The following is a 144,179-nucleotide window of genomic DNA, read 5'->3' as shown; positions in this document are numbered from 1 at the left end:
GTATTTAGTCATATGGTCAGTTACGATGCTCTACCTTCCAGAATGTGTAACAGCCATTGCAATGTCTTTTTCTTTTGCAGACAGAGTCACAGTATAGCTCAGGCTGGCCTCAAAATCACATCAGTCCTCCTGTCTCAGTTTCCCAAGCTTGGATTACACACTGAGCCACCATGCCTCAGTTTGGAAATGCTTAAGGCAACCAGATATTTTCGAGTAAAGGTCCTTGCTATGTTTTCAATGTGCCTCAACACAGATTTCAAGTGTTGAAAACACATGATATGTTAAGAGGTGGAACCTTTAAAAAGTAGTTAATCATGAAGACAGATGGGTTGGTGCTATATTGAAGGTCTGGGTAGCTATCACAGACAGTGGTTCTTGATAAAAGAATGCGTTTGGCCTCCTTACCTCTCAAACACCTGTTCTCTGACTCTTCCTCCCTCTGCGTCGTCATGATGCAGTAAGAAAAGCCTCACTATATGTGAAAACTTTAACCTCAACCTTCCCAATCCAGGAACTATAAACAGTCAACTTCTTCTTCATAAATTACTTGTTCTCAGATATTCTGTTTCATTAGCACAGATGGATAAGATTGCCCCTAAAGTCACTTCTAATGTCATCTTACTATTTTTTAACTAGGGAGACACTGTTCAAAATGATTTCATTTCAGATAAGCCTAGCAAATAGAATTACACTTTAAGAAGCATTATTTGAAAAGTGTAGAAAATATTCCCAATGCTACTAATCTGGTCATATTTCCAGCTTCTGGTCAAGAGTATTAAGTGCCTATGAAAGAATGTAATTTCTAGTAGATTCCCAGAGAGAGTCATGTTGGACAGATTACCAAATTTGGAGCCTTTCTCAGAGGTTGGAAGAACATGGACTTCCCAGGGTGAGTACTTCAGCTATCTGGTCAAAATGGACTAAAGGATCATGGAGAGCTTTGAGGAAGAGAGTGGCTGGCTGCCAGTGAGTGTCCTACCTGGACTTTATCTGCACATTGGATGCCTTGACACAGTGAGAAGTTAGACTGCTCTCCTGGTAGTTCATTTACATTGTAATGCTGCTAGGAGAAAAAAGTGGCATGCTTTTATTCCTTTAGCTTGCATTATGTCATGAAATGCTTTATATTTTTGCTATGTTGTAAAATTCATGTTAGAGAGTAGAGGAAGTCTATTATGCATGAGAAAAGTGAAACTGTCGTTGTTGTCACTATTAATCATATTTGGATATAAGGTCGTAGACACGTTATTTAAATGCCTACCTACCCCAATAAGGTGATAATATGGTACTTGGCTTTGAGGAAATTTTTGTGGTATTTAGACCCAGACTCAAGGCCTGAATATTAGGCACCTTACCACTGAGCTATACAACGAAACATTAGAAAGAATGTTAAATTAGCTCTTCCTATGCTTATGGAAAATGAGAGGATGAATGATACTTAACTCTTGGTTAGGGTCAAGTGCTAAAATAATTCAGCCCTAAGATAAGCCTTATTATCTGAAGGCTCAAGAACACTGAAGGTAACAGGGCCTTTATTTTCATTTATAATTTTAGTTTAAAAAGAAATAAACTCCAATGCATACCAAAAAAAAAAACCATACAAACAAACAAAAGCAAAACATCTTATGGAAGAAAGGGTTTATTTTGACATAGGGTGCAGAAGAGTTGAGTCTATCATGATAGGAAAGGGTTGGTAACAGTCTGGGAAAGCACAGTGGTAGGAGCAGGAAAGTGGCTGGTCACATTTTCATTCACACACAGGAAGCAGAGGGAGAACAGGAAGTGAGGCCAAGATATATACCCTCCAAGTCTGTCCACCTCCTAAAGGTTCCATAAGCATCCCAAACAACAGCACCAACTGGAGACTCCATGTTCAAACACATGGGTCTATGAAGAATATTTAATCCAACATAGCAAAGTGCCCAGAAATGATAAATGATTCTTAGCTTAGGATTTTAGTTTTGTTTGCATATTACATTTTGTGAGGCAATGTCAGTTTATAGTCACTTGGAAAAGAATACACTTATCACATTTTTTTCCTCAGAGTACAGTCATCTGGTTTTATCCATGATGCAAAAATATAAAACAAAGTGCTTGGAAATGCCCAGGAATTGTATGCAACTCTGGTTTCACCGAGTGACATGAAACATTGACTCTGAGGTTGTTTAGCACAGAAAAATAGAAAGTGTTTGCTAATGGCTGAGGAATTTCTACCCTGCAGTGTTTGTTTTGCTATTTAGGGCACATCCAAAGATAATAATTCTTCTCTATCATTCGGCTCTGTTAGCCACTTTTTATTTTAAGTTAGAACCAAATCATTTTATGAATATGAATATTGTTCAAGTACAGAACAATTGAGCTCAAAGAGGTCTGTCAATCATAGGCCTCAGCTTTATCTTCCTGGTAAAAAGAAAAAAAAACAGACCAAAAAACTTATATCTAAAATAAATATAATTTTCTTCTTCTCACAGACAGAACACAAAGTTAACTCAGCTGGATAGACAGCGAGTACTGTGAAGTCAGGTTTTTGGGATGAAAGAACTGACAGTATCATTTTGGAATGCTAAACTAGTAATAATATACTATGGTCTATTGAGGAGGGATGATGAGATGGATTTTCTCTGTCATCATTCAATTATTATGAAAATTAAACATTTTAGGGGAGCAACAAGATGAGTGAGCTGGTAAAGGGACTGTGGCCAAGTGTGATGACCCAAGTTCCATCAGCAGGATATACATACTGGAAGAAGGCAACTGTACTCTGACTTCCACAGGCACAAAGATGTATGTGCAGATATATAAACATGCAAGCACAAATAAGCAAATCTAATAGCAAGTTTAAAGAAACGTAGCACATTTTCTAGCTACCAGTGTTAAAACACGAGATTAAGTTGTGAAGTGTTTTTCATGGTAGACACCTGGTAGCATTAACAGTTAAGATGGATAGACATTCATAGACAGGTAAGTAGTTAGAGGTAGGACTTACATGTGGTTTCAACAAAGCACTTCATAATTTTAGTTTCATTTCTTTTTTTTTATTTTTTTTTATTTTTTTTTATCTTGTATTTTATTTTATTTTTTCCCTCCTTTATTAATTTATTCTTGTTACATCTCAATGGTTATCCCCTCCCTTGTATCCTCCCATTCTTCCCTCCCTCCCAATTTCCCCTTATTCCCCTCCCCTATGAATGTTCCTGAGGGGGATTTCCTCCCCCTGTATATGCTCATAGGGTATCAAGTCTCTTCTTGGTAACTTGCTGTCCTTCCTCTGATTGCCACCAGGTCTCCCCGTCCAGGGGACATGGTCAAAGGTGAGGCACCAGAGTATGTGAGAAAGTCATATCCCACTCTCCACTCTACTGTGGGGAGTGTTCTGTCCATTGGCTAGATCTGGGTAGGGGCTTAAGGTTTACCGCCTGTATTGTCCTTGGCTGGTGCCTTAGTTTGAGCGGGACCCCTGTGCCCAAATCTGCCTATCATAATGTTCTACTTGTAGGCTTCTAGGACCCTCTGGGTCCTTCTACTTTGCCTTTCTCCCATGATTCTCTCATCTAGAGTCCCACTAGAATGTCCTCTCCTCTGTCTCAGTTTCCTGGTAAGTGAAGGCTTTCGTGGGACATGCCCCTTGGGCTAATATGCAGATATAAGTGAGTATATACCATTTGAGTCTTTCTGCTTCTGGGTTAACTCACTCACTTTGATCATTTCTAGCTCAATCCATTTATCCACAACTTTCGGGAATTCCTTGTTTTTAATAGCTGAATACTATTCCATAGTGTATATGTACCACAGTTTCTTTATCCATTCTTCTATTGAGGGACACTTAGGCTGTTTCCATGTTCTGGCTATTATGAATAAGGCTGCTATGAACATGGTTGAGCAAATTTTCTTGCTGTGTGCTGGAGCATCTTCTGGGTATATTCCCAGGAGTGGAATAGCTGGGTCTTGAGGAAGCCCTATTCCCATTTTTCTGAGATAGCACCAGATAGATTTCCAAAGTGGTTGTACTAGTTTGCATTCCCACCAGCAATGAAGGAGTGTTCCTCTATCCCCACATCCTCGCCAGCATGTGGTGTCGCTTGAATTTTTGATCTTAGCCATCCTGATGGGTGTAAGATGGAATCTCAGCGTTGTTTTGATTTGCATTTCCCTGATGATTAAGGAGGTTGAGCATTTCTTTAAGTGTTTCTCAGCCATTTGATATTCCTCTGTTGAGAATTCTGTTTAGTTCCATGCCCCATTTCTCGATTGGGTTATTTGGTTTGGTGGTATTTAATTTCTTGAGTTCTTTATATATTTTGGATATTAGACCTTTGTCAGATGTGGGGTTGGTGAAGATCTTTTCCCAGTCTGTAGGCTGTCGCTTTGTTCTTTTTACCGTGTCACCTGCCTTACAGAAGCTTCTCAGCCTCATGAGGTCCCATTTATTAATTGTTGACATTAATGCCGGGGCTGTTGGTGTTCTGTTCAGGAAGTTGTCTCCTGTGCCAATATGTTCCAGGCTCTTCCCCACTTTTTCTTCTAAGTGACTTAGTGTCTCTGGTTTTATGTTGAGGTCTTTAATCCACTTGGATTTGAGTTTTGTACAAGGTGACAAATATGGGTCCAGGTGCATTTTTTTACACATAGACATCCAGTTAGACCAGCACCATTTGTTGAAGATGCTATCCCTTTTCCATCGAATGGATTTGGCTTCTTTGTCAAAAATCAAATGCCCATATGTGTGTGGATTCATATCTGGGTCTTCAATTCGATTCCACTGATCAACCGGCCTGTTGGTGTGCCAGTATCATGCTGTTTTAATTACTATTGTTTTATAGTACAGTTTGAGATCAGGTATGGAGATTCCTCCAGAGGATCTTTTATTGTACAAGATTGTTTTAGCTATTCTGGGTTTTTTGTTTTTCCATATGAAGTTCAGAATTGAACTTTCAATGTCTTTAAAAAATTGTGTAGGTATTTTGATAGGGATTGCATTGAATCTGTAGATTGCTTTTGGTAGGATGGCCATTTTTATTATGTTAATTCTCCCTATCCATGAGCAAGGTAGATCCTTCCATCTTCTCATGTTCATTTCATTTTTAAATATTGCTTTTTCCCAACAAAAATACAAATTCCCCTCACTAAAAATATGGACTTAGGTCTCACGTTGATTTAACCCTAAGCTTCTCTCAGGGCCATCATATCTGAGCTGTGTCCCATAAGGGCTTAGGTCTTTGTGCTTGTTAGTTTTAACTGTTAACTTGACATGACCTGTAATACCATGAAAAGATAATGCTAATGTGCAGTTATCTAGATTATCTTGGCCTATTGGTATGCTTGTGAGAGGTGGGCTAGGTTATTAATTGAGGTTGGAAGACTCACCTTGAATGTAGGAGGCACTATTTTATGGTCACCTGAATATGAACATGATGAAAAAATGAAAGGGTATATAGTCTCCTTTTGCTACTGACTGTGGATATAACTATTTGAGTTCCTGTATTGAGTTCTTTTCAATGATGGACTCTAACATGGAATTATAAGCCAGGTAAACATTTTTTTCTCTAAATTTCAATTTTGTTAGGATGCTTTCATCACAGTAAAAGAAACAAAACTAGCACAGCTTTCCAAATGCAATGGAGAACAAGAATACAGAATTCAGTATACAGTAGGGAACAGATGTGGAATCTTATGCCATCCCTAAGTGGGTGTTAAAACAGCTTATTTTATGTTATTTTTCTATTTATTCACTGTACATCTTGATCACAGCCCCCTTCCTCCCCTCCTCCCAGTCTCACTCTAATACCCTTTCCCCAATTTCCCCCTCCCCTTCTCCAGGGAGACAAACCATGTGTACCAACCTGTCCTGGTACATCAAGTTGCAGCAGGTATAAGTGCATTCTCTCCTAGAAAAGGCAGCACAGCTATAGCAAAGGTAGCCAAATGTATGAAAGAGAGTCAAAGACAGCCACTGCTCCATTTGTTAAATTGTTAGGGGACCCACAAGATGACCAGGCAGCATATCTGCTACAAATGTGTTGGGGGCCTAAGTCCAGTGCATGGTGGTTCAGTCTCTGTGAGTCCCCATGGACTCAGGTTAATTTACTTTATAGGTCTTTTTGTGGTGTTCTTAGCCCTTCCAGGTACCCCAATCCTTTCCCCACCTCTTCTACAAGATTCTGAATTCTACCTATTGTTTGGCTGTGGGGTCTCTGCATCTGTTTCCATCAGTTTCTGGATGAAACCTCTCAGAAGACAAATATGCTAGTCTCTTGTCTTCAAGGGTTGACTCTCTCCCATGGAGTGGGTCTCAAGTTGTGCCAGTCACAGGTTTGACATTCCTTCAATTTCTGCTCTGTATCACTGAAAATCTTATAAGCAGGAAAATGTTGTTGAAAGGTTTTGTTGGTCTGTTAGAGAACAGCATATTTTAAATAGAGATTGTGCAGAAGAAGGTAAGTTCCAGGTTTATGAGAGTAATATGAAGATCTTTAAGTTTTAACCTAAGATTATGAGAACAGAGTCTTGTAGTGTCCTATATGTTTACAGAAACTGTTATGTATAGAGCATTGTCTAATCATCCTATGCCTCCTGTACCAGAATGTAAGACATTGCAAATAATAATCATCAAAGAAAGGGGGGAAGAGAAAATGAAGAGGAAGAAGAGAAGGAAAAAGAAGAAAGAACAAGAAAAAGAACAGAAAGAGGAGGAGGAAGAAGAGGAAGAAGAAAAGAAGAACAAGAACAGGAAGAACAAGAAGAAGAGAAGAAGAAGAAGAAGAACAGGAAGAACAAGAACAAGAAGAGCAAGAAGAAGAGAAGAAAGAAGAACAAGAAGAACAAGAACAAGAACAAATTATCACTAGAACGTCTGAAAAAGTGTCTCAGTTATTGTGTGTTCCTATCTTGCAAAAGATCCAACTTCTGTTCTTAGCATTCATGCTAATCAGGTCACAACACCAGAAGCTTTAGCTACCAGGGATCTGGAACCTTTTTTGATCCTTGTACCAGTCACTTGCTATCTCTGTCTCTCTCTCTTTATCTGTCTGTTTCTCTTTCTCTTTGTCTTGGTCTCTGGATCTCTGTCTCTGTCTCGGTCTCTCTGTCTTGGTCTGTCTGTCTGTCTGTCTGTCTGTCTGTCTGTCTGTCTGTCTCTCTCTCTCTCTCTCTCTCTCTCTCTCTCTCTCTCTCTCTCTCTCTCATACACACACACACACACACACACACACACACACACACACACACACACACACACATACACACCGGACACACATGTACACTCACTCACTCATGGGGAGATCTACATAATTAAAAATATTTTAAAGAGAAAAATGTGCTACAATGACCAAGTTGAGAATAAAAGTAAGCTATGTTGCATTTAAAGAAAGCAATATTTGACCACTTCCCCTTGGTGGAGAGGCTGGTGGCACCCAGAGAAAGGATAAGCAGGCTACCCAGATGAGACTTGGTAAGCTGTGACCATATAATGGGGGAGGAAGTCCCCTCCATCACAGACATAGAGAAGAGGAATAGGGTGAAAGCAGGAGGGAGAGTAGGAGGATACAAGGGAAGAGATAAAAGTTGAGATTTAATCTGAATAAACTAATTAAATAAAAAATAAGGAAATCAAGGCTATTGCAAGCTATTTAGGATAAGTAAGTTATATAAGTTAATTGTTAGTTAATCAAATCATGGTCATATCAATTACTAGTCTATTTTTATAACCAAAATATATATCATAGGTGTAACACATAGATATGATTCTATAGAAAATTAAGGTAACATAATTAGATAAGGTCTTCAAAACCTTCAGAGACATACAGAATATGCAGAATATGGCATTTAAAGATGTTTTTACTATTTAAAAGGTACATTTACTCATCTAGAGTCCCAATACAATGTTCTCCCCTCTGTCCCAGTTTCCTGGTAAGTGAAGGCTTTCATGGGACATGCCCCTTGGGCTAATATGCAGATATAAGTGAGTATATACCATTTGACTCTTTCTGCTTCTGGGTTAACTCACTCATTATGATCATTTCTAGCTCAATCCATTTATCCACAAATTTTGGGAATTCCTTGTTTTTAATAGCTGAATACTATTCCATAGTGTATATGTACCACAGTTTCTTTATCCATTCTTCTATTGATAGACACTTAGGCTGTTTCTATGTTCTGGCTATTATGACTAAGGCTGCTATGAACATGGTTGAGCAAATTTTCTTGTTGTGTGCTGGAGCATCTTCTGGGTATGTTCCAAGGAGTGGAAGCCCTTGGAAGCCCTATTCTCAGTTTTATGAGATAGCACCCATATAGCTTTCCAAAGTGGCTGTACTAGTTTGTATTCCCACCAGCAATGAAGGAGTGTTCCTCTCTCCCCACATCCTTGCCAGTATGTGGTGTCGCTTGAATTTTTGATCTTAGGGACTCTAGATGAAAGAAGCATGGGAGAATAGCAAAGTAGAAGGATACAGAGCATCCTAGAAACCTACAAGTAGAACTTTATGATAGGCAAGATTTGGGACCAGGGGTCCCACTCAAACTAAGGCACCAGCCAAGGACAATACAGGCCGTAAACTTTAAACCTCTACCCAGATGTAGCCAATGATCAGAACATTCTCCACAGTTGAGTGGAGAGTGGGATATGACTTTCTCATGTACTCTGGTGCCTCGCCTTTGACCATGTCCCCTGGAGGGGGAGACCTGGTGGCACTCAGAGGAAGGAAAGCAGGTTACCAAGAAGAGACTTGATACCCTATGAGCATATACAGGGGAGGTAATCCCCCTCAGGAACAGTCATAGGGGAAGGAAATAAGGGGAAAATGGGAGGGAGGGAAGAATGGGAGGATACAAGGGATGGGATAACCATTGAGATCTAACAAGAATAAATTAATAAAAAAATTAATAAAAAGGTACATTTACAAAGAGAAAGGTTAACTCCTGGCAACACCCAGCCTACCTCAAAGAAGATGTGAGCATCAAAGAATGTCCTTATGGAGATGACTTCAAGTGCCAAAACAGCCACTCAGGAAAATGTCCTCATTTCTATCACAGACAGAACTCTTTCTAAAAGAAGGCAAGTTTGGATAGAGGCAGAGTTGATGGCGAAACTCTGCCAAGACAGGATAAGCAATTCCTCAATAGTTCCTGCTTCACAAATATGTATATCAGATATGCTGACCCAGAACGCTGAAGATGCTTCAACATTATAGAGAGTTTTAGGTGATTGTTCAGGCCGCAAACTGTCTCATTCATATTTTTCACTTTAGAAGCTGCTAAACTTCACTTGCTGTCTATTCAGATAATTAATTTCATTCCTTCTCAAGTCTCTGATGGGGTTGAAGACCAGATAGTTTAGTTTTACAATTAAGCTTAGTTGTTTTGGAGTTAAGATGTTTTTAGGTCTATATAGATGTTTTAAGTTGATAATGATGAGATATGATAGATATTTGTTAACACTCAGAATTTTAGACTTACCAAGATAGGAAAGATGCTTCTTCAAGACTGTCAAAAACAAATAGCCAAAACACTATGAATGTTATATATATATATATATGTGTGTGTGTGTATCCTGATTATTTCACTAATTCTTGATGTAGGTGGCTTATTGTATATATGTGTAATAATATAAATGTATATGTCAAACATATTTAATAAAATTTGTAAAATAAGAAGAAATCAAGGATTAGTCTGAAAAATATGTGCAGAAGTTTAAAACAATTAAATAGAACAACTTTGAGGACTGCAGCCGTGCATTGAGTCCCACTGCTGTTCATGGTTGGTTTGCTGTAGGAGCCCCTACACCCCAGTCCAAGGAGCCCTGTCAGTTCTGGGGACAAAACTAGTGTCCCTTTCACTTCTCAAAAGATGAAACCACTACGGAGAAGGAAGTACTGGCTTCTGGGTCAGGATCTCTTACATAGAATGCTGAGCAGCTATATCAGTGAGAATGTGATGTGCTGATCAAGGACATCTCCCCTGAGGAGCCCTTCCCAGAGTTCTTGGACACCTACAGGCTGCCATGCAATATTGTTTCAAGGACACTAGTAGCTTCACAGGGCCTGGCCTGGAGCTGTGGGACATCCTGAGTTTTTTTCCTTCATTGAGATCACTGTCTCTGTCAAGGGCAGCAGCTGTGGCGGACTGAACAAGCACAGGAAAGGCTTGCCTCTTCTGTGTGCCACCACCCATGCCTGCCTATCTCCAGCTTGGTGCTCTCATGCCTCCACTACTCCTGCTGCAAATCACTGAGCAACCCAACCTGAGGGAGGATGGGTGACAAGGCAGGTCTTGACATTAGCTAGACTTCAAGACATTCTATGTCCCACCCCTATGGCCTTCTACATTTTTTTTTTGTATAAAAAAGTCAAGCTATGCTGACCCACATATTTCTACATGTTTGTAATTCTTCAATTCAAACTGAAAGGAGTTAACTCCAGCACCTGCCACCTTTTTAGTCACTGATTAAAACCAGAATAATCATAATATTTCTCATTCTATTTCAAACCTCTCTTTAAGAAAAAGAGCTGGTTGTCCTTTAACTTTTTTCCAAGATATACATTATTTTATTAATTTGTTCTTGTTACATCTCAATGGTTATCCCATCCCTTGTATCCTCCCATTCTTCCCTCCCCCCCATTTCCCCCTTATTCCCCTCCCCTATGATTGTTTCTGAGGGGGATTACCTCCCCCTGTATATGCTCATAGGGTATCAAGTCTCTTCTTGGTAACCTGCTGTCCTTCCTCTGAGTGCCACCAGGTCTCCCCCTCCAGGGAAAATGGTCAAATGTGAGGCACCAGCTTCCTCGCTTCCTCAAGACCCAGCTATTCCACTCCTTGGAATATACACAGAAGATGCTCCAGCACACAACAAGAAAATTTGCTCAACCATGTTCATAGCAGCCTTATTCATAATAGCCAGAACATGGAAACAGCCTAAGTGTCCATCAATAGAAGAATGTCCTTTAACTTTTAAGATTAATTTGTATTCTCTGGCTTGGATTGCCTAGCCAGCCTAGGGCTAATGGATCCTGGAGAGGCAGGACAGTATATGCCACTAAGTTTGTTACAAGTCCTAGTGCCTGTAGGGCCAAGCAGGAGAACTGGTTAACTAAAACAATTGCTTCCAGGTATGACTTTCACTTTTCTTTCCTTTTTCTTTCTTTCTTTCTTTCTTTTCTTTTTTCTTTTTTTTCTTTTCTTTCTTTCTTTTTGTTTTTCTTTTTCTTTTTTCTTTTTTTCTTTTGGTATAACACATACAAGGAATAGGATAGCCTCATTAGACAAGAAACAAAACCAAAATTCCAATAGCACTTGGATTTTGGTGCCATGTGGTCAAGATCTAGAATGAAATGCCCAATACTGGGACGGAGAAGTCTACATACCACCAGATAGTCCCATGTTATATTTTTTCAGATGTTCTCAGAATTTCCTTCATTAGGCCCCAAGTTTAGATTTTTATAGGAAATACTAGAATTTGAACTATTAGTAACAAATTATTTGTCACATACTGTGCAAACTGAAGGGACCTCTAACGTTATGGAAAAAGGAGGGAACAAGGGAAGATATAAGGGAAAGATATAAGGGAGGATATAGATTTATAGAATCTACTAGCCTCAAATAATTTATATTAGTATTCAATTATTTCACATTGGTATTGTAGATTGGATGAAATTTAAGATTTTTTTTCCTTTTTCAACTTTTGTTTTATGTATTATATACGGTATATTAATGGAAACGAATTATATATTGCATGTTGGTAGAATCTTAAGATTATTTTTTTTGACATTTAATGTATTATACATGTACAACTGGTTTGAAAAGGTGAAAAATAACTTAAAATTTGTTCAAGATGGTCAGAGATAGAAATTGGTAGCCGGCCACCTATAAATCTTACTAGATACTAAATTACATAATTATAGAATAAGCGTTATTTAGGTTTTTGAATATGTTTCAGAAGAAATAGATAGATGATTCATAGATTAGATAGACAGATGGTCTTCAAACACTTCAGAGATCCATAGAAAATGGTATTTAATAATAAAGAGTTTTTATGACAAAGAGACACATCCATTCCTGGCAGCACCTCCAGTCTAATTATGCAGGCATCAAGAAATAATAGTGGCAGATAGCCACTGGTCTGAGGAACTTGGCTTGTCTCTACTGCTGATGACAGAATGCCTGTCCACTAGGATCAAGCCTGATACTGAGAAATTGGCTGCCCAGCCTTGCAGAGACAAGGTAGGCCAGTCTGTCAGGATTCCTGCTTCAGAGCAGTCTGTGAGATGCTTTGGGCTGGCTGGCTGAAGGCGGGATGCACCTATGATGGAGAGAAACTTGTAACAATCCAGAAGCAGTCTGTCAGATGCTTTGGGCTTGCTGGCTGAAGACTTGCCCCAACAATGGAGAGGAACTTGTGACTGTCCAGACAGTCAGCTCTCTGTCCTGTCAATACTTTTGGAAGTTGCTTGCCTTCATTTCCTTTAAATTAGATAGTTTTTCCTTCTGAGCTCTCTGATGGGGTGGAAGACTACATAATCACAGTATTAATATAAGTTTACTTAAAAACATAAATGAAACAAAAACCTTTAAACATTAGGATAAGCCTCAGTTGCATAGGATAGATAATGGAATATTTCTTAAATATTGTTAACTACAAATGGACTGACTGGTCCTTTTAAATGTGATTACTGGGCAATCTTGTAATTATTTTGTGGTATATAGCTCCTGGAGGGGGAGACCTGGTGGCACTCAGAGGAAGGACAGCAGGGTACCAAGAAGAGACTTGATACCCTATGAGCATATACAGGGTGAGGAAATCTCCCTCAGGAACAGTCATAGGGGAGGGGAATAAGGGGAAAATGGGAGGGAGAGAAGAATGGGAGGATACAAGGGATGGGATAACCATTGAGATGTAATAAGAAGAAATTAATAAAAATTTTCAAAAAATAAATAAAAGGTAACAACCATTTCAAAAAAAAAGAGGGAGATGAAGGAAAGCTAAATATTTTTTTGTTTAGATCACAGTGGGGCATGAGAAAAAGATTTGTGAAAGAGCAGGTGATGTTTATCCCTTAGAAGTCGAACCATTATGTTGGGGAGATTGGTTGTTAACCAGCTGAAAAACATCCTTGAATAAAATCTGAGAGGGTACATAAATGTGAGGCAAAAACAAGAGCGAGGCCTTTGGAGACTTGGGATAGTTTGGGCTGTTCATTGCTCCACTTCTAGATGCTTCTAGAGATAACCACTGGAGGGAAGGCTTCCGGGCTCCGGGCTCCAGCTGAGGTTCCAGTTTCTGGTTGCCAGTAACAGGCAGAAGAAATCCTGTTGATTACACCAGAAGAATTGTTCCTTGTAATTGATATGCTTATAGTTTCATTATTGTATTCTTTAATCTCCTTTTCCTAATTGTTAAGGTTAGTCGGCTTATAAGTGAGGTACTCTTGGTTAATAAATTCATAATAAAATATAATTGTTAAGAATATTGAGCCTTCAGGGAGCACATTAGTTTGTCTGGGAACACTGAGCTCTTGAGTGTCCATTCTCTTATCCCTGCAGCTCATTTCAGTCTCAAGACATCTAATGTCATCTCTCCTGCTTTGGGGTAAAGTCCATGAAGCCTGCCATCAAAAAGGGCTCAGTATGCACTAGAGGAGGTCTAGGTGGCCTCTCAAATCTGGACATTCTAACAGTCTCAGAGCCTGTCTGTCTCAGAATATGAGAGCTCACACTAAAGAGTGAGACCCTGGTAGACGTCATGTCAATCAAGGATACCAAGAAAAAAGTAGACACCAGTTTCCTGAAATGCCAATAAGCCTTTTAACTTGTAAAATATAATAATGAGAGAGAGAGAGAGAGACCAGGGAGGTGAGAGAGAGAGAGAGAGAGAGAGAGAGAGAGAGAGAGAGAGAGAGAGAGAGGTGAAAGAGACAAAACTTTAAATAAGACTGATATCAAAGGTGTGAGAATTTAAAACTACACTGCAGTGGGTGAGCTGGTCCTGCCATGATGACATTGGAGCAGGAGAGCTGGCCCTGCCCTGAGGACACAGGAGAGGGAGAACGGGCCCTGCCGTGTGGACAAAGGAGCAGGGGGTGTGGGGGTCACTGATCCAGTGCTCTGAGTGGACTTCACCCCAATATCTACCACATGTATGACCTGCTGGAAGACATGAAGGGGTCAGACATATCCAACAACAGCATATCAGACAGAAGTCCCAGTAAGGATCTGGTAACGATAGTGTAGGCCTCAAACCAGACCCATGACTCATAATAATGAACATTTGAAAGTAAACATGTGTGGACCAAAAGTTATACTGCGTGATACACTACAACTTCTGTGACAAGATTTTTTTGTTTGTCTGTTTTTTAAATTTTACTGGGGGGAGAAGAAAAAAAAAGAAAAAGTAAAAAAGAAAACCATGGAAGGAAAATAATGGCATTGCTTAAAAAAATAGTGATTTATATTTTGAAGTCATAAGTTGAAAGAATAACAAATTATGTTATTTCTCTTTCAAAGTTCTGTTTCTATATTCATGTTTCTACACTTTGTTTCTGTGCTCATAGAAGACATATCATTAGTGAAACCAGGTTAGGATTCGGCTGTGAGAGAATAGAATAATATGATAATAATTATTTTTAATAACAATGGGGTCTACATAAGTGATTAAGACAAAAGAGGGTGTTGGAAAATGATTAGTGATTATACTACACGGGTGCTTTGCACAGACATACAGAGGAGAAAAATAATTTTGTAATTTTGTGTAGAAGGACAATTTGATGTTTCCTGGCTTTGTGGTTTGTCTGTGCCATTCTTGGCACTCCTCTGCATGTCTGATGTACTTTGTAAAGCAGAGGGAGGCTTGACACAAAGACAAGTGCAATAATGGTGAGCCAGATCTTTCTGAAGGGCTTATAAGGCCATTTAGTGAGAGAAGACAAGAAGTGCTTATTTTACGCCAAATATTATTCCATCCACTTAATGTAGCTTGCATGTATCTTTAATGTTCTCTTGCTATTAAAGCCAAGTTCAACAAAGTGTAACTTCCTCACTCTATAACATGGAGCACAGGAAATAAAATGACAAGAGAAAATTTTCCTTTTTCCAGTCACACATGGGCATTATTGTATAAATGCAATCAGAAAACAAAAGCACGATGATTACATTGAATTCAGTAGAATATTCATCCTAGTGAAATGAAAATAATCTTTATGTATGTTCAGGACCCACACTGCTTAAAAATACGTCTATATCTCATGAAGTCATGATTTCCATGGACATAAGTGCTTCCTGCTTGACATTTGGACCCAGAATTTATATTTTCTTTTCATTTTCTCTCTGGAGAGAGTGTTCTGTCCAGTCATTGACTTTGAATCAGTCACTTCTAGATGAACTATGTAGTCCCCATCCAAGTCCCTCTTCTTTGCTTTTGGTCAATGATTTTAATACAAACCAAAGAATGCACATCACATATCTCAGTCAAAAGACTTGAACTCACATTCATACAAGAACACTGCAATTCAATTTATGAAAATGAAGAGCTTTTGAAAGCTTGCAAAAGATTTAAAAAGACGCATTAATAAAGAAGGTCCACAAATAACCAGGAAGTTTATGAAAGAGTACTAAATGTTATTAACTGCCAGGAAATGAAGATTAGGGTTGGATACTTTACAGCTCTAACCCCATTAGAACTTGGGGAAATGACCAAATGGTGCTGTGAATGGAAACAACTGCACTGTTCATGCATTGCTATTGGGAAAAAATAGGGAGTAGCCACAATGGCAACACTTGGTTGGATTAAATGGACTGTACATATATCTTCTATACCACACAGACATTATACTTTTCAAAAAGTACCCAGAAATGTACAACAAATATCCATGAAAATATTTGCACAAGCACATTTGGAATAACTCCAACCTCTGAATCAAATGACCATTACCATCTTAGTCCGAGCCTATGTCATTATCCATTAGAGACCTTCATATATGGATATATTAATATATTCTCTCCCATGTTGATCTTTAGACCCTCACCTGAGCTTCCTGACACTTAGCTCTTGTTCCTTCCTCGAAGTTGTAACTATCTAGGCTGCATGATATATCCAATCATGCTGGAGTACGTAGGATAGTTGAACTTTTTCTGGCTATGGAGAAGCTGTCATTTATGCTGGAGTGGGACTTTTCAGTGGAACAGCTATTTGGTGGTCAGCAACAATCTTGATAGTAAACCTTTGTTCATGTTGCTGCAAGAAACTCCAAAAAACTCACTGTCTCTCTAAGTGTGAGTTTCATGAACTCGTTACACTTTTCTATCCTTGGTGCCCTATTGATCATGAGTTGGCATTCACTCATGCCTCCTCAGAAGATATTGTAATTCTAGTAAACCCAAATGTCTTGCAATGAGTGTGTATGTGCAAAAGTTTTGAGATATATATATAACTTACATTGATATTATGGAAACACTATGTTTTATTTACAAGCACTAATACTTGGAATATTATCATATTTACTTAAGTTGATACTGTTGACTTATAGAGGCATGAATAGGTTTCAAAAATTATACTGAATGAAAAAAGCCAGTTTAATGGTGAGAGTGTACTCTGTAACACTACCAATATCAAATTCTAGAAAACTGCACACCAACCAGTATCGACAGCAACCAGAAGAGGGTTTTCCCAAGGGCAGATGGAAAGCAGAGTTTGAAGGAGTACAGAGATATTAGAGATGATAAAAATGTCTACCGCCTTACCTATACCAAGCTAAATAAATCATAGATGGTAATATTGAAGATTTGAGGTCTGTTCAGTGTCCATTTGTATATAAGAAGAAAGTCAAAGGCTGCCCTGCCCTCCTTTATTTGCATTGTGAATGCAAATGTCTTTGAAACCCAACCAATAAAGGCTCAAATGCTTCTTTCACTCCTTTGATGGACTTAACCGTAGAAATTGTTAAGACTGAAGAGCTTCACAGCCACCTCTAAAATTCTCACTGTGGCAGTGCCTAACTTCCTAGCTTTCCTTGGGTCAGTATTTGTCATAGCTGCTTCTCAGTTCTCTTCTACCTTGTTGTGGGACTCTTAGGAAGGATCTGTTTGACTTTTTAAATTTGTCCCAGCATTGACCACCTGGAGGGCTGCGACATGGTGGGTATGGAATCCACACTTTGGGATGAGGAGGTAAAAATGTGTGCTCTTTGCACGCTTTCTGAGACATTTCTACGCTCTTGACTCCATATCTATGATATTGCTTGAAAATTGAGGTGCTGCTTTCACCAATTTTAGGTCGTATAAAATTTACAATTCCCTGATAAACATTGGAAAGCAATGATATGAGGGGAATATCTTCATTCTGCATCTTCCGTGTTTACATGGTCGGCTTTATCTGCAGGCCGTGCCTGGTATTCAGGAAAAAATGAGTATCATTTCCTGCTAAGTCTTCCATTTGTTTGCAGAAATCATCATCCTTGTGTCATCTTCAATGGCAGTTATTTCTGATCTTGCCTTCTGAGCTTCAGTGTTTACTCATGCAATCTATATTCAGAGGACTATAACACACTTTTTAAGCTGTTTTCAACCACTGGAGGTATGTTTTCTGTGACTGCTTTCTGTGCCTCTATTGTCTTCTCAACTAGGAATCTATAATGAAAAATAGACTGCAAGGTTTTTTTGTCAGCAATATCATAAAGGAAAATGTTGCTATAGGAGATGCAAAAATTCCATTAGGACTTATTCAGCAATTGAAAGAAAGACATTCAAAGGAGGAACAATATTATCAGCCAGTACTACAACACAAAGTGCATGTGGATTTTTTTTTTATTAGCTCTTTCCTCAAGGAGAGAGAGACCTGATGGAAAACATTTTTGCAAGATAAGTGCATAAATAAGAAGTTTGTGCTGGGTTCTCTACAGCCATTACATTACTGCCCATTAGGAGTATTTATGGAGTACTCGGTGACAAGAAAATTGTTTGATGGACATATCCCACATAATGAGATTTTTAAAGAAATTGTAGTTTTATTTTAAATCAAAGTCTAGATATGTCCAGAACAATATTTCCAGATGAAAGGAGCAGACGTTGGGGATTTAATGGAGGCTCATTTAACCTTTAACATCCCAGCAAGTAACAGCATGCTTAGAAGAAAAATAAGAAAGAACAAAATAAGTCTCAAACTAATGATTATTTTTATTTAGAAAAACACACATATGAGGTTTTTGACAAATAGAGCTTTCCCAGGGCTATTACGATACCCTGCTGAGGTATTTAAATATGTTTTTATACAAAGTTTAAGAAGCTTACATGAATTTGTACACGCATGCACGCCCACACACACACACACACACACACACACACACACACACACTCCTAATTCTTTAATGAAATGACCAAAAGATATAGAAAAGTGGGGAAATTGGCACCAAATACTCACTATGCCCCTGTCTACCTCTGATCCCTTTCTACCTTTCACTGGACTTTGCTCTTCTGTGACTCTCAGTCACATTCTTTTCCCCTGAATATCTGAGTCTGTACCTATTGCCACTGCTGGCTTTTTCCTTTTGCCTTGGTCATTCATTGTGTTCCATTCTCTGTCTCTGTCCTCTTTCATGTTCTCATTACAGAGACAAGACTCCGTTACTCACTTATCCATTATCCTGGGCACACATTCTGGGGTGATTCCATCTGATTTCTTCATTTTACATGAAATCTCTTTGGCAATTAGTTGCAAACTCAAAACTCCAACCATACTCTCCTTTAAGCTTCATACTAATCTATACAAAAGTTTTTAATACCTGGATGTGACGTAGACTGAACTATGGTACAATACAATAAAGAGATAAGCAATTCTATGGTCTTATCACATTACATCAAAGATGAGTTGATGCCCTCATTAAGGGGCTGGACAGATTGCTCAGTGGTCAAGACTGCTTACTGAGCACAGGCCCAGCTCCCATACAGTGGCTCATGATTAACCTGTAACTAAAATTCCAAAGGTATGATGCTTTCTGAGGTCTGAGGGCTTATGCATAGAATATGTATTTTTCACAAACCCACATGCATACACATCAAACTAATTAATCATTTACTTAATTAAAAATACTCTCATTAAATTCATTGACTCTTTACACTTGAAGAGCTGTGATCCATGTCAGCCTTTTGTCCTTGAATCTGGATTCAAGGGCAAATCCTTTTCTGGGATATGCCACTTTTAAAACACTTAGGAAAGACTCATCATGGCCGCTGACATCATCAGCAGCAGTGATATGTATTGTTTATACTCATATTTTATGTTCCAGTATAAACTAAGTGACCAATCCTTATATTGATGGTGTAAAGAAACATAGTCTTTCAATAGAGGATGTGATTCAACAGCTGAGAATGATGATATGACCCGGCAAATTGACTAATAGCAGGTTCAAAGTCAGGAAGTTCAAAGTTGAAATATTCATTTTTTTTCTCAGAAAGAAATGTACATCGCATCTCCACCCCACCAGCTGATGCCTCCAGACACTCATTTAGTTCAAGATAAGATCTAAGAGGCCAGAAAGATGTCATGGCATTTTAGGACCCTTGATGCTTTTGCAAAGGACAAGAATTTGATTCTTACAACCTGTATCTGGCAGCTCACAGTCGCCAGTTCTAGGGGATTTAACACCCTCTTCTGGACACACCAGGTACCCTCATTCACATGTGCACACAGACATATATAGATACACCCACATATACATAAGTTTAGAAAATAAAATTAAAATTATTAAGACCTAGAAGAAGACAGGAGTTTCTTTCTCTCTCACCATCTATTGTGGGCTATTAATGATTACAAGGATGCAAACTTTTCCCTTAGCATCTATAATGCATTTATCTGTGCTGCCATCTTTATTCTCCTGGGACTATAGCTATAAATACTAAAACATGTTCTTCTGTATTCAATCAGCGTACAGCAGCCAGTTATCTCTGGGAACTACATGCTGAATAGCACCAGATAAGCATTTAACATCTTTGTCATTGTGACAACTTAGTTCTCAGCGGCTCAGGAACCTGTGGACTTGAGGCATCTATCCTCCCCTATTGCTCATTGTGCTTCCATACTTGGATTCTACAACATACGAATTCTGTCCCACATGAGCAACTACGCTGATCTTAATAATTTCTTTATAGGCTGGGCTCTGGTCTTGCCCCTCTAGTCTCAATTACAAGGTGAAATTTGCCTTTTTGGAGTCTTTCTTTTAGAGAGAGATGGCTTTGGGGTTAAAAGGTAATTGCTGCACTTGCAGAAGATCTAAATTCTGTACCTAGAACCTACATTTTGGCTCACAACGGTCCATCACTCTAAATTAAGGACACTTGTTGTCCTCTTTTGACCTCAGAGGGAATCCTGCACACACATTCCACATGTATAAACACACAGTCAAAACATAAAGTAAAATAAATATATCCTAAACTATTTTTTTAAATATAGTCTATCAGACCACCTTATCCTAATTATAGAATGGAGCTCCCTCCCATACTATCTATATTTATCATAGAAGAAGATACAATAGTTTCAATGTAAACTGCCCTGCCTAAAATATTTACATTTAATGGCTTATTACGCAGGCTTATGTGACTTGCAAATCAACTGGCATATCATGAACATTTAAGTAATAGTTAATGAGACAATTCTAGGTCATTGGAGGCTGGAATGATGACAGTATTGTGTGATTCTGGCCTGATGAGATTTTTCTGTTCTTTAAGATTACAAGATAAGTGACATGTTCTTCCAAATTGTGATGTGCCATGCTCATCAGAGGCCCTAAAAATGGGAACCTCTCAATCTTGCCCTACAATCTCCACAGGAGACAAGCCAAAGCAATTGACTTTTCTCTTTATAACTCCCACATATTCCTCACTATACTAATGGACCAACATTGTTCTGTCTTATTTGTGACTTCAGGTGAGTTCATTCAGTAATCAGGTGTAAAATGGAACAGTAGAGAGATTTCTTTCTTTGAAGATAAGAAACGAAGATAGGTGGTTGGTGCAGAGGTCTATTGCTAAGCCACTATGATATTGGTTTTCCACTAGACATAGAAATTTATTATCCCATGGAAATCTGGGAAATAATAAACTGGATGATGTTGATATAAGTTTTCATTTCAGTTTAGTAGGCAAGATCAATAGTATCTTTTCTCATCCCTAGTAATCTTCATATGGAAACTTTATCTAGTGCTGATAGACTTGAGATCTTGGTTTCAGGATACTATTGTTTAATTTGTGTTCATAAACATGCACACATATGCACACATGTACCTACATGCACATACACACACACACACACACACACACACACACACACACACACACGAAAAATGAGGTTAAAAGAATAGGAACAGATACAGAAAAATAGTCCTTTGATTTTTTTAATACTCCCATCAATTTTACAGAAATGATGGTAATAGTCTACATCCAAAATGTATTTTCCAAGTGTTGGGCTGCAGCACATGAAAGATTCCTGGAGAAATAGGCTGAACCAGAGACCATGGAGGAATACTGCTTGCTGGCTTGTGTACTGTGATTTGTCATAACACTCAAGACACCATGCCCAGAAGTGTCACTACCCACAGTGAACTAGGCTGTCCTACACAATTATCAACCAATAAACTGCACCACCGGCTTACCCACAGGCTAATCTCATGGGGACATTTTCTTAATAGAGATGAACTCATACAAATGACTTTAGCTTATGTAAAGTTTACAAAACACAAGCCAGCACACAATTTCTCTCATACTTTTCTCCCTTTTGCTGTCACTATTCTTAGAAACAAAGCAAAACAGATATGATAATATATTTTAAGTGCAAATGTAAACAAATGTAAACATTTGCACCACATTATAAACATTTGACTTGACAATTTTACTGATGTGATTTGTAGTCAAATTTTAATTCATAATTCCTCTTCCTTAATAAATGTTCAATATCAGTAACATTCACTTATGTTTTGTGTTCTGTGTGTATTTTCCAAGAAGGCATGACCTCTTCAGATTGGACTTTCAGGATTTATTAAAGGCAGAATATTTCTTGTATGTAAGTAATGGAAACATTGAAAGTTCATTTTAAAATATTTATTTATTTTATCTTCTGGGGTTTTCTTTGCACGTATGTAAACTCACCATGAGCATGCCTGGATCCCACAGAAGACAGAAGAGAGACTCTGAGTTCCAGAAGCTGGAGATTGAGACTGCTGTGAGTTTACTATGTGAGAGATGGGCCACTTAATGCAGATGTCCTGCAAGAGCAACAAGGCCTCTTCACAGCCACATCTCTCCAGCTCTTCACAGCCCCATCTCTCCAGCCCTCATAGAAAGACAACGTTGTAAATTAGGCAAGTTCTTTCTATGTTTAAAAAAAAACAAAATCTTTATTTAGTTTTCTACTGTATGTCCTTATGACTGAAGACTAAAAAATAATGACTATTTTTCTTATGTTTCTATCAGGTTTCCTTTGTATTTGAGCTTCACTCAAATACACATAACATAGATTCTATCTCTCAGCACTGTCCATTCATCTTTGTCCCTTTATGTAAGTTACTTAAAAATAAATTCAGAAAATGACACAGCTTTCTTTAGACTTGGCTTTGGTAAGCTTTCTTTCAGTGAGAGACACCTTACAAAGTAAAGAGGTGTTAAACTTGTCTTGTCCTTCTCAGGTCTCATGTCCAAGACTGGTCAGTCCTGTTAGTATGTCAGAAGACAGAGATGCATCATGAGCTAGGAAGCAGAAAGAAAGGACAGGGCCACCACTGACAGTTCTCTGAGACCCATGTCCTAGAGACTTGAAGGTGGCTCATGAGGCTTCTTCTAATTGTCTACAGCACATTACCGTCTTGCCATGTGGAGCTCAGTCTCTCTTCACATCTGGGTCTTTGGGGGACCTCAGATGGCATCATACTCAGATCACAGTAGCCACCCCCTTCACTTCTGCCTCAGCATCAGCACTGTCTCCTCTCTTGCATTCCTTTTTCAGCCAACCACTGTCAAGTCTTTGTTCTGCATTCTTACATGTCATTGTTTTAATACTTTGCATAGAGTTGTTTATTTTTCTAATACTGGATGGATACTTGGATTTTATTTAAATGCCAAGATACATTGTGTCATTCTGAACTTAATTTCTCCGTATAATACTACATTTCTAAATTCATTCATCTTTCTCCCCATCTTCCTCTTTCTGTACACACACACACACACACACATTATATGTGTATACATTGTGCATTTATTTAAATCTGTATATTTTTTACACAAACTCATATACTTATACTATATATATATATATATATATATATATATATATATATATATATATATAAAATGTCATTTGTTTAAACTATTCAGTGATTTCCAATGACTTTTTCCCTTTCCAATTTTCATGAAAATTCTCTCATACCACTTCTTTTCAAACTCCCTACACATTTTCTCATCTCATTTATTGAACGTATAAATTCCCAGAAAAAAAAGACCTCCATAACCTTCACTACTACTCTCACCTTTCTGACTCTATAATCAGGTTTCTTTTTGAACAAGGACGCACTGTTTGCAAGCCTGCAACTAAAGACATCTTTATGTATAGCAATTCTAGTTTGTGTTGAATTTTAAGTCAAACTATTTTCTTTCTCTTTCCTCTTGGTTCTATCCTAGGATCATCCCTATCTACTCCATGTTTCTTTCCATCACACTCTTCCTATATCACACCATCCCTCTAATCACTACTAGATAACTTTTTTCCTTTTGAATAATTATTTACTTGTTAACTTGATATCTTTATAACCTAATTCCATCCCCCTTCCTCTTCTCCTCCCAGTCTTGCCCACACGCTCCCCTTCTGCTTTCCCACATCTCCTTTTTCTCAGAGAAGGGGATGTCCCCAAGGAGTATATACCAACCAACCCAGGAAACTCAAGTCACAGAAGGACTAAGTACATCCTCTCCCACTGGGACGTGACAAGGCAGTGGCAGGCAACACAGTTAGAGGCAGCCCCTACGCCCATTATTAAGGGGCCTGCATGTTGACCACACCGCACATCTGCTACATATGTGTAGGGGGTCTAAGTCCAGACCGTGCATGGTCTTTGGTTGATAGTTCAGTGTCTGGGAGCCTCCATGGGCCTAGTTTTGTTTACTCTGTTGGACTTCTTGTGGTGTCCTTGACTCCTTAGGCTCCCTCTATCCTTACTCCCTCTCTTACACAGAACTCCTCAACCTTGGCACATTGTTTCCATTCCCTGCTGGGTGAAGACAGTTATGCTAGGTTCTTGTCTGCAAGCATGACAGGATATCATTAATAGTGACATAGGTTGCCTTTCTCTCATGGGGTGGGTCTCATGTTGGGTGAGTCGTTGGTTTGTTATTCCCTCAACCTATCCTCCATCTTTAGCCCTACACTTCTTATAGGCAAGACAAATTTGGGATCTAAAGTTTTATGGGTGGTGTCTGCTTTCTCCAGTGAAAGTCCCATCTGGCTACAGGAGGCCACTTCCGGCTCCATAACCCTTCCTGCTAGGTGTTTAAGCTAGGGTCACTCTTGTAGACTCTCAGGAGCCTCCCCTGTCCCAGAGATGACTCCCACCACCAATTTTCTATCTCTTTCCTAGTCTTCCCTCCCATCTCCCCACCCCTATGACCCTCCTCACCCCCTCTCTCTCCCAGTTCTCTCCCTCCATCTACTTCAGATGTCTATTTGATTTCCTGTTCTGAGTGAGATCCAGCATCTTCCCTTGGACTCTCCTTGGCTTCTTTGGGTCTGTACACTGGAACATTGTTGTAGAACTTTATGCCTAATATCCACTTATAAGTGAGTGCATGCCAAATGTGTCTTTCTGGGTCTGAGTTACTTCACTAGGGATCATCTTTTCTAGTTCCATCCAAAATTAGAAGCGCTAGTCTTCAAGCTTAACATAATCTGAAATGATCTGGCAATGGAGCTTCAAGGAAAGATTTTCTAGACCAGGTTGGTATGTAGCTGGCTCTGTGGGGGATTGTCTTGATTGCCTTAACTCGTATAGGAAAACCCAGCTGAGAGGACATAGCCTCATTCCCTAACATGGATAAGAGTAGAAAAACCAGCCAAGTACTAAGCATACACACATTCATTTCTCTCTGCTCTTGAATGTGGACGTGCTATGACTAGCTCTCAAAATCCTGTCACCTTGACTTCCTGAAATGATGGACTATAACCTAATGTAAAATAAACCTTTTATTCTCCATGTCACTTTTGCGGTAGGTATTTTTTTCCACAGCCACAAAAGCTAGAACAATATGTATGGACTTTTTTTTTATCCATTTCAACCCATTGCCCCTGCTAGATGCCAATGCAGTTCAATCTTGCCTTTCCTGTATTATATCTTTCCTGCTCCTATGCTTTTCTGATGAGTTATAGGACATCAACAGCATATTTCTTTAACTTCTTTTCAGAATAAAATATCTTGTGGTTTTAAATGTTTTGGGATCATTTTCAGCATCCAGTGTAGTACTAACGAGAAGTTAAAGGTTATTTAGAAGAATTTGGATGTGTAAATGAAACACGGGCAAGCTAATAACCTTGAAGAATTAAAAGCGAAATATTTTGCATAGTGTCATGTTAATGCTTAGGACTCACTGGCTCCTAAGCATTGGAAACAATGAATATGCTGTGTTAGTGAAAGAGACGGGTAGAAGGAAATTTATGCCACTTAAAATGACTGCCCACTTATCATAAGTCAGGGGGAAACATGTTCTACTCAGTGTCTTTTTGTCTCAAGGACTTGTAACAGCGTCTCAGTGCCCAGAATAATTCACTCAAGGCATAGTTTCTATCAAACACTACTCTAGCTCCAGTGACTACTTCTAGAAGAGAAAAAATTACTCACGAAGCCAAATTAGATTCACAGCACTTTAAATACAGTCCCTTCAACATCCACAGGGGAACGGTTCCAGGTCTCCCCTGTGCACACTAAAACCCACAGATGCTCAAGTTTCGTATATGAAATGGCTTTATATTTGCATATAACCTACTCAGATCTCCTCATGTACATTAAATCATGTCCAGAGTGCTTCTAATACTTAATGCAAAGTATATCTTACATAAATGGTTATAGGACATTGTTTAGAGAACAAATCCCTGTGTTCAGTACACACACACACACACACACACACACACACACACACACACACACTTACATTTTAAAATGGTGTTTTATGTAAACCAAGCTAAACTTGTACTCAGTTTGTATGCAAGGTTGAGCTTGAAGTTGTGATGCTTTTGACTCTACTTCCAAACTGAGCTATTCTTCTACCTGGCATTGAGACACATACCACCACCCTTGCTGTTTATGGTACAAAAAGAACTCAGTCAGGCTTTATTCAAGTTAGGCAAGCATTATACTGTCTGAGCTGTATCCCACCTCATTTTAAAAAATAGTTTTATTAGCACTTGGCCATGAGGAAGCATGTTTGTGGAGTGGCGACAATACCATGAAAATGCCATAGGTTTCCTCTTTCAGTCTGTTCATTTAGGTGGCTGGCGACACCAGAGACTTAAAGATTGAAGTGATTATTTCAGAAGCCACACAATGCTTACGTTATAAAAAATAACGTGTTTAAATAAAAAAAAGATGAAACCAGATTAATGCCTACAGTAGAAATAGATTATTTTCATTACTGTGTGTGCATGGCTTGTGTCTGAGTACAGGTATGCACATGAGGTGATCAGAAGAACACCTTTAAGGTCAGTCTTTGCCTTCCATCTTGTCTTTCGCCCCTACATAAGCCATGTCAGATGACACAAAGGCTTCATGGGATTCTCCTGCCTCCAACCCTTGTGTCTCCATAGGAACATTGGTACAGACTCACGGTCATTCCCGAGTTCCTATGAGTGCTTAGGATTTTCCCATGCTCTTACCATAAGCATTTTTTCCCACCTAAGCCATGCTCCAGCCCCAAGAAGTGGGTTTTGGTGCATCCTAAATAAGGGTTTTATTTAGAGAAGAAAATTTCTGCTACTTGACAATGTCTCTAAAAATTTATCTTACTTCTACCAGCAATTTTCTTGTTGTTTTTAATCAATTTCTTCAAAACATGACTTTGAAGCAGGACTCACCAGAGGTGATAAGGTAGACTCTCTTTGCAATGATCAATCCTGGTCTTATCAGTAGCTGTTTCTCCTTCAGTTCAACACAAGATGATGCACCCATCACTACTGTACTGTGTATCCACTGGACATCTGTTCTGCATTGGATACTGGATCTATAGTGCCTGTGCATCTTCTAGTTTGTGTAACATATGCACTAAAGTGAAAGAAGTTGACATAAAGCTTATGAAACTTAATAGCTTTTAAAACTTAAAATTACTATGATGACTACTATTATTAATGATGTGTGTGTGTTTGAGAGAGAGAGAGAGAGAGAGAGAGAGAGAGAGAGAGAGAGAGAGAGACTCTTTGCACATACAAAACTCAGAAAACCTATGGAGTCAGTCCTCTTTCTCCCACTGTGGGATATGGAGATCAAACTCAGGTCACCAAAAAGTGTCTTCACCTACTGAACCATTTGTCAGCCCCTTAAAGTTCATAGAGTATGTAAGAATGTGATCAGGATTTCAAATAATAACCTAGAAATATTATTTATACTGAAACTGAATGACAGGCCTCATTTAGCCAAGTGGGGGAGAAATTGTAGGCACCTATGATAAAATCCAACAAGGACCAATGCGTTTATGAAACAAAAATGGGCTAAGAATGTGACTAGCTGGGGCAGGATGAGATGAGAAACACGGTATGTTTTATGAATGTAGGCAGCGTGGTAATGGTGGGGCTTCTTTGACACATCAAGATTGAAGGAGTCAGCACATGAATGGGATACATTATAGATCAGGCTTCTGAATTTTTACCAAAGGTATCTCTTTGGTACTTGACATCCTTGATTATAAAGACAGCTATTTTGGCGTCACATTGTCTGATTTCTGGCAGGTGTTCTGGAGAAGTCATCACATCTTTTCATGGTCTCACCTATCCAGTCTTAGGGCTTTCTCAGATGGCTGAACTCATTTGACCTGTATGTAGTAGCAGGCAAAGTGTGGAGTGTGTTTAACTTACCTGAGAGAGACTCTGTGATATGATTCCTCAAGGCTTCTCAGAAAGTTCTTGCTGATAGAGAACCAATAGTGACCTTTCTCATGAGCAGGACCTTTGGTGACCTAATTTCTTTTCTGTCCATTTATTCCCCCCTCCCTCACTATGCTTCCTGGATTTCTTCTGTTCCAGTTTCACTTATTTCCCTATGGTAAAGATGCCTTGACAGAAAGCAACTTTTATTTAGATGACAAAGCAAGGTTTCTCTGGCCCACAATGTCAGATTATAGACACCATGTTTTTGGGTAAGGTCAAGACAAAGACACAGTGCATCTAGTCCCATACCATCCAAGTCAAGAGCAAACAAACAAACAAACAAACAACTGAAATGTATACATGTTTCTTCTGTCCAGCTCACATTCTCCAAAGTTCTACAGTCCACAGCTCAGCTCATGAAAAGATAGCACTCACAATAAGTGTGCATCTTCCCACCTCAATTAACCCAGCTAGAAAAATTCCCCACCTGATGTAGACAGTTCCTCATTGACACCTTGTTTCCAGAGGACTCTAGACTGTGTCAAGGTGGCAATTACAGCTCAGCAGCACAGCTCCCAAGTAAACTCTACATCTGCAGTTCTTCCTTGGGAAGTTTTCAATTAAGACAGGCTATTGTTTTCCTTTCTTACTTTTTTTAGCAGATTTTTCTCTTACCTATATCCTTCTCTACAGCATAAAAAAGAAAAAAAGAAAATAGCCAAATATCCTTCATTTGCTTGTTGGAGCAGAATACCCTCCATCTTGGCCTTGCTTCTCTTTGTCTCTATATTAAGTGACTAATCAAAGTTTATCTCTGAAATAAAAATAACATAGTTGGTCCTCCAAGAGCCACTTTGACATTAATTAAGCAATATATTATGATAAACCATGTACCATATGGTTGAAAAGTAACTCATAATATTATCTCATCCTCTTATTAGATTCATTTGGTATTAACAATGTATAGGCTTATTTACTTGAAGAATTCTGTAAAGTCCAAGAACCTTAGTGTCACAAATGGTAAAAATTCCAGATATAATACCCAGATTTAAGTGGGCAAGAGAGATCAGAAGCTATCTAGTGTACATCTATTATCATTATTGTTCAGATCCGTTAAAGGTTATTTTCATTAAGAATCATCTCTCCTATAGTATAAAGGATTATTTAGAATTAGAAAAGAATAGATATAATGGGAACAAATAGTACATGGTTTCCAAAGTTGCATGAGAGACAAAATCAGTAAGACCTCCTTATGGAAAAGAAGAAGAACAAGTGAGTAAAACCTGCCACAGTCTGAGGATTAAAACAGTAGATAACAGGCATCTCCATCCAAGGGACATGCCTGGTGGCACTCAGAGGAAAGATAATAGGTCACCAAGGAGAGACTTGATACCCTATGAGCATATACAGGGGGAGGAGGTCCCCCTCAGTCACAGATATAGGGGAGGGGAGGGGAGTAGGGGGGAAGTGGGAGGAAGGGAGGAATGGGAGGATACATGGGATGGGCTAACAATTGAGATGTAATATGAATAAATTAATTTAAAAAATAAAAATAAAAAAAAACAGTAGATACCTAGTCAGGTGTGGTAGGGGTTACTCCTCCCATTCCAGCATCGAGGAGGCTGAAGTAACAGAATTTCAGTCTTGGCTGCAGAGCAAGAGACTGTCTCAAAGCAAAACAAAATTGAAGCTCCAGGTGCAATTTCTTAAAATAAGAAATAATAGTGACTGACAGAACTTCAACGAGAAGATGATAAATTTAATTTTTGTCATAGTTGAATTGTCTGTAAGAGAAAAATCTATATATAGTCAGTGTGCTGGCTGGTTTTTGTCAAGTCTGTGGAGAAATTTTCATGACTACTAATTGATGTGGAAGGGTGCACATGAGTGGCACCACTCCTGAGCAAGTGGCACTAGGTTGAATAAGAAGGCAAACTGAACAAGCCATAAAGTGCAAGCCAGTCATCAGTGTTCCTCAATCGTTTCTGTTTCAGTTTCTGCCTATGGGTTTCCACCTTGAGTGCTGTGGCTTCGCTTGGTGACATACTATCACATATAAGCTAAAACAAGAATTATATTTGGTCACTGGTGGTGTTTATCACAGCTACAGAAGAGCAAACTAGCACAGTCAGTAAGAATCATATATATATATATATATATATATATATATATATATATATATATATATATATCTTGGATATCAGATAAAAGAACAATGAGTGAAAAAAGTCATATTAGTTGTGCCTATTAACAATGTTCAACACTATGGGTCAGGGCATCTAGCGTTAGACTGAGGTAAGGAGTAAGAGAGGAAAGGAAGGGTGTGAACAAAGAAAGGAGCAAAAGAAGGAGGGAAGCTGGAGAAAACAGATATGGAAGAGGAACTGGATTAAAAACAAGGGGAGATAGACCAGGATAACAGGGAAGGAGGAGGAAGAGAAGGATTAATGAAAGATGTGTCTGAAGGTAAAAAGAAAACCTAGATCTCTGAATATTCAAGAACAAGATAGAAATCACACTTTCTATTAAAGAAGGCACAGAAAGCGCACTCTTTTAAGCAGGAGAACACACTCAGCAAAGATCGCTGGTAGAGATGAGATGTCCAGTGCCAGAGGCCTAAACACAAATATCAAGACACATCCCCTTTGTCCTGATTTGTCCGAGACCAGTGTTCCTGGCAGAGACTCTTTCCAAACGTCAAATATGCTAATGATAAAAATATGTCCATTAATTTCAACCTGAATCTCATGGTGGGAAAAGATTCTGTATGGTAGTAAGGATTGGTTTTTTGTTTGTTTGTTTGTTTGTTTGTTTGGGTGTGATTTTCTTTTTTTCAAAATATTTTATTAATTTATTCATATTACATCTCAATTGTTATCCCATCTATTGTGTCCTCCCATTCTTCCCTCCCTCCCACTTTCCCCCTACTCCCCTCCCCTATGTCTATGGGTAGTAAGGATTGTTGGGGTCAGTTGGCCTCAAGGATGTGATTGTGAAGGGATTAAATTGTAACCAAAAACTCTAAAGGATAAAAAAAACATATACAGGGGGAGGTAATTCCCCTCAGGAACAGTCATAGGGGAGGGGAATAAGGGGAAAATGGGAGGGAGGGAAGAATGGGAGGATACAAGGGATGGGATAACCATTGAGATGTAACAAGAATAAATTAATAAAGGAGAAAAAAAAACTTTGATGCCAAAACCCTAGAGATGAGGAACTGCTTTGTAGAGTTTAACTTGCCCAACCCCACATAGTGACTATCAGGACCTCAAAAACTCTCCACTCCCAAGCTAAATTCACCTCAACGCATTAATAAGGCATCCTCAGACAGAGATGGTTGCATTCTCCTGGCATCCTGGCATCCTGGCACTTGACAGGTGGTGGCAGGAAGCCAACCTTGGCTACATAAGATTCAGTGTCAAACAAAACAAACAGCAAGAAGAGCTTCATATATCAGCCTGGCCTAGAGATGCGCACTGAAAATGGAGCATTTTGTCTTCTGCCTACAACATTCCCATTTAACTATGTTGCAGGGATAAAAATGCATGCAAAGGTTGCGCCAGAAGAGTCAGAGAGGACTTAGCATGCTGCTGTACACATGTACCACAACAGAGACAGAGCCACGGGCAGGCAGAACTTTGTGAGTTCAAGACCATCCTGGTCTGCTTAGACAATGTCATGCCAGCCAGGGCTACAAAGTGAGATCATTTCTAAAAAAAAAAAAAAAGTCTGAGAAAGCACACCTGAAACATTATTTGAAATTTAATGTTTGCATATCACTTTGACACATATTTAACCCTAATCAGAATTTTATGCTGCAGAGATTTTTTAAAAGATATAAATTGTTACAACCCTCGTAGAAAACATTATAGAAGTTTCTAAAGAAATGAGGTATGGAACTAGCATGAGGCACAGCAATCCTGTTCATACAGGCAACGTGAACTCAGAACCCTAGAAAGGGCTCTGTCTTCCCACATTCACTCATTTTGTAGTTTGATTCACAAAAGCCAGGACAAGAAAACCAGTGGGTTAGTAGACAAAGAAAAATTCATCTGTGTATGTGGAAAAAATGATTATTTGGCCTCACAAAAGGAAATCCTGCCATCTCTCCACCTCTCATCAGAAGAATATTAGACTGTATAATGAAACAGGCATAGAAGAGAGACCATCAATGTACTCATTAATATTTCTTGATTTACTTTTAAGGAACGACTATTTTCATGCCATAATATCATGTTGTTTAGCTTAATTTTAATTCTATGCATATTTTGTTCATAAATATATCTGTGCTTTCTCTGTGTGCCTGGTACCCATGAAGGCCAATTGAGAGCAGCAGAGCTGTAGGAGCTGGAGTCACAGATGCTTGTGAGCTACTGTGTGTATGCTAGGAAGGAAACCCCAGTCTTTTGCAAGAGTAGCCTGTGCTTTCAACCACAGACCAATCTCAGCCTCACTTTGTAAAATTTAAATATACACAGTAAAACTTTGCCTCAAAACAATGGACTATGGAATATTTCAGGAAGCATGCAGTGCCTTCTGTACTTCTGAGAATGTATTCGTTAGGATCTCACAGGCTTTAAACTTAACAAGCATGCTGTCATGACTCAGCCTTAATCTTCTATGTATTTCTATTTCTTTTTATTGTTCCTGAGATACAATGTACTCGTGAAATATTTACTGTAGTTTATTGAACACTTACTGTGTCTTACTGACCTTCACTGGGTCAAGTAAGATGAAAAAGTGTAGTTCTAAGATATGATACCACTGCTTACTTTTCAGATTGTATATGATTTATTGCTAAAGTACTTTACATCCAAGGAACATGTCTCTGTGACTAAAAATTATGTGGAATGTGTGTTTGGAAGTAGGCTTCTGGCTAGGTGTGATACATTGTCTTCATTAGTAGGTCCACTAGATTGAAACCAGTTTCCCTCCAGCTCTGCTCCAAGTCTCTGAATAGCTCTTTAAGAAAACAATTGTTGCTTTCCTACTAGAGTTGGTTGGCCATAATCTGGGAGGCTCAATATTTCTATGTGGCTTTTAATTAAAAATCCTTGCTAATCAGTTACATCAAAGGGTCAAGCCCAAGTGGCTTAAGGCAAATGGAAATTCATTTCTCTCACATGTAAGAGCAAGCCGGGAGAAAGGCACCTCTCTTTCATGTAGTCATTCTGAGAATCTGGAGCTCTCTACTTTGGCATTGCTAGTCCCTTGGAGAGTCATTCTTAAACTTGATGTGCATTAGAATTCAATGGAAAAATAACTCAAAACATAATGAGAAGGCCACTCCTAGATCTCTCCTCCTAGGGCAGAGTGGATACTCATACTTTGTACTTAGAATGCTTTCTCTTAGGTTTTCAGAAGTAGGATGCTACTACCCATGTGGAAAACTACTGTGCTAGCATGTTGGTTTACTCTGCATGCTGCATGTAGTGTCATTTGCATTTTCCTCTTCATTCAGTTTATAGAAAAAGAAAGAAATACATTCACCCGGTGTAGTAGTTTACTTCCTATTCCTGTGGTGAAACAGCCCAACCAAAATCAACTTGCTGAAGAGATGGTTTATGGGGCTTACATATCTTGATTAAAATGTATCACTTAGGGAAGCCAGAGCATGACCTCAAGGCCAGAGCCTGGAGGGAGAACTGTATCAGATAGCATGAGGGAATGCTGCTTGCTGGCTTACTCTTTATAGTTTGCTCAGCTTGACTTTTTTTAGATACAATCTAGGGTCACTTGCTTAGGAGTGCCACCATCTTCAGTGAGCTAGGCACTCCCTTACCAATCATAAATCAAGAAAACAATGCCCAGGCTTTGCTAGATACTAATGTGATGGAGGCAATTCTTCAGAGGACGTGGCATCTTCCCAAATATATCTAAGTTTCTATCAAGTTGCCAAAACCCACCAGCCACCCAGTGTTTTTTAAATAGCATGTGTCTGAGGAGGGGGACAGAGAAATGAGAGACAGAGTCCAGACAGAGACAGAGAGACAGACAGGGCAATATAGAAAGAGAAGGCACGCAGAGAAAACTTACCCTTACCCAGAGCTGGTTCTCTGCTTCTACCATGTGGGTCCTGGGAATCATGCTTGTTACATCTCTGCCCATCGTCCAGTCATTTTCGCAAAATATATAGAGATGCACATATTTCACCTCATGTCTTAGTCAATAGCTTAATCATATGACACAGACAACATAAAGAGAAAACATTAAATATTGTCTCTAGATAGATACAAACTACATTAAGGTAGAATCATTCATTAACACTAAAGAGAGTTTATGAACAAAATGAGAAAAGAAAGAGATTTGGAGAAGAGTGCAGCAGCAGGCTCTCCTGTGGCACTGGGGCAAGTAAACAGGTGCAGAGGAGCAGTGAGGTGTGGATCCAGCAATCTTGACTGCAACCGCCATCTTGTTGACCAGGCAATTGTGTCATGCACTCTCAATACAGAAGACAAATATTCTTGTCACCGAAGGCAGCCATGTCAGGCCCTGACACTCTGAACGTTCCTCAGCAGATATTGGTTATGTGCATTGTATATGAGAAAAGTCAATATCTCCTAGCCAGCCCCTGCCCACCTTTGTCTAGTCTTTCTTCTGCCTCCAAACCCCTAGGGAATGTCCTCCTGCGTGATCCTGGATCACTCTTCCTCTTGTTGGGTCTCACCGTCTGCTTTTTGCAGTCAGTTCTCATTTGTCTAGACTACATTTTCCATACTAGCATCAAAATGAAGATAAAACCCATCTTTGGAGATAAAAAATAATATTATTATTAATGGCTGGTGTTTTAGAGCTTACATTACTTAAGCTCTGTGTTAAACAGAGCACACATCAGGCCTCATTTTCACATATATACTATAAGGCAGAATATAGAATTCTGTTCATCTCTCCAGGTTCCACAGACAGAACCTGATTTATTATTGCACTTTTATAATAGTTTGATTTTGATATTAGGCTTACATTCCCAAAATTCCATCAAAAGAGCTCTTTCTAACTTCTGAACTAAAGTATTTCAAATTATTTCAGTTCTATTTCGAATCCACAACCCAAACCATCTGGTTTTCAACTTGTCAGTGTGCTTTCTGTAAATGGGGTGTAAAAACTTACTACTGGGCTAGTAAGATGGCTCAGAGGTTAGCAGTATATACTGCTGTTGTAGATGCCCTAATTTCACTTCAAAGCACCCATATCAAGTGGCTCACATCCACTTACAACTCCACCCCGCATCCTCTTCTGGTCTCCACAAGTACTATGCTCATGTGTACATACCCACACATAGATCACACACACGTACACAATTAACTAAAAAATAAAAATAAATTTAAAAATAAAACCTTGCTACCTGTATCACGAGTGCATATTAAATGTTTTTTTTTTTTCTGTGACCGGTACCATTCTAGCTCACATGTTTAGCTTGTTGCTTATTAACTCATTCAGTCCTCGAAACTGGGTGATGGTCAGAGAGATGGCTCAGGGAGTAAGGGTGTTTGCTGACAGGCCTGACACTCAGCAGTGAGAAGACAGGGAAATAAAAGTGTTCAGCTCACGGAGCTCATGGGAGTTGGCCTGAGATTTGAATCCCCAAAGCCTGTGCTAGTAGCTAATATGAGTCTATGTGCTCCCCGAAGATAAATCATTGTAATATAAGGAGTAATAAGGTACTTTTAAACATGCCTTATTTTGTAACTGGGTAGTAAAGAAAGGTCACAGGACTCTCTCACTCTCTCAGATATGTCTTTCACTTCAGTGGGATTCTGTGTGGTGTATATTTTAAGGCACGTTACTAGGGAGTGTGCTTGAGCTCAATGGAGCTAAAATGGATCTCCAACTGAGAAAACAGGACCCATCTGGTCTGCTTTCATTTCTAAAATGCCTGTGATTTTATTGTATGTTAGCATGAGCCCACAAAAATCTCTCTCATAGTCATTACTGACATTTTACTGTTAGAGTAAGGGGTAATCAGAGTACAGTCTATGCCAGGATTTTATAAACTTTATTTATTTATAACCCCATTTTAAAACAGAAATTTTTATATAACTCAAGAATATAGTTATATGAATTAAGTATCCAAATTGATCGTTTACTGAAAATACATCATCACAGTGAAAATTATTTAACAATTATTTGTTAAATAATTATCCATGAATAAATAAAAATAAATAAATAAATAAATAAGTATTATTTGATAAACATGAGACTTTGACACTTATTAAAGATGAAGAAAATTTCTAAGTTGATTAAATGAACATATTTTTATATAAATACCTAAGTCTTGGCTGAGTATTTGATCCTGTAATACTTAGTGGCATCATCAGTATCTTTCAGGATGCATCAATATTTCAAATTTTTAATTCTCAATGCTTGTAGTACCCCTTTGAATACATATACTATAAAATGATATAAATTGCTTTAGAATAATTTCAGAATTGTTGGAATGTCTTTAATAACCCAAAGCCAAAAATGCACTTAATTATTTTAAATGACATTCAAGTCAGCAGCTCAGGCAACAAATTTTAAAATCAAGCATTCAAACACAAAACAATCCAGAGATATATTAATTTGGTAATTATAAGCTGAATAACTATGTTTGAAAATATTTAAAGTATTGGGCCTAAATAGATGCCTCAGTGGTTGAGAGCACTAATTGCTCTTCCAGAGGACCAGGGTTCAGTTCCCAGCACCCACTTAGCAGCCTACCACTTTTGGTAACTCCAAGATTTGATATTCTCACATAGACACGCATGCAGGCCAATACAAATGCACATAAAATAAAGGTAATCAAAATACAGCCCAAGCCTTAAGGTCAACAATTAATAAATGGGACCTCATGAGGCTGAGAAGCTTCTGTAAGGCAGGAGACACTGTCAACAGAACAAATTGACAGCCTACAGACTGGGAAATAATCTTCACCAACCCTGCATCTGACAAAGGTCTAATATCCAAACTTTATAAAGAACTCAAGAAATTAAATGCCACCAAACCAAATGACCCAGTTGAGAAATGGGGCTCAGAATTAAACAGAGAATTCTCAACCGAGGAATATCAAATGGCTGAGAAACACTTAAAGAAATGCTGAACATCTCTAGTCATCAGAGAAATGCAAATCAAAACAACTCTGAGATTCCATCTTACACCCATCAGAATGGGTAAAATCAAACATTCAAGTGACAACACATGCTGGCGAGGATGTGGAGAGAGAGGAACACTCCTTCATTGCTGGTGGGAATGCAAACTAATACAGCCATTTTGGAAATCTATCTGGTGCTATCTCAGAAAAATGGGAATAGGGCTTCCTCAAGACCCAGCTATTCCACTCCTTGGAATATACCCAGAAGATGCTCCAGCACACAACAAAAAAATTTGCTCAACCATGTTCATAGCAGCCTTATTCATAATAGCCAGAACATGGAAACAGCCTAAGTGTCCCTCAGTAGAAGAATGGATAAAGAAACTGTGGTACATATACACTATGAAATACTATTCAGCTATTAAAAACAAGGAATTCCCAAAATTTGTGGATAAATGGATTGAGCTAGAAATGATCATAATGAGTGAGTTAACCCAGAAGCAGAAAGACTCAAATGGTATATACTCACTTATATCTGCATATTAGCCCAAGGGGCATGTCCCACCAAAGCCTTCACTTACCAGAAAACTGGGACAGAGGGGAGGACATCCTAATGGGACTCTAGATGGGAGAAGCATGGGAGAATAGCAAAGTAGAAGGATCCAGACGGTCCTAGAAACCTACAAGTAGAACATTATGATAGGCAGATTTGGGCCCAGGGGTCCCGCTCAAACTAAGGCACCAGCCAAGGACAATACAGGCCATAAACTTTAAACCCCTACTCAGATCTAGCCAATGGTCAGAACATTCTCCACAGTTGAGTGGAGAGTGGCATATGACTTTCACACATACTCTGGTGCCTCATATTTGACCATATTCCCTGGAGGGGGAGACCTGGTGGCACTCAGAGGAAGGATAGAATGAATACTTTTAAGATATTACATTTATTTGTTTTTATATGGTGTGTGACCGCATGCTATGGCATACATGTAAAGATTATAGGACAACTTGAGAGAAGATATGCTTTCCTCACCTCCTGCTGAACCAGCTATCTCTAATTTTTTGACAAATACAAAATGATAATTAAAAAGAAACAGCTAAATGCTTAGCAACAGATGTTGCATCCTCATGCTAAAAAAACTTTATCTTTCAAAGTTTATATACACTGATTAATTGTAATAGTGCAAAAGAAACTATTCTGCAACATATTAATTTGTTGCATAAGTTACAAGCAATATATATTAAGTAACTTAAGTCTATTTATCTTTATGTAAATAATTGGGCATTGAACTATGTATGTACAACAATTATGAAGTACAGCATAGTGATAACTCAAGCTGTGAGTGGCTGGTGATAACTAAGTGTATATAATTGGACATCTTAACCTGTGATTTCTATATATCAATTATTATATGAATTTAGCACCTGACATTACCTATTGTTTGTAATTTATCTCAGATATCTTCCTGTTTAGTTGTTGTTACTTTGGATTTATTTAAAAAGAGCTGGCAAGGTGGCTTAGTAGATACAAATACTTACCAACACACCTAATTCTTGATACATGAATTTATCTATTTTCCATAAGATGATGGGAAACAGAAAGGAGCTTCCTTGTTTGGAGAGAGTTTGGTGAAAAATGGATATTTTCAAGAGATGACATTTTATGTCGCTACAATGTCTATGGTCTTTGAAGTCTTGTCTTTGTGAGCTATGGAATCATTTTCAGTAAAATATCCTTTTCATGTTTTGTGGGCACAAACTCAGGGAGACTATGCATATTCCCCATCACACACACTGCTTGGTTCCCAGTCCTGCTCACACTTCATACTTGCTAAGAATGTGCTTCCTAATGACAGTGGAGGACTGCACTACCAACATCTTCATGCATTTTCATTCCCCTTTCTGATCAGGGACTCAGATTCTTCAAAGTAATGATTTACTGGTGTGTGTGTGTGTGTGTGTGTGTGTGTGTGTGTGTGTGTGTGTGTGTGTGTGTGTATCTGTGTGCACAAGCATATGGGCATATAATTCCTTCAGCCAATAGCACCCATCCATTTAATTCCTTGAGAGCTTCCTTCAGGATGAGACATGGAGTACTACCTTCAGAGTACTATATTTTAGCACATTCAGGATGTTCTGACTGATGTATCCCATAGTAGTCTCACTCATATCTAGTCTCATGCCCTCCTCCTTGATTCTTAGTAAATGCAGTTTTAGCATTCTAATTCCTGCCAATAGTTATTGGTAGTATATATCCCCTCTTTAATCTTGTTTCTCTAGTTTTTAATTGATATTTTCATTTTACTAATTCCTGACAAGAATATAGGGGAAACAGAAAAGGCTTAATTCTCACCCAAGAGTTTAGTGCAAATTAGTTTATACCTGCCTCCCAAATAATGTAGTGAGTCAGTGAGTGATTTTGTATAAATAGAAGACTCTATGGAAAACATTTAAACACTATGGAAAAATATTTAAAAGTTTATGTATCTATGAACATTTGTGTGTTTGTTTGTGTGCATATATGTGAACTTCAGTTGAAGTACTCAGGTTGGACAAAAAGGCCATCAAATCCACTGGAGCTAGAATTACATGTTGCTGTAAGGGTTGGGACCTGAATGCCAGTCTTCTGCCATATCAGCAAACACTCTGAACTCCTACGCAATCTCTTCAGCTCCCACTTTTTTTCCTTTAAACTAAATTAAATATATATGGCTGAATTGAATGGATTGAGTACGTGTGTGTGGGGGTGTGTGTGTGTGGTTTTTCTGGCTTCTTCTGAACAGTTTGCCACTGAAAAGTAACAGTAATTAAAGTGCAATAAGTACAAATAACCCATGCTTGCATGAAGAGATGGGAAACATCCACCCTGTTTTAGTCAAGAAGAATGTTGGTGTGGCTGTTGCATCATGTGTGCATCAATAGGTGGCAGAGAGGAGACAGGCTATGACTATGCTCAGTGTTCTGACCTGTGAACACGTGAATGATTAGTAGCCTACCATTCCCTGGGGGAAAAAAAGAAGCCGGAGTCACTACCCGTTTCTGTGCTACGAAGGCCAGGCCAGGCTCCCAGAGTGGGGAGAGAATGGAAGACAGGGGGCCTTGGGCAGGAGTATGTCCAAGACAGACTAGCTTCTCATGGGGTTATTTCAGGTGGGTTCAGGAAAGGAGCTAGCCTTATATGACCCCTGCCTTGTACCATAATGTACCAGTGGAGCATAGCACTCCTGAGATGACCCTAGGCACTGAGAGACCCTTGGCACCCCTAAGAGGAGCAAGTAAGTGGTGGAGAAACGGAAGAGAAAGAGAAAGAGAAGGATATGGGCACAATGAAGGCAAAGCTGGAGACCAAAGGGTAATAAGAAACAGACTGATGTGAGTAGTTGGTGATGCCACCTAGGACCATGGTGGGGTTCTGCCCTGAGCTGCCACTAGCCATGTCTGGTTCTGTGGCACTGCGTCAGCAGAGTTCTGATACCACCAAAGGCCATGTGGATGTCCCCGGTCTTGGCTGTTAACTGGGGACATGTTAATAGGTGACGGCTGTTAATATCTGGCCCCTCCACTCACCTGGGTATCATGGGAGAGCTGGCCCTCAGGATGTGCTAGCCGAAGAGCTCACCCTGACCCTAGTCAGCCGCAGGACCCTGGAGAGCAGCTCAGCACATTTCTGGACTTGCAGGTGAGCTGGCCCCGAGGATATGAGGATGGGAGAGTTGGCCGCACCATTTGTCCCCTGTGTGGTGGCACGGGTACTGGAAAGATGCCTTCTATGTCTCATCTCTTGCCACCTACAACAGACAGGAGAGCTGGCTGTGAGGTCATCAGACGGCAAGAGCTGTCACTATCCCTCACTTATTGTAGCACTAGGGAGAGTAGGCCTTATACTTCACTTGGGTAGCATAGTAGATCTGTCCCTAGACATGGGTGTTGTGAGTTAGCCAGCCCTGAGGGTGTGAGACTGGGGGAGCCAGCCCCCCCCCCCCGTTTTGCTCTTGTCACCTATAGCAGATGGCACAGCTGCCCCTGATTGGGTCATGAGAACAGGAGATTTGTCCCTGCCCCTCACCTGTTGCAGCACTCACCTTGTCATCACATTAGAGCTGAAACTGATGGCTGGGACATGGGAGATCTGGCCCTGCAACTTGTCTTCCCTGTGACAGAGTATATGGGGGAGAAATACCTTCCTCCACTCCCTAGTTCCTCATCACCTATAGCAGCTGGGAGAGCTAGCCTGGTGGTCATGAGAGTGGGAGAATTTACCATGTTCCTTACACTGGGGAGAGTGGGCAGCAAAATAAATCTAGACATGGGTGTGGGGGTTTCAGGTCAACCATCCCTGAGGGCATGAGATCAGTAGAGCTGGTGGGCTGAACAGCTCGGGTACCTCTCAGTCCCAGACCAGGGCTTTGAATTGGCCCATCACAACATCTAACCTAAGAGTGAACTACTAGATGTTGGTCCTACACATGCAAAAACTACAGGATCTCCATGAAACACGTAACAACAGGATATCTGAGAGGCATCACAGTGAGGGTCCAGTACTGATAGAGTTGCAAAAGCCAGAGGCCTCATACCAGACCAACAAGTCATTGCAATGAATATTTACAAGCAAAGAAGTGTGAACAGAAGTTTAAACTGGGACACACTATGATGCACTACTGCTTCCACACGGAGCTTATTTTTTCTTTCTGTTGTGTGCATTTGCAAGGGTGGAGGGAGGGTATGAGGGGAGGAAGATATGAGTGGGATTGGGGTGCATGCCATGGAACACTAAGAACCAGTAAAACATTTTAAAATAAGTGTACCTAACGAGTTACAATTCCTTATCTCCCATTTAAAGATAATGTGCCGGTCCCCTGGGCTAACTTTACCTAGGCCCTGCTCAGATGTAGTCAACGGTCAGCTCAGTATCCATGTGGGTCTCCTAGTAAGGGGAGCAAGGGCAGTCTTTGCCATGGACTCTATTTCCTGCTCTTTCACCGCTTTCTCCTGGTGGCATGCCTTCCTAGGCCACAGAGGAAGAGGATGCAGGCATCCTGATGAGACTTGATATACTGGGATCAGTTGGTAGAGAAGAAGGGCTCCCCCTCTCTGAAAACTAGGGGAGAGGCACAGGGGAGAAGAAGGAGGATGGGACCAGGAGAAGATGAGGAAGGGTCTAAGACTGGGATGTAAAGTGAATAAAATTTAAAATATAATTTAAGTTAAAAGAAATATAAAAACTCTACTTATCTGAGGGGGAAAAAAAAGAATATTTGATTACGTCATTTGCGACAGGGATTCTCAAAGCAGCATGGGTACATTGACAGTTGAATGTTCATCCATAAATGGTTAATCTCCTCCACCCCTGTCAAAGCTCAGAAAACATCACCAAAGTTGTTAGAAAGAATATATGAAGCCAACAAAGCGTTGCCGGTATGACACAGCCCACTTGAACTCACAGCAGCCCAAGATTAGGCACATGAACATCTTGTGGGGGGAGGTGGTTTACGAGACCTCACTCTGCCTTGAAGATCTATAAGAGTTAATGTGTAACAGGGAGTAGCATGGTGTTGAGTGTGGTAAGATTAGTAATGTTCCAGTAATGCTTTACCCATTCTCTTTTAATCATCCCCAATGAAATGCATGGGGGTCAGAAAAAAAAAAAAAAAAAGACCAGGGAAGAAAAGGATTAGCCGAACTTCAAGGGGGCATGAACGGGTGATGGGATATGATCTACATGTACGAAAATGTCAGAATAATTAATAAGGCAACTTCTTTTCATCTCTATGACTCATCTGATCTGTTCTATGCATAGTGTAGTTGCAGAGGCATTCAGACAGAGTCTGTTCCTTCCCCTGCCTGGCATGGCCTGCTAGCAGCCACATGGACACAGGGTGGGGCACCCACAGTGTGTTCACTTCAGAGTGGAAATGAACTGCCCGGATAAACGACGCAGAAGGCAGGGCCTAGAGTACAGGAGACGACGTTCAGGTATTTGCAGAAGAGTCCTGAAAGGCTGTTCTGTAGAACTGTGTAAATCACATCTGTCCATCACAATTTAAATAATGCTTCTTTGTGTTACTTCTTCTGGATTGAGAGGAAAAGATGTGGACTTTTTTTTTCTCTAGTTCTAATACTCTAAGGACTTTCATGTCAGACATGTGGTTTTTGCCTCCCATTTTTCCTGTACAGCAAAATCCTGGCACACAGTAGGTGCTTAATAAGCACTCCTCAAACTGGAATGTCACATGTTGAGTTGGTAGAAGACATATGAGGCATATGAAAAGAAACTGAAGTGTCTGGTGTAACAGAAACAAAATCCCTAGGTACAGCCACACTTGGCTTCTGGTGTGTGGCACAGTCCTTGAGGCCAAACTTTCACCATCTCCTTGAGATCAGCAGTGTCGCCTTGTGAGAGCCCATCAAGGTCAGGCTTGTGAACAAGACCTGAGCAGTACAGCAATGCCAGTTGGTGTGCTAATGCAGATGGGAAAAATCACATAGAAACTGCCAAGGGAGAGAGATCTAGTCTTCCCCAGAGATGACCACACCAAGCGTTATCCAAGCCAATGTGGTCAACCATAAAATGTTAATCATATAAGCAACACTAAGCAAACACAGCAGGTTACATATCAATGTATATTCACGTACAGAGACACAAACATGTAGTAGTAATAATAAAGAATTGTGTAAATCACTTAATTTAATTGCTTTATTACTTTACCATTATTTTATAATATATTGTATATTGTATTATATACTATAACAAGAAAATGTCAGTATGGAGCTCATTATATTTAATTAATATACATTGGAATTATTTTAAAAGAACTGAAATAAAAACTACACAAGACTATGGAAACAGTCCACATTGCTGATTATGGAGAGTCTGGAAACAGGGGCAATTAGCATTAAGTTAATTTTCAAGGAGTCTGGACTCACTAAAAGCTTAAAAATGCACCAGCTGTTAAGTTAATCTCTCATACCATTGACACTTTTCTGTCAATACACAACCTGGCAAAGTCAGGCTCTATAATTTTCCTCTGCTCTATTCTATTGTCCTTCTAGAGGTATATTCACACCCAATTTACAAAAATCATGTGCAGTTTGGTTTTTGAATATTTATTAACATTTTGTTTTAAGGTTACTCATTAACCCTGTGCATGTGCATATGCGTGTTTGTGCATATGATTGTGTATGCATACGTGTCTTTGTATGTGAGTATGTGTGTGAATGTGTGTGTGTGCCTGCATGTGTGTTTCAAGTGTCAGAATGCACATATGAAAGGCAGAGAAAAGTTTTTTCCTTCTACCATATCCATCTTGAGGATTAAATTCAGGACACTAAACTTAGTGCGAAATTCCTTTGTATGACGAGCCACATTCCAGCCCCCTGTTTTAATTTTAACTAGAAAAAAAAATAGAGTTCCTTATGACATTTTCAGACAAAATTTGTGGTGTTAGTTCTTCCCTGTTCCCTGTGTCTGCTCAAAGCTGCAGACATCCCATTTCTACTTTGATATTACATGTATTCTGTTACCCTCCCCACAGTCTCCAATACCCTGCTCCCCCTCTCCCCCCTCTCACAGCCTCCTTTCTAGTCTCATAGCCTACACATATAGTCAGCCCCACTTATATACACACATATGTGTGATCTGTCTGTGCCAGAGAACATGAACACCAAGTATTTATGTTTTGATTCTGAGTTACCTTGTTTAGTATGTTTCCAGATTGTTTTTTTATGAGAATGACTAAGGCTGAAAGCAAGAAGCAGCAGTCAAGGGCGGTGATAAGATTCTTCCACCCATTGTTGCTGCCAGATGTTGAACATGTGGTCTTTTTAATAATAAAATAATGCTACCTGCTGGGTATTTTTCTGATTTAAACATACAATGCAATATAGTTTTTGAGGTCTAGAAATTTAAAAATAATGTACATAAGCCCTTCTTTCTCTAGTTACATAGGCAACGTACGTGAGTGAAATTTCTGCCATTGATTTGGGGTCACCAAAACAGGAAATCATAGCACAATTGTCTTATGCCCTCTCCTCCCGAGTTGAAAGCCTACAAATTAACTATCTTTCAAGTTCTCCACAGGAGGCGAGCATAAAACAATGTATGTCTCTGTATCACTGGCTTTTTAGCAGAACTTATATTTTTTAAAAAAAATTTTTTTTAATTGTAAACTCTAGGCCAGTGGTCTCTGCTGTTAATGTAGACTTTCATCCAGGGAAAGTGAACTAAGATGAAATGTGAAGAGGATTTGAGATTCAACTTGAAAGAATAAGAAGACAACTCAATCCTAATTAAAGTAAGTCAGCCTTTGCCCAGTGCTTTCTTGGAGTTTTTCCAAATCTTTAATAATACAAGTTGCTCTGTTCTAAGCTCTTCAAATCAGTTTCTCAGTAGTAAGCAATGGCCGAATGAAACACTGAATCTGAAAGCGATTAAACTCTGGCCCTGCTTTTTTTTTTTCTCTTTACATTAAGATATATTTGATTTCACACATTTTCACTTTGCTGGCTTTAGAAAGTCCTCCCTGAGGCTCATGGGAAAGATAATATATATGCCAAAAGAGACTGGGGTGTCAAAAACAAAATCCAAATCCTATATATCTATGTAAAAGCTCTAGACAGAGTATGATGGATTGAGTGCATATTTACACTTTTTTTTAAGTTCATGCTGCATTTAAAAAGTTTCCTTAATGCTACAGAAGTTAGGGCTGGGAATACTGCTCAGTGGCTCAGAGTGCTTACTGCTCTTAAGACAGTTGGGTTCAGAGTGTCCATTTGGGGCCACTCACAATCACCTTTGACTTCAGATTAGGTGCTCTGATGCCTTCTTCTGACTTAGCAAGTACTGTCCTTACACATAAACATCCACTTAGACACACATATCTAGGCACAATTTAAAATAAAATAAAATCCACTTTTAGAAAGGTATACAACTTACAGAAATAACTATGTCTGATGTTTAGTAAAATACATAAAGCTCTAGCTTAACTTTTCACCTCCCCATGTGTCCAGTTTCCTTTACGTAGACTATTTCAATGATTTGAGAGTTGCTCTTTAAAGCTGTGATGTTGCCTTAAGTAAGTGATACCACATTTGGATTTTATTCACATATACTAAGCCGTTGCCCTGCGTTCATTCCTCTTGCTTTGATAAAGTATCTGACTTAGACAGCATAGGAGAGAAAGGTTTATTTGGCTCACAATTCCAGGTTACAGAGCAGGTAACTCAAGTGTAGAAGGAACTGAAAACCTCTGGTCATACCCCTGAAAGACGCTGGTCATACCCCATCCTTAGCCAGGAGCAGAGAGAAATGAATGTATGTGTGCATGTTTCTTGCTTGCTTATGCTCAGCTTGATTTTTTTTTTACTCTTATTCAGTTCAGGATTCCTTACCTAGAGAATGGAGCCATCTACCATGGGCTAGGGTTTTCCATATTTGTCTAAATTGGTAAGGACCACAACATAAGAACACAGCATGTGATAAACTGTGCTTAGCTCCCTATGTCTTTTGCAGCTCCCTGCTGCTGTCCAACAATGCAAGAGCATGTCACATGACATAGAAGAAATCATGAAAAGGTCAAAATTCCAGCTATGTCTACTGAATGCATTTTTAAAAATCAAAGCATCATAATTTGAAACATTGTTAGCTGAAAACAGTCTCTAACAAAAATGAGGAACATGCCAACACAGTGGGCTCTCAAGCCAATCATAAGCTACAAAGAGGAAATAGTTAAAGCTCACCTAAATCTACTACATCAAATTGATGATAGTTCTTTTTCTTTATTTGAATTAATCAGATCTTGTACACAATAATTAAAAATGAAAAGATATGTGGACTGGAGAAATGACAAGAATAAGAATCTGAGTTCAAATTTCTAGCGCTTGAATAAGAAAGCAGGCATAGTGTCAAAAGTGGTTTAAATGGTGTGGAGTTGAGAGAACGGGATAAAGGAAAGACTACAGGTAGGGATATATGCCAGGGACCAAATGGCCCGTGGCCGACCCCCACCCATTCAGCATCTGCAGCAAACATCCTGCTTGGCCACTCACTAGGCACGCAAGGCATCCAGCTTAGCCCTGAGAAGAGAGCGATCCGATCCTGAGATAACCACAGAGAATAACCACAGAGACATCCTGCTTTGCCCCAACTAGGAAAACCCCTCCCCCTGCAGATGTTCCCAGGGCTCAACCCCAGAAGATTCTGTACTTTTCCATTACCCTTCTCGCTTACCCCCGCCCTCCCTAAAGCAGGTTTTAAAAAGCCTGCTCTCACCTTCAATAAATGGCTCTTGACAAGCTACGGTTTCCTTGAGCCCTGCCTCTCTCTCGCCCATTTTTTATCCAAGGGTTGCGACCCTCCTCGGCTCCCCCTAATAACTGACCAGCCGGACTGGTCAGATATATAACACTAGAGACCTTTATGCACACACACACACACACACACACACACACACACACACACACACGGAGAGACAGACAGACAGACACAGAGACAGAGATACAGACAGAGACAGAAACAAAGAGAGATAGACAGAGACAGACAAAGTGAGACAGACTAAATGATATTACCCTACCAGAGTCCACAAAGCAACAAATAAAAATACCAGTGCCAGGAATGTCTTACCTCTTTTGGTCCCATGTGCTCCAAACATTACAAGTTGTTGACAATATTCTCTGTTACCCTCTAGAACTTGAAGGCAAGACACTATTGGTAAAGACAACCATACTTGAGTCACACAACATTATATAATCTTAATCCCCACTGGCTAGCTTTCAGAGTGCTGGAATGTACTATGCATCCAGCTGAAGGAGAAAAGTAATTATCAGTCTCATTCAACTGTAGACTCTTGAACCATGATAATAACTGGTCTGTTAAGACATGCCCACTAATGTAACAGTCGCATGAATTGCATGGGAGTAACCAAGCACTTTCTGAATGGATTTAAGGCCTACTACATAAGAATAAGCCCATTACTGGCCTTCTTATTAGGGCAAAGAACCAATGACTAAACAGGTCTTAGACCTAAAAAGAAAAGCTTGCTATTATGTTTTTTTTAATGGATCTATTATTACAGCAATTCGTAAGGACTTATCATTATTCTCGTAGATCTATGCATCTGTCAACTCTCATTAGGGTTATGAATTTTTTCAGTAGATAGTAATTAAGACAGAGACCAGCAATTGGATAAGGTTCGAAGAATAAAATTATCAAATCTTCAGGTCTAAGTGGGGCATCTATGTTATACCCGTTTTCCCATAAGGCTCAGAGATCATTGTGGATGAAAAGGTGGCATAATTGTAGGAGCCAGAGCCAGTGGATGACTAAAAGAAAAGAGCATCTTCCTGACACAGGGTAGCTACACATGTGAACCCACAGATGTTTTCACAGCATACACAAGACATGTGCCAGCTCAGACCAGTCAAAATCCAAGCATAGGGGTGGGATATAGGCATCAAACCTTGTTGCTATATGAAGAAATAAGTTTTCTTTAAGGGTCTTAGTAGGTCAGCCATGCTCTGTAGATGGCCCCATCCCATGTGTATGTGGGTATCACTAATTGAACTTGATTGAAAAAAAGAAGCAAAGGAAGGGGAAGCAGGCTATCAGGATGAGACCTGGTAGGCTGTGGTCGTATAGTGAGTGAGGAGGGCCCCTACTGTCAGAAGTCTGGGGGAAGGGAATAGAGTGAAAGAAGGAAGGATGGAGGAACAGGAAGATGCAAGTGAGGGGATAACAATCAGGATGTAATCAGAATAAACAAAAAAGAAAAGAAAAGATGCAGTTAAGTAATTATTGACCAGGGAGGAGTTTGTCAGGGGTGAATATGATCAGAATACATTATATAACATTTCCAAAAATCTAATAAATAGAACTATTAAACTGGATGCTTATAACTTAGTAGCACCTATGTTATATTGAGTCTATCATATGGTCAGATATGTGTACATCAAAATATAAATATATTTTGTATACCAAAGATGTGTGTGTGTTTGTGTGTGTGTGTGTGTTTTGTTGTAGTCTGTATTAAGCCTGGCTAAGGAAGTGTGACTATCATTTGTCAGTCAAGAATGCTGAGATATATTGGAAAAAAGAACTCTGACACTGGCACACATAATGAAGACACAGTTTGAGAGCTAATCTGTCTGATGAAGAAGTCTGTGTCTCCTGTGTCTCAGTTCTGTTCCCCACTTCATGTTGACATCAAAAATGGGTCAACACTGGATTTATTCTACCATGTCCATCAGATTTCTGTACACAAGTTCTATGCCAATCAATCATCATTATAAAAATAACATTTGGTGGCATATTTCCCTTTAAGAGTACATTTATATTTTACTTATTTCATTTAATGACCTACAAAACCATTTTGAGACATTTGGTATATTTTAACATTTGCAGTGTGGTCTTAAATCTGACTAATACACATGCTGAGATGGGATTTGGCTAATCAACAAGATAAGACTTTTTTTCCAAATCAAATTAATGCTTTAGCCAGATTCATTTTCATAAATATTAAAACTAGTATTTACTGGCTTTGAGTTACTTCTCTCAGAGGGTATGTCTAAGTACAAATATTAACTTTGGCATGAGATTAGTTCAAACTATAGCCTAATTGCCATTTGGCTTTTTAAAGCAATTGGAGATATTTTGGTTGGTTCTTTATTTTTCTTGGAGACAAGAAAATATGTTGGTAGGACCTGAATAATAACTATAGCTTAAAAAAAATCTCAGACAGATTTCTCTCAGACATCCTGTGTGGAAGGCTCTTGCTACAGATATTTCACTGATACAATATTCCACAAAGAACTACCAAGCCTAATCAGCTAGTATTATTTTTCAGTGTTATTTCTCCATGAAACTGTTTTATATCCACTGGGATATTCTCCATCAATTATACATGGAGAACCATGTAAACAAGCGCTAGAGATCCAGCCTTTCCCTTTCTTTGCAGAAAATATTTGGTATCAATAATATTATGTAACAAATGAAGAAATGTATGGCAAACAAATAAGGTAACCCACCTAAGTCCTGTTTATGCTACTGTTTTATGCAAACAACTACTGAACCAGTTTAATAACATTTGTTTATTTTTTTATGCATTTTGGTGCTGGGGAAGACCAAAGGGAAGCATTTGATTGTCTGGGGATGGCTGTAAAGAAGACAGTGAGCTGTTTTATGGGTTCTGGGTATTGAACATGGGCTCCCAGGAAGAGCAGCAAGTGTTCTTAAGCACTGAAATTGCTCTCAAACTCCTGGAATATGTATTTTAAAGCAATCCTTTATACCACTTTTGTTCAAAAAATTTTAAATGTATACATTTTCAAATATAAACTGAGATTATATATATATATATATATATATATATATATATATATATATATATATATATATATAAATTTGTGTTTCTTTTTAGTCAATAGGATACATTTGTTATTGTCATTATTTAAATTTGTTTTTAGACAATTTTATACATGTGAACAATGCATGCTTCCCACTACCTGTCTCTCATTCTCTTAATCACATCTCTGTAACCTTAACTTTGTCCCACAAATCCCTCTTTCATTTTTATATCTACTTGTGTATTTTGTGACCCACTGAGAGTAACCAGTGTTGTCTATGAGAGCATAGGTTTGGAGCTCTCTGATGGAGCCTGGTGGACTTCAACACTGGGCACACAACTAAAGATGTGACTCTCCCTTCTCCAGTATTGATTAACAGTCAAGAGCACAGATGAAAATGGCTGCCCCTTCAGCCTTCCCACTATGAACTATTGTTGGTGGGTCTATTGATGCCTCTCTACAAACTTTAGTCAAACCAAAGATGCATGCTACTTTAACCTTTCTAATATTATTGTATTGTTTTTGTAATAAAGAAACATACCTGAGTACTCAGAACTATGGATCATCTTAGTTTTAAAATCCAAATAAATATCTCAAAATTACACCATGGAAATATTGGAAGTCCTTATGGTATCCTAGGAGAGCTTGGAGAAAGAGTTACCTTGTAAAATCATGTATACCTCAAAAAACTGCCTTATCATTATCTCTATTCCTGATGTTAAGTTACTTCATTCATGCTTGGGTACTGCCCGTATTTTAAATTTTTTTAATTTGAATTTTATTTTATTTTATTAGAAAAGCATTGTTTACACAACATGATGACATGAGGTGACATAGGCTTTAAGATTTCCTGGAGGCCTGCTTTACTGTTCAAAGGTAAAAATACTAATAATAATAATGATCTTATAATACTCAACACTTCCCCCATAAAGAACTTTCCTGGGTCTGAACTATTTCCTTGGGATCTTTTTTCCAATATGCACTCAACTACCCCTTCTTTGTGTAACTCTATAACATACCTACTTTAGTTTTCACATAGCAAAATATATTACTCTTTTAATTTTTATTTTTCTTATGTTTAGGTGAGTCACTTAAATTCATAAGCAAGAGGTTAATTTACTGTTTTATTTTTTTTAATTCAGTCATCTAACTTAACTAATTGACCAAGTGGACAAAAAGAATCAAACACATGGGGCTAGAGAGGTTGCTCAGTGGTAAAGAGTGATTAGTTGTCTGTAGAGGCCCCAAGTTAGGTTCTAAGCACACACAATGGGCAGCACTCAGTTGCCTGAATACCCAGCTTCAGGGAGATCCAGTGCTCTCTTCTGTCCTCTGCTGGCATCTGAATGTAGTGCACACAAACACACACACACATACACACACACACACACACACACACACACACACACACACACAAAGAAAGAAAGTAAATCTTTTAAAATAAAATAATTATGAAAAGTTACACTTTTTCCTTTTTCTTTCTCTTTTTTCTTGTATTTATTTAATAATATTATTATTATTTTAGTGACAGGGTTTCTCTATATAACAGCCCTGGATGTCCTGAACTCAGCTCATAAACAAGGCTGGCCTCAAACTCACAGAGACCTTTTTGCCTCTGCCTCCCTGAGTGCTGGGATTACAGGCATGGGGCACCTTGCCAATCGCACTTATATTTTTTCTTTCCCTGATTTAGCCATCTGCTCTTTGAGTTCAACCAGTGATGTGTGTGTGTGTGTGTGTGTGTGTGTGTGTGTGTGTGTGTGTGTGTGTGTGTGTGTAGCATTTGAAGTCCTTGAAGAGGGTGTTGTAAAACTGGAGATGTATTATAACTGTGAACAGTAAACTGGAGATGAATGAATATGTAGACATACATGCATAGGTATATTTCACTTTTCCAGTCTTTCCTATTGCCTCACACACCCCATATCAAGCGTACGCACATGGGTGGGTTGCCAAGAACACAAACTAATCGCTTCAGGATAATGTTTCACCTAAGATACAAGATACCTAGTGACGTCACGCATTGTTTCAGAGTGGTTTAGAAGTGTCTGTGTTTACTCAGTTACTACTTGTCCTTGAGTAAATTTTTCATAGAAATGTCATCAATGGACTCTCTTAACGCTACTAATGTACCTAGTACTGAAGTCAGCGTACATATCCGGGAATGTTCACTGCATAAATAGCTGAAGAAATTTGCACTGTAGCTACTGTGCATGTGGCTGCAATTGTTCTACACACTTAATTTCCGTGGAAATGTTTATTATTCTGCTTTGAATCTGCTGTCTTACTGTTGGAAGAGGGAGGAACAGTCTCCTCTCTCCATAAATGTATGATTGTTTGAGGAAATGTATGATTGTTTCGGCCCTATATGTTAAGCGATTCACTTTCCATGAAGATTGCTCTTAAAGTCATCAAAGACATTCCATTTTTGCAATGAGAACATGAAAAAAAAGGACTGTGCAATGGGCCAACGGTGATGCTCACTGCTTGCCATAAAGCTGACTGGCCTGGGAGCCCCAGGGATTCACTGGTCTCTGCCGTGACTGCTCTGAGATGAGGAGAACATTTCACCATGCTCAGCCTTTTTATGTGGCCTCTGGGGATTGAACTCACATCCTTTCTTGGCAGGCAAGCACTTTACTGACTGAGTCCTCTTCCCAGTCCCTCCCTGCATGATCTTTAAATATCAAAGAAGCCTTAATAAAGTCTATTACACAGTGTGGCATGGAGAGTGAAATATAACGAATGTAAGTGCTTTAACAGATCTCTGTTTTTACTATTATAGTTTTGATTTGACTTTTCAAATTCCAGAAGCCTTCTCAGAAAAATCTAGAAGAGGAGTCAACAAAGGAAGTGCAGAAGCCTAGGGAGATGTCCCAGTCAGTGGTTAAGAGTATGCAATGCTCTTGCAGAGAATGCAATTTTAGTTTCCAGACCCCAATCAAGGGACATATCACCTGCATCTCCAGCTCAAATAATGCCCTTCTCCAGCCTCTGAGTGCACTGCACTCATAGCGCGCGCACGCACACACACACACACACACACACACACACACACACACACACACACACACACAAACTAAGAGTAAGATAAAGCCTTCTGCATATACATAATGGAATAATAGGTAGCAATTAAATGATCCACAAATTAACAGGTTTCCAAAATATCTGACTTTTATAATTTTGTATGCCACAATATTTCAATTTAAAATGGCATAAGTATTTTTGATATATTTTTAAACTATTTTTTCTTCCTTTAAAATTTCCATGTTTAGGTCCCAGGTCCATTTTTTTTGATGAGTGGGTCATTTTTTTCTTTTGACTATTTTTTAAATATGTATATATGAATTTAACAACAGTTGATGGAAAAGGAGACTAAATTTATAGAATAACAAGAAGGAGTATATGGGGCAGTTTGGAAGAGGAAAAGGATATAATTGTATTCTCAAAAATTCAGATAAATTACCCTGGCACCATATTCAGGGGGAGGAGGTCCCCCACGGCCACAGTCATAGGGAAGGGGGATTGGGGTGAAAGTGGGAGGGAGGGAGGAATGGGAGGATGCATGGGATGGGATAGAAAATGAGATGTAATATGAATTATTTTTAATTTTCAATAAAATGTGTTATTGTTTTAAAAAATTCAGATAAATTATTTTATTTTTATTTTATTTTATTTTCTCCTTTATTAATTTATTCTTGTTACATCTCAATGGTTATCCCATCCCTTGTATCCTCCCATTCTTCTAGTGGGACTCTAGATGAGAGAAGCACGGGAGAATGGCAAAGTAGAAGGATCCAGAGGGTCCTAGAAGCCTACAAGTAGAACATTATGATAGGCAGATTTGGGCCCAGGGGTCCCGCTCAAACTAAGGCACCAGCCAAGGACAATACAGGTGGTAAACCTTAAACCCCTACCCAGATCTAGCCAATGGACAGAACACTCTCCACAGTAGAGTGGAGAGTAGGATATTACTTTCTCACATACTCTGGTGACTCACCTTTGACCATGTCCCCTGGAGGGGGAGACCTGGTGGCACTCAGAGGAGGGACAGCAGGTTACCAGATAAATAATTTTAAAATAGCATAAAAACATACTTCTCATGTAACTTGCAGGAGTGATGGAGTGGTTAAAGTATGACGTGGGAATTGGAGAGATGAATGAATTGTTAAGACTGTTGATCATGCAAAGGACCAAGTTTGTTTTCTAGAACCTACGCTGGGGGCACATAACATCTTACAACTCCAACTATATGGGATCCAACAATCTTTTTTGTCCTCTACAGGCACCCTTTTATGAAATTCTCTTTCTTTGTTGGGTCTTTATGTGGTTTGGGTATCAAGGTAACTGTGGGTCATAGAATGAGTTTGATAATATTCTTTCTGTTTCTGTTTTGTGGGATAGTTTGAAGAGTATTATTGGTATTAGCTCTTCTTTGAGAGTCTGGTAGAATTCGGTGCTAAAACCATCTGGCACTGGGCTTTGTTTGATTTGGAGAATTTTGATGATTGCTTCTATTTCATTACAGGATATAGGACTATTTAATTTGTTTACCTGATCTTGAATCAACTTCTATAAGTGGAATCTATCAAGAAAGTTGTGCATTTCATTTAGATTTATAAGTTTTGTCACATATAGGCTTTCAGAGTAAGACCTAATGATTCTTTGGATTTCCTCAGTGTCTGTTGTTATATCTGCCTTTTCATTTCTGATTTTGTTGACTTGGACAGTATCTTTTTTCTTTTCAGTTAGTTTGACTGAGGATTTGTCTATCTTGTTGATTTTCTCAAAGAACCATCTCTTTGTTTCCTTAATTCTTTGAATTGGTCTCTATTTTTCTAACTTATTTGTTTCAGGCCTGAGTTTGATTATTTCCAGCCATCTACACCTCTTTCATGTATCTGCTTCTTTTTTTCCTAAGGCTTTTAGTGTGACATTAAGATACTTCTGTGAGATGTCTCCAATTTCTTTATGAAGCCACTTAGTGCTATGAACTCTTCTCTTGGCATCACTTTCATTGTGTCCCAAAAGTTGGTTTATCTTGTGCCTTCATTTACATCGAATTTTAGGAAGTCTTTAATTTTTTTTTATTTCTTCCCTGACCCAGTTATCTTTGAATATGTAGTTGTTTGGGTCATTGAATAGGTAGTTGTTCAGTTTCCACCTGTGTGTAGACTTTTTGTTATTTCTGCTGTTGTTGAGGTCCAGCTTTAGTCCATGGTTGTCTGACAAGATACAAGGGATTACTTCTCTTTTTAAAATTTATTTATTTATTCATTTTACATCCTGGTTGTGGTCCCATCTTTACTCACCTCCCACTAGTTTTCCTCATCATGGGCTCTCCCATGACCTGAGAAGCACAGATATTGTGATTTTAGGGTCCACAGCATGGCTTGTCTGTAGCTCTGCTGTCACTTCTGTCCTGATGTTCAGCTATCCTGAGAAATTGGTGCCACCATCTTGGATCCTTTATCTGAAGTATTAAGGTCTCTAGTAAAAGGCAAATAATATTATCTCAAATTGCTGTGAATTATCTCCTTCTAGGCACAACAAGGCTCTAACAGTCATGAACTCATAACAGCTCTGGTTGCCTCTACAAGACCTGAATAGGATCAAGCCAGTCAACATGCTACCATGGAAGGCTTGAGGGACTCGCAAGGTCCCTCCATAGCAATTGGAACTATTTGCAGTTTATGGCTGTTGCGGGAGGGAAAGTCAGTTGTCTTCTGTAGTATGACCCCTGGTAGGTTATGTGTGCTCCTGCGGATGGCTTGGCATGGTTGGTGTCTCATTCTAGGTCCCTTCTTGATGTGGATTACAAACAAATAATGTCTTGGAAAGGGTACGGCATAGTTTTTGCTTTGTCCAATAATCAGGTATGCTTTCTCCCACAATAAATGAAAGACTTCTACTGGGTGGCAAAAAGACAGCATCCCAGATATGATTCTTCAGTACATCCTGAATCTCCAAGCTCATCTGATTCACTGACCTTCAGCAAGTCCATCACTGCAAAGACCAGTTACAGGTAATTCAGCCCCAGTACCCTAATTCAGAAGATTGAACGTATCTTCAAAGCCGGGCCACCTAGTTTCTGATCCTAAGTTTTCAATCTATTAATTTTGAAAACAATATGCAGAATTTATTTCTTCCCAAAACATCTTTAGATTTGTTTAGAAAGCAAATGATATGTCTGAAGGGAACAGAGAAAAATCCATTTTCTTACTGAGTATATTTTACAGAAGTAACAGAATTTATACACTATATTTTATAGATTGCATATTATTTCCTCTTAATTCCATTTCTTTCTTGTTTTCTATGCCCATTGCATATCCCATACTGCCAGAAGTTTATACCTGGGCAAATTGAAAGCTCATGTTCATTTTTTAAATGTATAAGTTGTTGTTCCTGTCAAGGAAGAAATAAGAAATAATTGTCCCTCCAATTTTAAGTAGATCAAAGGTGTAGAGACAGCTTTATGTTAATGATCACAATATATTGCAGTGAACATTGTATGGATTCCAATCTTTTACCACAGGATCTATGGAGCATAGACTGAAATCTGAAGGACTCTTTGCTAAAAACCTTTCTTTTTATAAGTGGCACTGCCATGTGTTTCAGTCACATAAGATGGGCTTACACTCAAATTTGGGAAAATGCTTAAGGTACTTTTATAATCTTTAGCTCAACTTGAAAGACAGTGAGATCTTGTATTTTATACAACTCTCCCATGGTTCTTTACTGAACCACATTCATCAGCAAAACAAGAAAAAACACTCAATATTTCTTCTTTGGCATTCTTTGACAGAAGTAAATAGCTATCTGTCTTTAAAGAAAGGACTTGATGTGGACAACACTCAATTTTTTTTCCTTTCTTTCCAGTCTTCAGACTGGATGTTACCAGATCTATCATCTATAAACAATAAACGCATTTTGAATCAACTAACTTCTTCAAAGTGTCCTTCTTATTAACTCTGGTTAGCTGCTCTTCATGATGCTGAAAGTGAAGTCACAATATCATGTCTAACCTCATCACCCTGTAAGTGTCAGAAATCATAATACTACAGAAAAGTACCAAAAGGTTACCAAGACATATACTCCAAACCTTCCAAGGTTTGTATCTTACAAACACAATATCTGTGTTGGATAATGGTATAATCACAACACCACCCCTGGGGAAAACAGTGGGATTCTTGGACCATACACTTACATGCAATACCTTGTCTGTCATCTAGAGAAAATAATGACTTTTATAAGTAGAATGAAAATCTATGCTGTAAAAAACTTGAACCTTTACTTTATATTAAGAGCACTGGAGTCTCACATGGGGAAGCAAAGGTATTTTGGTTTATTTCATGATTTTTCGGAGTCCAGTGTCATCCCCAAATCCCCTTCCCTTCATTTTCTCATAAGGGGAAATAATCAGGGGGTTATAATTTCATATGTCATTCACCCAGTTATTTTTTCTGCCTCTTACTTTTATTGTTTCTTCACATATACAATGCTGGATTGCATCTGTGTTTTAAAATTTTGGTTTTTTTAAAAGCTTATTAGATACATGACTTTTCAGGCAAGGGTTGCTTTTAGTAATTTTTCATACTAAATTTTACTTTTCTGGGAAGAGGGGGCAGATAGACTAGTAGAACTTGGTTGGAGGGTAGTTAAGTTGGGACATTTTGGGTGGGAGACCAGCAATTCCTCATTATTTGTATTTGAACCATAGCTGGCTCAAACCACTTTGAAATCAGATCATTGCTTTATTTCTTACATATATCTCACGAGATTGCTGTGGAATTTAATCAAATACTAGATTTATCGTATTTTTAGAGTATCCACGGACAGAGTAAAATTTCTAGAAACAGTATTATTATCATCAGTTTGGTCAAATAATTCATAGTAAAAACACTGCTGTTCTTCACCAGTTCTCCTGCCACTTTTCAAGGATCATACGTCTTCTTTCTTCTTCTAAGCAAGTACCACACATCCCAGGTTTCCCTTCTCTCTGTAACTACAGCTCTAAATAGCCACAGCTTCACACAATCACCAGACAGGCTGGTCTCTTCCTCTTCTCCCTGACATTGGCTAATTCCCTGGTGAGATGTGTGTGTCTGTCATTAAAGGAAGCTCCCAGAAACATAGAGGAAATGTTCCCTCCGTTCTAAAGACTCCTCCTATGTATCTGAGCTAAGAATAGAGTAAAAGAAAAATCCACCTTTGTCTTCTGGAAAGCTGACAGACTCAACTGGGAAGCACCCCCCAATCGCCGAGGACAGCAAGCTCATTGTGTGTGGTCAATGTTACTGACTGTAATATCACTAAAGTAAGTTGTTTGCAGCTGGCTGTGAATAAAAGCAGAATCAGAGCTGGACTGTGGCCCTGTGATAGTCCAGTCCCTGGGGGCCTTTTCCCTTCCTTCTGGTTTGTCAGCTAAATAGATCTGTCACTTAGAGCATCAATTTCTTTCTTTCCAGCCCTCATTCCTAGTGGCTATCAGAGCATAAAGTGAAATCCACCACCCTATAACAGGTGTTCTCATATTCCTAAATCACACTTACTTGGGGCAAGATGAGCTTCCAAAAAAAGATTGCTATTTTAATGACACTCATCACAGCCACAACTGGCTCGGGGCTTTCAATCTCCTCCCTCCACTGCAGCAAATTTAGAAAGGCTGCACTTTTTAAAAAGGCATTCTAAAAGATTCAACAGTTTCCTCCATGTAATCAGAGGCACTAATTATCCAGCTTATTTCAGATAAAGTAGTAGTTAATGCCAATTTATCAAGATGGGAAATGAATCTGATTTTATTTCTATTGTGGCTGCCCAAAGGCAGGTGTCTTAAGGCAAGTGTATTTAGTTTAATGAGACTCTAGGGGATAAACAATCTAAGTCTGAGCACCCTCATTATGCATCAGCAAATACAGGGACCTGCCTGCTGCAGGAATTCAATTCCTACCACACAAAGCATGGCCATAACTAGTACAGTGATGTAATCATCAATACTAGACTCTCTTCCCCAGGCGCATATGGAATATTCCTGTCCCAGTGCTTACAAGTTATGTTTATTTGGGAAGTCATTTCTTGTGCACTAAATGCTTGTTGCTCTGCCTTACCCCAAACCTATCTTTTTCTAATTTTCAGGTATAGGAAGGAGTCTCGAGTGATTCTTTGTGTTTTCCCCATTAGTATGTTTCTGTCAAAAAAAATTTAAGAGACTTACTATTGTATAGACTCACAGCTGCTCATAGCTAGGGTTTCCTAAAACAAATGAATATAAAGGGAAACATGAACTCAGAGCTCCAGTATCCACAAGTAGCTCCTGGTGATATCTCATTGGGTTAAGCCTCTATGGTTCATCATACTCATCAGTAGACAGAAGTTAATTAGAAGGAAAGACCACAATGAACAAAAAACAATAAAATGTTTGAGGCACACTCTTTTAAGGTTTTTTTTCTTAAAGAGGAGATGTTATGCCTGGTATACTTAAGCTGAATTTGGAGTCCAACGCTTCTAATATCTGCTACCTTGTTTTTCTGAATTAATCCTGGTTTTCTTTTCTTTCTTTTTCTTCTTCTTCTTCTTTTTTGTATTACATGACTTTTATTTCTCTGTAACTACACACCAGTTTGTCATTTTTAATAGCATTGTATATTCAGTATGCCTTTTCTCTAGTATAGGATTTTTTTTAATTTATAAAGCATATTTTACTACATATTAGTATCTACCTAGAAAGTCTTTTTTAGAAAACTGGTTTGCACTCATTTCCTTTAACCTTTATTTGGACACATTTACCCAAATATATGCAGGATACATTCATAGGTCCCAAGAGAAGCTATAAGGATGAGCAAGTCTGGAGAATCTACTTTCAAACTCCTTACACTGAGAGAGACCACCAGTTATATCTACGCAGATTACAAGTGGGGACAGCTAGAGACAGCAAAAAAGAAGGGGAATTAATTTCGTGCTGTGAGTTCTCAGAAACACATTGAGTTGCCTTCCTCATTCCCTTGAATTATCGCCATGTCACTTGCTATGATCGATGGGATGATTGATGAGTGGCTATTTCCATTACATTTGGAGATGTTTTAAGAGCCAGTGTGGACATACTAGACAACTCTTCACTGGTGACAAGGAATACTATTAGTAGGATGTACCTATCAGTGTGACAGTGAAGACAGTGTTAAAGTGAGCTACAACAATGACTATCAACTTTATCTAGAGTAGACACTGAGGCTAGCCTACCGTTATGATAGAATTAGGTAGTCAGAGCAGGAAGGACTGCTACCAAGAGAGCTCTCTTGCTGCTTCGGGGCATAGAGGGAAGAAAAAAAGGTACCGAAGGACAAAAAGATGGTAGTCCATCATAAGAGAAAGCTAAACATTTGACAAATTCTTTATTGGAGTTTCTGCACATAATACTATGTTCTTAGAAAAACTGTAGCAATATGAAGAAGTAAGGCAGAAATGTTGACCAGTAGTATGCTGGTTCAGGCTGGGATAAAAATGGTAAAAGAAGAAGACAATCATTCCAGAAAACTATCAGATTATAATCAGAAACTCCATAGAGCCTTTAAAACTCACAAATTCAGAGATCTGTGCAATTTAAAGAAGTTAAAAAGATGGGATATATTAGTTTTTATCTTTTGCTGTGGCAAAATACCATAAGCACAAACAGCCTCAGCAAGGAAGGGCTTATTATTATTTTAGGTGCTTCCCCTTGCCCCCTCTCTCTTTCTCTCCGCCTCTCTCTCTCTCTCTCTCTCTCTCTCTCTCTCTCTCTCTCTCTCTCTCTCTCTAGCTTGAGTGTGCTTATGGTGTGTCTGCATGTGTGTAGGTTAAAATGTGAGTCCATATATATGGAAGCCCAAGACTGAATTTGTAAGCCTTTTTCAAGTGCTTTCAATTTTATTACTGAAGTATGGTGTCTTGCTGGGCCCTGAGCTAGCCAATTTAGCCATTCAAGCTTGCCACCTGCCCCAGGGATCGCATGTATATATCACCCGAGCTCCGGAGTTGCAGGCAGGCCTCTGTGCTCACCTGGATTTTATGTGGACCCTGTATTCATGCTTGTGTGGCAAGTTCCTTTCCCGCTGAATCATCTCCCAACTCCACATATGAGAAGTAAACACATTTATATTTATTCTAAAGTGAACATATATAATTCATGTGATAAAAATAATACAGGGTTTTAGCATGATGACTTTTAGAATCACATTAAATATGAAGTAATGGAAAATTAGAATGTTTACAAAAAGTTAACAGGAATAAATTATTCAGCAAATAGTACTAGAATAAGATATATTGCAACAGAAACAAAAAAAATTAAACCTTTCATTTCATGCACAGAAAATAAAGCCTGGAGCAGGCACTGAAATAATTTTACTATGGCCATGAATTAATAAAATTTGTACGATGCTAATTTTTGGTGACGTAACTACTCTCCATGAGCTTTTAGTTACCTTGGGCGTAGCTGAGACCAAATACCCAACAGGAAGCAATTTAACAAAGAAAGAGTTAATTTCCGCTCATTGAAGGTATCCTCTACCCAGGCAGGGAAGGCATGGCCACAGAGGTGGGAGGCAGCTGTTCACACAGCAAGCAGAGTGAAGAGGCTGAGAGTGAGGGCTGGGGCTGCTTAAGGCCACTCCCCTCCTGCAGTGTGGAGGCCAGCCTGTGGGCTGCTGCTGCCCACTTTAAAGTGCCTATTTCTACTTCAATTAACCTAATCCAGAAAATCCCTCACAGGTAATCCCAGAGGTGTGTTTCCATGGTGATTCTAAATCCAGACAGATTAACCATCACACAGTGTTGCTCCTTGGTCTAACACCTCTTCACACTTTAATGTGAACACCTTAGTGTGGCACATTGCCAATACCATTTCTGTTTCATGTGTAAGGAAACATGGAGGAAGACAGAGGCTGAATACAGGACCCAAGGTCACATGGCTAGAAAGGGACAGACACAAACTAGGTCCAAGGACTAGAACCAGGATTGCTTTGACACCTCCATGATTCCCTCAGATAACACTCACTTGAGACCATGTCTTGTGTTCAAAACTGTGTGTTCACTTTTATCGTGTGTTCTTCTTATTTGCAATTTTAATCAAAGAAATAGAGAAATGAATGAGATGATAAATAAATGCAGCACGTGATTTTAATACCCTTGAGGAAAATACAGAAATCATTAGATGTAGCACATTGCAAAACCAGATGCAGAACTGCAGGCAAGTTGTTGGGTTGAATTTAAGCCAATCTTCTGTGTGTCCCATAGGAAGGAAGAGAGCAGAATGGAAGAACATCTTGAAAACACAGGAAACATTTTACTGCTGCCTGGATCTCAAAAGAGAGACAAGGAAACCCCTGGAAAAAATGGCAGACGGTGTCCAATTTTGCAGTGAGTCTTTCCCCAAAACAAACTGAAATTAACATGAACTTCAAAAAAGAGCAGGATGTTGGAAAGTCAGATGCGGTTACAGTGCATGCCACAGACCTGAAAGAGTTTCAAGTAAGGGACATTGACTCTGTCCCATGGAACCTCTGTCTAATGTCACACTTTCAAGATTTCTATCCTGTGGCCACCATGTTGTGAATCCTATCTATATTTTAGCCTTCCTTGCTTTTTGTTTGTTTTTATTAACAGTGTTGAAAACAACGGGGTTCCTTATGGCACATTCATACATATATGACATCTGATGAGTGCCCTTCCCTTGCTCCACATCCCTGGGTCCTTTGACTTCCTCTAACTGGTACCCTTTTGTCCTCTACGTAGTACGATCCACTACACATGCACACATGCACACATACATACACACATATACACACATTTACATACATACACACTTCACACACATACACTTCACACACACATCACACACATATACACACAAACACACACAGACTCACACATACATACACACACACACACACACACACACATGCACACACAGAGCTCCCACAAGATTACATCTGTGCAGTGGAGGCCAGAAGTGAGTGTTAAATGCCCTGAAGCTTTAATTGTAGGTGATTGTGACTTATGCATTACGGGTACTGGGAACTCAAGTACAGTCCCCTGCAGGAGCAGCAAGTGCTGTTAATTACCAAGCCTTCTATCTAGTCCCTGCTTGGCATATGTATTCCATCACCCCTTCTTTGCCATCTCAAGACCCTTTCTTACCCTCTCTTGATCCATTTTCTATTTATGCACATATGTAAACACCTACATATATCTGTGTTTCTATATATAATTTAAAACCTTCTTTAAAATTCTTTTCTTGTGTAGCCCAGGCTGGCCTTGAACTCATGGTCCTCCTGCCTCCACCTCCTTCTGCAAAATCTACCAGCAGTGCAACCACAACAGGCTGATTCAAGACCTTAATTCTTCATAGAAAAGAAAAAAGATATTTGTTTTCCCATGTCTGGCTTATTTCAGTTAACTTTATGATCTCCATTTGCATCCATTTTTTAAATCAATACCATGATGACATTTGTGCTTAGAGTGGAAAAAAATCCCATCATGCCTATGGACATTTTCATTATGTGTCCCTCTGTGACTTAGCCTTTTATGTCCCTGGGCAGCCATTGTCTGTGTGACATCACACAGAGCTGCTCAGTTCCATCTGACCATGAACAGCCAGTCACTTGCCAGCATATCCACTCCTTTTTGGGGGAAGCTCTTCCAACACAGCCACAGCAACCATGATATGTACCTGCCCCTGTTAACAGCTCCTCAGCCCTTGCTCCTCCTTCTCCCTTCACAGCTTATTAACTTACAGTTGGAGTTTTCTGCTCTGCTACAAGAAACACTTGCCTCAGCTTACAGATCTCTCCATAGACACGGATATAGTCTCTAAAGACACGTCCTTGTCATGGTTTTGTGTAAGTGTCTCACATCTCACCCTACAAGCTGCTCACATATTGAAAAGTCTTTCTAAATATTCTCCAGAGGACAAAATATTTTATTTTGATAACATTTGCAATTGTTTGAAAGAATAATATGTTTCTTTGGACAGAAGCATGAAAACATGTCAGATCATTTGCAGATAGTTCCCTGAAGATAGGAACTACTCTGCTACTCTGGGTGGATGTGAGAGCTGAGAACGGAACTCAGGTCCTCTTCCAGAGTAATGTTGTTCACTGCTGAGCCTCCTCTCCAGCTCCCAAATTTATATTCTCTCTCTCTCTCTCTCTCTCTCTCTCTCTCTCTCTCTCTCTCTCTCTCTCTCTTTCTCCTTCTTCTTCTTCTTCTTCTTCTTCTTCTTCTTCTTCTTCTTTGAGTCATGAGTTGATAATAATATCAACAATGCAAACAAGAACATGATCCTGGACTCACTGAGTTGGAAATAGCTGCAAACTGACATCCAGAACTTCTGCTTGAAATTATATACTGGAATCTTCAACTTCCAGAAACAATATACACCACCACCACCCAGCTTAAATAGTTTACGGATCAGAATTTAAACAAGGGCGGCTGGTTGGGAAGACCCCAGAATCCGGATAACATCTTATCAACTAGCAGGTTTCCAGTATCTAGGTTGATTTTGATGCTGAGTGCACCTGTTTCCTAGCTCTGTCTCAACACAAATAAATCAAGAGCGGCATCTACACTAAATCTACTGTCATTCAAATGGTATCCGTTCTACTCAGCCATCAGTTTTCCCCCCTTAATGTATCTAAAACGTGTCACTTCTAAAAGGTAAATGACTCTCCACAGGCTAAATAAAGCAGGAATAGTACTCCTAGGAGCAGCTCCCCTTTCAAGGCTAAATTCATCAAGTTTGGGTGTCAGAGGTTTCACAGAGGTCTTTATTTACCTTTTAAATCTTATTACATTGAAAAATATCCCTTGGGCGTGTTCAACTATATTACAGGAAACTCAGTGGTAGCAAAAAATGCCGTGGTATGGAATTTGTACATTATAATATAGGGACATAAGCTGGTAGCCTATATGTATTGATGTTCTCCTAGCTCCCTTATGCTGGGAATAATGAGGAGTTTACGAAGAATGTCATGCTTTATTTTCTGTTGTGCTCAAATGATTTCTTTACTTTGTCCATGCCTTGGAAAATGACCATCAAAGTCAGGATTACACTCTGGAAATACTCTCATTGAAAAAATGATGTTAGGGTGTTTCTTTTAAGATTCACGTGTAGAAAGACTAGAGGGCCAGAGAGGATACTCAGTACTCATAGACCTCAAGTTTAGCTTCTAGCACACCCATCAGGAGTAACTCCAGCTCTGGAGGATATGACCACACCCCACACACATGCACACACCCAGCCCCACATATATACAGAGTCAAAAATAACGTGCATCTTAAAAAACCAGCTTTCCTCACAAAGTGTATACTGGATTTCATATTTTCTCTTTATGAGTTGATTATTACTTCTAACACAGCTAGCTTGCTTCTCTACATTATGATCAGTCAGCAACCATTGATGGATCTGTTAAAATATCAGCTCCCCTTTAAAGTGCATCTCTGTGGGGTTCACTAGAGAACATGCTGTTTAAGCATTCCCTGGAGAGCCCACCCCATGAAATGGATCACCTGGATACTGAGATGACATGGGCTCTATTTTCTTTCTTTATGGAAAAGGGGCAGATTACTTCAAGAATTTCCACAGAAACACCCTCTGTTGCAACATCCAGTTAACAACTGATCCCAATTGTAATGGCTATGGTCAGAAATATCTTTTCCAAACACGTCCTCAGCATATTAAAGATGCAGGAAATTAATGATAGTATGGGAGTCCTGCCCTCTTCTCTGGGAACAAAAGTTAATATCTTGTGAGAATGCTGGCACAGACCTCTATGTTTTTGTTGTTGTTGTTGTTGTTGTTGTTGTTGTTTGCCTTTCCAAATTGTAGTGTATTGGAAGATCTTTGACATCCTCAGGAGGTATAGCATCATGTAAACTGAAGCTGTTGTTATCAGAGGCTTTCTCATTTCAGACCAGTTTGCTGAGCATGACTGTGCTAGTTTACATGCAAGCAAAGCCATGGCTAGCCATCTCACTGTGTGCTACACCGCCCTCTGTGGTTGGTTTTACAGTGAGAGCATTTCTATGGTTGAATGTGACATGGAACTTGAAAGGCTAATGTTATCAACTGAGTGAAATAAGGGGACTCACATCTGATGCATGGTAATAAAAGTGAGTTAGTGCCATTACTTTGATTGTTGGGAGTAAGGAACTTGTAAAGAATGGATTTTAAAAGAAGAAAGGCAGGGAAAGGAGAGAAATTTTATTTCCTATTCCAGATATTGCTTCCTTTGAAGAGCTATAATTTTCCGTATCTGACTTTTAAAAATTGAAATGTCAACATATACAAGTGTATTACAAGTGAGTTCTCTTGGTAAAGTCACATTGAATGTTTCTGCCTAAAAAGTTCAATAATTAGATTTCTGGCTCTCTTACTTAGTGGTTAAAGCACCTGTGTAGTAGAATAGATTCAATAATTATTTGCATTTTTCCCAAAACTTTCATCTTACTAATTTATTGAAAGAAACAGAAAGACCTGGATAAGTTCATTAAATTTTAAGGTGACTTCAGTGGAATTAAAGTAGGATTCAGAAATAAAACACACAAGGAACATCAGAGAAGAGTGGCAGAGAGAATGTAAGAGCCAGAGTGTAGAGTGGTGAGGTCTAAAATTTGGTCTTCTCGACATGACATGGCCAATGTAATAAGATGCACAGCCTATCTGTGGCCACCTGCTCCAAGTCTTCAAGAAAAGACAGGAAAGTCGGGAGAAGGTAGATGAGAAGAAGCTGTCCAGGGGAAGGAGAAGGGAATAAAGAGGATGATGGAGTGCGTGTGAACACATTTATTGCTTCCATGCATGAAAGCAATAAAAACATAAACAGCAAGGTAATAAATGAAATTTAAATCTTCTTATTTTCTCTGAGCCCCTTTCCTCTATCTAAATCAAGTTGCGTGGCATATTCACAGGGAAAATATAAATAATAATTGTACATGTGTGTGCTCAAATGCATATACTAAGTCCAGTGTATCAGAAATATCACAGACACTATTTGACATTTTATGGAAAGCCCCTTTACTAACACTTCTTTTCATTTTTTATATTATGCTAACATCTCTCTCTTCCCTTTCCTCCCTCATATCCTATTTATGTCTCTCCCGGCTCTCTTTTAAATTCATGGACTCTTTTTCACTAATATTTGTTGCACCCATATGTATATACATATATATAGTCCTTAATATAGCCCTTCAGTCTATATACGTGCTACTTGTAGAAAAAAGTATTTATTCATACATGCGTACATGTGTATGCAAGTCTCTCCAGAGATCATAAGAAATCCTTGGATACATGAGGACTGCAATTACAGTGGCTCTGAGCTTTTCATCTTGTCTAAGCAAACTCAGGTTCTCCGCAAGAGCATCAAGGGCTCATAAAAGCTAAAACATCTCTCCAGTTCCTTCATCTAATTCTTTGAATTCCTGGAATCCAGTGAAGAAGTTTTGCCATATTATATTCCACAGTATTAGGAACTAGATAAGTTTGCCCAGAGAACTATTAACTATAGGATCCAGAGGGATTTTCCCAACTTGTTCGATCCACCTTATTCCCTGTCATCTCAGCATCAAAATCCCATCGTTCTGGTGTGGGACCAGTATGCTCCTACGCAGAATTTTGTGGCTCACATCTTCCTAGCATCATGTTTTGTTTGTTTGTTTTCTGACCTGGCTGGCTAAGATCAAAGTTTAGAACAGATCTTTCTGAAGACTGCTTCACAAGTGGCTCCTTCAGGCTCCTGTACAGAGACAGAAATATACACTGTATGTCTCCATTTCTAAAGATGAGCATTGTACAGTTTTGCTCACTTCACCTTACCTCTAAGCTGACTTACCTCTCAAGTTGAATGTTCTTCCAGCATCTAAGACCATCTGCTCAGGTCTAAGTGTTTCTGTTTCTAAAAACATTACCTGTCATGACCAGTTCTACGTAGACAATAGCTTTCACTCAACTCAGATAAAAGGAGCTATGTTCCCAGGATGTTAAAATGCTCAGAGTTCTGGAGGCCAAGAGATTCTCAGACACTGACTTCTTGAAGAATGATTCAAGCTCTGGGTTGTTAAAGGTCCTTTTCCTAGTGAAACCATTCTAAATTCATTGGTACTGGAGTAAGTTCAGGGCTATTGTGAAAACTGAGGCAGTAAACTTCCAACCACATCAGTTTTTATTTCAGACTGGCCCTTGTTCTGTGCACATAATCCAGGAAAAATCAACTAACTTTCTGAGTCTTATTTTCCTTACTTTTAAAGTGCAGGCATCATCACATTCTATAGTTTGCTTAAGTTGCATATAATGTTAACTAAAATTTAAGGGATATCTAAAATCCTTGTGAAAATTATGGAAACAATATTATTAATCAGTATTCATGAACTATGTGAATTGCTACTAAACTTTTGCACAGAACATTTCAAAGCATTCTAGCATGTTTAAGGCTCAAAATATCATACCATTCTATTACCCCCGTTATAAAGGAAAGGACACAAATTGAGAGACCTAAAGCGTGCCTTGTATCAGTTTGGACTTTTCTTGCAGCAAATAAGGTATTGGCTATTAAACTTTCTTTGACATAATTACAAGAGGCAAATTAAGTGGGGGGCCAAGGTTACAAGAATCATGGTGAAAGTTATTGTCTTCATTTTCTAAAGAAAAAAATAACTGCTTGAAAAGCTGGTGTCCAAACATTTCCAATTACCATATGATTAGAATAAAAATGGTGAAATTAAACAGAGGTGATGAGCAATGCCAGGCACTTGGCCACCCTACAGACAAAGTTAATAGAAAAGCAATTGCTGGATGTAAGCACAACAGGCAGTTGTCTTCATGTAAGTCAAATCCACAAATAGCTATTAAACCCCTCTGGACTCCCAACACTAGCTGTCTATGTCATTTATTTGTCACTTATCTTTTGCTGAATTGTATTATTAATTAACTTCAAATGTGCATCTATTATCTCTCCAGTACACCTGAGGCCCTCCAGCATAGCCAGCCTCTGCTCTGCCCAGAAGACCAGCTCTTTACTAGCCTTGAACTACTTCACTCAAGACACAGCCAGTCAGAGACCCAGAAATCAGCAGCCAAGTTTCTGAACCCATATAGTCCTCCTCTTCCCTTCGATATTCATCTTACCTGTGGAGCAAAGAAAGGAGAAAGGAAGTTATATTGGGGGTATATGCATAGCTAACAACCAAAAGCAAAATAAATAAGGATTGTGCCAGGGATCAGTATGGAGGAGACCAATAGAAGGCTAAACTATAAGTGGCCCCTCCTATTGTCATGTCAATTCCCAAAGTGGGGTACCTGAAATTCTTGCTCTTAGTTCAGTAGTGCCTCTCTCTCTCTCTCTCTCTCTCTCTCTCTCTCTCTCTCTCTCTCTCTCTCTCTCTCTCTCTCTCTCTCTCCTATCTCTTTCTCTCTGCTTCTCTCTCCATCCCTCTCTCTCCCTCCCTCTCTCCCTCTCTCCCTCCCTCCCTCTCTCTCTCTTTTCCTATCTCTTTCTCTCTCCTTCTCTCTCCATCCCTTTTTCTCTTCTTTGTTCTCTCTCTCTCCTCTCTCTCTTTCTTTCTCTCTCTCTCTCTCTCTCTCTCTCTCTCTCTCTCTCTCTCTCTCTCCCCCTATCTCTTTCTCTCTGCTTCTCTCTCCATCCCTTTTTCTCTTCTTTGTTCTCTCTCTCTCTCTCCCTCCCTCCCTCCCTCCCTCTCTCTCTCCCTCCCTCTCTCCCTCCCTCCCCCCTCTCTCTCTTCTCTCTCTCTCTCTCTCTCTCTCTCTCTCTCTCTCTCTCTCTCTCCCTCTCTCTTCTCTCCTCTCCCTTGCTCTCACTCTCTCATTCTATCGGAGTAGCTACAGTGGCTCAGATGCAGATGGCTTTTCCAGAGATTTCTCCTGTCATCTGACAGAGATCAGTCCTCACAACTCAGGAGACTGTTCAGGGGAAGTACTAGGTTTACTTAAGCATAAAACATAGGAATTTTTTTTGCAAAAAGTTAGATTGTGCGCCAATTAAGTATCAGACTATAGGTTTTAAAATACATAGCAAAGCCACACTAATTAAAGCATAATATTATTGGATCAGAAACATTAACAAGTAGGACAGGACAGAACAGAAATCTCAGAGGTAAACTCTTGCAGAAGTAGTCCATTGATTCTTGATAAATGTGCCAGAAAAATAATATGAACCAAGGGCAGTCTTTTCAGTAAATGGTGCTGGGAGAAATGGATATCTACAGTAGCTCTGAGCAGTGCACACACACATTTCAGCCTGGTTTTACTAAATGGGAAAAAATAAACAAAACAAACACGATACAAAATCAGAGATTTATGAATCTGGGAAAGAGACTCATTGAGATGATGTGAGATTGATACACATGGAAAGAAAACAAAGTCTGGGTATGGTTAACAGAATATACTGAATACACACACAATTTTTCTAAGAACAAAATAAACTTTTTAAAATCTGTAAGTGTAGCCGTGGAGGTAGCTTGTGGTTAAGAGTGTTTGCTGCTGGTCCAAGTGACCCAAGTTTGGGCCCCCGAGCCAACACTAGTTAATTCACAGCAACTTGAAACTCCAGCTCGAAGGATAGCTGACATCCTCATCTGATCTCCGTGAACACCCGCACACATATGGCATCACACAGACACACAAATAAACAAATGTTTTTTCAAGTCTTTTAAAATATCCACAAATATGAAAGCTTAAAATATCGAAAAGTATCAGAGTCAGGCAATTTCTTCCAAGAACTGTAAAGAATACCCCAAATTTAATACAGTTAATAAAATCAAAACAAAAAAATAGACATATCACATACCTTATATAAGAATTAACCTACATAAACAATGACGTGCATTTTAAACTCAAAACCATAACACATAATAAAAGAGGTAGAAGTTTCTGTGACATTGGGCTGTGCCATGCTTTCTTGTATAGGGCCCTATAAGCACAGACAGTTAATGCTAATACACAAATGAGGTTGCACGATGGATTAGAAAACGATATGTTAAGTAAGCAATTCACACAGAGACTTACAGGGTATGTTTTAGTATGTGGAACCACAGGAGGATAAATAAATGTAGGTACTGGGGCCTGGGGAGGGGTTGTAATGGAAGAGAAGAGCTAAAATTAACCAATAAGAACAAAGCTAAAAGTAGAGAGAATAAATTCTGGGGTATTATCACACAGCATCATGAGCAGAGTTAGAGGGAGAGTACAGTATAATGTCAGCTAGCAAATAAAGAGGATTTTTAAATGTTCTTGTAAGAAAATGGCAGACATTTGAGTGACAGTAATCAGCACAACAGTCATTTCATGGGTATGCCTGTGTCAAAATACCACGTTAGGGCTGAAGAGATGGCTTACCACTAAGAGCATTTGGTTGTTTTTTCAGTTGTTCAAAACTGCCTACAACTAGACTTTCAGAGGATCTGATGTACTCTTCTGGCCTTCACAGGCACCTACATTTACATGCACACATATGTGGCATAGGCATGCACACACACATAATTAAAAAGTAAAATAAACATCTTTAATATTTTAAAAGTAAAACAGGTAAGATGTGGTGATGCATGCCTGTAATCCCAGCACTCAAGAGGCAGAGGCAGGTGGATCTCTCTGGGTTCCAGGCCAGCCTGGTCTACAAAATAAGTCCAGGACAGCCAAAGTGAGTTTAGGACACAGAAACTCCTCCCACCCCCACCCCCCCACCCCCGCTGAAAGAAAGAAAGAAAGAAGGAAAGCAAGAAAGAAAGAAAGGACAAATATAAACATGAGAAATTAGCAAGAATATGCTCCTACACAAAGTTGGACCCCATTCTGACAACTCTTTTTTTTAATTTTTTATTAATTTATTCTTATTACATCTCAATGGTTATCCCCTTCCTTGTATCCTCCCATTCCTCCCTCCCTCCTATTTTCCCCTTATTCCCCTCCCCTATGACTGTTCCTGAGGGGGATTTCCTCACCCTGTATATGCTCATAGAGTATCAAGTCTCTTCTTGGTAACCTGCTGTCCTTCCTCTGAGTGCCACCAGGTCTCCCTCTCCAGGGGACATGGTCAAAGGTGAGGCACCAGAGTATGTGAGAAAGTTTTATACCACTCTCCACTTTACTGTGGAGAATGTTCTGACCATTGGCTAGATCTGTGTAGGGGTTTAAAGTTTATGGCCTGTATTGTCTTTGGCTGGTGCCTTAGTTTGAGCCGGACTTTTGGGCCCAAATCTGCCTATCATAATGTTCTACTTGTAGGTTTCTAGGACCCTCTGGATCCTTCTACTTTGCCATTCTCCCATGCTTCTCTTATCTAAAGTCCCAATATGATGTCCTCCCCCTCTGTCTCAGTTTCCTGGTAAGTGAAGGCTTTCGTGGGACATGCCCCTTGGGCTAATATGCAGATATAAGTGAGTATATACCATTTGACTCTTTCTGCTTCTGGGTTAATTCACTCATTATGATCATTTCTAGCTCAATCCATTTATCCACAAATTCCGGGAATTCCTTGTTTTTAACAGCTGAGTAGTATTCCATAGTGTATATGTACCACAGTTTCTTTATCCACTCTTCTACTGAGGGACACTTAGGCTGTTTCCATGTTCTGGCTATTATGAATAAGGCTGCTATGAACATGGTTGAGCAAATTTTCTTGTTGTGTGCTGGAGCATCTTCTGGGTATATTCCAAGGAGTGGAATAGCTGGGTCTTGAGGAAGCCCTATTCCCATTTTTCTGAGATAGCACCAGGTAGATTTCCAAAGAGGCTGTACTAGTTTGCATTCCCACCAGCAATGAAGGAGTGTTCCTCTCTCCCCACATCCTTGCCAGCATGTGGTGTCGCTGGAATTTTTGATCTTAGCCATTCTGATGGGTGTAAGATGGAATCTCAGAGTTGTTTTCCCTGATGATTAAGGAGGTTGAGCATTTCTTTAAATGTTTCTTAGCCATTTGATATTCCTCTGACAACTCTTTAACTTTTTCAAATGCCTAAGGTGTAGCTCACTGCTAGAGCTTTGTTTCCCATGTCAAGGACTTGGGTTTAATGATAAGCTCCTCGAAAAAAAAAACCAAAACAAAATAAAAAATAAGATGACAATAAATGAATAAATGCCTAGAAATTAATTTTACACTCTGAGTGCTGCTTTTCTATTTCTTACTTAAAACATTCACTCCATTAAAGTGTCATGATTGTAAGATGTCGTTTCAATGATGATTTTAATTCAGTAAAACATAAAGAACATAGAAAACCATCTAATTAGTTATACTTACTGTTGCTGTAACAAAAGCGGATGAAGAAATGGCAGATTTGTTTTGTTTACCAAGTGTGAGTGCAGTCCACTCTGGCAGAGGAGCACGGTGGTAGGAGACTGAGGCCACTGCTCACATTGTGTCTGCAGCCGGGGAGCAGAGAGATGGAGGCTGCTGCTCAGCTTGCCTCCTTCCCTTCATCCCGTCCTTATTCTTACTCAGACCATCAAATGTCACTGCCCCCAGTAAAGATGAATCTTCCTTTCTCAACCACCCTAACCCAGAAACTTCCTCAGAGACAAGCAAAGGCTTGGATTTGTTTCCTGTGTTTCGTGGGCCTCTCGGGCGGTTGATATTAACCAACACAACCATATCCCCGTTCTCTGTCACCCTCCATCCTTTTTACTTCTCTTGCTTTCATTCCTTCTTTCCTCTTTCCCTCCCGCCTCCTTTCTTTCTTTCTAAATATCTCTTCTCCAACTCCTGGATTGAACTCCATTTACTGGTGAGTTCTATTGATATTGTAAAAATAAACAGTAAAATCTTAAGCCATTTCTATTTGTGGATCCAATTAACAAGGAGAACTATAACCCAGCTGTACTATAATAAATGTTAGGGTTTATTAAAGACTTGAGGGTTATAATGTAATAGAAATTATGATTATGTTGACAGATGCCCTTAAAGGGATGTTTATTTATATATGTTGTAGGAATCCATTCATGGTTACAAAGTTAAGTTTGTATTTCATTAGCTATTATCCAAATGACTTGTTCTGTAACTAGTTAAGGTCTATTAATCTCAAGTGAGCAGTTGGCATCCCACTTTGAAAATGTGAAATAGTTTAGGATATTACTAATTAAAGTGAGAGATAAGATAGATGCCTCTTTTCATAGCAACTGCCTGTCATTTCTCCCTAAGGGTTAGCTAACGTAAATAGCTTTTCTGTACTTTATCTTATCGGATTCATTTTTTGGAGAATGACAGAACTCAGGGTTGAAGCCAAAGTGCTAGGCAAGCATTCTACCACTGAGACATTTGCCTTTTGGACTAATCCAGTAAAATCAACAAACTATGCATGTCTACTCTTGCTACGCTGCTGTACCACAGGCAACAGCAGCCATCCAGAATATACTAAACTGAGTGTTCAGCAGTTTTCTTTCACATCGAGACCATAAATATAACTTTGAACACATTGTGAAAAAAACTGATCTGAAAAAAAAAACTGATCTCTCCCTCTACTACTGACATTTGTTGATATTAATACAGTAACTTGCCATTTATAATGAGCATAGGATTTCATTGAAAATAAGCGGTGAACACCAGTGGCTGAGTGTGAGAAGAAAGATAGAGAAATCAGAATTAATGGTAGGCAGCCCCAGCTGTGGTTGTATGAAAGACTAACGTCTAATCTTCTGTAGAGCAGTGGCTTAACTCTGACTGACAGCAATGAATCAACTGTTTCACAATAGCCGATAGAGAGGAATTTTAATGCTTTTATCACACAGGAATGATAAAGGTTTCAAATGATACAAGCCAAATAGTTTGATCAGATAGTCACACATAATGTAGCAACACTGAACTATAACACTACTAAGCGTGCACTGTGCCACTGAGATAATTCCCATCCCAGTGCCATGAAGCACTGCATAAACCTATACATTCATAATGCATCAATATAGTAAAATCATCATTTAAAAGATAGCACCAGGATGTGCACTGTGTAGTTGAGAAGTGATGAAATGACAAACCTGAATGTGTGTGTGTGTGTGTGTGTGTGTGTGAGAGAGAGAGAGAGAGAGAGAGAGAGAGAGAGAGAGAGAGAAATTTGCTCTTGGTCTAAGATGTTAGGAAAAGGCCTTTGCATTTTTGGAAGTTCTTTGACCATTACACTTTAAGAAGACAAAGGGTGCTAAAAAAAAGGGTGAGATGAAAGACAGCATCCATGAAGCAAAAACCTCAGTATATAAATAGCTGAAATATGCATTCTATTTAGGATTAAGTGACACTTGTTCATTTAGATAACTCCAAAAGGCTCTGAGACTCTCTAGCCTTTTAAGAATCTTAAATTTACATTAAAACATTTGATTTTAAAAAAAAAGAATAAACATGGCTTTCTAGGTTACTCAAGCTCCTTTGACTTCTTCCTGCCTGGGAAGTTACTTATTTACAGAGGGAAGATGCCCTCCTGGAGAGGACCTCTGTGTTCTCTGAAGCCCACATAGTCCATAACTCTTTAAACAGCTGAGACTCCATCTCCAACAACAAAATGACACTCCTCAGGCACAAGTGACAGCCTGGGGGTATCTGTCCTAGTGATTACAGCATAAAGATATACTGGGTGATTCTGGCCACTGTTGGTGAGACATATGCTAGCTCAATCTGGTTTACGGCATCATCTGCCAGGCAAAGTAATCATCAAAGGACTCTGCTGGGCAGATAAAGCCTGAAACAGCTGAGCATGACCTGACCATGCCTCAGAGAAATCCAGGATGTAGAGTCCAGGTGACGTTTGACCTGCAGAAGTATGTATGTGTTTTTTACTTATTGTTTGAGAGTTTTATACACACTCATGTGTTTTGACTGTTAAAAAAAAAAAACATTTCATCCTCTCCAACTGCTCTCATATTATTTCAAGGGAATGTGTATTTTAACTGATTAATATAACCTAGGAAATTATTAGAGACAAATTCTATTCACCATTGGAGATTCTGGCCTAATAGGCACCCAAGTGTGTTATGGAGCCCACAATGCAAGGAAAAAACAACAGGGAGGTTAAAAGAATCCGCAACAAATGTGGCAAGAATTTAAACTTTAAGATATATATATATATGTTTGCATGTTAAAATGTATCAGGTATACCACAGAGTTTGTATACATACATGTGAAGAGAAGAAGATAAATTTGGGTATCATCTTAAGAAACATTGCTAAATTTCATTAAGATGGAGTCTCTCAGGATTTTTTGAATTATGACACACTGCCTACCTATCAGGCCCTAGATATCTTCCTGTCTTTGCTTCCCCAGTGCTAGAATTACAGGCATGTGTCAACACACCCAACATTTTCACATGGGCCCTGAAGATAAACTCAGGTCCTCATGTTTGCTCGCTAAGCAGTTTACTGACTGAGCCATCTCCCCAGGCAGAGTCAAAAATTAATAAAGGAAAAATCACAGACATAGAAAGAAAGAACAAACACTACAGAGACACAGCACTATTGAATAAAGTGTTTGTTGTCACCTCAGAGAACACCAGGGCTACAGACATGCATGGTAGTCTCCAGAGAAAGAATAGCAAAAACAAAAACAAAACTCAATGTTGTATTTATGAAGGAGCTCAAATATCTACAGGTATGAGAGTCCAAGTATCCTGTACCTGTCCCCCATCTTTCTCTTTCAAGACACCAAGATGGAATACTTCCCGTGTCGTTTTCTCACAGCTGCAGCATCTGTGTGTCACATTGCTTCTCACTCTGGGACCACCTAAGCCGACTTATTGAAAACGTAGATTCTGGGATTCTGGTCTCAAACATTCTGTACTGATTCCATAGGAACATGACACTAGACAGCACAATTCTAAGTCCATAGTGGATGAATGTCAAGTCATAAATAGTGAGGGGAGGTACCTCATTCATCCACAGCATGGTCCACAGATCAGCACATCAGCAACACTCAGTTGCTTATTATTTCACTATTTGTGGATGGGCTTTTGCCTGTAAGTATTTATGCACAACATGAGCATTCAGTGCCTATGAGGCCAGAGGGAGGCCCAGGATCCTCTGGAACCAGAGTTACAAATGGTTGTATACTACCATACTGGGGTGGCGAATTGAACCTGGGTCATAATCACTGAGCCATCTACCCAGACACTCAGTTGCTTATTAGAAAGTCATAATCTCTCAGGCTGGAAAGATAGCTCCCAGAAAGTGATTGTCCTACAAGTAGAGAAACCTGACCTCAATGGTCAGGACCCCTGTAAAGACATAGACATGGTACAGTTGACAGAGATCTCAGCAGTGGTAAAACAGACCGGACAATCCATGATGTCTGCTGACAAGTCATCCTATCCTACCTAACTCATGAGTTCCAGGCTCAATGAGAGAGACCTTGAATCAAAAAAAGAAACAACAAAGCACATAGCGCCCGAGGTAGGAACCCAGAGGTTACACACTGGCCTCTAGGCACATAATTACAAACATGTATGTGCACCCACATACTAAAGAATATGCACACATGCATGCACACACATGTGGTTATATACACACATGCAAAGAAAGAACAAAATCCCAAGCCCTTCAACAGGCCAGATGCCTGAGAATCTGCCTTTTGTAGAATCTCCAGATATCTGCATGCAAACTGAGATTCCAGACTCTCAAGCTTTATAGACTACGGTTGGTTTCAGGACGTGCTAACTCTGAGTTCACTATAAAGTGGCTTCAGAGCTAGTGTCAGGCCTCTGATGACAAAAATCAATTGCCTCTGGCAACTAGCATGTTCAAGGACCCTGTGTTGGTGACGGACATGCCTGCCTAACTTGAATAGATAGTGATTCTTCCTGATACGTGTGCAGATAGATAACTTAGGAGGCTAAAGAAAGTTTAAGTCAGAAGAGTAGTAAGATAGCTCAGCACAGAAAGACACCTGTAGCCAAGTCTGATGACCTGAGTTTGATGCCCAGAATGCAAATGATTGAAGGACAGAACAAATTATTATCCATAAATTATCCTCTGAACTACACATATACAAATCACAGGCCCACTTCTCTGTTGCTGTGTTGACATTCTAAACAAGGTTTTTAAAAAGAAACCCGCATTCCAAACTCTCATGGAGCCAAGTGAACTGTGGACCCATTGATTGAGATAAATGACAGCTCAGTTTGTCGGAGGAGGAGAGATGTCCTGTTCAGGGCCAAGCAGGCAGAGGGACCACATCGCTGAGAAAGCCACTGCTCACCTGTCACTTCACCTTGATCATCGACTGAGATGGCCTTATGAGTTCCCTAGGTACCAGAGAAGCAGATAAAGTGAAATTGCGTGGGGGAAAGGGAAGTAAGGAAGCAAAGTAATGAATGGAGAGAGGAGAAGCCCAAATGTCTTCTTCCTCTTTGTTCCTTAAATTTGTATAGCATATGCATGGACATCATATCATACACAGCATTTCTTAAACCTTTTAAGACCATTGGCCTGAGGCTGTAACTCAGTGGTACAGAGCTTGCCTAGCATGCATGGAGGTCAACACACCTGAGTTAAATCTCCTCTCTCTCTCTCTCTCTCTCTCTCTCTCTCTCTCTCTCTCTCTCTCTCTCTCTCCCTCCCTCCCTCCCTCCCTCCCTCCCTCCCTCCCCCCCCTCTCTCTCTCTGTGCACATGTGCTTGTGCACATGATCTCTCTCTCTCTCTCTCTCTCTCTCTCTCTCTCTCTCTCTCTCACACACACACACACACACACACACACACACTGATTTTTTTTCTTAGCACTAAGGATGGCTGTCCTCTGTACGCATGACTTCATCTGGAAATATCTGGCATGTTCCTGATGTGGGCTCTTGTTAGTACCAAATCATGGCCAGCTGTCCTCCATTTACTTATTTAAATGCCGTCTCTTGTTTGTGGCTATGGCGGTTATTTACAGAGTCTGTCACATTCTGTGACTTCTCATTATCTCCCTAATTCTTTTTTATGTGAAAAAAATTTGCTGCCAGGAATTGAAGTTTTCCAGACGCATCCATCCATCCTTTATGATTCAGCACCGCCAAGCCTCTGGGCTCCATTTCAGCCATCTCTCCACACATCTGTCTAGCAAACTTTCTCTTTGCCCCTTTTCTTTAATTTGTTCCACTCTTCTCTGCTCCCCATTTCCATTCACTTTGTTTCCCTGATACATTTGGAACTCACGGAGTGGCCTGAGCTGACGATCAAGACGAAGGAGTCAGTGACAGGTGAGCAGTGGCTTTCTTAGCAATGTGATTCCCTGTGCATGCTTCTCCTTGAACATGGTACCTACCTCTCATTCCCAGACAAAGTGCGATATCATTGCCTCAGGCAATGAATCTACAGTTTACTTGGCTCCGTGCATATTCTTCAGAATGTGAATCTCTTTTTTTTTTTTTTTAAACAAAACTTGTTTAAAACTCCAAGACAGCAACGGCAGAGTGGGCCCAGTTTGTGCATCAGAACTGGTGGTGTCTCTGGAACTTCAATCAGAAAAATCTTTCTTTTCAATAATTGTCAGTCTGTTTTGCCAGTTGGAAACCCTGGGCAAATGCACTTTTCCATTTCTTTCTCACAGTGTGTAGCTACCCATTTCAGCATGTCCAATTATTTACTGATAACAGAACAATGTTAACATGTGAAAAAAAGAAAGAGGAGAATAACAAAATTTAAGAGCCTCAAAGAGATTATGTTGACTAATAAATAAAAAAAATCATTTAAAAGGCACAATGGCCAGTGAGAGAGATTAGTGGGCAAAGGTACTTGCCATATAACATGAAAAACTGAATGGATACCCATGTAAATCCATGTAAAAGTGGAAGGAGAGAACCAGTGCCACAAATATGTCCTATGACCTACACACACACACACACACACACACACACACACACACACACACACACACACACACAAACACACACACCATTACCAACACACCATTACCAACACCAATAATAGTAATATTTAAATGGCACAATAATTATGTTAACTAGAGTCTAGTCACCAGTACTAAAGGCACATATTACAAATTACATATTCGGAATATATGCTCATCAATATTAAAAAAATATATATTCACAGTCACCAAGATGTGTAATCAACTACAGTGGAAGTACAAATCATAACATACACGATACTACAATATGCCATCCCTAAAACAAAGCATAGCTCATGGTATTTATGTTGACAGAGATAGACCTATAGATTATAATGAAACCTGACTTTTTTTGTTCTGAGATAGAGTCTCATTTACAACAGGCTGACTTCCAACTTAATATATAGCAGAAGAAAAATGTGAACTTCTGACTTTTCTGCCTCCACTCACCAAGGCTGGGATTTCAAGTGTATGCCCCCACTCTTGGCCACAATGCTGGATACAGTAACTACACATAGAAAGACAAGTACTACAAGATAAGTAGAATGAAAACCAAGTGTGTTCGTTGAAGTAGAGGGTAGAAAAGTGACCATCAGAAGCTGGGGAGGATTAGGGACAGGGAACAATGAGGAGACTGGTTACAGAAAATAAAGGTAAAGCCCTATGGGAGCTGTGTGCTTTGGGTTTCTTTTTCCTCGACAGATGGACATAGTCTACAGTACAGCAAGTAACCCAAACCAACTAGAAGGTTTTCAGTGTTCCCAAGAGAGAGAAATGATAAGCATTTGAAACCACACATTCCAAATAGTCACTAGAAATATAGAAATATAACAGACTACTGTATGGCACCTCATGAGGATGTTCAATTTGCATATGTTATTTTTAAAATCATTTGTTTAAAAACAAAAGAAAGAAAACTATGAAGCTTTTTTCTATTGGTACATGTCCTTGTGATTCAAACGAACCTCCTTTTGTTTGAGAAAATATTTATCATTATCAAGGAAGTTCATAGCATTACTGACCATTCTTACAATATTGTGCTGTTATATACTTGTGTCTATTCCTAGATTCTGAAAGCCACTAGAGATAGGCAGATGTCTGTTTCTATCTTTGTTGATACAAAGGATAACATGACTTTATGGCATGGGAAACTTACTTGATGCCCAAATTTCACGATGGTAACACAGCCACATTCATTCCTTTACATTTTTTGTTCTGAGTTTGTTTTGTCAAAGCAGAGTTGAAAAGTTGGAAGAGAGAACATATGGTCATGAAGGCTAAGATATTTGTTATCTGGCCTGTCTTAGAAAAAGTTTGCCAAGCCCCATTTCAGTGTGTCTTCTTCACTTTTGAGCTGACTGAGGCCAGCACAGCCTTCCTTTCATCATACGCCCATGTGCACAGGGATACAGAGGCAAGAAAGAGAGAAAGCGGGCTCCTCTTGATTGTGAAAGGATTCCTGTGGTCCCTCTGTCCTCCAGGGCTCTCTCCATCATGCCTTCCCAGTCTCTAAGTAACTTTTTTCCAGTATTAAGAACATTATACTACACATAACTTCATCAACAAAAATCCACATACCCACAGATAGAGATAAGTTTATTCTCCCACCATGGGTGGGATACATAGGATCTTTTCATTTGCAGGATTTTTCAACTACTGCTACAGTACATGTGCAGGTTTGGCATCTCCTTGATGTCCTAATTTAATCTCCTTTGTTTGTACACACCTTGGTACTGCTAGATCATGGAGTGGTTTCAGTTTCAAAATTCTTCCCCTTTAATTAAACATAGATTATTTTCTCATACAATATATCTTGGCTATAGTTTGCCCTCCCTCTACTCCTCCTGGTTCCCCACACCTCCCCTTCCATCCAGATCCACTCCCTTTCTATCTCTCATTACAAAAACAGAAACAAAAAGCAGGGTTCTAAGAGGTAACAACCAAACATGACAAAATAAAATATAATATAAAACAAAAACCAATGCCAACAGGAGGAAAACACACTAAAATAAGGCCACCAAATCAGAGATCCACTCATTCATTAAAGTCTCATAAAAATACTAAACTGACAGCAATAGTATATATGTAGAGGTCCTGGTGCAGACCTGGGTAGGTCCTGTGAATTCTGCTACAGTCTATGTGAGCTCATATGAGCCTTGATCAATTGATTTAGAGGGTTTTATTCTTCTAATGTCCCCTATTGCCTCTGACCCTTACAGTTTTTCAGCCTTCTCTTTCATGAGGTTCCTTGAACTCTGAGGGAGAGGGATTTTATTTTCCATCAATTTAGATCTGTGCATTCCAAGGTCTCTATATATTGCTGGCTGTGGGTCTCTGTGCGTGTTCTCATCTGTTGCAGTAGGAAGCTTCTCTGAGTAAGGCTGAGTAAGGCACTTAATCTTTGAGCATAGCAGAATATCATTAGAGTCATTTTATTGTTATATTTTATGCCAGTAGTATTTGGTTTTATTCTAGGGCTCGAGGTTATCTACTCTTTGGTTCTTGGTCGCTCAGACAGTGTATGGTATGGGTTCCTTCTCAAAGACAACCCCTTAAGTCAAATCAGACATTTGTTGACTACTCCCACAAGTTCTATGTCACCATTGCCCTAGCATATTTTGCAGGTGGGACAGAGTGTAGGTCAAAGAATCTGTGGCTGTCCTGGTATTTATGTCTCTCTTTCAGAAGGCTGCAGAGTAACTTTTTTATGTCATGATATCTAGAACATGAGATGAACGTCCCATGTACACACCAGCTTGCCCTCTCCGTGTTCAATAACTGGTGTGGGTGTTGTCTTCAGCTATAGGGCCTTACTGTCATCTTATGAGGAGGAGCAACTTATTGTCTTGGCAAGATCCTGGAATATTTGGGGACTTCCATAGGACCACTTCATCCCACAACTCAACTGAATGCAACCCAGTCCCAATACCAGAAGGTTTGTTTGGCGACAATGCACAGCAGGAGTGCTGAATAACTTTTGAATCAAGACTGAATGGTCCAAGTAACAGAAAAACACTCTCAATTTTGAGGTTATATTGCATTCCTACTATTCAAGAACATATCCCTTGTTCTAGACCATGATGTATTACTATTAAATATTTCATTTTCTACATTGTTTTAAATTCCTATCCTCCAAAGTTGCATCCCATGTTCTAGATCAAGTTGCAGTTCTACTAATTGAGAATATGTCAGTCTTAGTCAGGGTTTCTATTACTGTAGTAAAAACTAAATAGCCAAAAATGACTCGGGGAGAAAGTGTTTGTTTCGCTTACACTTCAATATCATAGTACATGAGCAAGGGAAGTCAGGACAGGGACTCAAGGCAAGCAAGAATGATACTGTCTTGCTCCTCTTGGCTTTCCCAGTTTGCTTTCTTATATTGTCCAGTACCACCTTGTGGGTGTGGCATTGGTCAGAGTATGTGGAACCCATCTGCATCGATCATCAGTCAAGCAGTATATTTGCTGACAGGATCAGCAATCATGGAGGTGATTTCCCAATAAAGATTCTATTTTCCTATGTGGAGGTTTATGGCAACTTGTCAAAAATTAAACCCATAGCATCTGATGATATAGATCACATTTCAAGCTAATTAATTGAGAACATAGCCATACTTTCTAGATAATGTTGCATTCCCATGAATCAAGACCACGTTCCCATGTTCTAAGCCACATTGAAATCCTGGTCACCAAAAACATATCCTTTATTCAGCATCATGTTGCAAGCCCACTAATCAAAATTTTAATAAATTGGTAAAAAGACATTGGCAGTACCACATTACTTATTAAAATCTAAGTTTCATATCAGCTACTGGTATTCTCCTAGGCAATGAATCAGAATACCATTAAGTTTAGAAAGGAGAGTTTATAATTGCATAATACGTAGCAGAAATATATTAGTTACATAGAAAGAAATCGTCTGTATTAATTCTTACTTAACTTCAAGGACTTCTGATATTTTTTCTTTTTATGAAAATTATTAAAATGGTGTCTATCGTCTTTACAGGATCCTATGGAAAAGATAACTTAGATTGAGTTATTTCATTTGCAAGCCCAGAATTTACCAAATCATCTCTTACTTCAAGAAAAACACTAAATGATGTGAAACAGATAGCTTACCATGTACATGCAGAGAGAGAGAGAGACAGAGAGAGAGAGAGAGAGAGAGAGAGAGAGAGAGAGAGAGAGAGAGAAGAGAGAGAGAGAGAGAGAGAGAGAGAGAGAGAGAGAGAGAATAAATAAAATCTTAAAGGAAAAGGAGAAAGAGAAGCTGTTCATGTTCATTAGATCCGCTTCTAATTATTTGCCATGCTGGTTACTCTGTTTATAAATTGTCACATAAAGACAGGCACTTTATTTTCTAAAATAACTGCTTTTATTATGGTATTGACTCATAGCTACAGGCCTACTAATTTCTTACCTTTTTAATATTTAATTAATATTTAATACTTTAATATTAAAAGAAAATTAGCATATAATTTTTGTAGTGAGAATCCAGTTTTCTTTAAAAACCCAGTTATATTGTGTGAATATGTTTTTGTTTTAATCTCATGTGTGGGATATGGGGCTGCTTCAGTTTGTCCACAGCCATTAACTATGATTGTCTCAGTTCTAGGAGGGGCATGATTTTTGCCACCTTCAGATAGTTAAGTTCTGGGCCTCTGGAGAGGGTACAAAAGGGATAGCCAAGAGGGCCTGTGGCCGCTGATGCCCACCCCTGCTACTGTTGGGTCCTGCTGCTGCATTTGCTATTGCTGGACTACTGGATTGATGGTTGGCTAGTTTTCTGGTTTCCTGGATTGCTGGATATTCTGACTAGGAAGATTGGACTTGCCTCTAGGAATCTGAACCTCCTAATCAATGGGAAGTAGTCAAAAGAAGTGTACACCGCCTTTTCCCTCTAACCTTCCTTCCTGTCCTACTTAGAGTTGGAGGGTTGTAAATAATGACAGTGGAATAAGGGCTGGAAGGGTGGTAGATATAAGAACCCAAAATAAAACTTAAAAAGTACACCTACAAGTGGTTCCCAATGTGGGACTCTGCATAATGGGTAATGTGGTTTCTAAAGCTGTAGAAGAGATGGGAGGATAAGAAGGAATAGATACATTTTCTGATATCAGTGGAAAGTGTATTGCTACTGGTGCTGCTGTTTCTCCCCTGCTTTGATTCCAGAGGGAGTCTTCTTCTTCTTCTTCTTCTTCTTCTTCTTCTTCTTCTTCTTCTTCTTCTTCTTCTTCTCCTCCTCCTCCTCCTCCTCCTCCTCCTCCTTCTTCTTCTTCTTCTTTTTCTTCTCCTCCTCCTCCTTCTCCTCCTCCTTCTTCTCTTTCCTTTTCTTCTTCTTCTTCTTCTTCTTCTTCTTCTTCTTCTTCTTCTTCTTCTTCTTCTTCTTCTTCTTCAAGGCAAGGTTTATCTGTGTAGCCTTGGCTGTGATGGACTCACTTCAAACTCAAAAAGATCTGCCTGCATCTGCTTCCCAGTGTGCTGTGATTACAGGCATGCACACGGTGCCTGGTTAATTTTAAATTTTCTTAATGTTAATTAAAAAGGAACAAAATCTAAAAGACACTGGGTTATAGAAAAAAAGTGGAATTAAATCAATCTATATACGATAGGGATGTGCTAAATATCCGAATGAAAGCCTACAATAGTTTTGCATCAGGGATGGGGTTTGTTTATGTTTCTACTGTGAATGAAAAAAAAATACGGTTACCATCAAAATTCATAAAGATTGTATTTGACTTGAAAATATCTTCTGCTATCTGACACATGAACGCTCTTCATAGTCAATAAATCTTTTTGACTATCTAGTTCTCATGACTTATTATTACATGCAATCCTTTCATATAGCATAGAGGTAGATTTATATTACAGTTTGGTTATACAGTCCAAATGGATTTATAAAGTTGGCAAATGCCTTTTACCTGCTCAAAATCATCTTTAGCTGATTTGTGCATATCACAAATTCCACACATATGTTAATACAGAAATGTACCTATAATATTACTTTTAAACGTTTGGTGTTTTCAGAGCAAAAAGGCCAGACACCAATGAAGACAAAGCAAGCATGGCAGATGATTCATCCTTACAGTCTGCCTCACTTACTGTTTCTTCAAAAATTTGCATCCAGGTCAACTTCAAAACAGCTAGCTCAAATGGTATAGCATCACAGATTGTTTCATTCAAGACTTCAGTTAAGCCATGTACTTTTCTATCCTACAGAGACTGGACAGCAAAAGATAAAGCTAGCTCACCCAGGACGTGCTAAATATCCTAATTTTCTTAGGGTCCCCCAAAGATGCCTCTGTCTCCTTCAGCAAATCCTACTGATGTGCATCATCATAACCAGTATTCAAACCCAATAAGTCCCACTTTCTTTCTGAACATGAAACAGCAAGTCTTTTCTTTGTTTTGGTTTTTCAAGAGTCCTGCTTTACTCTTCAGGTGGCTGTTGTGTAGTATCTGATACTGAAGGTGAAGGGTCACATTCAAGAGGGGCAAGGCCCTCTGCTCTGGGTCTTTGAGTCTTCTGTCTCAGATACTGCTTTGTCCACGGATGCACTGCCCACTGGAGAAGGTGCCACAGATTCTGATAAACAGTGACTGATTTGATACAGGGCCTGGCTGCATATATGATAATGTAGAATCTAGAGTTGACTGAGCATCTGGGACATTACCATCTGTGCACTGTACTGGTAAAGATTCAGGCAGACTGCTGACAGAAGCTGCAGGTGAGCTTATTCTGCCATGGCTACTGTTCTTTGAAGATGTTCTTTATAGCATACCAAACACATGCCATTTGTACAGGGGTTTCCATAAAATCGGCAGCCAGTGGAGAAAAGCATTGGTTCTTGGCTATGATTAGTTTTTTGAGCAATGTTCTTTTGTTGCATACCTGATGGCAGCACTCTCCACTGAATTCTGTTCCATCATCACTAAATTATTATGTTATTCACCTATAACTACTGTCATAAAAATTTTTGTGCCTTTTTATTATTTAGAGAAAAAGCAGCATGTGGTTTCCCTTCATATATTTTTAGTTGAAAAATAGACAGGATATAGTCATGGTGAATACTTACACTTCTAGCACTTGGGGACCAAAGAAACAAATTCATAACTTAAAGACCACCCTGAGCTATACAGTAAGAGGATGTCACAAAAATCAAATTTTAAAGAAAAATATGTCAAGTAATAACATGTTTAACTCATTAAGCAAGCATAGCACTCATCAGAACTATAGACGCCATGCTGAATATGGTGTCAGTAAAGAACCTTAATAAAAATCCAGAGGGGGCAGTTTTCTATAAAATAGGTAGAAATAGAAATTACTAAAAGGCTAGAAAACCTGTTGAAAGAAATGTGCATCTCTCATCCACAGCTTTCATGCAAGCTTCTAAAAGTGTAATTTGAGGTGAAGAGCTCTCCCATCAGGAATCCCAGCCACATAGTCCACTTGCCCTGGGTAAATGTTCTGAAGTGGTCACCAAGGAGTTTGGTTTTATGGATGAAAAACAAGATAAAAGTGGAACAGATGGTCCAGGTGGTAAAGTGATTGCCATCTGAGCAGAAGGACCTGAGTGTGTGCCTCAGAATACACATCAAGAAGTTTTGGTACGTTTTTGAGTCTGTATCCCAAAAATAGAAAGATGGAAAATGTTGTATTCCTGTGACTCATTGGTCTGCCATCCTAGGCTACTTGGAGAGTATTGGGTTAGTACGAGATTCATTCTAAAAAAAAAAAAGTGAAGGGGTTGGTGTCAAATGACTGACTCCACATGCATAAGCACACCATATGCAGAGAGAGAGAGAGAGAGAGAGAGAGAGAGAGAGAGAGAGAGAGAGAGAGAAGGAGACAGAGAGACAGAGACAGAAAGAGAATGAGTGAACAAATGAATGAATGAACAAATGATAAAGAGGTTATGGGCAAGTTGTTTGAGATGCATGCTTTGTCTGAGGACTGTATGTGGGCAGTGACTGCTCTTTTTTTCAGCTGTGTTATATGTTCCAATTAAGACCCAGATGTTGAAACAGGGCATTATCTATGCTATTGTATGTCCTACAATAACAAACACATCATGTTAACATAGCTGAATATTAAAACTAACTAAGAATATAGATTCTGAGCAAAAGTGGTTTTTGCCCCCCAGGCATGATAGGAGTTTTCAGACCCGTTTTCTTCTTTAGCGACTTCAAAGCTAACAAAACACCAATTCAGGCCTAAAAAGCATGAGTGCTTATGGTAGTTTGATCAAAAAGTCTTCAAAGAATTCAATTACCTAGCAGACTTCTCAGAGTATCCCTTTGGCAAGCCTCAACTGTGTCTCCTCAAAACTGTTACCAATATCCTGCTTTCACTGGCTCAGAATATGATTGTACTTGTGAACAGTTAATGCAGATGTAATGAGTGAACATGAGGTGATAACAAAGCTGGGTGAGCAGTTGCACGCAAAGCTTTGGGATCAGAGACATGAGCATGGGGGAGGACAGCATGAGAAAATGTTGGCAAGGAGAGGGATTATCCTTCTGCAAGCCAAGGACTTCTGCAAGCCAAGGGCTACCAAAGAGAGGTAGCAAGCCCCCGAGCTTCCTGGAGAGGTGGGAAAGAGAATATTCCTCAGAGCCCTCACAAGACTTCATATTTCCAGCTTTCAGGATGGTGAGGCGATAAATGTTTTTTGCTTAAACCAATCAGCCTGTGCAACAATGATAGAGTAGCCTCTGGAAATGAATATTACTGCTAAATACTAGACTGGTATTCCTTTCCTAGGTGTACATCATGTTGTAAAGCTGTCTGCAGAGACTGGGACTCCTTCAACTGTAGATAGGACCATCTCTTCTTGAGGCAGATTTTCAGGGACTCCTTGCATAGTAAGGGGTTGGGGGCTATCCCAAAGGGGTAACCAGTAGCTTCTGGGTAGGATGAATATCACAGAATCAAGTTTATTGAGCCTCAGAAGCCACTTGGTATCTCTTACATCCTGTAGTGATTTGGGCTCATTCTTGCTAGCAATGATCTCTTTCTCAGTTGAAAGTGACAGAAAACACCTACACAGCCTTAAGTACGATTGAGTATCTCTACACAAACAGCCTGTGTCTTTGTGCATAATCAGGTGTATGTATATACACAATATGTGACTTTGAACATAATCAGCTGTCTCTTTTGTTAGTTTCTCCTTATTATTGAGACAAGTTTTTCCATGTACCCTTGGCTCTCCTGGACTCACTTTGTAGACCAGGCTGGCCTTGAACTTGCAGAGATCCATCTGCTTTCCTGAGTGCTAGGATTATAGGATTGCACTACCACCATTCCTGGCTAATCAGATGTCTCTTGATGATGGAAACAGATTCCTGAACCACCTGTTATGTGTCAATATCAGGGGCATGCCTACCAAAATTCAGACAGTTGACACCAGCCACACACTATAGACTCTTTACATAATCAAGAGACAGCAAACATGAGTTGTGTGGTGTGAATGCCATTGTACAAATCACACTGTTTTACAGTCAACACTTAAGAACTGTATCTAATGTTTGAAAATTCCATACATGTATACATGTACTCTTAATAAATCTATTCCTGACTCTATAACTCCAATTCCCCACAACCCTACTGCAACACAACTCTCTACCAATTTCATATCTTTAAAACGTCACCTATGGAGTTCTGGTCAGCTCCAGATTCATTCCTCTAAGTTCTGCAATTCAAGTGCGTGATGTCTTAAGCAACAGATTTTTTCCCACTTACTTTGGGTGGGCAACCAAGAGCAATAAGGATAGACTAGGTTTCTTGGTTGTTTCTTTTTATTGTAATTTGTTGGGAAGTAACTCATGGTTGACACTGAGATTTTCATTAGAACCCTTGTCAGTTATGAGTACCATGGTTCACCCCTGTTGAATGTCTCTGTCCAAACTTTTTTTTTTTTTTTTTTTTTTTTTAGTTTTTTGAGACAGAGTTTGTCTGTGTAGCCTTGGCTGTCCTGGACTCACTTTTTGTAGACCAGGCTGATCTCAAGCTCACAGAGATCCATCTGCCTCTGCCTGCAAAATGCTGGGATTAAAGACATGTGCCACCACCTCCTGGCTCCAACCTTCTTTTTAATGATTAGACATATGTTGTTAAATAATTATTTAAAAGTAATATATCATGAATAATAAACCAGAAAAACAAGCACTTATTATCATGATCAAAATATATATGTGTGTATAATTCTTTGTGTGCAGACACATGTATACATTCATCTGTATGCATAATTACATATGAGTGTGGGTATACACACACATGTGGGGCTAGAAGACAATCACAAAATGTCATCTTGGTTTTTGACACAGCCTCACACTAGCCTGGAGCTTAACTATTAGAATGTGCTCTCTACTAAGCAAGCCCCAAGACTCTTCCTGTCTCTATTTTCCAAGCACTGAAATTACAAGCATGTAACTACATCCAGCTTTTGTAGATAGGTTCTGGGAATCAAACTTGCATTGATGCTTACATGACCATCACTTTATTGAGTGAGCCATCTTCCCTGACCCTCATGCTGTACTTTTATATAATTCATGAACAAAAGACTTGTTTGCCACTGCACCATTACAGACAACTAATTCATTCCGTTGTGACATGACAGGAATGCTGTCCTTAAACAAGAGAAATTCTTCAGCTTGACTATGATCTTATGGGACCATATGCACACATCCCATCACTGACCAACAGTTGTTAGGTAACACAGAACAGTATACAAAATAAAATGGGGCTGAGAACTTGGTGACATTTTTATATAAAAGCATGACTTTCTTTTTATTCATGTAAACTTAATAAATATACATTGAGGGTGGAATTTCACCTGCCTGTGACATTCTTTACTACATGTGGGTATTTGATGTATTGCCTCTGTCTTCTTGCAATGAGTTACAGGAGCCAGGACTCTCCCTTGCTTGTCCCCAGGGGTCTATAATCCACAGGCTTAGAACTATTGTTTTCTTGTGCAAATGATTTATTGGAAAAGCTCAGTTCTGCAAAAGTCTAAACATAAAATGGTTTTCTTTCTCCAGTCTTTACTTTCAGTGGAGATTTGTTGAATTATTCTGTCCCACCATCCCACCATCCCATAATTTTACAACACTCTCAGTTACCACAAGTTCATCTTAATGTTCAATTTCAATCATAAATTCATTCAAAGCTCATTATTTTCCACTGTCTAACAGCAACATTGATAGGGTCTTTCCTATAAAGTCTCCTGTTGCTCATCTGCAGTGCGTAGGTTCTCAGCTGCTAGAGATAAGGATGAGGACAGGGTGTCACAGGGGATGGTTTTCATCTGTCCTCTTTTGGAGACACAGGCTGGACACCACTCCGTTCAAGTTCTGTCTCCTCAGATATGCAGCTGAAACTTTCAGAAGTCCCCTGCCGGAGTCACTCAACTCTAGTGCCATCCCTTTATTTTTCCCCTCAGCATCCTCCACTGTTGGTGGGCTCTTGTAAGACCTGAGGTTAACCTGTAAGGGCCACCTGCACAAGAACCAGTTAACTTTCTGGAGTGCTGGGAGTTGTACTTCTTGGAAACTAACAAAGCCACAGATTTTAAACAGCATTGTTCAGTGTTCTCTTGGAAGCATCTAATCCAGGGAAACAAAAACTAGTAAAAGGATGCACTGAGGCCCTGGTCACACTTTTAGTTCAGCACACCACCTGGTTTAGTTCACGCAGGGGAAACGTGTCAGAAGAGTGCTCAGTAGAGGCCTGGACTGCTGGACTTGGCATGAAGACAAACGATGTCATACATGGCTGCTAGGAAGGAATAGTCTTGCTGAATCTCACACTTTGTGGATGTCTCAGTAAGAATTCTGTTGCTGTGATAAAACATCATGTCCCAAATCAACTTGTCACCACAAGTAAATGACTCTTTGACTTGAAAAGAACAATGATGCCAACTGATGGAAAACTAATGAACAAGGATCTCTAAAACCAGAAAAATGCCCACCTTCCCTCTCACAAAGTCCTGACTTTACCTCTAAATAGAAATAATACTGTATCCACCATACACCCTGGAGTCCAATCACTCTGATTACTTTTTCATTGGACTCACCAGTATTGATCAGGAGAGTTTCGAAGTTTGGTGTTGTGACCAGTGCTATAATGGTGCATATATGCTTTCTTTTGGAAGACTCTCAGACAATTTTTTGAGTCAGCTGCAATCAAAGGTGTCTTCTTCAAAGTATCTTGAAGATAGATAGATAGATAGATAGATAGATAGATAGATAGATAATAGATAGATAGATAGATAAATTGATAGATAATAAACAGATAATGCTATGAAAAATACCTTGACCAAAAACAACTTGGGGGAGAGGGAGTTTATTTGGCTTGGATTTCAATTACAGGTAACAATCCATTATTATAAGAATGTTAGGGCAGGAACATAAAGCGTCATATTCATCCTTGCGTACATGTTCTCAGATACCTTTCTCTGCTCTTATATAGCTCAGGTCCTAGTCTGAGGAACAGTGCTGCTCACAGTTGGCTGGGTTAATTAACAATCAAGAAACCCCTACACAAAATGTTCATGGGCCTATTTGATCTAGGCAATCCTCAACTGAGACTTCCTTTTCAAGTAGTTTTAGTCAAGATAGACAGATAGAAAAAAAGGGAGAAACATGTCTTAGGGGAAATGATATAAAGGAAGCCATAAAAATTTAAGGATCGTGATTTATTTTTCTTCATTTATTTTACAAATAGTTATTGAACATATGCATTGTTCAACATCACATGCTCTTCTTAGACACTTACTGTAGGAGAAAGACTAGCGATGGGGAATTAATAAACAGTCTTATTAAAGAACAAGAGACAAGAGAAAGCGAAGATACAATGAGCCAAATTTAGAGGATCTTAGACTTCCTAGAGGAGGGAAATGTAAATGGTGACTAAGGTTTGAAACGGTGAGCAAAATCAAGATGAAGGATAAATGTTTCAGAAAGAGAACACAGCAGTTCATGTTTGTGTCATTGTCAAACACTCAAAATCAGTGTGTGCTGAGCTGGATTACAGCACTGTCCATAGGCCTAGCTTTAAAAAATACAGCTTTAAAATAATCCGTGCTTCCTCTGCTACTACTTTTTGTGACTTTTTTCTTTATGTTACCAGTGACAGTGATCAGTTTTAGGTAACAGTAAAAAGGTAATGATAGCTTCAAAATACACACTTTGCTTTCTGCCATAGTTGTAAAAATTCCTTGAAATTTGATTTTACTTGTGTGGTAACATTTCATTCACAACTTTTAATGAAGTTTCTGCAATATCAGTTTTTTATTACTTTCTTCATAGAAATAAGAAGCCAATCTGGTAAGAGCAGAAAAGTCCTGGGAGGCATCTTAAAACAACATGTTTTCGTATGTACCTATAATTTCCACTGCCTTTGATACCATCTTCAGTTTTAGCACAGACATATAATGGCAGATGTCCAATGGCATGTTCCCTAAAGGCAACATTAAATGGTGTCTTGCTCTACATGCTTATTGCAATGAGAAGAAACATAGAGAAAATGAATTGATTAAAGTATCCTAGGGAAGAAGTCGAAAGTATCTTTTTTCACTAAAGCGCATGTGTAGGAAGCATCAGGGTATTAATCCCAGTAGAGTTGCTCCATATCTAGACAAAAATCCACAGAGCAAGTTCCAAGCCATCCAAACAGACTAAGATGTAGTGACCAGAGTGGAGGAGGAGATCTTCCAAGAAAGATGAAACAGAGTATAGTATTATGAAGAGATAAGTGGAAACTAGAATAAGATGACTAAACAGGCAGAGTGAAGGGAGGACTGTGGGGAGGCACAACTAATACTAAAGTCTTCTTAAAAGCCATAGGGAAAACTTTTTCTATAGACGTGTCCTAAAATATACATATCCATGAAAGGAACTTACATAGAGTTACTCTATAATTAGGGAAAACAAAGATTCCCCAACTAGGAATCTTATGCTGCCAAATAAACCCTCCAGTGCCAGCAATATGTTACATTTTGTTGAGTAGTTGGCCAAAGGAGCACTCATATATAACTTCCCCTAAAACATCACAATAGCCAAGGTTATTGAATGCTCTCTGTAATGTGATTGATGGTAAGGCCCTATTGCTGAAAACAAAACTTACATATATCATGAGTATGGAGAAATAGATTTGGTGCCCAACTAGAAGCTTTCCCCCTATGGACTAATATTTGTATTACTGGAAAGTACTGGAGAAGAAAAATAATCGTCACTATGACCAATATATAAACTCTACCTCCTAAACAGAGTCCTAACTTCAAGATACACTGGTATAATAGTGGCCTGGATGTTATGAGAGTAACCAATGAGATTTTTATTGAACTTAAGTCCTACTCTATGAGATGGAACCAGTACATGACACTAGTAAAGTGCTCAAGAACTTGAGACTATTTACTGAACCTAGGAGAAAATCTGCTAATATTATTCTAATAAAGGAACAAAACAATTGACTTTTCATAACATAGTGCTATACCCACAGCACAGAATATTACTCAACTATCATTAGAGAAGTTTCTTCTTGCAGTAGATGGTAATTGATCAAAAGACCCACAACTTGTCACTGTGTATAGAGTGAGAGTCTTTAGAGCACTCATCCTTATATGGGGTGTATTTATCAAACCCATCCCCTCAAGGCTTGGGAGTCTATGAGAAGGAAGCATCAGAAAGATTTTTTTAAAAACCCTAAAGGTGGTAGATGATTCCAAGTAAACAGTGTCTTACGAACACAACAAGGCTGACAATGCAGAGAAGATCGCCACAGGTTCAAACTGCACAATATGCCGACACTACAATAAGGAAACAGACAAAAACGACCATCTCTATCCAAAAAGGTATTTCCTACATATTGGAAAAAGATCTTCACCAACCCTATATCTGACAAAGAGATAATATCCCAAATATATAAAGAGCTCAGGAAATAAAACACCAACAAACTACATAATCCAATTAAAAATGGGTTACAGAGCTAAACAGAGATTTCTCAACAGATGAATATCGAATGGCTGAGAAACACCTAAAGAAATGCTCAACATCCCTAGTCATGAAGGAAATGCAAATCAAAATGGCTCTGAGATTCCATCATATACCTATCAGAATGTCTAAGATCAAAAACTCAAGTAAACAGTACATACTGGTGAGGATGTAGAGAAAGGGGCCTATTCCTCCATTGCTGGTAGGAGTGCAGACTTATACAACCACTTTGTAAATCAATCTGGTGCTTTGTCATATTATTGGCAATAGTGCTACCTCCAGACCCAGCTATCACACTTCTGGGTATATACCTGAAAGATGTTCCACCATACAAGGACATTTGCTCAACTATGTTCATAGTAGCATTATTCATAATATCCAGAATCTAGAATAAACCTTGTCCCTCAACTCAAGAATGGATAAAGAAACTGTGGTACATTTACACAATGGAATAGCAGTTAGCTATTAAAAACAAAGAAATCTTGAAATTTGTAGGCAAATGGATGGAACTAGAAATGATTATCTTGAGTGAGGTGACCCAGACCTAGAAAGACATGCATGGTATATACTCACTTATAAGTGAATATTAGCTTAAAATAGATCTCCCTTGAGAGACTTCATCCAGTATGGATTCAGGGCAGATACTGGAATTGGAAGCTGCACTCTGGGCAGAGTGCTAAGAGTAGTAGGGAAGAGTTCGGGAATGGAAGGTCCAGAAGGGAGCGAGCACTCAACTGGAAATATGAACAAAGGGTGAACTGCACAAAAATGATGCACCACCCAAGGGCAATGCATGCAAAGAACCAAGACCCCCTGTCCAAATGTAGCCAATAGACAGATGATTCTCCATGTGAGGGATGGGGATGTGGGACTTCTGCTGAACCTCTGGCATGCACTCTGGGGCCCACAATTTGGTCACTGCTCTTAGGCAAGGTGGCCTTGTGGGCACACAGAGGAAAGGGCTGCAGGCTATCCTGATGACACCTAATATGCTGTGTCCAGACAGTTGGGTAGAAGGGGCCCCCATCAGATATCTACGGGAGGGAAACATGGCAGAAGGGGGAGGGAGGGTGGCATTGGGAAGATAAGAGCAAGTGGATAACAATCAGCATGTAATGTGAATAAGTTATAATTAATAAAAAGAGAAAATAAAGGACATTCACAAAAGAAAATATTTTTAAAAGGAAGTGATCAAACTTTGGGCTGAAGTCAATAAAATATAAACAAAGAAACAAACAATATAAGTCAATAGAAAGAATCAGTGACACATGAGAGGATCCAAGATGGCAGTGCCAATTGTGCAAGGTATATGAACAGCAGGACAGCAGTGACTGCTGAGCAGCCAACGCTGTAGTCAGAAATAATGACAATGACAATGCTATGAGTCAACTGGACCTAAAAGACATCTGCAGAAAATTTCAACCATACACAAAAGAATATACATTCTTCTCAGCACTTCAGGGAACTTTCTTCAAAACTGACCACATAACTATTCATAAAGCAAGCCTCAACAGATACAATAAGGTTGAAATAATCCCTTGTGTCTCATCAGACCACCGTGGACTATAGAGACGATCGGAAATTGGAAAGATCTCCCATGCTCACGGATTGTTTGTGTTAATATAGTAAAGATAGCCATCCTATCATTGCAATCCCCATCGAAATTCCAGTTAGCCCATTTAAGTTTGGAAGTTCCAAGCCAAATGAAAGTGTGGCTCAAAAAATGAGTACAAGTGGAGAGTCCCTAAGGAAGGAAGCGTGAGGTTGAGCACGAGTGCAGATACTAGGGAACATACATGTGCATGCACATACACAATCAAAAACAGCAAGACTCATGGTAGAAGGACAGACATCAGCTTTGTCACAAGATTAAAAGGTGATAGTGAGTGATGAATGTGGACCATCTATTCACACAGTGAGCTGACCCACGCTTCAATCAACAATACCATAGAATGATCTGCCTTATTTTTGTTACACACAACACTTTCTTCTTTCATTTGCCTTTATTTGTGACAGGTTATCTCCCTCCCTCTCTCTGCTACATAAACAGCATGTTTAAGGTGAAACCCTTTATGCTAAACCACTTCAAGGGTAAATAATAAAAGACTTTACCTAATACTGCTAAACATAATCAGAAAACCTCACGTGGCCACATAACCACAGGCCCAGTGCATTCCATTTCCTATGCTTTATCTCAGAAAGGAAAACATATTAGTATATTTATTACCAGCAGTCATCTTGAGACAGGAGACATAATTAGATGAGATTTGAATGGAGGAAGTCTGAGGAGAAGCATTACTTCTTAACAACACCATAAAAGCCCATTTTGTGTGATACTCCCATCCAAAGAAGCACGCAGGCTAGTCCTGGCACTGTGGAAATGAATCACTTGCTCTGATTGTCTCAGCCAGGGACATGAGTGAATCATCCTGCCTAGGAAGTTATTAAAATAAAAGAATGAAAAGTAACTTTCCAAAACACTTATTCAGATGCTTCTACCTGCATTAGATTAGACGAGGGGCTTAATTTTCTTAGTTAGACTTGGGGACTTTGTTCCATTCCTTAACAAAACTAAGCGCCAACATGTAATGCAAGCATCTTCAGATCTTATGCCACATGCATTTATTTTCATAGTGAGCTGCTCCTCTTTCACCACTGAGTTACAACTCTTCAAACTACAGCAATTTTTTTAAAAAGTACAATAATTTTTAAGTTACTTTTCTCATTGCCTAATAAAAATGCTCATTTGAAAATGAATCATTAGAGTGTGGTTCCTGTCTTCACCTTTCTCACAAATGAGCATGTGATGTATGTTTGAGCTGTACCTCATCTAGCCAAGGGTAGAGTTTTGACAGCATTATACCCTCTACATTGCACTAAGACATTGGATGAATTACCGAGAAGTTGATATCTTAGAGTAATCTGAAAGTAATCTAATTAAAATGATGCATACTCTGTGCCGGAGTGCAAAGATGTGATTTAGCTAAGCAAATTTATGCAGAAAAGTTACACTTAAAACTCTACTTGGTATAAGCAATTTGAAATTAATTTGCCACTTTAAACAGGAACTGCTTGAAAAGAACAATTTAATTTTACACTAAAGAGAAAACATTCAATAAAGTGAGAAATTACACATGGATGCAAATTTTCAATGACTACTCATGTCTACACTTTAAAATGCCAATAAAATCTGAGGACAGTTACTGCATCTCTGTGAGAGAACCAGGACAGAGGAATCCTTACATACATAGGCTTGGTTAATTAATGTTTGCACACTGCTGTGAGTTCCTGTATGTTAGGCCAAGTAACAGGATGAAACACACTGCCAGGAACACCAGAGTAGGCCACTTAAAAAGGCTGTTGTATGAACCATAGCCTAGGATCCAGAAAGACGCCTCAGCAGTGAGGACCACTTGTTGCTCTCCCAGAGCATCCACTCCCAGCATCCACATCTGGTAGCTCACAGTGGTTTATAATTCCTGCTCCATGGGAATCCTACACCCTCTTCTGGCCACTATAGGCAACTGCACACATGTCTTACACACACACACACACACACACACACACACACACACACCTTTTAAAAAGCAAAGAAAAACTTTGTTTCAACCACCAGCAGGAATAAAAGGATACTTCAGTGTATATTTACAACAAAGAAAACTTTTAATTCTCTTTTCCCAAAGAGAAAAAAAAAAAACAGAAGCAGAAGAAATATTGACTTCAGCCTCCAATCTTGTCTTAGCCATAGAGTATATCTATAAATCCAAGACCTCACTGGCTAGTACTGTTGTTTTTTTAGCAGGTTAAAATGCATGGGCAGTCTATTCCAAAGTTGCCTGGATAGAATAAGAGGGCTGTTGGCGATACATATAAAACACCTCAAGTGTTGGCAAGGTATCTCTGCTGGTAAAGTGTTTGACTTCAAGCTCAAAGATCTAAGCTTAAGATAAGAATGGAGATGTGCTTGTAGCGCTCGCATTGGAGAGGCAAAGATAGGCATATTCTTGGTTAGAGAAAGAGAGAAACCTTGTTACAAAAAAAGGAGATGATATGTAGGCATAAATATAGTCGATATGGATATATAATATAGATATCAGTATAGATGATGTGTGTATAGATATGATATAAATATAGCTAGATGAAAAAAGAAAATGTGGATAGTGCTTAAGAAACAACACTCTGGATATTCCTTTGCACTCCGTGGCGTGCAGACACAAGCATGTGCACCTGCACAGAAACAAAAATACAAGTGCAACTTGCATACAAAATAAATAAGTAAAACATTATTTAATACTTTTATTGAATGTATTTTATCCTTTAATGCTATTATGGAAGTACAATAATCTACTGAACGTAATAGTATATTACTATTACTATCATTCCATGGTTATTATCAGTTATTATCAGAAACTGAGCAGTTACTGATACAGGTAACAGGCCATGAAATAAGAGGGCTTGCTGAGCTATGAGTGTTGTCACAAAGAGTCTCTTGCTTTCTCTCTTTCCTTACACTAATTCCAAATTCTCTCCTAAAGCAAATGTCCTTTACACAAGAAGGCTATTCTGACAGAAAACCTGTAGCGTGCAGGCTTTAATAACAGGCAGCTGCCAGGAATGGAGTCTCTCTGACTGTTTCAGATCCAGCCAAAGTCACCAATTACTGGACTCTATGGAGAATAGACCTTGCAATGAGTTTCCTGACCCTGTGCGGATTTAGATAAGCTTCGGATAAGTTCTGTTCTGTGACATGAACACTGAGTTTCTTAGCTGTAAAACTCTTTCTCCTCTCCTCCACCTCAGAAAACAACATTTCCCAGGATTTGGGAAGATGCCACTGGGAGAATTTGCTGAAAGTCCCAGTGTAAGAAAATAAATAAATAAATAAATAAAATTTTACCATTATAACGTAAGTTTTAAGACCCTGAGGCTGTTTTCCTACCCTCTGAGTCCTGTCCTGGTATCAATGACCCAAGGGACATACCACTGATAACACATCTTTCTTCTCTTTCCCAGATGTTGTGGGCAGTGCCGAAGAGGTAGGGCTTCAGAGAAGCAATGGTATGTTTGTCTCCTAGGCCTCCTCAAGGAGAAGGAAGACCTGTGGGAAGAATGCAATACAGGATTTAGAGGTGGGATGGAGATGATGATGAGCAAACATTTGAGAAGGTGTGCAGTGTGTTAAAAAGGGAAGTCTCTGAAGAGGGCTGCATGGATTCAGGTCACATCTCTTTCCCTCCTGGTAGGCCCTCTGTGTCACTGATCTTGATCTATAATAAGGGGGAATTCTAGTAAGTCATCTAATAGTGAAATTGGCATGAATAATGCATGGAGGGACCAGGTTTATAAGATCCCACCTCTTGTTGCAGAGCAGCTAAAGGTTATTGAGGGAACAAAGTTAGTTTCTTTAAGTGTGTGGTCATGAGTAGGTTTCCCATAGCCCAGTTTTACCCATAATAAGGTGGAAGGCAGGAACCTCTACGAAGGGACATGGTATTCAAAAGGGTAAAATTAAGGTGGGTATTAAAGAAAGGATTGTTTCCACTCAGCTCACGTTGACAAAGCAGATTCTCCTGGGAAGAATAGAAAGGGAAAGATGAGGCTATTGGCATTGGACTTAGTATGTTCCACAAGCTGAAAGATGGCTAAGGAATGTTCTATGCTTCACCACTCAACAGCCTCTACACGGAGTGTCGGTGTTGCTATGCTGATTTACAGATATTTTACAGAAGATAGTGCAATCAAGACCCTTAAAGCATCTTTAGCAAGATGAAAAACTAACAGGAAGAACTAGAGATAAATAGTGTTGTCTAGGCTGGGGAACAGACCTGCACTCACTAATAACAGCATAGTTACCAGTATTAATCATATCAACCTTCTAACAGGGACAATGGGACATGAGCTCCCACCATTTTTGTGGAGCTACTGACAACTCATGGCTAGCACTGAAGGAGAAGTTTAGCTTTCTTTAGGCATGTGGTCGCCAGTAAGTTGACCATGACCCACTAGGATGCTCCATGCCCATGATTATATAGGCAGTTAGGCTCAGTGAGTTATAAGGGGGAGTGAAAGAGGGCATGAGGTTGGGAAGAGCTCCGAGGAGGGATTGGAGCAGGGGGTTGGGGGAGGTGAATTTGTTTAAAATACATTGTATTCACGTATGCAATCCTCTAAGAATAAATGAAAGATACTATATTTTCCAAAGGCTGTTTATTGAAGAAGCTGGGGTTCTTCAACAGCCAGTACTGCTCATGCCTCATCAGGAGCCTGCATTATCAGAAGTAGACAATGTAACTTATTAATTTCTTGTGTGTGTGTGTGTGTGTGTGTGTGTGTGTGTGTGTGTGTGTGTGTCTGTGTGTGTGTGTGTGTGTGTATTGGAAGCCTATTGTGTACAGTGCCTATGGAGGCCAGAAAAAGGCTCTGGAGCCCTTGGGACTGAAGCTACAGATGGTTTTGAGCTACCAAGTAAGTTCTGGGAACTGAATCCTGTTCTTCTCTAAAAGCAGCCAAGTGCCCTTAACTACTGAGCCATATCTCCGGCCTAAATTATTTGATGAAATTTAAATCAAACCACATTATTGTCACTATGGTGCTTGCCACTTCTAGCCAGATCTTAAGCTAAAGCACTAGAACTGAGGACCCCCACACACATACATACTCAGGGGCTGAGGACATGTAGAGAAAGGGCTGCAGAGGTTTGGGGAGCAGAGCTGCCAGCGTCACTATTAGTCAGCAGGCCATCAGAACACTACGGGCCACTTGCAATGCTGGAGGCCGACACGGGTTTAGAGTAACAAGCAGTTAAAAAATGGATTTTGCCATCAATTCAACGCAGTTCTGATTAATGCCCTCCACTCTGTTCAGAAGCAAAGCCGGTTCATTTTCCTTTCAGAAGGCCCCATACCTAGGAGATTCTGTAAATACAGCTCTTAATTTAACTCCCTTGGAGGGATGGCAGCATCTACCTGAGTCAAATTACTGCCTTTTAGCAGCACTATCTCTCAGTGGTTGCCTCTGCTTCTTCCCAGAATACACATTAGCCTTCCTCTGGATAGGAAATGGTTTTGCACAAGGCCCTCAAATCTGCAGTGTCCTTAGGTTGAAGGGCATTTGTTCAGAGTACCTCTCTCTGACTCAGCGGTGATTTACATATGGAAGAAATTTTTCTTTGCCTGTCTTAGCTGTATGCTCATTGCTCTTTCAATGGAAGGAGTGCGATTTTTCTTTTCTCTATCCAGGAAGTAGAGGAGAAGCTTAACTGTCTTCTGGTCCACTGCATCTCTCTGATGCAAAAACATGCAGAAATCAGGAAATCTCATTACCAAAGTAGGGATATTCTTTATAATTTATTAAAAATGTGTTTGGATTGATCAAAAGGCTTGCCAGGGAAAATGGACTAAAACCTTCATGGGCAGCACAGAAGTTCACGCCGTGGAGTGTCGCTACAGAGCAGGCTGGTGACTGACAGTGGGCAACACAGAAGTACACGCCATGGAGTGTCGCCACAGAGCAGGCTGCCGACTGACTGTGAGCAGCACAGAAGTTCACGCCGTGGAGTGTCACCACAGAGCAGGCTGCTGACTGACTGTGGGCAGCACAGAAGTTCACGCCATGGAGTGTCGCCACAGAGCAGGCTGCCGACTGACTGTGGGCAGCACAGAAGTACACACCGTGGAGTGTCGCCACAGAGCAGGCTGCCGACTGACTGGTGAGCAGAAAGAGCCTTCTGAGAGAAACTATTTCTCAGACTTCTGGGTTTGGAAGGTGTTCATGGCATTCCATGGATTTTTTTTTCTGGTTGCCTCAGAGAATTAAAGAAAATGTCAAAGAACTCTCGGCAGAAGATACTGGATCCTTCCACTGAGACAGTTACAGCCAAGGTCTGATAGCCCTTGTCACAGGGGTGTCAGGCTGTGAAATGCCAGCTACCACACTGCGCAGGCTGGCCCTGCGCAACCTTATCCCCTAGCTTTTGTTAAAGAAAAAGAAACAAAGAAACATCATCAACACACACACACACATGCACACACACACTCACACACACACATGCACACACACTCACACACACACATGCACACACACATGCACATACACACATGCACACACACTCACACACACACATGCACATACACACATGCACACACACTCACACACACATGCACACACACATGCACATACACACATGCACACACACTCACACACACACATGCACACACACATGCACATACACACATGCACACACACTCACACACACACATGCACACACACATGCACATACACACATGCACACACACTCACACACACACATGCACACACACAAGTACACACACACACACACACACACACACACACACACACACATGGAGAGAGAGAGGGGTAGGATGACAAAGGATTCAAATGATGCAGACCCCGAAGCCTGCTTTCTTTTCTATTTTTTATTGCTATTATCATTTTGAGATGTCTCATAAGCACACCTTATCCCAACTCCTCCACAGTCCATGTGCTTTCCTACTTGAAAGTCTATGTCCTTTAAAAGTAAATTCTATGAGGTCCAATTTGAAGTGTCCATACACTGTGGAGTATATGGTCATGCTCTTAGAGAAAACTGACTCTCTCAGAAACTATCAATTGCCAATATCTTCTAAGCTGTGAATGAGGCTTTCAGCATACCTGCCCTGTTCATTTTTGGGGTGTGGGGGTGGGATTTCATGTGGCTTGAGCTTGTACAGGTCTTATGCATGCTGTCATAACTGTGGTGAGTTCAGATGTGGCCAAAAACATCTTGTCAGTGCTTTCACCAAAATAATTAGACTCCTCATCAATGTCATCCAGATTGACTGTGACATAAAGGTGAGAGTGGAATAATTGCCAATGCCACCTCCTCAATTACCTGGCATTACAGCTTAATAATAATCCTGATTAGAAAGATTTAGGTTTTACGTAACTAGGAAGAAAACCAGGCAAGAACAGGAGATCCAGAGGCAGTTGATGGCACAAAGCTGTATCTTCTAGACACAGCAGAGTAGCTGCACATAGGCACTCACAGCAGTTATCCAGCATGTATAAGACCTCAGAAACCCCAAGCCAAACCAAATTCCAGCATGAAAGACAGAGACAGCAAGAAAATACCACATGGCCTGGGGAATCTACAGACAATTGATAAAAGCCAGTTGACTGTGGGGTCTGACCCCTTGTAGGTTCATAGACCAAGCTCCTGTGGAAAGCTACACATCCAAGAATATACGGATGGCACAAATAATACTCTACAGGTTGTTTCTCAAGTGAAACAAAGCATAAATCATTTACAGTTGGGTGGGCAAGGAAAGAGGTCCGGACCTGGGAGGATTTGAGGAGTGCATATGGTCAAAATACATTACATGAAATTTTCAAATAACTGATAAAATATTTAAAATAAATTTAAAAGGAGAGACAAAATATTATATTGGAGCTATCCTACCTCTCTCAGTAAACTCATGGTGAAGACTCTACCTATGCCCAGGGCCTCACATCAACCCAGTTCTGGCTTCTTGTGTTCTCAGTGCAATAGCTTGGGTCTTCTATAGACTGAAAAAATTAATGTTATGCCTACTTGAAGTCCTTCCAAAAAGAGATCCTAGGTGGCTTAGCCATTAGAATAAATTACTTCGTTTTTCAAAATTTGATTTGCTTTCAAATGTTATATAAAGCATAGTTCTTCATTCCCTGTGTTGATATTCATAAGATAAATGTATCAGATTCTCTTGCACACATTTATACATCTCCCTAAAGTGGACTACATTTTAATTATGTTAAACACCTTTTAAAGCATATATTCATTTTTTTTTTTACTGCTGTGAAGAACACAAAAAGAAGAAACCTAATAATATTATATGGTAGCCCATTCATGGTGTCCTGGAAGGCTGTAGGTGTTAAGATATCTAGATGAAATTAGAACACCTGTGGCTCCAGCCAGCCAGCTGACATGAGACTGTAGACATAGTGCTGAGTTCTCCTGGGTCACAGGTAGATGCCTAGCTTTCCCCAAACTCTCTCATCAGGAATCCATTCTACCCCACTTCCAGGAAGAGGAATACTGAGACAAGTGTGGATGGAGTGATGTTTGGGGCAAGGCACAAGAGACACACCAGGAAGCTACTCTAGAAGGCTTGGTATTTAAATAGCACCATCTGCCTGTGAAGACCTGCATCGGAGAAAGATATAGATGCTGTTTGATCAATACTCACTCTGAACATGTCTGTCACCAGTTTGCTGTACTAAGCCATAGCTCAGCCCTGACCCATTATTCCCACTAAGAGTAATGGCCATTACCTAGAAGTATATAGTAAAAAAGAGGGGTGTCTGGAGTAAAAATAAACATTTTGTTACTGTAATTTTGAATAATGATTTTTAAAATGATAAAGGAGGCTCCTGTCCTTTTATTAGTACAATATTTTATTTATTTAATTAATAAGGTGTCAGGGGATAAAAGTTAGGTACAATTATGAAGATTTATTCAAATAATATTACTTGCTGTCTGCATACCATTTTAAACTCCAAAGTCATTCGGTATTATGTAATCTAGCATTCATTCCTGTATCTATGAGTCATGCAAAGCTTCTCACATGTAATAGAGAGGACAGATAGGTCCTAAGGCCACTCAACAGTAGCAGCAGCAGTAGAACTTGGACAAAGCCCTTCATTTCCCTTAATTTAGTGATTATAATGCTGACAGGTGTGAAGATAGCTCAGCATTTAAGAGCAGAGACCACTCTTGCCAGAGTTCATTTCCCAGCACCCACGTTGCATGATTCTCAACTGCCTGTAACTTCAGTCCCAGAGGATCAAATGCCCTCTTCTGGAAGCAATGGGCACGGCACTCACACATGCATATTCCCATACACATACATATAATTAAAAATATAAACAATAAAAAAATTATAATTCTGATTAAGAAGCAAATGTCAAACTATGATGAGATTTTTGTTCCACCTACTATTCTGAGCAAATTAAATGACAAATATTTTCCCAACTAAAATGAGGACTGTAAAACCCAGAAAAATATAGACATAACATGAAATATAGTGAAAGAGTATATACTGGGTCAGAAAACTTTTATATGGCTCCTTTGTGCATTTGGCAATTCACATGCTCCATAATGAAAATATTTATTCCTAAACTCCTCAGAACCATGGTAATTGATAGCTCCTGGAGAACCTCGCATTGCCTCAGAAATGTTTAGGAGTTTGCTGATGCTCAGTACTGAGTTCAGACTTGAGGAAGTTCAGTAGAAGCCTATAGCTTTAAGCACTCACACCATATTTGTGAAAGGAATATTAGCACAGGGTAGAGTGGACCTGGGAGGAGTTGGAAGATATGCAGGAGTTGAATATGGCCAAATTGCATTGTGCCAATCCTCAAAGAATAATGAAAATATTTTTGAAAGTATTTAAATCACAAAAGGAATATTAACTTTATCCCTTGGAAAATGAAAATAATGAAATAATATTTGATAGATGAGAACTCTCAAGAACACTGAATCCAGCTTTTATATTAGAATTACCAATTACTGTGTAAGAAGCTATTCTAAAATTTGTTGAGGAAAATACTGCTGATACTTTTTGTTGGAAAGTCAGATAGACAGTGCACTGGTGGATGATTTATCTGGGTTCAACAGTGGCAAAGCTTTAGCACTGAAGACTTTTTCTGCGTATACTATGAATCATGATGTATAATAGTCATGCTATAGACTTTGAATAAGTGAATTTATTGAATGTACAGAGAGTCAAAGTCAAAAAAGTTAAACAGTGTGTGTCAAAACATCATTAAATCAGGTGCTCATGACATCCAGTAAAAACAGACTGGGGTAGCTGAAAGAGTCCACTGGAGTTCTCAATTGATGGAGTCTCAAGCAGAGGAATTTTCCATTCTTTCCATGGATGAGCTTGGGGTTTTCCGTATAGACAATTTTACACCATATGATAAACAATAGTAACTTCTGGTGGAAATTGCTTACTTCATAGCTGTTTTCTAGGGTATAATAGTTTATTCTTGGGCTTTTTACTGTTTTCCTTTCTCCCTGTTAGAGTTAAGGGATAGCCTTCCTCAGGACAGGGAAGATTTTTTTCAGGACACTGCATCTAAAATGTGATGGGGAAATTCTGCTTCTGGAGCCATTTTCTCAGTGAGCACAAATAGCATGTGGTATTTTATACGAACAATGCGCATTGTAGCCAGAACTGACTTAAACTGATAGAATGATGTGGAAGGTTCTCTACTCACTCAGATGAAGTAACTAGTGGGGATAAATCTATGGCTGACTCAATTGAACTGCTGGCCAGGCCCCTATACACAAACTTGTCCACCTAGATACAGACCACCATGCTTCTAGATACCAGGGACATCCCATATGCCAGTCTTCCTAGATGACATGAAACTCAAATTATACTAGACCAAAATAAGATAGGATTTCATGAAGAACACACATACTTAAAGCAATGGGAAAGAGAAGAAAACTGTACTCCTGAAAGCAGGTAGGATTTAATATAGAGGAGGTGGAGTCTTAAGAAATGACAAATGAGCATTTATATTTTATATCTGGCAGTGTATTATGGCTTTGTCTTGAGGTTGTTAAATATTCTACAGGAAGCAATTAAAGGGAGAAAGAATTATTTTTGCTCACAGTTTACAAAGACAAACTTTCTCCACTCTACCAAAGTGGAGAAAGATCAACAGGAGGAATGTGAGGTGGATGAATTCTCTTGCTCTGTTCCTGCCGTGTAAGAATGCAGTGAAGACTGTAGTCTGCAATAGGGAAGAGAATGCCTCCCAGTGCATACCATGCCAGGACTCAGGTCTCAGGAAATCAGTGTCTGTTGTTAACAAGACATCAGTCCCCAATCCTGGCTTCAGTAGCCCAATTATACTAAAATTCTCCGGATTTTCATTTAGCCAATCCAGCCACATACAGATAGATAGAATTATCATGTTTCTTGGCCATTTTCTGTGTAGAATCTACATTCCTATAGAAAGATCAGTGTTTGTCAGAAGTGTTTCTATAACAGTGTGTGCCTAGTAGAGGGAGCAAGCCATAGCCAAGTGCCTGAGTAAAATGCAGGAGCATGAGCAGACAACCAATGAAAACCACTGAGGTTAATCAGGATGTCACCTGGAAAGGTCATACTGTAGCCCCTCACCACAGGTAAAGTAACAGAATCAATACATGCCAGACTGGCTCCCTTTGCAATGGGATTCTAAAATATGATAGACACAGTGCATTAAAGTTTTGGGCACAAGATGAAGATGCTGAAAGTGGTACCAAACAACCCAGACAAAAATAGAACCCTGTGTTTTATTTTCTAACACAACTAATGCTTCTAGTATGGTTACTGAGTATAGTGTCATTCTTTATTTTCCTGTTGCTGTAACTGAATACTCTGACAAAAGCAACTTAAAGAAGAAAAGGTTTATATGCCCCATAGTTGCAAGTTACAGTACATCATTAAGAGAAAGGCAAGGTGTAAAGAAGGAATCTCTTGCATATTGTATGGATCCTACACCAATCTATTTAAAAAGCTATTGCCTATGGTTGAGGGGTGGGACATTTGGCAGGCAGAAGGGATTCTGGGAGAGAACAAGGCACATGAGATTGAGCAGACGAGATGTGAAGAAGACGGATGCTTGGCACTTGGGTTCAGTTAACCAGCCACATGAAGGAATGGAAATTAGTATAAATTGATTATCTTAAGTTATGAGCTAGTCAGAGAAGAGCCTATCTCTATGGCCTAGTTATTTGTAAATAATATCTTGAGTCTCATGAGACCTTATTCCAGGAGCTAAGGGATGGGAGGAAAAACTACCCGAAACATGGCTTCCTACTACTACATCAAGATGGTTAGAATTTGACATCACCAGTCACATTACATCCCATCTAATTAATGCATCCATACCATTGCTTAACATCCTTTCTCCTTTTTATTTAGTTCAGATGCCAAGTCCATGAAATGGCACTACTCAATTCAGGGGGTACCTTCCCAATTAACCCAGTTAAGAAAATCCCTCAAGGGATTTGGAGAAATGGTTCAGCAGTGAAGCATGATTACTGCTTTTTCAGAAGACCAGACTTTTATTCTCAGCACACATGTCAGAGGCAACCTGCAACAGCCTGTAACTCTAACTTCAGGAGATCTGACGCAATCCTCTGGACTCCACAAGTGCCCATCCACCATACACAAGTGATCACAGAATCAGTCAGAGAGAGAGAGAGAGACAGAGAGAGAGAGAGAGACAGAGACAGAGAGAAAGAGGGAGACAGAGAAAGACAGGGAGAGAATAAGTCTTAAAAAGAGAAAGTAGGCCCAGCTATTCCACTCCTTGGAATATACCCAAAAGATGCTCCACCACACCACAAGGACATATGCTCAACTATGTTCTTAGCAGCCTTATTCACCTTGTTCATAATAGCCAGAACCTGGAAACAACCTAGATGTCCCTCGGTCAAAGAATGGATAAAGAAACTATGGTACATTTACACTGTGGAATACTGCTCAGCTATTAAAAACAGGAAAATCCTGAAATTTGCAAGCAAGTGGATGGAACTAGAAATGATCATTCTGAGTTAACCCAGACCCAGAAAGATACACATGGCATATACTCACTTATAGTTGGACGCTAGCCCAACAGAGATGTCCCCTGCAACTCTTCACTTAGCCAGAGATTGGGATAGATGCTGGGACTCCCTTTGGGGACACTAAGTTTCAGAAGTATGGAAGAATGGGGAAATAGAAGGAACAAGAGGGTCCTAGCAACATACAAGAAGACCATTAAGGCTGGTGGATCTGAACCCAAGTGGGTCAGCTCAAGTTATTGTACCAACCAAGGACAATTCTTGTAGTAAACCTAGAACCCCTATCCAGATCTAGCCAATATGACAGCACATTCTCTACAATTGTGTGGAGAGCAGGGACTGACTGGGACTTGAACTCTGATGCCCCTTAGTTGACCACTACCTCTTGCTGGGGAGACCTGGTGACACTCAAAGTAAGAGTAAGCAGGCTACCGGGAAGAGACCTGACAGGCTGTGATCTTATAGTGGGGGACAAGATCCCTTTCTGTTACAGACCTAGGGGAGGGGAATAGGATGAAAGAAGAAGGGAGGGGGAGCGGGAAGATACAAGTGAGGGGATAACAAATTAGATGTAATCTGAGTAAATTACTTTTAAAAAAAAAGAGGAAGTAAAATTCTCTCACAGATGCCTGCCTATCAACCTAATCTAGGCTCTTTTTCACTGGCACTCCCCTCCCAAGTGACTCTAGTTTGTGTCCCATTGGCAATTAAAACTAGCCATCACATATAGGCATTTAAATTTTGTGATATGGTATTCTTTAGGATATCTCAGTATCCTCTGGTAGACATTGTATTTCTCTTAAGTTCTTTATTTTCAGATTTAAAAATCACTAGAGAAAACATATGATGTATGCCAGTAGAAAGCCATGCACAACACTGTGTAAGTGTTTCTTTTAAACCATAAAAGCCCTGAGACTTCTCCCTGTTTTCTTAGATGAGGTTAGAGGAAGCCCAGAAATTCATGTGATGCTGATGCTGGTGGACTCATGACCATCCTGTAAAGAACACGGATCTCTATTCCAACCAAGGGGTGAGAGTGAGGTTGCACCAAGTAGCACTGTTCTGACAGTGAGATATGATGGGCTGGGCTCGTGTCGGGGGAGATAATGTAAAAAGATATTGAGCTGCCAAGAAAAGTTCATACCATATAGCTAAATCTACCACACAGATTCTGCAGGAGTCAGGAAGGGCAGGGTATAACTTTCAGAAGAATTTCCTACTGCAAGTAGATTTGAAAACTTGGAGTCAAATGGAGGCCGGTATTTATTGTTTATGTAGCATCTGACCTTCTGAGTCACCTCTGCTATGAATTAAGTTCAAGGCAGCAGATCTTCATATCCCCTCTGTCTTGTGCCCAGCCCTGAGGAGTGCTTTCAGGTTAAAAACTAAAGAACAAATACTCAGAGAGGAGACAGGGACCAGCTGAGATTTATTTCAGTGTGTTAGCTTGACATAAGCATGGGTGAAGGCCAGATATGGATTGGTGACTCAACCACATTTAGATGCAGCCTGTGTAAAATGTTTTCATTTCCGCATCATGGAAGCAGATCTGAAATCCTTCACTCAAATGGTAGAATTTAATTTCTTTCAACAAAATGTGACCTACCTCCTACAACAGATTTTGCAAAAAATCTCTACTCTGACTTCTGCCTAATTCTCAAATCTCGCTTAACTACTTTTTATTTAATTCCTAAATCTGCAGGGGGTGAGGGAAGAAGAAGAACCAAAATAATGATTTTTGCCTCTAGGCAATTAAGTCCATGCTTGCATTGTCTTTAAATAAAAATGAATTAAAGTTTGGTTAATCTTTAGTACTACATAATCTTTTCAAAATAGACTGGATATTGCATATCCTTTGGAAAATCCCTGGTTCTGCAGGTTGGATGTCTCTGCTTTAGGGAATCAAAAAGATAAGCACAGTCTATCTGCCTGAAGCCCACCATCTACTCATAAAGTAGTCATTTCCTGTGGGAGTCTTATCGTTTCCTTAGAGTATTTTATAATTGTGTGTGTGTGTGTGTGTGTGTGTGTGTGTGTGTGTCTGTGTGTGTGTGTGTGTGTCTGTGTGTGTGTATGCATGCGTGCACACACTCAGAGGTTAGAGGACAACTTTGTCATTTTTTTTGAACTTCCATCACTTTTAAAGAGTTTCTGAAAAGGGATCTTTCACTGCATCTTGCAGCTGATAGATTGGTCCAGTCTAGATGGGCAGTAAGCCTTGGAGATACCCCTTTCTCAGCTTCCCCAGTGATGGGATTACAATGCATGCCACTATGTCTAGTTTTTTTAATGTGCCTTCTGAGGTTGGAACTTAGGTCCTTAGTCATGAAAACAAGGAGTTTTCTTACTCGTTATACTCCTGGTGCCTCTGCTAATTTTATTTTGAAAATGTTAAATAAATACATGGCCTCCATATTTTTTTGACCCAGTGTTGCTTTTTTGAGTCCATGATCAAACTATGTAGTAAAGATATTCTCCCTGACCATGGAAATAATCTAGAGCTGCTTGTCTATCTTAACCACCCAAAAGTCCAAAACAAATAAAGAACTATGGATCCCTGATTAACATCACAGTATCTACATGACCAAAACACAAATTCATGTGGTATACGTGTGAAGATTGTATATTAAGTAATTATTATTTCCAGAATTTAGCCATTTCAATGAGATCAATGTGACTCTATGACTTTTGGTAGACTATGTTCCTCTTTTGTCATCTTCAACTTTTCCTTCAAGAAAAGATTAAAGAATTGAGGCATATTTAATCAGAAGCACAGCCTAGATTTAAGCTCTAACAGACCAAAGAGCTTGCAGGTATTGCCACTTGGTAACAAGGTTGTGTTAACAGACACTGGTGGTAAGAAGTAGCTCTGTCTAGTGAAGTCTACCAAATGAAAAGATTAATCCTAGCAGTATCCACAGTGTAAGCATGATGTTCCATAATTACAGGTCACTTACCAGCATCATTTTAATCTGCATAATGAAAATGGAAACAGAGCCAATTTCAGTGGCAACTGCTTTTTCATTTCGCTGTATTGCTTTTAGTCAAGAATAAATTAAGAAATTACTGTCATTAAGATAAAATAAGATTCCCTGAACGACAGAAAAAGACTTATTTGGCAAGTGGCTAGTGGATTACAGATGTTTCCAAACAAAATAGGGATAGCAGGTAAATCTAAAAAGAGAAGAAACTTATTTCAGTTCTTGTGGCAATCAGTGTGTTGAGATATTATCAATGAATAATCTGAACACAGACCCCCACATGTTTAAATAAATTATGAAAAGATGCTTAAGAACTTTCTTGGCAGTTCTGATGGAAAAGCAAAAGAACCTTTCAGGTTTATGTCAATCTTAACAATTTAAATAAAAATATTTTCAAAAAAAATCTCACTGAATGTAAACTTTGTCCTCTATTTCATTTTCAAAAATAATTTCACAAATAAATCTAGTTTCTTTAAATATAAATAGAAGACTTAAGCCAGGGAAGAAGACAAGCTAACTTCAGATCTTTGTATCTCCCTCAACTTCTCCAAATATAATGCCCCAGTGTTTTTTTTCAGTCATTAATTATACAAATTATTTACTTGACATCCCAATCCAAGCTTCTTTGCCTTCCTCTTCTTCCAGGCTTTCCTTCTCAACTGACCTCTTCCTATGCCTGCTCCCTCTCTCATCATGGAAGGCAGACCTGTCATGGATATCAACTCACCTTGATATATAAAGATGTTGTAGGACTGGGAACATCTTGTATTGAGGTTAGACAATGCCCTCCAATTAGATGAAAGAGATCCAAAGCCAAATAACGGAGTCAGAAACAGCCTCTGCTCCTTGCTTGAGATGTCTTACATGAAGACCAAGCTGTACATTTGTTACGTGTGTGTGTGTGTGTGTGTGTGTGTGTGTGTGTGTGGCCTATATCTGTCTGTTGCATGTTTTATGGTTGGTGTTCAGTCTCTATGAGCCCCTAAGGGTCCAGGCTACATGTTCAGTAGGTTTCCTTGTGGGAGTCCTTAACCTAACTGGCTATTTCAATCCTTCCTCCTCTTCTTCTACAAGAGTCCCCAAGCTCTGTCTAATGTTTGCCTGTGAGTCTCTGCATCTGTTTTCATCAACTACTGAGCAAAACTACTCAGATGACAGTTATGCTAGAATCCTGTCTGTAAGAACAACAAATGTTGTTAATAGTATTAGGGGTGGGCTCTCTCTCTCTCTCATGGCATGGGTCTCAAGTTGGGCCAGTTATTACTTGGCCATTCCCCCATTTTCTGCTCCCTCTTTATCCTTGTATTTTATACAGGCAGGAAAAACTGAATTTAAGATTTTACTGTTAGGTTAGTATTCCCATCTCTCCATTAGAAGCCTTGCCTGGTTACAGGAGGTGACTATTAAATGTCCCATATTCTCTATTTCTAGGAGTCTTAGCTATGGGAATCATCATAGTTTCCACTGCCCCAGATTACTAGCCTGTCCCAGAGATATTCCTCCACAATTGATTCCAGTTCCCCCTCCCTCCATCCCCCCCATACTTGATCTCTCCCATTCTCTCTCCAAAACCCTCTCCCACCATTCCCTCCATCCATCCACCCCAGATATCTATTTTATTACCCATTCTCAGTGTGATTCAAGCATGCTCCCTTAGGCACTACTTGTTAGGTAGCTTCTTTGAGTCTGTGGATTGTAACATAGTTATCCTGTACCTTATAGCCAATATCCACTTATAAGTAAGTACATACCATATTTGTCTTTCAGGGTCTGGGTGATCTCACTCAGGATGATATTTTCTACACCTCTGAAAGGAGAATATTCTCCTTTTACATATTCCTATTATTCTTAAGTTTGGTCTTTTTATAGCATCCCAAATTTCTTGGATGTATCGTATTAGAAACATTTTATATTTAGCATTTTCTTTTACCAATGTGTTAATTTCTTCTTTCCTGTCTTCTATGCCTGAGATTCTCTCTTCCATCTCTTGTAATCTGTAGCTGATGCTTGAATCTGTACTTCCTGCTCTATTTCCTAAGTTTTTATTGACAAGCATTGCCTCATATTGTGTTTTCTTAATTGCGTCTATTTCCATTTTCGGGTCTTGAACAGTTTTATTCATTTCCTTCTCATGTTTGGTTGCATTTTCCTGTATTTCCTTCCCTTCAGCTACTTGATTGCAACTTCCTATATTTCTTTGATGATTTATTCATTTCTTCTTTAAAGACCTCTATCGTCTTCATAAGAGCAGATTTAAGTTGATTTTCTTACAATTCAGTGGTCTTAGGATATCTGAGGCTCACTGTAGTAGGATATCTGGGTTCTAGTGGTACCATATTGCCATAGGTTTTGTTGAATGTGTTCTTATGCTGGCTTTCAGCCATTTGGTTGACCCTGGTCCTGGTGTTGGTGGGCTTTGAGGTCCATTGTAGACCTTGAGAGCTGCCACCTCTGGGATTGCAGATAGAGCTGGGGCTCAGGACCTGGTACATGGAGGGCCAGAATGATATTATTAGTTCCACCCAATTGCCTGCAAATGCACAATATCATTGTTTTTAATAGCTGAGTAATATTCCATTGTGTAAACTTACCATATTTTCTAGATCTAGATTGATTTTAGTTTCTGGCTATTATGAATAAAACTGTTATGAACATAGCTGAGAGAGTGTCCTTATGACATGATGAAGCATCATTTGGGTATATGTCTAGGAGTGGTATAGCTAGGTTTTGAGGTAGAACTATTTCTAATTTTCTGAGAAACCACCAAAGTGCTTTCCGAAATAGTTTTATACATTTGAACTCCCACCATCAATGTAGCAGCACTCCTCTTGCTCTGCATCCTCTCCAACTGTTCCTCCATGAGCTGTTCCTTGTGTATTTGATCATAAGGATACTCAAGGTGCAATATGGAACCTCAGAGTAGTTTTGATTTGCATTTATCTGATGAATAAGTATGTTAAACATTTCTTTAAGTGCTTCTTGGGCATTAGAAATTCCTCTGTGAAGAATTCTCCATTTAGCGCTATACCCCATTTTTAATTGGGCTGCTTGGTTTGATTTTGCCTAATATCTTGAGTTTTTTATAAATTTTGAATAACAGCCCTCTGTCAGAGGTATGGTTGGTGAAGATCTTTTCTCCATCCAAGCAAGTAAAAGACATATATGGAAAAAAACTTCAAGTCTTTGAAGAAAGAAATTAAAGAAGATGTCAGAAAGATTTCTCATGTTCTTGGATTGGTAAGATTAAGATATCAAAAATGGCCATCTTACCAAAATCAATCTACAGATTCAATACAATACCTATCAAAATTCTAACACAATTCATTATAGATAGACTGTGAGAGGGGAGGACATCCTATTGGGACTCTAGGCAAGAGAAGCATGGGAGAATGGGGAAATAGAAGGATCCAGAGGGTCCTAAAAACCTACAAGAAGAACATTATGATGGGTAGATCTGGGCCCAGGGGTCCTGTTCAAACTATGGCACCAGCCAAGGACAATACATGCAGTAAACTTCGAACCCCTACCTGAATCTAGCCAATGGACAGGACCTTCTACACAGTTGAGTGGAGAGTGGGGTCTGACCCTGTATGAAACTCAAGTCCAAGTGGATCAAAGATCTCAACATAAAATCATATACATTAAACCCAATAGAAAAAGTGGGGAATAGCCTTGAATGTATTGGCATAGGAGACAACTTCCTGAACAGAACACTAATAGTTCAGGCACTAAGCTCAATAATTAGTAAATGGGACCTCATGAAACTGAACAACAAAGGATACCAACAAAAGGACAAAATGGCAGTCTAAAGAATGCGAAATGATCTTCACTAATCTCCTAGTCTTATCCCCGGATCTATAGCAACCACCTGTGGTAGATCCTATGTCCAAAGGAATCACAAATGTTTTCCCCTTCAAAGTTCCTACCTCTCACTCATTTCTTTTATCCCAGTCCCCAATTACAGCAGGTATTCCTTGGAAACCTCAAGCCCCTCCCTCCATTTAAGGAAACATGTGAGATAACTGCATAATTTCACCTCTCTCTCAACTCCTCCAAACCCAATCTATAGTCTTATCACCAGCTTTGTAGCAGAGCACCAGCTGTAGTTTCCCCTTCCTCTCCAACACCATCTCCAGTGGAACATATAGATATTCTCCTTCAATAATCCTTCCTCCTTTAATCCCATGATCCCAGCCTCCAATAATAACAAGCATTTACCAGAAACACTTCTGAAACAAAAACTGCAGAAAATCTGGGGCAGTATAAAAAGACAAAATCTATGAATAATAAGATTATAAAAAGTAGAAGAAACAAGATCAAATTAACAGATAATACTTTCAACAAAATTATAGAAGAAAAATTCCCTAACCTAAATAAGGAGATGTCTATCAGGAAGCATAGAGAACACCAAATAGACTGGACCAGAAAAGAAAGTGCTCTAAGCAGACAACAATAAAAACATTAGATGCATGGAACAACAACAACAACAAAAAAAACAATATTAAAATCTGCAAGGGAAAAAGACCATGTAACATAGAAAAGCAGAACTGATAGAGCTACTGTTTTTCAATGAATACTCTAAAAGACAGAAGGGACAATATAGATGTGCTGCAGCCTTTAAGAGACCAGAGATGTGAGTACAGACTACTATAGCCAGCAATACTTTCAACCATAATAGATGGAAAAAATAAGACATTCCATGATAAAAATCAATTTTAAGTACAATATCTATCTAAAAACAAAACAAAAGAAAACAAAAGAAAAACAGCTTTACAGAAGTCTTAGGAAGAAAACTCGAACCTAATGAGATTAACCACATCCAAGAATGCACAAGACCAGAAAATGAGAAGAGAGGAACACACACACACACACACACACACACACACACACACACACACACACACACACACACTACCACTCACTACCATCACAAGAACAACAAAAATAACAACAACAAGATAACAGGACTCAACCTTCACTGCTCATCGGTAGTTCTTAATCCTAGTGATCTTAATTTCCTAATAAAAAGATACAGAGTAACAGAACAGACGTGAGAATATATAAAAAAATGTAAATGAAAGGATCTAACCTTCTACATTAAGAAACACACCTTACTATCAAGGATAGATATCACCTTGGGGTAAAATAGTAGAGACAATGTTCAAAGCAAATGGAATTGAGAGGGAAACTAGTGTAGCATTTTAATATTTGACAAAATATAGACTTCAAACTAAAACTAATCAGAAAAATAGAGAATAATACCATATACTCATTAAAGAAAAAATCACCGGGAGGACATTGCAATTTTCCTCCCTCCCCCCTCAATTTTATTAAAAATAGATTCCCCTTTTAATGCAATATATCTTGATTATAATTTCTGCTCTCTCTACTCTTCCCAGTTGCTCTTCTTCCCATCCCAATCTGGATCCTCTCTCATTAAGAAAGAACAACCGTCTAAATAATAACAGCAAAACATAGTAAAATAATATATAATATGATAAAACAAAAACTGTCACATCAGCGTCGGACAAGGAAAATCAAAAGAAGGAAAAAGCACAAAAGACAAACTCATTTACATACTCCAGAATCCCATAAAAATACTAAACTGAAAACTATAATATACACATAGAAGATCAAGAGCAGACCTGTTATTGGCCCTGTGTTTGCTGCTTCAGTCCCTGTGAGTTCATGTATTTAATCAATTGATTTGAGAGTGCTTGTTCTCCTGGTGTCTTCCATAGCTTCTGGCTCTAGCAATTTCTGCCTCTTCCTCCCTGGGTGTTCTGAGCCTTGAGCAGAGGGATATGATGAAGATATATCATTTAGAATTCTGTTTTCCAACGTCTTTTTGTCTGCCAATCCAATCCCCCCCACGTCCCTCTCTCTCCTTCTCTCTTTCTCTTTCTCGTGTATGTGTGTGTATGTGTGTGTGTGTGTGTGTGTGTGTGTGTGTGTGTGTCCATCCGTCCATCTGTCTGTCTGTCTCTCTGTGTGTTTGTGTGTGTATGTGTATATGTGATGTCTGGATGTGGGGTTCTGCATTTGTTTCTGTCTTCTGGAGAAGGCAGCTTCTCTGATGATGCCTGAATGAGGAACTCATCTATGAGTACAGCAAAATATCAATATGCATAATTTATTATCTATCTATCTATCTATCTATCTATCTATCTCTTAGACTAGTAATCCTTGGTTTTATCCAAAATCTCTGGGATTTTAGTATCTTGTTCTTGGATACCCAAGAAATATTGTGTATAGGTTTCTGTTTGTAAGTGAGCCTTAAGTTAAGTCAGACATTGATTGGTTACTCCCACAAGCTTTGTGCCACCATTACCTTAGCATGTTTCACATCAGGACAGCATTCCAACTCAAAAGCTTTGTGGCTGGGTTGATATTTATACTCTTTTTTATGGCTTGCAGAATACTTTCCCTTTCAAAAGACACTAGAGCATAGGGGTTAGTTCTCAGCTTGCCCCCTCCATGTTAAATGAGTTTTGAGAAAGTTGTCTTTATAAATGGATACTTATTGTCAGTTTGTGGAGAGTAACTTATTGTCTTGGCAATAGTCAGGGTAGTTTGGGCATTTTTATTGGACCTATTGTCCCAACAACTTAATTGTATATAACCCACTCATAATATTAGATGCTTCATTTTTATGACAAGCAATGACCAGTTGAGACTCTACCTCTCCTATTATTTGGAGAATTCATTAGGGTCACCCTCAAATAATTTAGGAAGTTTCTACTGCACTAGATCCCAGACATTGCAATTCTTCATATCTATGCGTGAAACAAAAGGGCACTCAGGTTCATGAAAAGAAATATTACTGCAGCTTTAATCATGTAACATATTGACCCTCACATACTGAAAGTGGTGTGGCTACTGCTTATCCCACTCTTGACAATCGACAGGTCCTCTAAACAAAAATAAAATAGAAATAAAAGAGGAATGCTGCAGCTAACTGACATTATGAAACAAAATGGGAATACCAGATATCTACAAAACATTTTACTCAAATAGAAACAATTGCACCTTCTTCTCAGCACCTCATGGAACTTTCTCTATAGTAGGCCACATACTCAATCCCAAATCAAATATTAACAGATACAAGAAAATTGAAATAACACCCTGCATCCTATCTGACAACCATGGATTACAGTTAGATATCAAGAACAACATAAAGTTATTAAAGACTTTCTAAAATTGAATGAAAATAAATACAAATCATACTCAAACTCATGAGACACAGTGAGGTTCAAAGAGGTAAATGTGTAGCATTAAGTGCCTACATTAAAAAATGGAAAGATATATCATACTAGTAATTTAAGAGCACAACTGAAAACTCTAGAACAAATGGGATAAATCAGGGCTGAAATCAATCAATGAAATAGAAATGAATAATACAATACAAAGAAGTATTAAAATGAACATCTGGTTCTTTGAGTAAATCAATAAGATTGACAAACCTTTATCCAAATTATCTAGAATGCAGCGAAAGGATGGATATTCTTCAAATTAGCAAAATAAAAAATGAAACGGCAGACATAAAAACAGACACTATGGAAATCATGAGAATCATAAAGACATAATTTAAAAATCTGCCACCAAATTTGGAAATCCAAAATAAATAGATAATTTTCTATATACATTATATACATAGGTTACGTAGGTTTAATCAAAGTCATATAAAAATTTAAACAGACATGTAGCTTCTAGTGAAATAGAATCAGTAATTAGTAGTCCCTCAACTGAAAAAACAAAACCCAAGGCCAGATTGTTTTACAACAGAATTCTTCCAAACTTTCTAGACTTCAATGCTAATACTCCTCAGAGTTATCACAAAATAGAAACAAAAGGGAAATTGCTCAGTGAATATTATGAGACCACAGTTATCCTCATACCCAAACCACACAAAGACCCAACAAAGAAAGAGAAAGGCAGATCAATTTCTGTTATTAACAAAGATGCAAAAGTTCTCCATAAATGCTTGTAAACCAAATCCAAGAACACAGCAAAAAGATCATCTTCCATGATTAAGTAAGCTTTATCCCAGAGAGTCAGAGATGGTTCAACAAACTTAAATATTTATGCAATCCATCATATAAACAAACTGAAAGACAAAACCACAGGACCATCAGGGCCTACAGAAAAGGCCTTGACAAAAATCCAACACCCCTTCATGATAAAATTCATAGAGAGATTAGGAATACAGGGACATACCTCAACATACTAATGAAAATTTACATCAAGCCCATAGCCAACATCAATTTAAATGGAGAGAAATTCAAACAAATTCCACTAAAATAAAGAACAAAAACAAGGTTGTCCTCTTTCCTTAAACTCAAAATTTCCTCAAGCCATGGTCCCACTCATTATGCCAGTCTATTTCCACCTAAGACTCCTTTTGCTAGCTTCATTACAATATGACACATACCTTAAAGACTGGCTATGTACTCTACCTCCACTTTCTACCTACCATATGCTTCCATTTACTTTGAATCTGCCAAGATGGGTCTTTCTAAAGCCATCCATAATGTCCATGTTCAAGAGAATCGGCTCTTGTTAGTCTCCATCTGATATTTTGTTCTTTAGAAGCCTATTGAGTTAACAATAGTTTTTACAAACGTGTTGTCTTTTTTCCATCGTGTTCTCTGATTTCTTCCCACCTTTTGTCGTGACTATCTTCAGACATTACATTCAAGTATAAATGGTTTTCATCTGATTTTACTCCCATTTCATAATCAGTCAACATTCTTTGCAGTTCAGATTAGTTCTCGCATTCACTACAAGTCATGTATGCATCTCCTCTCTGATGTTCTATAATCTTCATTTCATATCTTAGCATGTCCTCTGATAGCTACCAATACCTTTCCAGTATCATGTCTACCACTCTGGCATATCATATTCTTTTGACATGTTATAAAATTCTGGAGACACCTGGCAGCATCTAACAATATATACATGTTATTTTGCCAATGGATGTAGGCACAATATATACATGTGGCCCTTCCACTAAGCTATGACATGTGTTAGATTCCTGCAATGTTGTCAAGTTTCCAAAACATGTGTCTTTTTATTATTACGATGGGAGAGGAGGCTACATGTTAACTACTTTCTCACACTTACATGGCATTTTTTTTTGCAGCTTTGTTAATATTATACCCCCATGAAAGAAGAGGAACGGCTGCCTTTCCTTCTTTGTTAGAATGTATGATTTCTTTATTGTATGTAAAATAGAAAAAATGTTAAAGATTGACCATGATGATTGTTATCAGAAGTTACATTTCCTAGGATAAGAAAGACAACCTAACTCTTGGTTACCCTTTGTATTGCATTTGGAAAGAAAAATGTGTTGTGTTTCTAAATGCAACATCACAAATAATCTGGAAGAAAAATGCCCAGCTACTGATTGTTCTAGTAAATCAACATAGTCTATTTTAAAAGGTTCAGATTTTAGACTTCAGTGCATTGTATTAATGTATTTTTTTAATGACAGATTAGAGCTCTTAACTTTATTTACCAAAGCTCTATTACAGGCCAGCTTAAAATATTTGCATAGAAAAAATATTTTACTGTTATTTTTTGATTAAATTGTTGCTTCTTAGTACCCATATGGACAGTTTAATGTGTAGACAGTAGCCCCTGAATGTTACCACAGACAGATCCTTCCACAACCCCAAAACATACATTCATGCACCCAAGCATGCATTTATGCACAGAGACACAGGGGTGCTCTTGTTTTACTCAACAATCTAGATTAACTGTAAGTGGGTAAAATGAAGGATAAAGAGTCAAAGAAGAAATTACAGCATCATAATTGCCTGAAATTTAAGAGGAAGATAAGAATGTGAGTGCCTAGATTCAGAGCAGACAGAAAGGTATGCTGTAGCACTGGGAAATTCAATGTTTCTATCATCAGTTCTGCTCATCCTCCTGCAACCCAAGGATGTCTTTCTGGACTCAAAGTCAGAGACTAACTTATGCTGAGTCTATATGAGCATTTCCTTATTACTGTTCCCTCTGCCTCATAATTGGTGACAATTCTTCCCAGATTTTAAGACTGGGTTGTCAGTTTTTGTTCATTTGTTGCTCTGAGTTTTGATTTTTTTCTGCTATTTCAGGTGTATTTTAATGAGGATTTCAGAACAGCTCCACTGATGGGTCCCATGAGAGTCTGTTTTGAATTATCAATTTAATGCAAAATAATATCAATCAAGACAACAAAGTTCATTTTTGAAATGCATAGAAAACATGATAATAAAAAGCAAAATACGAAACAAAAAGAAAAAAATAATAATCAAAGAGGTGTCAATCAATGAAAAAATACCATGTCCATCAGAGGGAAGATGTTATAATGATAAAACTTTATTTTCTTCACTCAATTGATAAATTATTCTCTACCATTTTGCTCAACTATTGTATTCTGAAAATTGTGCCAACAAATCTAAAGTCACCTGTACTTATAATTGAAAAGATAGCTGCTGAAATTTGAGCATAGCAAGTTGCAGAGTTAGAACATTCTCATAGGGTTGTAGAAGTGCAGTGACAAGTAGAACGATGTTAGATAAACACTCTTTAATTTGATAAATTCAATATGTCAAGCCAATGCAAAAAAATTTTGGACTATTTTTGCAATTATATAGGCCTTCTGGCTCACCACAGGAAACTGAATAACACTACTCTCTTTTATTAACACATACAATAAGGATAAAGTTGAGGATGAGTTTCATTATTAGTGGCTGACAGGAAGAGGAAGAGTAAATGTGTTCAACTAAAACGTGGATGAATATTTATAGTATTTCCAAATGCAGAAGTTTTTCTACATACACAAGCAAAACAAAATGTTGTTAAAAAATTAATTATATATAAATGATGTCTTCAGCTTAAAATAGAATGAACAAATAAAGAACTAGGAAAATGAGGGCATTTTTATAAAACATACTTTTAAGACAGCTCTCTGGGTGGTCTTGGTTGGCCCAGGCCCCTCTTCTGCACTTACAATCATCACAAATAAATGGAGAAGTGCAGCAGGAGTCTAGGGCTACAGTTAAGTAGTACAGAGCTTGCCTAGTGTGGAGGATGGCATGAGCTCCATCCCAGAATAACCAAGACAAACAAACAAATAACAAATAAATGCAGAGTGCTCCAGCAATAAAACTTTTGAGATAAAGATGAAATAAATATACCGGTCGAGCTTTTTTTCCCCCCCTAGAACAAATTTTTCCATAATGCTTTTCTTTTTGTGGTTACTCTTTTTATATTTTATTTCCTTACTTTGTTGTTTTTTGGGGGGTCAGAGGGGTGACATAGTCATTCCCTGGCACATAGACATCAGAGGACAACTTTAGTAGTTGACTCTCTCCTTCCACCATGTAGTATCAAGAATCCAACTCCAGCCATCAGTCTTTGTGGCAAGAGCCTTTAGCCACTGAGGTATCTTTGAGGACTGAAGTGTTTTAGCCCAGAAATCTGTATGCCCCTGTTGATTAAAACTGGGAACGCTGTTTTCTTTGGCTCCTCAGCTGCATTACAAGTAGCGTTTGAGCAAAAAAAATTCCATCTTCCCTGATAGCTTTCTAAGCTATGAGATACTGTTTTTTTTTTTTTTGTTCTTGTGTTTGTTTTTATTGATCCAGGCTCCTGCTGCCCCTTTCTCTAAGTAATAAGGTTGCTTCACTTAACGTGTGATAGTTCTGTCTCATTGACTCATGCAAGGGATAGATATTGAACCTGTTAAAATTCCTGTTCCTGTGGTTGACACAGAAATGCCACTCACCATCCTCCACACAGGGAGAGTTTTCCACTGCAGTGTGTAGCCAATGCACACGAGTCTGTTCTGCACACATGACAAACAAATGGTTCTGTGCCTTTGTTAAAAATGATCACATGAAAATTAAAGGTTAACTCTCCATTGCTAAAACTGGAATGACTCAAAGAAAAATCTGCATGTAATAATTAAATCTGCCAAATAATCACATCCTATTTTTAAAGAGGAATTCACCAACAGTGTTAAACAGTAATGAAACATCTTGCTTTAAATAAAATACAAAATGAAATTATACCAACCATTCTAAAATGTTCAGGTAAATGAACACTTCTTCCATGCTTCTATTGTTTATAAACCAATATATAGATTCATAACTTAAAACATACAATTAGTTTGAAACCAAGCACACCCTTTGAATCAGAAACTCACATTTCTATAATATATTTTTAAGAATTGTAGGTAAGGGTACTTACTATTAAGGACTTAAATTGGTATAAAGATGAAGTATATAGAATTTCGAATTCAAAGCTGGATAGATGACACAGTGGATAATGTACTTGTTTCGTAAGCATAAAGACAGGGGTTCATGTACCTTGAAACTGCATAAAAGCTGAACACATAGCAGTCGTCTACAGTCCCATCACTCATGAGACAGATATAAGCAATTCATGGTGCAACATTGGAGCTGGAGTAGCTGAAATTGGCATTCTCTGGGTTCAGTGAGGACCTTGGCTCCACAAACAGCCTTAATCGGCTTCTGCTGCAAGCGTATCAGACTGCCATTAGCCGTGTCAGGTCTTGGCTCTCTCCCATGGGGTGGAACTCAGATCGGGCAAGTTATCGGTTTACCGTTCCCTCAATCTCTATTCTGTCTTTATCCCTACACTTCTTGAGGCAAGACAAATTTTGGGTAGAAGGTTTTATGCGAGGGTTATTGTTACCCTCCCTCCACTGGAAGTCCCCCTGGCTCCAGCAGGTGGTGACTTCAGGCTCCTTAACCCCACTGTTAGGAGTCTTAGGAAGGGTCACCCCCATAAACTCCGGGGACCTTCCCTGTCCCAGAGATGCTCCCCCACCCATTTCTGTTCTCTCTCCCAGCCCTCCTCCTCCCATTTCCCACCCCCAGGCTGTAAAGTGATTAAATAACTATTGGTACTTTTTTTTTTTAAAGAAAGTCTTAATAAGTAATGGAGAGCCATTGAAAAAGATACTCAGCTGGGCGTGGTGGTGCACGCCTTTAATCCCAGCACTCAAGAGGCAGAGGCAGGCAAATCTCTGTGAGCTCAAGGCCAGCCTGGTCTACAAAGTGAGTCCAGGACAGCCGGGGCTACACAGAGAAACCCTGTCTCAAAAAAAAAAAAATACAGAAAGAAAGAAAGAAAGAAAGAAAGAAAGAAAGAAAGAAAGAAAGAAAGAAAGAAAGAAAAAGATACGCCATATCTACTTAGCTAGCAATGTGCACCACATCTACAAAAAGTCCATAACATATGTACACGCAAGTATGCATACAAAATCATATCACATACATACACAAGCCAAAAAGTTTCTTTGTAAGTCTAATAATAAAAATGTGTTGAACTAATTATGGTACACTTAAAAAGGAATTCTGAAATTGAGTGCTTATAGAGAATGTTAAAATGCAGACAGATCACACAGCATTCCCCTGAGCCACTCTAGACTCTGGTTCTCACTCATCCATACCTTTAATAACAATTGTTAGCATACAGAAAATATAGGGCTATTAGTCAATGTGCATAGCTCACATTTCTCATCTTAAGAACTATTGATCTACTCCAGAACTAGATCATTGAGTTACTGTTACAAGGGAGCACATATTGATCTATAAAAATGTATTTGGAGATTTTGAACTTTTAGCAAAACAATTGACTAAGCTGACACAAATAGTTCACTCTTGCAAGCAACTCAAATGCTAAGAAAAAAAAAGCATATGTAAAAAATTGAGTTTAAAACCTAGTTCAAAGTTGAAAGAAACTCATTGGTGTGGTGTGGAAAAAAACTCAGGTACTAAACATGTAGCATCTATAGAGAAGATTATAACCTGGGCATGAAAGGTCTCATTACAGGTAAGCCCAGGATGTGAAAGCATCTTTCATACCATTTGAGGTGACAGAGGCTATTCAGCTTAGCTACTCACATCAAAAAACTAAAATTGATATCCTACACCAAGCTTCATTGCTACTAGGAAGGCTTTTGGTAAGTACAAAAAATGGGCAAAAACTTCACCCACAGCCACAAATGCCATGAAAAAGTCACGGCATCTCAGATGCTGGGTTGGAATAGTGAGATAGATTCCAACAGAAAGTAACATACTGAGCACGAGTGCAGCCAGAGCACAGATGTGGGCATTGGACTGTATGGAGAGGATGTTAGTCATAAATAAAACTAGACTATAGGGCTGGAGAGATGGCTCAGCATTTAAGAGCAGGTCCAACTTCTCCAGAAGGTCAGTCACATGGTGGCTTCAAACAACTGTAACTCCAGTTTCATGTGATCCAATGCCCTTTTACTGTATTCTGCCAACACCTGAACTCAAATATATATGCACACACACACACACTCATGCAAACACATATGTGCACATATATATGCACACACACAATTAATAAAATAAAATATTAGAAACCAATTTTAAAACAAGTCTATTAGTGATCAAAGTGATTAACCTCAAAATGCAAATACAAAATCTTTCAAGAGAGATGTTCCATGAATCCTAGGTACAAAATAATAGCCTAAAGAAAGAAAAACATCTAAATGTATAATAAAATGCAAACAACATTAAAAAATAGTCATTGTGAATGTTTTCACTATGACAGTGTAGAAGAACAATAGGAAAGCTGTAATAGAATATGAAAACATTAAAGACCTAGGTGTGTCATTTATCAATAAAGCAAAGAACTTTAAAAATAAATTATATTCATTAAGAAGCAAAAATGTGCAAATTGGAAAAGAGATAGAAAATCTTCCAGATAGGAAATTTCTTGTCAACCATCTAAACACTGAGTGGATGCTTTGACTGTGTAAGGCAACACTCTGAAAATAAATCTCATGAAATCCAGATAAGGATTTATATCATTGGTGCCTCTGATTTCAATGAGTTTAGACTCAGGCTAGAGGATACCAACAATTTTCTTGTTTCTCTAGCTTTGAGATGCAGATTATAGATTATCTCAGCTTCCATAAGCTAATGGACTAATTTCTCATTATCAGGAAATCTCTCCTCCTTGCCCCTTAGGTCTCTCTATATGTGTCTCTTTCTTTCTCTTTATCTGTCTCTGTATGCATATCTCTTTCTCTCTCTTTTTTCTCTGTGTATTATACATAATATAATATATATGTATACATATACTAGAGATAGATAATATAGCCTGTGAATATTGTAATAATGGTAGATCAATACCTAGTTAGTTGAAAGTTGGAGGTTATTAACTGTTACCAAATTCAATTACCTTTCTTTTACTATCCTTTCATAGACCCAGAGAGTTTAGATATTATCGAAGACAAAGCAGGTAAGGTGCTTTGTTTTAAACAGGTATTCCCATAAACAGAACACTGCAGATCCAAATATCAAAGAATATGACCTATGATTTTGCTGTAGTAGAATAGATATCTCAGGTAGAATAATTCATGGTAAGGATTGTTCTGCACAGAGAAAAGTTTCAATCCTTTACCCAAACAGGAAAGGTTCATCTTTGAGTCTACTTTAGGAGGAAATAATTCACTCATAAAACAAAGAATAGGAAGTTGGATAGTGACAGGAGTTGAAATCAATGCTTGACTTGGTCAATAAATTCAAGAAAAAGAAACTAGGTTGTACTTGGTCTTGGTAATATGAAGGCTCAAGTCAACTGCCTGTGTCATTTTTCTGGAAGCAAAAGTGCTACTGTGCCCCAATTATACACATCTGCTTTATATCCAAAGGACATGCATGAAATGGTTAATTCTGCTAACTGGATACATAACCGTAAACATCACTTCCCCCAACCTGTAAAAACAGAGTAAGAATAATATTTTCTGATTCTGAAAACTAAATAACCAAACAAAGCACATAGTGAGAAATCATTAAATATTTAAGGTGAGGCCATAGGCAAAACGTATGACTTTCAGTTGAAAAAGAATTGAGTTCATACATAAAGTGTTTAAGTGTGAATGACAATGAGGCATGTATGTGAAGTCTATACTTTCCTTAAAAATAAATGTATTTATTGAGGGGAACATGCCACAGCATTGAGATAAGAGAACAATTGCCAAAATGGCATGTGGATTCCAGTGGTGACATTGGGTTTTGTTAAAGGTGTCCTCACCTGCTGAGCCATTTCACCAGATCTGTAAACGCTCCCTTTACTGGTTTTTGTGTGTATGCTACTTATGCATATGTACACACACACACACGTGTGTCATATATATATATATACAGAGAAAGAGAAAGAGAGAGAGAGGAGGGGGAGATTTCTCATAAAATTTAGTATTTCATATAAAATTGAGTATTTCCTACCTTCTAGTTTTTCCAGCATTTTATTATAACAGTCTTTAAATTCATACAAAAAGCTGAAATGATTATAGAATAAATATCCATAAACTTCTGGCTGGCTTTGTACAGGAACTACTTCACTAAATGTCATTTATCATACATGTAGCCAGCCAGTCACCACTGTGCATTAGTATCATGAATTTCAAAGTATGTTTCCACCAACTGTACTTTCAACCCATCAAGACTTCTGCATGTGGATCATTGACTAGATGCGATTATTGTCTTTGTTTTTCAAGCTTCTACCTCAAAGTATTATCATTTTCTCACTTTATTGGGAACTCAGAAATGTTTGAGCCTTATGAATTTGCATTTCTTAGGCTTTCTGACAGGATCAACATTCTGTTGTATTCAGAACTGACAACGACTTTCTCATGTAAATCTTTATTGTCTGCCTGACTTCCCTGTGACTGAGAAACAACATAATTTACTCATCCAAAAGCCATCAAAGATTAAGGAGATGGCAAATGATTAAGTGTTTTCAGTGTTTGGCCATGAGTCCAGAATTCAGTTCCCAGAAACCAGATCAGGTGCTCACAACTGTCAGTACTCCAGCTCCACAGATCTCATGTTCCCTTCTGGTTTCCATGGACATTGCACTCACATGAAAATACACTCACACAAAAATAATATATAACTACAAATCTAGTCCTATTGAAGGTGCTAGAAGAAAACACCCCACCTAAAGAGGTTACCTACACCCATGAAAATATAAAGAGTAAGTAGTATTAGACCAGCAAAATCAAAAGAAATGAATATGGCAAACACACACACACACATGCACACACAAATGCACAGACACACCACCACCACCACCACCACAACCACCACTACCACAACCACCACCACCACCACTACCACCACAACCACCACCACCCCCCCACCACCACCATGACCATTGCCACCATCATCACCAACAACAATAAAAATAACAAGAGTCAAATTCACTGGTCATTAATACCTCTCAACATAGATGGTTCCCCAAGAAAAAGACAAATTAACAGAAAAAAAAATGAGAAAACAGGATTCATCCTTCTACTTAATATGAGGAACACAATTCAACATCAAAGATCAACCTAAAGGGACAAGACAAGGTTGTTCACTCTCCATATATCTGTTCAATATAGTACTGGAAGATTTAACTAGAGCAACAAGACAACTGAAGAGGTTCAACGGGTTACAAATTGTAAAGGAAGAAGTCAAAGTATCTTTTATTTCCAAAAGATATGAAAGTAATCATAAGTGACCAAAATAATTCCACCAATGGGCTCCTACAGCTAATAAACACATTCAGCTAAGTATTTGAGTTCAAAATTAACTCACAAAAAATCAGGACAAACAGACTGAGAAAGAAATCAAGGAAACTATTTTTCTTAAGAGTCTCAAATAATATAAAATATTTTGGGCTAACTGTAATCAAGCAAGAGAAGGATTTGTAGGGTAAAACCTTAAATTTTTTGAGTAAATAAATTGGAGAATAGATCAGAAGATGAAAAGATCTCTCATGCTCATGGTTCACTATGATTAACATAGTATAAATGGCCATCCTACTAAAAACGATATACAGATTCAATGCAATCCTAAACAAAATTCCAACACAATTCTTACAGACCTTGAAAGGTAATTTCTCAGCTTCATATGAAAAAAAAACCAAGCAGAATATCTGAAATAATCCTGAACAATAAAAAAAAAGTGCTGGAGGGCTAATCATTCTGATTTCCAGTTATACTATAAAGCCATAGTAGTGAAAACAACATACAGTTTTAATAATAAAAATTACAAAAAATGATATGGCATAAAACAGACACTTGGATCAATAGAATAGAATGGAAGACCAAGACAGAACTCCACACATCTAGGAACATCTATTTTGTTCATAAAGAAGCCAGAAATACACACTGAAAAAAAAAAAAGCCAGGATCTTCAACAAATGGTTCTGGTCAAACTAGATTGCTGCCTGTAAAAAGAATGTGAATAGATCCATACTTATAACTATGCAAAACTCAAGTCCAAATGGATCAAGACTTCAACATGAAACCAGATACACTGAACTTGATATAAGAGAAAGTGGAGAATAACTTTGAACTTACTGGCATAGAAGACTTTCTGAACAGAACACCTATATCTCAGGCACTAAGATCAGCAATTAATAAATGGAAATTCACAAAACTGAAAAGCAAGGCAAAGGACAATATAATTTAGACAATGTGTATGGATTGCCTACAGAGAAGAAAAATATTTTTTACCAATACCACACCTAGTAAAAGACTAATATCCAAAAACATATGACAAACTCAAGAAACTAGATATTGAAAAATCAAATAATTTAATAAAAAAAATGGGACACAGATACAGAGAATTCTCAATAGAGGAAACACAAATGGCCAAGAAACAGTTAAAGAAATGTTCTGTCTTCTTAGCCATGAGAATATACACCACCAAACCAATTAACCCAATTGAGTAATGGGGCTCAGAACTAAACAGAGAATTCTCAATAGAGGAATATCAAATGGCTGAGAAACACTTAAAGAAATGCTCAGCGTCTTTAGTCATCAGAGAAATGTAAATCAAAATGACTCTGAGATTCCATCTTACACCCATCAGAATGGCAAAGATCAAAAATTCAAGTGACACCACATGCTGGCGAGGATGTGGAGAGAGAGGAACACTCCTTCATTGTTTGTGGGAATGTAAATTTGTACAACCACTTTTGAAATCTATCTGGCACTATCTCAGAAAACTGGGATTAGGGTCTCCTCAAGACCCAGCTATTCCACTCCTTGGAATATACTCAGAAAATGCTCCAACAAACAACAAGGACATATGCTCAACCACCTTCATAGCAGCCTTATTCACAATAGCCAGAACCTGGAAACAGCCTAAATGTGCCTCAGTAGAAGAATGGATAAAGAAACTGTGGTACATTTACACTATGGAATATTACTCAGCTATTAAAAACAAGGAAATCCAGAAATTTGTGGACAAATGGATGGGACTAGAAATGATCATAATTAGTGAGTTAACACAGAAGCAGATAGACTCACATGGTATATACTCACTTATAATTTAGCACTAGCCCAAAAGGCACATCCCACAAAAGTCTTCACTTACTAGGAGATTTGTATAGATGTATGACATCGTACTGAGACTCTAGCTAAGAGAAATATTGGAGATGGGGAAATAAAAAGATCCAGAAGAACATCGTGATGGGTGGATCGTGGCCCAGGGGCATCTGCTCAAACTATTGCACTAACCAAGAACAATACAAGTAGTAAACATCTAACCCCTACTCTGATCTACCCAATGGACAGCACATTTTTCACAATCATGTAGAGAGAGGAGATTGACTCTGACATGAACTCTGGTGCCTCATATTTGACCACCTCCCCTTGTTGGGGAGGCCTAATGGCACTCAAAGAAAGAATAAGCAGGCAACCAAGATGAGACTTGATAGCCTATGACCATACAGTGGGGGAGGAGGTCCCCCTCAGTCATAGACCTAGGGGAGGGGAATAGTGTGAAAGTGGGAGGGAGGGAGAACTGGGAGGATACAAGTGATGGGATAACAACTGAGTTGTAATCTGAATAAATTAATAAAATTAAAAGAAAAAGGAGAGAATAAAAGAACTACCCTATATATTCAAACCAGGAAGTGCTGCTATTTTCTGTTAATGATATTCCAAAACACTGATAATGCTTTGGGACATTTTTTTTTTTGGAAGGGACATTTACTTTACAAAGTCCAAAAGTGGATGTGGTCTGCAGTAGCATAATTATGTTTACTATAAAACTGTTACAAACTCAGCTGAAGAGAAGGCTTTGTTGGCAAAATGCTTTGCATGTGAGCTTATGGGCCTCGGTTTTATCTCCAGAACCCACATAAAAGGGAACAAAACAGTGCTGCCCTCATGTGATAAAACCATAGGAAAGCAGAGACAGGAAGATTCCTTGAGCTTGCAGGGTGTCCAGTATCACCAAATCAGTGAGCAATAAAAATATCAGTAAGACAGTCCATCTCCTAATATAAGGTGGATGATACCCAATGATCAAAAGTTGAAGTCCATGGCCTCCACATGCATGCATGTGTACCTACACGTATCCTCATACACACATGCACCTACAAGTAAACATGTTTATGCATACGTACCCCCATGTGTACATGCATCTACAAACACACACATACACAACACACATGTACACACATATTCATATCCATTTGATTCTACACAGGCACACACACATGCATATACATACACAGGAACACATACACACAAGATAGAAAAAAAATAACCTATAAATAAAATACCTTTTTTAGAGCTGTGTATATTTGTAGTAACTACATTATTAGAGAAAGTTAAAACTAACACTAGTAGAATTTACAAGGTTTTACTTATCATTTTATTTTAACTCTAAAGTCATCAATAAAGGTCAAGAGCTCAATGACTCACACTGGCATGCAGATTAACAGAGAAATGAAGAGTACACAAGGACAACCCTGAAACCTGACAAATAAAATAAGAAGCTAGATCCATATCTCACTGTCTATAAATTTGTCAGATTAGTTAACTTTGCATAAATTAAACAACTGACTGGAGGCCTGAACATCTGTGGAGTTTACTCTGCTACGACTGCAGTTTCCTGTTGAAGATGAAGTGAATGATGTCTAGCGCACATCAGGTTCTTAGTCTGCTTCTCAGTTAATCAGTTATGCCTCAACGCATTGGTCAAGTCACATGAAGAGAATCAGACTCCACACAGAATAGCATTGTAATTGCACTTTGAGATAACTATAGTTAGTCCTTATGCTCAACGAAGGGAAGTTTCTTAAAAATTAATCGCTGGGGCTGGAGAGATGGCTCAGAGGTTAAGAACACTGACTGCTCTTCCAAAGTTCCTGAGTTGAATTCCCAGCAACCACAGGGTGGCTCACAACCATCTATAGTGAGGTCTGGTGCCCTCTTCTGGCCTGTAGGTGCTCTTGCAGGCAAAACACTATGTATAAATAAGAAATAAATAAATCTTTAAAAAAATTAATCGCTAAGTAAAGTTGGACATTATCCTAATGAAATGTTTGTAAGTTATGTACTTTTGAGACAATAAGCTGGTTCTTAAAACAAACATTGTATTTATATTGTTGCTACAATAATTCTTCCTTGCTAGAAACCCTGGAAAGGGCCTTGGAGATTTACTGGGAGTATCTGAAAATCACCAGTGTATGAATTGATAATAATCTTGATATTATCTTATCTCAGGACTGAGTTTTTTTTTCTGGAAAGCTTTTATAGCATTTTTCTTTTACAGATTCCATTATCATATGTACACAAGATGCCCCCTAAATTATTTCCCTTGAAGGTTTTTGGCAAATCTTTAGTGATGAAACCAAGTCTTCAGCTTTGCTTCTTCAGTGTAATTTTGGTCACCACCTGCCTGCTTTTCAGGAGCTAAGCAAAAGCAGCATCCTTCAGGCCCTGTCCGCCCTCCCATTGTTATCTCCTGATGAGAACAGCTGTTATCAGTCAGGACAGGATAAATTAAGCCCTAATGATAAAGAATGCCTGTCTCACTACCTTAAAGAAGCAGAACTCATTTTATCCTCATGCTTCATGTCCAGATCCAGTCTTTAGGGAACCTCTATGTGTGCAGAGTCACCAAAACGAAATAGCTAGTGGAATGTCATTTTTGTGCTACTTTTTCTTCAGGAAATCTTTTGTCCTAAAGAGAAGGAAGAAAAGTCTTGGAATGGGTCAGGTTGGAAATTTTACCAGTGGCAAGATTTGACCACATGGCTTCCACCAACTAACAGAAGGTTCAGATAGATAATTATGCTGGGTATCTGTAATTACAGAGAAATTGGTTGTACAGAGGACCAGAATATCTGAGAATTTTTCCAATTGACAAAATTGGTTCAGTTGCCTTAAGCCTCTTAACCTCCATTCATAAATTTAATATATCAAAATTTTTAAAAATTCATTCAAACTTTATTGTAAATGTAAGTAAATTTAATTAATATAATTAATTAAACTCTTATCATGATCATTCTTAACCCCCCCTTAAATATTTCAACAGTATATATATATATACAACTGGAATATTATACTTTAAAATCAGAAACCTAAATCACTTACATAATTAAGAGTTTACAATCACGGTGGCAAGGTTAATCTATTACCTCTAATAGTGTACCACTTATTTTAAGGAAAACAAGTAATTTCTTAGTCATAATGCAAAAATATTAACAAACAATTATAAGTAATTCAAATCACAAATCATTCCAAATCTTGTCTGGGATAAAAGATGGTAACTCTCCAAGGAAGCAATTATCTCACCTCAGACTGTTTGCAACAATCTTTCAAACATTTCTGTTATTGCCTTCTCAGCTTGAAGAAGTGTTTTAATTACCTGCAATACCTGCTGTGCCACTAACCAGAATCTTTTGTGCTATACAGATTAAAAAAAAAACTCCATTAGCGTGTTTATTAAACATTAGAGTGACCTGTACCAGAAGCCTATCAGTGAGCCTTAGCCTGGGTTTTAGTATTAGAAACACTAATGATTTTTCATATCAAATTAGAATTTCTTTTTATTTTAAGTATTTTTGCATATGGACTCTATGTGGTTATAATAAACTACATTCAGTAGGAATAGCTGTGAAACAACAGGAAAGCCAAGTGTAAAAGTTACATTCAAAATATTTAGTTCATTTTTATTTGGCAACCTGGAAGAAAATACTCTCTATCCTATCTACGTGAGTCAAAAGTTTCCTACCTATATCATTCTTTGTCATAGCTTTTATTTTTCAACTTAAAAAACATCTTTCTAGACATGAAAGCATGTTATTAAATTCAAAATAACCTAAGCCTATCTGAAGCTATAACTATCTAGTATTCAGCCCTTTCAGAGACCTGAGAAGGAATAACATTATTACTTAAATAGGAAGTATAGGCAAGCAGCTTCTAAAACTAAGAGGTGACACAGACGGTTTAAGGCCTGCTCAGTCACCTATTCTCTTTTTATCCTGTTGGAGAATCATCTTCAGCCTTCTATATCTGGCAGGCATAATTGTAAAAGCAGAAAATATGAGGGACTTGCTTACCTCATCATAGCAGAAATTGGCAATTAGCTCAGCCTACATCCAAGTCTTCTCCACTTTGGACAACAAATTGTCTGTAGAGAGAGCTGGGGCATTTTTGCCCAGTGGCTAGCTTGCCATTAATGAAGCTATCTCTAAATGGAGATTTTATGATACTCATCATCTTCACTGAAGTAGGCTAGAGCCAGGAGCTGACATATTTCAAGTCAAAAAGACCTTAAATTAATAAAAATATCTTTAAATACCATATTCTGTAGGTCTCTGAAAAGTTTGAGGACCATGTATCTATCTATTTACATTTATATTTATATAGTATATAGTCATATCTATATATATTATAAATATAAATAGTCAAACATTACTTGTTTCTAGATATTTACTATCTTTTAACCTAGGATGTATATTTCTGTGGTAAGCTAGAGTAGTATCTGACATGACAACGAGTCTGATTGATTAACCATTAACTTGTATCAGTTAATTATCCTAAATGGTTTTTTAAACAGGACTGGAAGCAAATCTCACATTTGTAAATGAGTTGTATAGGCCCAATATCTCATACCAGAGTAGAAACATACATACATATGTGTCCCCAAAATAACCTTAACTTTGAATTAATATATAAAATTCTATACCCATATATCAAAAATAAGGTTATTTCTGTATCAACATACAGAATTCTATACCAATAATTTAAGAAATTGAGAATGACAATATTTTTGTAGTTGAAGAGCATAGTCAATAATATATTCCTTTCTCATATGATTTATATTTTCTGATATCCATATATTCCCCTCCGTTTTATTATATCAATATTTTTATTTTTTCACTTTACATCCTGATCCCAGGCCCTCCTTCCTTTCCTCCCCATCTATCTCTCCCACCCTTTTCCCCATTTCCCCTTCCCCACCTCCTCAGAACACCCCCCCAAGTACCCACTCACCCAGGCATATCAAGTCACATCAGAAAGTGATTCTTCCTCCATTGCAGCCAGATGAGGCAGTCCAGGGGAAATGGTCTAAATCAGGCAATGGAGTCCATGTCAGAGGCAGCCCTTGATCCACTTGCTAGAGGACTCACATGAAAACCAAGCTGCCCATGTGTAAGGGACCTAGATCCAGGCCATGCATGCTCTTTCATTGGTGCCTCCTTCTCTGTAAGCCCCTTTGGGCCTAGGTTAGTTCCTCTGTTGGTCTTCTTGTAGAATTCTTGTCCCCTCTGGATACTTCTGTCCTTTCCCCCACTCTTCAACAAGACTTCTCAAACTCCACCTAATGTCTGGCTGTGGGTCTCATTCTCTGTTTAGGGTTAATGCTGGAGGGATCCTCTCAGAGGACACTTATGCTAGGCTCCTGACTACAAGCACAGCAGAGTATCATTAATAGTGTCATACGCTGGCTCTCTGTCATGGGGTCAGTTTTAAGACAGGCCAGTCCTTGGTTGGCAATTCCCTCAATCTTTGTTCTATCTTTATCATTTACATCCTGTAGGCAAGGGTAAATGTTTGGTTAAAGGTTTTGTATGTGGGTTGATGCCCACACTCCCTCCATTGGAAGTACTACATGGTTATAGGAGGTGGCCACTTCAGTTTCCATATAGCCCACTGATAAGAGTTTCAGCTAGAGTTGCCCCCATATCCTTTCAGGAGCCTCTCCTTTTCTCCAGCTTGTCCCAGAGATGCCCTGACTCCTTTGGTTTCTCTTCTCTCCCCTAGTTCTCTCTCATCCCACCTCAGCTCTCTCCATATATGATTCCCACTTTCATTCATCTCCATGCAGCCTCTCCCAACCTGTTACCCCTCTTCATCCACTTCTGATGTCTATTCTATTTTCCCTTCTGAGTGGGAGTCAAGCAACTTCCCTTAAGCCATCATTGTGTGGGTTAGGCCCCAGCTTCTTTGGGTTCATGAGTTGTAGTATGGTGATCCTGTACTATATGGCTAATATCCACTTATATAATTTCTAATATCTATAAGGTAGGTAATTATCTGTCTAGACTCAGACATGTGGTATAGTGGTATAGTTAATGGAATAATGTCTTTTCATTCTTCCTAATTAGTAGCGAATAAATGTTAATGACTGTTGATGTAAATTACATAACTATTGTGAAGGATTTGGGGAAAGGATAGAGGGAGCTGGAGGGGAAAAGAACTTCACAAGAAGACCAACAGAGGCAACTAACCAAGGACTTTAGGGGCTCACAGAGATGGAAGCACCAAACAAAGTCCATGCATTGCAGTCATACTTTTAAAATCTATTTTTACTTTGGGTTCCTTATATTTCTTTCTCCCTTTTCCACCCCAATCCTTCCCAACACCCCAACACCAGGTAATGGAGAAAGAAAATTAATGTGAAGAAGGATATAGTTTTCCTTAGCTACTTCCCACAGTTTAGGGTCATCAGGTTCCTTGGGGAAAGCCCAATCCTTGTTTTAGGATATCTCCAACTTCTTCTCATCAAACAGCATCAAAAGCAATCACGAGCAGCAGGGTGAACCACCAGTACCCTTCTTCTTTCTCGAAGCCCCCAATCTCTCTCTGGATTTGGTTTTTATCCCCACTGACAAAGACCACGATCCCACACAGGGTAGTTCCCCACTGATGAAGATCACATGACCTCTCAGGAGGCAATTATCAGCTGTGGACAAACAGGAGACGCCCCAGTATCCCACACCTGGGATTAAAATAAAGACATGCTTACATATAATCCAAAACTTCAACGGCAATACATAGACTGCATCTAGGCCGTTTACTCATATGTGGCTGATGGACAGTTTGATCACCATGTGGGTCTCCTAGCAAGTGGAGCAGGGGCTGTCTCTTGACATGGACTTTGTTGCCTGCCTTTGGATCACTTTCCCCATCTGGGCTGCCTTGTCTGGTCTCAGTGAAGGAGGATGCGCTCAGTACTGATGTAACTTGATGTGCTGTGGTGGGTCTGTTGGTATGAGGGCTACCTTTTCTAAGGAGAAGAGGAGGAAGAAAGGGGGAAGAAGATGGGAGGGTGTGACCAGGAGAAGAAAAGGAAGGGAACTACAATAGGGATGTAAAGGTAATAAATAAATAAATAATACAATAAAAATTTGAAATTCTCAAAAAGTTAAATTGATATTAAAAATAAACCTTAAACCCCTACCCAGATCTAGACAATGGACAGAACACTCTCCACAGTAAAGTGGAGAGTGGGATATTACATTCTCACACACTCTGGTGCCTCACCTCTGACCATGTCCCCTGGATGGGGAGACCTGATGGCACTCAGAGGAAGGACAGCAGGTTACCAAGAAGAGACTTGATACCCTATGATCATATAGAGGGGGAGGTAATCCCCCTCAGGAACTGTCATAGGGGAGGGGAATAAGGGGAAAATGGGAGGGAGGGAAGAATGGGAGGATACAAGGGATGGGATAACCATTGAGATGTAACAAGAATAAATTAATAATAATAAAAAAAACAAAAAAATAAAAATAAAAAAAAATAAAAGGATCATGGAAAAAAATCTATTTATAAAAAAGCTTAAGAAGATTAACTAGAATATAATGAAAACCAAAGGAAATGAACATTTTCTTACAAAAGTATTCACTATAATTGCTCAAGAACAAAGGGAAGCTTTAAACAGCTCTACATTTCTAAAGAACTTAGAAAACCCACTCCTTACTCTAAAAATGATTTTCACAGATGAATCGCACCAAATTTTCAAAGGAAACAATTCACTGCAATGTTAGAAAGTAAGGGGAAAATCTCTTTTAGGACTAGGAAGAACAAAGATGTATCTCTCCTACAGTTTATTTATTGAAGAAGAATAGAGTTAGTTTAAAACAGGAAAGACAAGAACAAACACAAAAATAGAGATGTATGGACCATCTTAATCACTAATCCCAAGTATGATATTATTAACCCAATTATCATTATGTGTGAGAGAGTTAATAGTTAATGAGTAATCTGGGTTTATCCCTAGAGTTCAAAGATACTTAGTACAGGGTAAATTGTATGAAAGATAACAGGAGTAAGCTCTACAGATATAATTTTTTCTATAAAACATAACACACTTTAAAAAGAGAAGGTTGATGAGTATCAGAAAGAAAAATGAATAGGTCTTTACATTAACAGAAGGATTAATTTAGACAATGTTGGCATTTTGGGAGGGTGTCCAGCTACACATGCATATACACGTACTGGCACAGATACTTTTTATACAAGTTTAGTCAGAAAAGTACAGTAAAAGAAATGAGCATTTGTCAACCTTATGCCAGAGTACACCTGACAAAATAGATAGGAACTCCCTTTACACTTGGACAAGTTTAGGAGATTTTTACACTGTGAAGAAAAGTAGAAGTGCCCACCAGCTTCCAGGAAAAAAAAGTACTAGAATATGTGATTTAAAAGGTTCAGTAAGAGCATGCAGAGGTTGTTCAAGGACAAAAGGAATCACTGAATACACATGAGGAACTAAGTCTGGATCCATGCAACCATACCAATGTGTAGTGACAAGGAATGGACCCGGGGAAGCTGAAATAGGAGCGTCTCTGGGCCTTGCTGTTATATCACAACCTCATTCTAGGGTCAGTGAGAGACCTTGTTTTAAGAAAGTAAGGCAGAGAGTGATCAAGCAGGCCATCTTATGTTCTTCTCTGGTCTCCATATGTTTGTGCTCAATAGAGTGTGTATGCATCACGCAAGGGCAAAGGGGAGAAATAACAATAGAAACCAAAGTCAGTTATAATGATAGCTTCAGACTTAAAAGAGAACAATTTGAATCTCTATGACATTTTCTTAAAGCTGCTTTAGAAGTCCAGAATCACATAACAGAAAATACAAATGTTATTTAGCAAGCTGGAGAGAGCCCTGGAGGGAAGTGATGAGCTGGAGGAAATGAAGGTGACTTTCCTGAATTGATAGGTCTATCAATACGATTGCTCATAGATCTCAATTGTACCACTGTTCATAGATGTCAATTAAGTTTTTTGAAGATCCTGGAAGAAGCCTGATAAAATAATATACAGCTATGAAATAATGCTTAAAATAACACAACTACTCAAATAGTAAATAAGTGCACGTCCACATCAGGTGTAATGGCACAGTTTGAAGGAACGTGGATACTGAAGTGTCATCTCAACTTTGTTTCAAAGCAGGCTGCGTTAATAAAAAGACTATGAATAAAATGGACCACCAATAGCTAGTTGCATAAGAAATCACTTTTACTGCAAGTGAAATATAAATATAGTAAGTGGTTCTATGATAATTACTTGAAGAGGAAAAATAAGTCTAATACATTATTTTTTTTCTGGTATATCCTGAGAAGCAAAGTCATCAGAAGAGAGGAAATTTCTATTTTCTATAGAAAATGTCATCTTAAGAATATCAACACTTATTATAATGTACACCAGAAAGCATGATGGGGAAAAAACTTTGAAATGGTATACCTGGAGCATGTAAATTTATAAAAAAAAAAAACTTACAAAATATTTCACATTGAAATTGAAAAATCTGTTCTTTTATAGTTAATAAAAAATAGTAATGAAAGTGAAATCAAAATGTGCCAAAACCACCAGGAAGAATATGTACTGTATTTCCTGATGAATTAGGCACGCTGAAATGCCAGCAGGGAAGGTGACAGGAAAGAACATTTAATGAAGGCAAGAACACAGGAAGTGCACGGCTTGTTGCCTACCTGGGGAAGTTGTGAGACTGTGTAGTGCTCATAATGCACCTTATTTCTCATAATTCAGGGTATGATGTGAAGAGCTGGCATATAAAGATAATAGGTGGGTTTTACATAAAATCCTATGCTCTTGATATGAACACATCTTTCATCCTATGATTTAAAAGTAACAGAGAAGGACTGTGCATGCAGGTGTGAGTTCATGTGTTTACTGTGTGTATGTTTGTGAAGGCAAGGCTCTAATCCCAATCAGCCAAATATATATATATACATTTTCTGTGGTGGTGGTGGTAAGTCATTGAGATAGAGTTTCTCAGACAGACTGGCCTGCAGGAACCCCAAAATGGTCTCCTGTCTCTCTCCTCTCTCTCTCTCTCTCTCTCTCTCTCTCTCTCTCTCTCTCTCTCTCTCTCTCTCTCTCCCTCCCTCTCTCTCTCTCTCTCTCTCTCTCTCTCTCTCTCTCTCCCTCCCCCCCCTCCCCCTTCCCCTCCCCCTCCCTCTCCCTCTCCCTCTCCCTCTCTCTCCAGCACTGGGATTTCATGCATGTACTACACTCAGGGGGTTGGGGCTTTGCTTGTTTGTTTGTTTGTTTATTTGGGTGTTTTGTTTTGTTTAATTGGGTCCTTGGAAGTCAAGCTCATGTCTTCATTCCGCAAGGCAAGTACTTACCTATTAAAGCATCTCCTCAGGGCTCAGAGAGGTATTTTTGAACAACTTTCCTAAGGTAAGAATGAACACTGCCTGGTTTAATTTCCAGCACCCACCCAGCCTTTCACAACCTTGCATAGCTCCAGTTCCAGTGGATCTAAAGCCCACTTCTGGCCTCTGTACACCAGCCAAGTGTGTGTTGAACACACTACATGAAGGCAAACACATTTTTCTTATGGCTTTATTTACATTTTCTAATGGTTGTTAAAAACATTTTTAATGGTATTTATTGGTCATTTGTATTTCTTCTTTATATAACTGTCTGAAGATTGGGGAAAAATCTAAAATGGATGTTGGATTTTGTCAATTTTTCTCCATCTCTTGAGATGAAAGTATAATTTTTCTTTACTTAATTAATATGGTAAGTCACATTGATTTTTCAAGAGTTAAATATGCCTTTCATTCCTCAAATAAACAGCACTTGGTTGTATTATTAAATAAATAAATAAATAAATAAATAAATAAATAAATAAATTCTTCAAAGAATACCATGACACTTGGAGCTAAAGAGATGACTTAGTACTTAAAGAGCATGTGCTATTCTTTCAGTGGAGCAATGTTAGGTTCTGAGAGCTCATGTTAGATAGCTCAGAACAGCCTGTAACTGTAGGTCCAGGGGATGTGACACCCACTTCTTGACTCTCTGGACACCTGAACACATGCACATATACACACACAGACATAAAAAGCATACACATATTGTTAAAAGATTAAAAACAACTTTATGTGTGTTACATAAAAACAATGGAAACTATATTCAGTGCTGTTTGTAGTTGACTTATTTAGGTAATAAAATGATCTATTCGTTTTAGGAAAAAAAATTTTTTTCAGTAATGAATCAGAAAATATTTTTCAGGGAGTCTCTGTCTGTCGGTGACCCCACTAAGCTCCCGTAGAGACTTCCTGATCCACAGTCACAGTGAAACTCTTTGGGTTTTAAGAAAAATAAAACGCATGAACACAGGAGAGATTCTTCTTGGAGGAAGAGGAGGTTGATGGGTCTGTGGTGGAGACAACAGAAGGCCCAGAGTGAGAGTAATCAGAATGCATCTTGTACGTGTATGAAAGTGTCAAATTACAAACTTAATACAATGAATAAATAAAAAAATATAGTGTTTAATTTTCAAAAATCTACTACCTCTTGTCACTTTTCACTTCAGTAGGTGAAGAAAACCAAGCAGAAATTACAGAGTCAACGCTTTGCTGAGGTGAAGAAACTAAGATGTATCCAGGGTACTGTGCTGGGGCTTAGTGCTGCCATGAAGGACTTTAGACTGCTACATAAACATGTCAACCAGAGGAAAGAGAGTTGGTGTTGCAATGCAAATCTTCCACTTGGCATATGAAGACAGGGAAGGACAATAAAAATAGGAACTTGAATATACAATGTGATAATTTGTGAACTAAGAAAATTAACTCAGGCAAAAATCACATATGGTGACATGTCTGAACTCCAGTTCAAATTAAAGTGTCTCTGTGAGCTCCTGCTAGTCATGACCAGTTGTTAGGTGAGGGA

General features: G+C 38.8%; 1 pseudogene across 1 annotated transcript; it reads right to left on the bottom strand.

Annotated features, from left to right (window-relative positions):
- Window positions 1-86,657: 86,657 nt before the first annotated feature.
- On the bottom strand, window positions 86,658-87,211 carry LOC311588797 (AN1-type zinc finger protein 6-like; annotated as a pseudogene). The gene has a single exon. The product of its transcript is annotated as an AN1-type zinc finger protein 6-like (transcript).
- Between the last annotated feature and the right edge of the window lie 56,968 nt (window positions 87,212-144,179).

The sequence above is a fragment of the Acomys minous genome (assembly GCF_964271855.1).
Source record: "Acomys minous genome assembly, chromosome: 17".
NCBI lineage: Eukaryota > Metazoa > Chordata > Mammalia > Rodentia > Muridae > Acomys > Acomys minous.
This window is presented reverse-complemented; position numbering and strand designations above follow the sequence as displayed.